Raw genomic sequence first — 144,179 nt, 5'->3', positions numbered from 1 at the left:
TGTTGTGATATATAATTTGCTCTTTTGACAGGAAAAAATCATAGGAAAAAGAACTTAGATGCACATATAAATAAGGCAGTGGAGACAACATCATATTACCTGATAGTCTAATGTCAACAACATGTTCCATTTACCACAGGAAGTTCTCAGCTGTAAGGCTATAAATGGGATAAGTATTAAAGTACTATATTTTAAGTGTTACAAAGAGAAAATGAATTTGAGCACATCTTTTAGTACTATTTGTGACCACTTTTGACCATTTTGTGAGGAAATGCCAGTTTCTCCATAATTAAAGTGGAAACTAACCTAAACCTAATTTTCATCTGCAGAGAAGTTTGTCTAGTTCTTTGGACTGATGATGCTATTAGACAATTTGTACGGACAGAAGCTGCATCAGACATTGTTGTACAATTGTTACAAGAGTATTGCCACCTTTCTTTAGATACAGTTTCTCAGCAAGTCTCTTTCCCCTTGATACACTGACTGGAACATCATTTGCTAACTATAGCTGATTTCTTTGCTATTTGTCTTGTATCTGACCAGCAGATGCATGTACATGAGCATCATGCTCCCTGCCAAATTCTCATTGGCTTGACTGGTGCTTCATTCATTCTGACCAAACTTATTTTTGCCAGCCAGACACAGTTTTGACTACTTTGGCCCACTAGTGTCATACACCATATTAAATGTATCTATGCTTGGATGCGCAACCTGGACCCTATTGCACTGCAACACGTGGAATTGACTTAATTTTCACTTGCAGATTTTTGAAGTTTGGGTTATATCTTTGGGCTTTTTTATTGCTCTTGCATTGCAAAAGCTGTCTTGCAACTAACCTACATAAGTTGGTGCAGACCTGTTTGCTTTCTCTTCATTTGGAAACCACACATGGAAACTACCTGAAGGCAATGCCTTTGAAAATGTTAATGTTTCATAAGGCCCTCCATCAAAATCAAATGCCACAGAATTAAACCGAAGTGATTGCTGAGTCATTTATTTGACTCTAGAAACTGGATGCTAGTATACTTGCAATCTACTTTGGTAAGGTCAATCCTTACCAAAAAACCGAGCAATGTTTCTTTTCTTGCAGTTACTGTATTCCAAGTTTCTTTCAAATGACATACTTTCTTATCTTCTTCATTCCTTCTGGCCTGTATTCCATCCTGACTGGTGCCTGGATCTGGTTTGATACATTTATGTGCATTGTTTATATACATTCCCTTAACCATGTGAAGTTGCTCTTTAGTTTTTAAATAACATCTTATCTGAGGTCAAATACATTTAAAAGGAGCAGCTGATGGTTTTCTTAGTCCTAAAATTATTAACCTGGTATATCTTTAATATTCAGCTATCAGGGACTGTCCCTTAGTTACTACTGAGCAGCCTGTAGTTCCCTTCTTGCCCTTCTTGAAGATAACAGTGACATTTGCTTTCTTCTGGTTCTCAGGAATCTCCCTTGGTTGACATGGCCTTTCTATTTCAGGAATGAACTCTGAAGAAAAAAAATATTCCCATACTTATCTAGTACATTTTGAATATTGAGAAGCTTTATTTCATTTTCTCCAAATGAAAGAATTGGATTGTAAGTGATAAATAGTCTTTAGTCTTTACATTTATATAGCAAATATTCAGCTTTGCTAGGTGCTCTAGCTGCTGTAAAGATGAACTTACTGAGCTCTAAAACTCTGTGTGTTAGACGGACTGTTCTAGAAAAAGCAGGAGAGGTCTCTCTTTGAAGCAGGGAAATCTTTTTCCATTGAAAGCCAAACCGTAAGCACAAGTAAGATTTATTAGAAAAAACAAGAAAAAGCCCAATGTTGCAATATTCACATGACCTAGGATATCAACCAGGATCTAGTATTTCTTATTTCAGTGGGGTTTTCAATTTTAGTAACAGCGTGTTTTTCCAGTTATTCTATGTACTAATAAATTTGTGGTACTAGAATCTAACACAGATCTCGTCAGTGGAACAGCTACTTCATCTGACTGAAAGAGGAGGAGCAGAAAGGATTGGAAGAAACTGCTGCTTCCTGTGCTTTAGAAATAAATTATATAGAGCATTATGATGGTGGGCAGAACTGCCATTCAGAGGGACCTCAGCAGACTGGAGAAATGACACAAGTCTCACTAAGGCACATGCCATGTCTTCCATCTGTGACTGAAGAAGCCTGTGCAGGAATTACATGCTGGGAGCTCACAGGATAGAATGCAATTTTGCAGAAAATGAGCTGGTGACCTTGGGGATTCTGCAATTTGCATTTGCGTAGAAGGTGACCAAGGACATAGTGGGGCTGTATTAGCAACAGTGTAGCCAACAGGTCAAGGAAGTGTTTATTCCTCTCTATTCCACAGTTGTGTGACCACATTTGTTCAGTTTGGGGCTCCACATTGCAAGAGTCATTGACATAGTGGAGCAAGTCCAAGGTGGGCCATTGAGATGGTCAGGGGACTGAAGCTTCTGGCATACAGCAAGAGGCTGAGAGAGTTAGATTTGTTCAGTCTTAAGATGATGTGCTGGTTTCAGGTGGATAAAGTTAATATTCTTCCTAGGAGCGGGCATAGTGCTGTATTTTGGATTCAGTATGAGATTAATGCTGATAACACACTGATGTTGTAGTTGCGGCTAAGTAGTGTTTATACTAGTCAGGGACTTTTCAGCTTCCCATGCTCTGCCAGGTGCACAAGAAACTGGGAGGGGGCACAGCCAGGACAGCTGATCCAAACTGACCAAAGGGCTATTCCATACCATATGACGTCATGCTCAGTATAGAAACTTTGTATATTATTATTACTATAATTATTATCAATACTATTTTACTTTATTTCAATTATTAAACTCTTCTTATCTCAACCCAGGAGTGTTTCTCACTCTTACTGTTCCGATTCTCTCCCCCATCCCACTGGGGCAGGCAGAATGAGCGAGCGGCTGCGTGGTGCTTAGTTGCTGGCTGGGGTTAAACCACGACAGTCCCTTTTGGTGCCCAATGTGGGGCAACGTGTATTTCGTGGAGGAAATACAGAATGGCACCTTTGCTACCTTCTTCTATGATGTTTCCTCCTTCATTACAATAACTTTTCAGTATCTTGAACATCCTTGGGCAGTTAAGATACTTCTATTGGCATTTCTTGGGAATATTGTTTCGATTTTGACAAAGGTTAGCAAGCAATTTAAGAGTATCATCCAGAGATCTGCCCCAAGGCTGGATAGTTATGAGTGGCAGGGTGTGTGGAATAGTATGGGCAAGTACCTAGGGCAGTGGGCACCTCCAGTGTTTTGGAACTTCACCCCTGAACAAGTGCAGAATCCTGAAGAATTAGTAAAGTATTTGGAAAAAGTATGTTGTCACCCTGGCAACTCCAGAGAGACACAAATCATTGCAACATGCTGGGGGCTGGCCCATGCCTGTCAAGCCGTGGTCAACACTATTCAGTACTCTCGAGGGAAATAGAAGGTCTCTGGATCTGATGACAAGATGACAGGCACTGTGGCTACTCCAACCCCGGCCACAGGTGCTGCGGCTACTCCGGCCCCCGCCACAGGCACTACAGACACTCCAACCTGGGCCACAAGCACTGTGGCCACTCCAACCCCAGTGACAGGCACCATGGCTAAAACAGAGAACCAACCCATGCCGGTATCAGTTGCCCCTATACAAAAGAAAAAATACACGACAAAATCAGCTCATTTAGTAAGGGATGAAAATGAACCAGGGCCATCACAAGAACCAGAGGAGGAAGAGGCAGGACCCATAAATGACACAGTAACCACCCAATCCCTATCCCCGAGTGAGCTGCGAAATATGCAAAAAGATTTCAGTCGTTGTCCAAGCGAGCACATCATCACCTGGCTGCTCTGATGCTGGGATAACGGGGCCAGTAGCCTGGAACTAGAGGGTAAGGAAGCCAAGCAGCTGGGATCCCTTTCTAGGGAAGGGGGCATTGACAAAGCAATTGGAAAAGGGGCACGAACCCTCAGCCTCTGGAGGCGACTTCTGTCAAGCGTGAAGGAAAGGTATCCCTTCAAGGAAGATGTTATATATCGCCCAGGCAAATGGACCACCACAGAGAAAGGTACCTAGTACCTGAGGGAATTAGGCATGGTGGAGGTGATTTATAGTGACCTGAACAATGAGCAGTTACCCAAAGAACCAGATGAAGTCAGGTGCACACAACCCATGTGGCAGAAGTTGGTACAGAACGCACCAGCATCGTATGCCAACTCGGCAATACTGACCTGGAAAGATGAAGAGGGACCAAGGGTGGATGAAGTGGCTAGCTGACTCCAGGAATACGAAGAAAGTATCTCTTCCTCCCTACGGGCCTGTGTCTCAGCTGTGGAAAAAGTGTCTGAAAAACTGTCCCGAGAGTTCCAGCAACTCAGAGAGGACATGTCCTACTCCCCACCTGTACAGACCAGTATCTCAGCCATTAGGAGTCAACATCCTCCTGCGCAAGAGAGAGGATATAGAAGATACACACCACAGGGCACCCTGTGGTTTTACCTGCGTGACTACGGAGAGGATGTAAGGAAGTGGGATGGAAAATCTACCTCGACCCTAGAGGCACGGGTGCGTGAGTTGCAAGGAATAACTATTACAAAAGGCGGTTCTTCCAGGAAAATTGCAGCTCCAGTTTCCAGTAAGCAGTTCCCCAGACAGAGTAAGAGGGCTAATTTTACTTCCGGTCTTAATCAAGGGACTTTTGATTCACATTTACAAGAAGTGAACAACGAATACTATGACCAGGACTAGAGGGGCCCTGCCTCTAGCCACGTGGAGGAAAGGGACAACCGGGTTTACCAGACTGTGTGGATTCGATGGCCTGGCACATCAGACCCATAGGACTATAAGGCTCTAGTGGACACCAGTGCACAGTGTACCCTAATGCCATCAAGCTATACAGGGGCAGAACCCATCTGTATTTCTGGAGTGACAGGCAGATCCCAACAGCTAACTGTACTGGAGGCCAAAGGGAGCCTAACCGGGAATGAGTGGCAGAAGCACCCCATTGTGACTGGCCCAGATGCTCCGTGCATCCTTGGCATAGACTACCTCAGGAGAGGGTATTTCAAGGACCCAAAAGGGCACCGGTGGGCTTTTGGTATAGCTGCCTTGGAGAGAGAGGAAATTAAACAGCTGTCCACCTTGCCCAGTCTCTCGGAGGACCCTTCTATTGTGGGGGTTGCTGAGGGTCGAAGAACAACAGGTGCTGATTGCCACACAACAGTGCACCGGTGTCAATATCGCACCAACCGAGACTCCCTGATTCCCATCCATAGCCTGATTCGTCGACTGGAGAGCCAGGGAGTGATCAGCAAGACTCACTCGCCCTTTAACAGTCCCATATGGCCAGTGCGAATGTCTAATGGGGAGTGGAGACTAACAGTAGACTATCGTGGCCTGAACGAAGTTACGCCGCCACTGAGTGCTGCTGTGCCAGACATGCTAGAACTTCAGTATGACCTGGAATCAAAGTGGTATGCCACAACTGATATTGCTAACGCATTTTTCTCAATCCCTTCGGCAGCAGTGCAAGCCCCAGCTTGCTTTCACTTGGAGGGGTGTTCACTACACTTGGAATCGACTGCCCCAGGGATGGAAGCAGAACCCCACCATTTGCCATGGACTGATCCAGATGGCACTGGAACAGGGTGAAGCTCCAGAACATCTGCAGCATATTGATGACATCATTGTGTGGGGCAGTACAGCAGGATAAGTTTTTGAGAAGGGAAAGAAAATAGTCCAAATCCTTCTGAAGGCTGGTTTTGCCATAAAACAAAGTAAGGTCAAAGGACCTGCACAGGAGATCCAGTTTTTAGGAATAAAATGGCAAGATGGATGTCGTCCGATCCTAATGGATGTGATCAACAAAATAACAGCTATGTAGCTATGTCCCCACCAACTAGCAAAAAGGAAACAAAAGATTTCTTAGGCATTGTGGGTTTTTGGAGAATGCATATTCCAAATTTCAGTCTGATCGTAAGCCCGCAGCAACAGCATTCAGTTCTTACCTATATGGTGTGGGAGAAATCTCTGGACTTTTCACAGCTAGGGTCCGCCAAGAGAGAATATGAGGACAGGAACCCAGCTAGGTAAGCGCAGAGCTCCAGCTGTGCGGGGCTTTGAGAGCACTTCCAAGGGAAGGGGAGGTCTATCAACAGCTTTCAGCACTGGCATCTTTGGTGCGAGAGAAGCACTGGACATTTGCAGTTGCAGAGCTGCGCTTGCCGAGGATCAGCAAGAATTTTGGCTGCATTAGGAGGCAAGGGAAGCACAGAGCCCCAGTGTTTGCGGGTGCCATGAAATCCACTATGGGAAGTGGAGGGCCAGCAACAGTTTTCAGTTCTTACGTCTATGGTGTGGGAGAAGTTGCTGGACCTTTGCAATTTTGGATCTGGGCTCAAGCAAAAGTGGGATTGGGAATGAGAGAGAGCATTAAGGCAGTTAAGAGGCAGGGCAAGCACAGAGCCCCACAGAGCTCCAGTGTTTGTTGTGCTGTGAAAGCACTGCCAAGGGAAGGGGGAAGACAAGCAACAGCTTTCTCTCCTGGATTGTTTGATGTGTGAGAAATCGCTGGATGTTTATATTTTCGGAGCCGGGGTCTGCAGAGGTTGAGAGAGACAGTGTTGGGACCTTTAGGCGGGAATGCAATTGCTGAGCCCCAGGGTTTGTATGGCTGTCAAAGTGCTGAGACTAGAAGGTGAGGACCAGCAACAGCTTTCAGTACTTACACCTTTGGTGTGGGTTAACATGGCGCTCACGAGCTTTTCACGCCTCATTTTTGCGCCTTTTGTGCTCCACTGTGCCCCAGGCAGGTACTCCCCTCGGTGGGGGCAGCAGGAGAGGTGGGGCCCCTCGTTCCACAGACAGGGTCCACAGCCAATGAGGTGCCTTGACTCTGTGAGGCTTCTGAGCTTCATGAGCAGTTATGACCACAGCTCAGATCGGACCCAGGGTATAAATGGGGCGCCGCCGGAGACCCCCTTTGAGTGGTCTTCTCAGAGCAGTGGGTCCGTGTTTGAAACTTCTCCCTTGGGTTGGGAGAGTTTCCTCCCTGAGGAAACTTCGCAGGATCGAGTGCCCTCACCTCCTTTTCATGAGTGATTTCCTTCTGCATATATCCTTGAGTAAGCCCTCGCCCCTTCCCCCCGGGTGAGCGATTACATCTTCTGGGTACCCGAAAGAGAGAGAGAGAGAGAGTTTCCCCTTGTGAGTGAGTGTGATCATCATTCTTGTGTGAGTTGTCGTGTAGTAACGACATCCCGAGTGACACCTGGAGCCTGTTATGTGTTCAGTGTTATCAGAGTGTTGATTGCTTTTTGGTTTACGCCTGTCTCTCATTGGATTCTGTTGTGTGGTTTTGGCTGTTTGGTGCAATAAAGTTGTTTGAGTTTGTCCTTGGTTTGGGTTAGTCTTGGTGTACCTCTGTGACATTTATTATTGGCACAGAGCGTAGGGTGTCGATGGACAATCACCAGCAAAGGGGGGGGGGGGGTCAAATGCCAGAGGCAGATTTGGTAATGATGGGGACTTAACAACTCTGAATGAAGGGAAGGGGGGGGAGGGAGACGGGGAATGGGGAACGGGGCCGGGGCGGGGGGCTGGGGAATAAGATTATACAATTTTTAGTTGATACATGAGCCACTTAGTCTGTAGTGAACAGTTGTAAGGGACCTTGAAGTAAATTTTCTATGCCTATTATTGGGGTCACGGGAAAGTCCTATGGCCAGTGGAATGCAAAATTGGAGATCAAATTTTAACACATGAATCTGTGTACATGTCTGAATGCTCGGTACCCTTAGGTCGAGATTTATTGAGTAAGTTAGGGGCACAAAATAACCTTTTCCAAAAATACAATTCAAGTATTGTTCCAGGACTGAAAGCTGTTGCTGGTATTGACCTTCCCTTGGCACCACTTTCACAGCAACACAAACACTGGAGCTCTGGGTTTGCCTTGCATCGTCACAGTCCTAACACTCTCTCTCATTCCCAATCTCACTTTTGCTTGAGCCCAGATCAAAAAATTGCAAAGGTCCAGTGACTTCTCCCACACCATAGGTGTAAGAACTGAAAGCTGTTGCTGGTCCTCACCTTCTCGTCGCAGCACTTTCACAGGCTTACAAACCCTGGGCTCAACGATTGCCTTCCCTCCTAAAGCTCTCAACACTGTCTCTCTCACTCTCTCAATCTTGGCAGACCCAAGCTCCAAAATTGCAAATGGCCAGAGATTTCTCCCACACCAAAGGTGCCAGGAGTGAAAGCTGTTGCTGGTCCAAAGCTTCTAGTTGCAGCACTTCCACAGCCACACAAACACTTGGGTCTGCGCTTGTTAACACTCTCTCTCAGTCTCAGTCTCCCTTCTGCCAGAGACCAGCTCTGAAATTGCAAACGTCCAGCGATTTCACCCACCCCGATCTTTTAAAAGCCCCCATCGATCTTTTAAAAGCCCCCGTCGGTGGAGGGGAAGGGAACCTGTCCGCATGGTCCTAAACACTCTCTGGCCATGTAGTCTTTGGCCCAGACTAGTCTAGCGCACTAGCCTAGCACTTCGTTCGTGTCAGACGGGGTAATCTCCCTTGGCCATGTTCTGTTTGCAAGCACAAGCTGCTTTGCCCTGCCTGTTGAGGCAAGGAAGCAATCTCTGAAATCTCAGCCACTGGAAGGTGAGGACTAGCAACAGCATTAAGCCCTTACACCTATGGGGTGGGAGAAATATCTGAAACATTGCTCTGTTGGAGCAGGTCTCTGTGGAGACTGAGAGTCAGGCAGAGATACATACTGTGTTGGACCGTTAGGAGGCATGGCAATGATAGAGCCCAACTGTTTGTGTGGCTGTGAAAGCTCAGCGAGGGGAAGGAGAGGACCAGCAACAGCATTAAGCCCTTACACCTACGGTGTGGAAGAAATCGCTGGTTGTTTGCAATATCTGAGAAAGACTCTGCCGAGACTGAGAGAGAGAAAGTTGGGACCGTTAGGAGGCAAGGTAATGGCAGAGCACCAGTGTTTGTGGGGCTGTGAAAGCTCAGCCAAGGGAAGGCGAGGAGCAGCCACAGCATTAAGCCCTTACACCTTGTTGTGGTTTAACCCCAGCCAGCAACTAAGCACCACGCAGCTGCTCGCTCACTCCCCCTGCCCCAGTGGGATAGGGGAGAGAATCGGAAGAGTGAGAAACACTCCTGGGTTGAGAAAAGAACAGTTTAATAATTGAAATAAAATAAAGTAAAATAGTAGTAGTAATAATAACAATATAATAATAATAGTAGTAATAATATACAAAACAAGTGATGCACAATGCAATTGCTCACCACCTGCCGACCGATACCCAGACAGTTCCCGAGCAGCGATCACTGCCCTCTGGGCCAACTCCCCCCCAGTTTCTATACTGAGCATGATGTCGTATGGTATGGAATAGCCCTTTGGTCAGTTTGGGTCAACTATTCTGGCTGTGCCCCCTCCCAGTTTCTTGTGCACCTGGCAGAGCATGGGAAGCTGAAAAGTCCTTGACTAGCATAAGCAGTACTTAGCAACAACTACAACATCAGTGTGTTATCAGCATTAATCTCATACTAAATCCAAAACACAGCACTATGCCCGCTACTAGGAAGAAAATTAACTCTATCTCAGCCAAAACCAGGACAGTATCCACCCCTTATTCTATACCATCTACGTCATGCACAGGTCCTACCCTTTCCAGTGTGTTATAATTAATCACCACCACTTTCCCTGTCTTGATATATACACACAGATATCATTCGCTTTATCTATGGGCCATCGCTCTAAAATGTCCATTGAGTTTATTTAGTCCATGACTTTGGGTTCCATCTGTCATCACAGTCTTTCAGAGCAGAAGAGGTGGTGTGCGGTGTTGGACTGTTGCGTGCTGAAGCCAGTTCTTGTTCCAACACTACTGCACTTTGCTCGGTTTCATCAAAGTTCATCTTCATTAAGCTGGGCAATTCTTACTGTAATACCATTGTTGTGGAATATAGCAACCATAAAAGAGATAACATGTAGTATTGTCCAGGAAGGCTGGGTCTTCTTCAAGAAGGAAGTCTTAAGGGCGCAGGAGCGGGCTGTCCCCATGTGCTATAAGACCAACCGGCAGGGAAAACGACTGGCCTGGCTGAACAGGGAGCTTTTGCTGGGACTCAGGGAAAAAAGGAGAGTCTACCGCCTTTGGAAAAAGGGGCAGGCAACTCAGGAAGAGCACAGGGATCTCGTTAGGCTATGCAGGGAGGAAATTAGAAAAGCAAAAGCCCAGCTAGAACTCAATCTGGCCACTATTGTAAAAGATAATAAAAAATGTTTTTATAAGTACATCAACAATAAAAGGAGAGCCAAGGAGAATCTCCATCCTTTTCTGGATAGGGGGGGGAACATTGTCACTAAGGACGAGGAAAAGGCTGAGGTACTTAATGCCTTCTTTGCCTCTGTCTTTAATAGCCAGACCAGTCATCCCCAGGGTACTCAGCCCCCTGAGCTGGAAGACAGGGACAGGGAGCAGAATGGAGCCCTCATAGTCCAGGAGGAAGCAGTTAATGACCTGCTACGCCACCTGGATGCTCACAAGTCTATGGGGCCAGATGGGACCCACCCGAGAGTATTGAGGGAGCTGGCAGAGCCATAGTGGCTCTCCAAGCCACTTCCTATCATCTATCAGCAGTCCTGGTTAATCCGGGAGGTCCCTGATGACTGGAGGCTTGCCAATGTGACGCCCATCTACAAGAAGGGCTGGAAGGAGCACCCAGGGAACTACAGGCCTGTCAGCCTGACCGTGGTGCTGGGAAAGATTATAGAGCGTTTCATCTTGAGTGAGCTCAGCAGGCATGTGCAGGTCAACCAGGGGATTGGGCCCAGCCAGCATGGGTTCATGAAAGGCAGGTCCTGCTTGACCAACCTAATCTCCTTCTGTGACCTGGTGATGCGCCTAGTGGATGAGGGAAAGGCTGTGGATGTTATCTACCTGAACTTTGACACTGTCTCTCACAGCATTCTCCCAGAAAAGCTGGCGGCATCATCGTACTCTTTGCTGGGTAAAAAACTGGCTGGATGGCCAAGCCCAAAGAGTACTGGTGAATGGAGTTAAATCCAGCATGGGTTCATGAAAGGCAGGTCCTGCTTGACCAACCTGATCTCCTTCTGTGACCTGGTGACCCGTCTGGTGGATAAAGGAAAGGCTGTGGACATCATCTACCTGGACTTCCGCAAAGTCTTTGACACCGTCTCCCATAGCATTCTCCTTGGGAAGCTGGCAGCTCATGGCTTGGATGGACGTACTCTTTGCTGGGTAAAAAACTGTCTGGGTGGCCGAGCCCAGAGAGTTGTGGTGAATGGAATTAAGTCCAGTTGGCAGGCGGTCACGAGCGGTGTTCCCCAAGGCTCTGTTTTGGGGCCAGTCTTGTTTAATATCTTTATCAACGATCTGGATGAGGGGATTGAGTGTGCCCTCAGTAAGTTTGCAGATGACACCTAGTTGGGTGGGAGTGTCAATCTGCTCGAGGGTAGGATGGCCCTGCAGAGGGACCTGGACAGGCTGGACTTATGAGCCGAGGCCAACTGTATGAGGTTCAACAAGGCTAAGTGCCAGATCCTGCACTTGGGTCACAACAACCCCATGCAACACTACAGGCTTGGGGAAGAGTGGCTGGAAAGCTGCCTGGCCTAAAAGGACCTGGGGGTGCTGGTTGACAGCCGGCTGAACATGAGCCAGCAGTGTGCCCAGGTGGCCAAGAAGGACAACAGCATCCTGCCTTGTATCAGAAATAGTGTGGCCAGCAGGAGCAGGGAGGTGATTGTCCCCTGTACTTGGCACTGGTGAGGCCGCACCTGGAATACTGTGTCCAGTTTTGGCCCCTCAATACAAGAAAGGACATTGAGGTGCTGGAGTGTGTCCAGAGAAGGGCAATGAAGCTGGTGAAGGGTCTGGAGCACAGGTCTTATGAGGAGCGGCTGAGGGAACTGGGGTCATTTATTTTGGAGAAGAGGAGGCTGAGGGGAGACCTTATTGCTCTCTACAACTACCTGAAAGGAGGTTGTAGCGAGGTGGGTGTTGGTCTCTTCTCCCAAGTAAATAACGATAGAACAAGAGGAAATGGGCTCAAGCTATGCCAGGGGAGGTTTAGATTGGATATTAGGAAAAATTTCTTCACGGAAAGGGTAGTCAAGCATTGGAACAGGCTGCCCAGAGTGGTGGTGGAGTCACTATCCCTGGCAGCGTTCAAAAAACGGGTAGACGTGGCACCCTGGGACATGGTTTAGTGGGCATGGTGGTGTTGGGTGGATGATTGGAATGATGATCTTAGAGGTCCTTTCCAATCTTAATGATCCCTAGTTTTTACTTTCGTTATAAATAATCCAGCCACCAAGCCAGGAGGTGTGGAGTTGCTGCTCTAGCCTTAATTGGTTTCGTGGTAGACTTGGTAATGTTCGTTTAATGGTTGGACTGGATGATCTTAAAGGTCTTTTCCAACCTAAGTGTTTCTATGATTCTATGATTATATAGCAATTAACATCACAATTCTGTTCATTGGCTATTTTCACCCAAAATCAAATCCCCTTGTGGTACACGCTTGGACTTCCCCATCCTTCTGCATTACCCACCAAGTGCACCCAGGACCTTGCGCAAAAGCAATCCCATGAATGGGTTTGCCTTTGCCCGAGGGGGGAGTAACCCAGACTGTCTTCCCCAGCATATTTTTTATGTGCAGCACAGGGACTTTATCTCCTTCTACAGTACGTACAAGTTTTGATTGAACAGGGCCAGCTCAATTGGCAGATGCCCTGGTGTCCTGGTTTCGGCTGGGATAGAGTTAATTTTCTTCCTAACAGCAGGCATAGTGCTGTGTTTTGGATTTAGTAGGAGAAGAATGTTGATAACAGGCTGATGTTTGTAGTTGTTGCTGAGTACTGCTTATGCTAGTCAAGGACTTTTTCAGCTTCCCATGCTCTGCCAGGCGCACAAGAAACTGGGAGGGGGCACAGCCAGAATAGTTGATCCAAACTGACCAAAGGGCTATTCCATACCATATGACGTCATGCTCAGTATATAAACTGGGGGGGGTTGGCCGGGGAGCAGCGATCGCTGCTCGGGAACTGTCTGGGTATCGGTCGGCGGGTGGTGAGCAATTGCATTGTGCATCACTTGCTTCGTGTATCATTATTATTATTATCATTATTATACTGTTACTATTAGCATTACTATTTTACTTTATTTCAATTATTAAACTGTTCTTATCTCAGCCCAGGAGTGTTTCTCACTCTTACTCCTCCAATTCTCTCCCCCATCCCATCGGGGTAGGGGGAGTGAGCGAGCGGCTGCGTGGTGCTTAGTTGCTGGCTGGGGCTAAACCACGACAGTCCTTTTTGGCGCCCAACGTGGGGCTTGAGATAACAACAGATTAATCAGAGTGTATTAAGGAGTCTGTTAACAGTTGCCGGTCACGATATTAGTTCTTCTGATCTGCACCATGTTTTTTTTTTTTGCAGCACGCGTTAAAGCTTGCTGTCAGTTTGTGTAGTGTGCTATGCTCTGCAGTGATTCATGATCTTTTGCTTGGGAGGCTCCTTATCAAAACCCTGACCTTGAGCATTCTTTGGTATTTGGGTTTCATACAGAAGTCACTACTGTACTTCGGGTACTACCTCATAGAGAGAGTTAGCAATTATACTTCTTACTCTGAGAGGCTTGTTGTGGAGGAAATACAGAATGGCACCTTTGCTGCTTTCTTCTATGATGTTTCCTCCTTCATTACAACAACTTTCCTGTATCTTGAACACCCCTGGGCAGTTAAGATACTTCTATTGATAATTCTTGGGAATGTTGTTTCCATTTTGATAAAGGTCAGTAAGCAGTTTAAAAATACCATCCAGAGATCTACCCCAAGGCTGGATAGTTATGAGTGGCAGGGTGTGTGGGATCGTATGCGCAAGTACCTAGGGCAGTGGGGACCTCCAGTGTTTTGGAACTTCACCCCTGAACAAGTGCAGAATCCTGAAGAATTAGTAAAGTATTTGGAAGAAGTATGTTGTCACCCTGGTAGCTCCAGAGAGACACAAATCATTGCAACATGCTGGGGACTGGCCCATGCCTATCGAGCCGTGGTCAACGCTAATCAGTACCCTCAAAAGAAAGAGAAGGTCTCTGGATCTGATAACAAAACAACAAGCACTGTGGCTACTCAAACCCCCACTACAGGCCCTGCGGCTACTCCAACCCCCACTACAGGCCTTGCAGCTACTCAAACCCCTGCCCCAGGCACTGTGGCTACTCCAGCCACAGCCATGAGCACTGCGGCTACTCAAACCCCAGTGACAGACACTGTGGCTAAACCAGAGAACCAACCTGCGCCGGTATCAGTTGCCCCTATACAGAAGAAAAAATACACGAGGAAATCAGTTCGTTTAGTAAGGGATGAAGATGAACCAGGGCCATCACGAGAACCAGAGGAGGAAGAACCCATAAATGAGATGGTGACCACCCGATCCCTATCCCTGAGTGAGCTGCGAGATATGCGAAAAGATTTCGGTCGTCATCCAGGCGAGCACATCATCACCTGGCTGCTCCGATGCTGGGATAACGGGGCCAGTAGCCTGGATTTAGAGGGTAGGGAAGCCAAGCAGCTGGGATCCCTTTCCAGGGAAGGGGGCATTGACAAAGCAATTGGAAAAGGGGCAAAACCGCTCAGCCTCTGAAGGCGACTTCTGTCAAGCGTGAAGGAAAGGTATCCCTTCAAGGAGGATGTTTTATACCGCCCAAGCAAATGGACCACCGTAGAGAAAGGTATCCAGTACCTGAGGGAATTAGGCGTGCTGGAGGTGATTTACAGTGACCTGAATGATGAGCGGTTAACCAAAGACCCAGATGAAGTCAGGTGCACACAATCCATGTGGCGGAAGGTGGTACGGAGCGCACCAGCATCGTATTCCAACTCGTTGGCAATACTAGCCTGGAAAGATGACGAGGCACCAACGGTGGATGAAGTGGCTAGACAACTCCGGGACTACGAAGAAAAGCTCTCTTCCTCCCTACGGGCCTGTGTCTCGGCTGTGGAAAAACTGTCTGAAAAAATATGCCAAGAGTTCCAACAACTCAGAGAGGATCTGTCCTACTCCCCACCTGCACAGACCAGTGTCTCAGCCATTAGGAGTCAACGTCCCTATGCTCAAGAGAGAGGATATAGAGGATACACACCACGGGGCACCCTGTGGTTTTACCTGCGTGATTATGGAGAGGACATGAGAAAGTGGGATGGAAAACCCACCTCAACCTTAGAGGCACGGGTGCGTGAATTGCAAGGAAAAACTATTAGAAAAGGCGGTTCTCCCAGGAAAATTGCAGCTCCAGTTTCCAGTGAGCAGTTCCCGAGACAGAGTAAGAGGGCTAATTTTACTTCCGACCTTGATCAGGGAACTTTTGATTCACATTTACAGGAAGTGAACAACGAATACTGTGACCAGTGTTAGAGGGGCCCTGCCTCCAGCCAGGTGGAGGAAAGGGACAACCGGGTTTACTGGACTGTGTGGATTCGATGGCCTGGAACGTCAGACCCACAGGAGTATAAGGCTCTAGTGGACACTGGTGCACAGTGCACGCTAATGCCATCAAACTATAGAGGGGCAGAACCCATTTGTATTTCTGGAGTGACAGGGGGATCCCAACAGCTCACTGTACTGGAAGCTGAAGTGAGCCTAACTGGGAATGAGTGGCAAAAGCACCCCGTTGTGACTGGCCCAGATGCTCCGTGCATCCTTGGCATAGACTACCTCAGGAGAGGGTATTTCAAGGACCCAAAAGGGTACCGGTGGGCTTTTGGTATAGCTGCTTTGGAGACAGAGGAAATTAAACAGTTGTCCACCTTGCCCGGTCTCTCAGAGGACCCTTCAATTGTAGGGTTGCTGAAGGTTGAGGAACAACAGGTGCCGATTGCTACCACAACTGTGCACAGGCGGCAATATCGCACCAACCGAGACTCCCTGATTCCCATCCATAACCTGATTCGTCGACTGGAGAGCCAGGGAGTGATCAGCAAGACTCGCTCACCCTTTAACAGTCCCATATGGCCAGTGCGAAAGTCTAATGGGGAGTGGAGACTAACAGTGGACTATCGTGGCCTGAACGAAGTTACACCGCCGCTGAGTGCTGCCGTGCCAGACATGCTAGAACTTCAATATGAACTGGAGTCAAAGGCAGCTAAGTGGTATGCCACAATTGATATTGCTAATGCATTTTTCTCCATCCCTTTGGCAGCAGAGTGCAGACCCCAGTTTGCTTTTACCTGGAGGGGTGTTCAGTACACCTGGAACCGACTGCCCCAGGGGTGGAAGCACAGCCCCACCATTTGCCATGGACTGATCCAGACAGCACTGGAACAGGGTGAAGCTCCAGAACATCTGCAGTACATTGATGACATCATTGTGTGGGGCAATACAGCAGAAGAAGTTTTTGAGAAGGGAAAGAAAATAGTCCAAATCCTTCTGAAGGCTGGTTTTGCCATAAAACAGAGTAAGGTCAAGGGGCCTGCACAGGAGATCCAGTTTTTAGGAATAAAATGGCAAGATGGACGTCGTCAGATCCCAATGGATGTGATCAACAAAATAACAGCTATGTCCCCACCAACTAGCAAAAAGGAAACACAAGCTTTCTTAGGCGTTGTGGGTTTTTGGAGAATGCATATTCCAAATTACAGCCAGATCGTAAGCCCTCTCTATCAAGTGACCCGGAAGAAGAACGAATTCAAATGGGGCCCTGAGCAACAACAAGCCTTTGAACAAATTAAACGTGAGATAGTTCATGCAGTAGCCCTTGGGCCAGTCCGGGCAGGGCAGGATATTAAAAATGTGCTCTACACCGCAGCCGGGGAGAATGGCCCTACCTGGAGCCTCTGGCAGAAAGCACCAGGGGAGACTCGAGGTCGACCCCTAGGGTTTTGGAGTCGGGGATACAGAGGATCCGAAGCCCGCTACACTCCAACTGAGAAAGAGATACTGGCAGCATATGAAGGGGTTCGAGCTGCTTCAGAAGTGGTTGGTACTGAAGCACAGCTCCTGCTGGCACCCCGACTGCCGGTGTTGGGCTGGATGTTCAAAGGGAGGGTCCCCTCTACACATCATGCAACTGATGCTACATGGAGTAAGTGGGTTGCATTGATCACACAACGGGCTCGAATAGGAAACCCCAGTCGCCCAGGAATCCTGGAAGTGATCATGGACTGGCCAGAAGGAAAAAACATTAGAATATCACCAGAGGAGGAGGTGACACGTGCTGAAGAGGCCCCACTGTATAATAAATTGCCAGAAAATGAAAAGCAATATGCCCTGTTCACTGATGGGTCCTGTCGTCTCGTGGGAAAGCATTGGAGGTGGAAAGCTGCTGTATGGAGTCCTATACGACAAGTCGCAGAAACTGCTGAAGGAGAAGGGGAGTCGAGTCAGTTTGCAGAGGTGAAAGCCATCCAGCTGGCTTTAGATATTGCTGAAAGAGAAAAGTGGCCAGTCCTTTATCTCTATACTGACTCATGGATGGTGGCAAATGCCCTGTGGGGGTGGCTGCAGCAATGGAAGCAGAGCAACTGGCAGCGCAGAGGCAAACCAATCTGGGCTGCCGCATTGTGGCAAGATATTGCTGCCCGGGTAGAGGACCTGGTTGTAAAAGTTCGTCATGTAGATGCTCATGTACCTAAGAGTCGGGCCACTGAAGAACATCAAAACAACCAGCAAGTAGATCAGGCTGCTAAGATTGAAGTGGCTCAGGTGGATTTGGACTGGCAACATAAGGGTGAATTATTTATAGCTCGGTGGGCCCATGATGCCTCAGGCCATCAAGGAAGGGATGCAACGTATAAATGGGCTCGTGATCGAGGGGTGGACTTAACTATGGACAGTATTGCACAGGTTATTCATGAGTGTGAAACATGCGCTGCAATCAAGCAAGCCAAGCAGTTCAAGCCCCTTGGGTATAGTGAACGATGGCTAAAATATAAATATGGGGAGGCCTGGCAGATTGATTACATCACGCTCCCACAGACCCGCCAGGGCAAGCGCTATGTGCTCACCATGGTGGAAGCAACCACTGGATGGCTGGAAACATATCCCGTGCCCCATGCCACCGCCCGGAACACCATCCTGGGCCTTGAAAAGCAAGTCCTGTGGCGACATGGCACCCCAGAAAGAATTGAGTCAGACAACGGGACTCATTTCCGAAACAACCTCATAGACACCTGGGCCAAAGAGCACGGCATTGAGTGGGTATATCACATCCCTTACCATGCACCAGCCTCCGGGAAAATTGAGCGATACAATGGATTGTTAAAGACTACCCTGAGAGCAATGGGTGGTGGGACGTTTAAACATTGGGATACGCATTTAGCAAAAGCCACCTGGTTAGTCAACACCAGGGGATCTGCCAATCGAGCTGGCCCTGCCCAATCAAAACTTTTACGTACTGTAGAAGGAGATAAAGTTCCTGTAGTGCACATGAAAAATATGCTGGGGAAGACAGTCTGGGTTACTTCCCCCTCTGGCAAAGGCAAACCCATTCGTGGGATTGCTTTTGCTCAAGGACCTGGGTGCACTTGGTGGGTGATGCGAAAGGATGGGGAAGCCCAATGTGTACCTCAAGGGAATTTGATTTTGGGTGAAAATAGCCAATGAACTGAATTGTATAATATTAATTGTTTTATAATACTGTATGTTATCTCTTAACTGTATGTTATCTCTTAACTGCATGTTAATATAATAATATAGTAGGTTAATATTAAGTATATAATACTATATATTATGATTGCTATATGCCGCATCAATGGTATTGCAGTAAGAATTGCCCAGCCTAAGGAAAATGAACTTTGATGAAACCATGTTGGAATGAGAACTGACTTCAGCATGCAACAGTCCAACACTGCACACCACCTGTCCTGCTCTGAAAGACTGTGATGACAGATGGAACCCAAAGTCATGGGCTAAATGAACTCAATGGACATTTTAGAGGGATGGGCCATAGACGAAGGGAATGATATCTGTGTGTATATCAAGATAGGGAAAGCGGTGGTGATTAATTGGAACACATTGGAAAGGGGAGGGCCTGTGCATGACGCAGATGGTATAGAATAAGGGGTGGATACTGTCCTGGTTTCGGCTGGGATAGAGTTAATTTTCTTCCTAACAGCAGGCATAGTGCTGTGTTTTGGATTTAGTAGGAGAAGAATGTTGATAACAGGCTGATGTTTGTAGTTGTTGCTGAGTACTGCTTATGCTAGTCAAGGACTTTTTCAGCTTCCCATGCTCTGCCAGGCGCACAAGAAACTGGGAGGGGGCACAGCCAGAATAGTTGATCCAAACTGACCAAAGGGCTATTCCATACCATATGACGTCATGCTCAGTATATAAACTGGGGGGGGTTGGCCGGGGAGCAGCGATCGCTGCTCGGGAACTGTCTGGGTATCGGTCGGCGGGTGGTGAGCAATTGCATTGTGCATCACTTGCTTCGTGTATCATTATTATTATTATCATTATTATACTGTTACTATTAGCATTACTATTTTACTTTATTTCAATTATTAAACTGTTCTTATCTCAGCCCAGGAGTGTTTCTCACTCTTACTCCTCCAATTCTCTCCCCCATCCCATCGGGGTAGGGGGAGTGAGCGAGCGGCTGCGTGGTGCTTAGTTGCTGGCTGGGGCTAAACCACGACACCTGGTGTTGACTAACCATGTGGCTTTCGCTAAATGTGTATCCCAATGTTTGAATGTCCCACCATCCATTGCTCTCAGGGTAGTCTTTAACGGCCCATTGCATTGTTCAATTTTCGTGGTGGCTGGTGCATGATAAGGGATGTGATATACCTATTCAGTGCCATGCTCTTTGGCCCAGGTGTCTATGAGGTTGTTTTGGAAATGAGTCCCATTGTCTGATTTGATTCTTTCTGGGGTGCCATGTCACCACAGGACTTGCTTTTCAAGGCCCTCGATGGTGTTCCGGGCGGTGGCATGGGGCACGGGATATGTTTCCAGCCATCTGGTGGTTGCTTCCACCATGGTGAGCACATAGTGCTTGCCTTGTCATGTTTGTGGGAGTGTGATATAATCAACCTGCCAGGCCTCCCCATATTTATATTTTAGCCATCATCCACCATACCAGAGAGATTTGAACCTCTTGGCTTGCTTGATTGCAGCGCATATTTCACATTCATGAATAACCTGTGCAATACTGTCCGTAGTTAAGTCCACCCCTCCATCACGAGACCATCTATATGTTGCATCTCTTCCTTGATGGCCTGAGGTATCATGGGCCCACTGAGCTATAAATAATTCACCCTTATGTTGCCAGTCCAGATCCACCTGAGCCACTTCAATCTTAGTGGCCTGACCCACCCGCTGGTTGTTTTGACGTTCTTCAGTGGCCCAACCCTTGGGTGTGTGAGCATCTACATGACGTACTTTTACAACCAGGTTCTCCACCTGGGCAGCAATATCTTGCCACAATGCGGCAGCCCAAATGGGTTTGCCTCTGTGTTGCCAGTTGTTCTGCTTCCATTGCTGCAACCATCCCCACAGGGCATTTGCCACCATCCATGAGTCAGTACAGAGATAAAGTAGTGGCCACTTTCCTCTTTCAGCAATACCTAAAGCCAGCTGGATGGCTTTCACCTCTGCAAACTGACTCGACTCCCCTTCTCCTTCAGCAGTTTCTGTGACTTGTCGTATAGGACTCCATACAGCAGCTTTCCACCTCCAATGCTTTCCCACAAGACGACAGGACCCATCAGTGAACAGGGCATATTGCTTTTCATTTTCTGGCAATTTGTTATACAGTGGGGCCTCCTCAGCACGTGTCACCACCTCCTCTGGTGATATTCCAAAACTGTGATTAGTGCAACCCACTTACTCCACGTAGCATCAGTTGCATGATGTGTAGAGGGGATCCTCCCTTTGAACATCCAGCCCAGCACCGGCAGTCGGGGTGCCAGCAGGAGCTGTGCTTCGGTACCAGCTACTTCTGAAGCACCTTGAACCCCTTCATATGCTGCCAATATCTCTTTCTCAGTTGGAGTATAGCGGGCTTCGGATCCTCTGTATCCCCAACTCCAAAACCCTAGGGGTCAGCCTCAAGTCTCCCCTGGTGCTTTCTGTCAGAGGTTCCAGGTAGGGCCATTCTCCCCGGCTGCAGTGTAGAGCACATTTTTAATATCCTGCCCTGCCCGTACTGGCCCAAGGGCTACTGCATGAACTGTCTCCCGTTTAATTTGTTCAGAGGCTTCTTGTTGCTCAGGGCCCCATTTGAAATCGTTCTTCTTCCGGGTCACCTGGTAACTAGTCTCAAGCCTTCAGTCGCTCTCACGTCGTCACTGCATAAGCCCCAGTCTCACTGACACCCTTCCGCTGCTCTCTCATGTCCGCTGCCATCAGCCTCATTCTCATCGCGACCACGTCGATCTTCATCTCATCCCCGCCCTTCCGCCACTCTCTCATTGCTGAAGGGTCAGCCTCGCTTTTGTCTCTGCCTTTCCATTGCTCTCTTGTCGCTAAAGGGTCAGCCTTTCTCACGTCTCACACTTCAGTCACTCTCTCGGCTGCACTGCATCAGCCCCTGTGTCACCACCACCCTTCTCCGCTCTCTTGTTGACACTGCCATTGGCCTCATACTTCTTGTGACCATGCTGGCCTCTGTCTCAGCCACACCCTTCTGCCGCTCTCTCATAGCTAAAGGGTCAGTCTCCCTCTCCTCTCTGCCCCTCACTCGCTCTCTTGTCACCAGTCTGCCAGCCCCTGGCTCGCCGCTGCCCTTCCACCGTTCTCCCATCACCTCTACCATTGGCCTCACACTTGTTTCCACCACAGCGGCCCCTGTCTCATCCCTGCTTTCCACTGCTCTCTCATTGCTGAACGGTCAGGCTCTCTTACGTTTCCGCCCTTCATTTGCTCTCTTGTCGACACTGCGTCAGCCCCAGTCTCGCCACCACTCTCTCGACTCCACTGCCATCAGCCTCAAACCTGTCGCCACCAGGTTGCCCTGACACTCATCCTTGCTTTTTGTGCCTCGCTCTCATTGCTAAAGCTTCGGGCTCTGTCTCGTCTCTGCCCTTCTCTCACTCTCAAAATGCCCCTCACATCAGCCCCAGTTAGGGTTAGGGTTAGGGTTAGGATTACGGTTAGGGTTAGGGTTAGGGTTTGGGTTAGGTGTTAGGTGTTAGGAGTTAGGGTTAGGGTCTCACACTTCAGCCACTCTCTTGTGTGCATTGCATCAGCTCCCTTGTTGCAGCAACCCTTCCGACTTCATCACTCGCAGTTCAGACATTGTCTCATCTCCGCCCTTCATTTGCTCCCTCATCTGCACTGCGTCAGGGTTAAGGTTAGGGTTAGGGTTCGAGTTAGGGTTAGGGTTATGGTTAAGTGTAGTGTTAGGGGTTAGGGTTAGAGTTAGGGATAGGGGTTTGAGTTAGGTTTAGGGCTAGGGTTAGGTTTAGGGAGTTAGGGTTAGGTTAAGGAGTAGTGTTAGAGTTAGAAGTTAGGGTTAGGGTAGGGGTTAGGGTTAGGGGTTGGGGGTTAGGGTTAGGGTTTACGGTTAGGGATAGAGTTAGGCTGAGGGTTAGGGTCGTTAGGGTTAGGGTTAGGGTTACGATCATTAGGGTCATTAGGGTTAGGGTTAGGGCTAGGGTTAGTGTTAGGGTTAGGGTCAGGGTTAGAGTTACGTTTAGGGGTTAGGGTTAGGGTTAGGGTTCTGGGTTAGGATTTGGGGTTACAGTTAGGATGAGGGGTTAGGATTTGGGGTTCGGCTTAGGGTTAGGGTTAGGGGTTGGGGGTTAGGGTTAGGGTTTATGGTTAGGGATAGAGTTAGGCTTAGAGTTAGGGTCGTTAGGGTTAGGGTTAGGGTTACAATCGTTAGGGTCGTTAGGGTTAGGGTTAGGGTTAGGGCTAGGGTTAGTGTTAGGGTTAGGGTCAGGGTTAGAGTTAGGTTTAGGGGTTAGGGTTAGGGTTCGAGGTTAGGATTTGGGGTTAGGGTTAGGATTAGGGGTTAGGATTTGGGGTTAGGCTTAGGGTTAGGGTTAGGGTTAGGGGTTACGTTTAAGGTTCAGGGTCAGGCTTAGCTTTAGGGTTAGATTTAGGGATAGGGCTTAGGATTTGGGGTTGGGGTTAGGGTTAGGGTTAAGGTTAGGGGTTACGTTTAAGGTTCAGGGTTAGGCTAAGCTTTAGGGTTAGATTTAGGGATAGGGCTTAGGATTTGGGGTTGGGGTTAGGGTTAGGGTTAGGAATCAGGGTTAGGCTTAGGTTCAGAATTACAGTTAGAGGGTAGGATTTGTGGTTACGGTTAGGGTTAGATTTTGTGGTTAGGGTTAGGCTCATTAGGGTTAGGGTTATCATGATTTAGGATTAAGGTTAGGGTTACGGGTTAGGGTTAGGGTTTAGGTTTAGTGTTAAGGTTAGGGTTAGCGTATAGACTTTGGGGTTAGGTTTACGGTTAAGGGTTGGTTTACGGTACAGGTTTAGGGATCAGGTTTAGGGCTAGGGTTAGAATTAAGGATAGGGGTTTGGATTTGGGGTTAGGGTTAGGGTAGGGTTAATGGCAAGGGTTAGGGATTCAGGGTTCAGGTTAGGGTAGAGGGTTTAGGGTTAGGGTTACTATTAGGCTTGGGGTTTAGGTGTTGGGTTAGGGTTAGGGTTTCGGGTTAGGTTTAGGGTTTAGGGTTAGGGGTTAGGGTTGAGGAGTTAAGGTTAGTGTTGGGGTTAGGGATAGGTTTTAGTGGTAGGGGCTGGGGTTTAGGCGTTGGGGTTAGGATTAGGGTAAGGGATCAGGCTAAGGTTTAGGGTTAGGGTTAGTGTTAGGTTTAGATTTTAGGGATAGGGTTTAGGGTTAGTGTTAGGGGTTCGGGATTAGGGATAGAGTTAGGGTTAGAGTTAGGTTTAGGGTTAGGGTTAGGGTTAGGGTTAAGGTTAGTGTTAAGCATTAGGTTTAGGGGATAGGGTCAGTGTTAGGGGATAGGGTTAGGGTGAGGGTTAGGGTTAAGGTTAGGGTTAGGGTTAGGGTCATTAGGAATAGAGTTAGGTTTAGTGTTTAGGGTTAGGGTTTGGGTTTGGGTTACGGTTAAGATTAGGGTTAGGGTCATTAGGTTTAGGATTAGTTTTAGGGTTAGGGTTAGGTTTAGGGTTAGTGTTAGGGTTACGGTTAGGGGTAGGGCTTTTGGGGTTAGGATTTGGGTTACACTTCGGGTTGGGGGTTAGGGTTAGGGTTAGGGCTTAAGGTTAGGGTTAGGTTTAGGGTTTGGTTTTAGGTTATCGTTAGGGTTAGGTTTAGGGTCATTAGGGTTTGGGTTAGGGTTAGGGTCATTGGGGTTAGGCTTAGGGCTAATGGTTAAGTTTAGGATTATGTTTAGGGTTAGGGTTAGGGGTTAGGGTAGTGTTAGGGATCAGGATTAGAATTTAGGTTAGGGTTAGGGTCAGTGTTAGGGTTAGGGTTAGGGTTATTAGGGTTAGGGTTAGGGTTAGGGGTTAAGTTTAGGATTAGATTTAGGCTTAGGGTTAGGGGTTAGGGTTAGGGTTAGCGATCGGGATTAGGATTTGGGCTTAGCGTTAGGGTTCAGGTTAGGGTGAGGTGTTAAGATTAGGATGAGTGGTTAGGGTTAGGGTTAGGGCCATTAGGGTTAGGGTTAGGTTTAGGGTTACGGTTAGGGGTAGAGTTAGGGTTAGGGTTTAGGGTTAGGGTTATGGTTAGTGGTTATGGTTATGGTTAGGGTTAGGGTTAGGGTTAGGGTTAGGTTTAGGGGATAGGGTCAGTGTTTGGGGATAGGGTTAGTGTGAGCATGAGATTTAAGGTTAGGGTTAGGGTTAGGGTTAAGTTTACGGGTTGGGGTTACTGTTAGGGTTAGGGTTAGGGTTATGAGGGTTAGGTTTAGGATTAGGGCTTGGCTTAATGTTAGGGTGAGAGTTAGCGTTAGGTTTAGGGGTTAGGGTTAGGGTTAGCGGGTTAGGGTTTGGGTTAGCTTTATTGTTTGGATTAATTTTAGGGTTAGGGTTAGGTTTCAGCTTAACATTTGGGTTACATTTAGCATTAGTGGATGGTGTTCGGGTTAGTGTTAGGGTTATGTTCATTAGTATTAGGGTTAGGGTTAGGGTTACGTTTAGGGTTCGGTTTATGATTAGGGTTAGGGTTAGGGTTAGGGTTAGGGTTACGGTTAGGGTTAGGGTTACGGTTATGGCTAGAGTTAGGGTTAGGGTTAGGGTTTAGGGTTTGTGTAAGGGTTAGGTTTAGGGGATAGGGTCATTGTTAGGGGATAGGGTTAGTGTGAGTGTTATGGTTAAGTTTAGGGTTAGTGTTTGGGATACGGTTCGGATTAGGGTTAGGGACATTAGGGTTAGGGTTAGCGTTAGGGTTAGGGGTTAGCGTTAGGGTTAGGGGTTAGTGTTAGGTTTAGGGTTAGTGTTAGGGTTAGGGTTAGGGTTAGGGGTTAGGGTTTAGGGTTAGGGTTAGGGTTAGGGGTTAGGGTAAGTGTTAGGGATCGGGATTAGGATTTAGGTTAGGGTCAGTGTTAGGGTTAGGGTTAGGGGTTAAGTTTAGGATTAGATTTAGGCTTAGGGTTAGGGGTTAGGTTTAGGGTTAGGGATCGGGATTCGGATTTGGGGTAAGCGTTAGGGTTCGGCTTGGGGTGAGGTGTTAGGATTAGGATTAGTGGTTAGGGTTAGGCTTAGGGTTAGGGCCAATAGGGTTAGGGTTAGGTTTAGGGTTACGGTTAGGGTTAGGGTTACGGTTAGGTTTTAGGGTTAGGGTTAGGGTTAGGGTTAGGGTTAGGGTGATGAGGGTTAGGGTTATGGTTTAAATTTAGGATTACGTTTATGCTTAGGGTTAGGGTTAGGGTTTTGCTTAATGTTAGGGTTAGACTTAGCATTAGGTTTAGGGGTTAGGGTTAGGGGGTTAGGGTTTGGGTTAGGTTATGGGAGGCCCCACTGTATAACAAATTGCCAGAAAATGAAAAGCAATATGCCCTGTTCACTGATGGGTCCTGTCGTCTTGTGGGAAAGCATTGGAGGTGGAAAGCTGCTGTATGGAGTCCTATACGACAAGTCACAGAAACTGCTGAAGGAGAAGGGGAGTCAAGTCAGTTTGCAGAGGTGAAAGCCATCCAGCTGGCTTTAGGTATTGCTGAAAGAGGAAAGTGGCCACTACTTTATCTCTGTACTGATTCATGGATGGTGGCAAATGCCCTGTGGGGATGGTTGCAGCAATGGAAGCAGAACAACTGGCAACACAGAGGCAAACCCATTTGGGCTGCCGCATTGTGGCAAGATATTGCTGCCCAGGTGGAGAACCTGGTTGTAAAAGTACGTCATGTAGATGCTCACACACCCAAGGGTTGGGCCACTGAAGAACGTCAAAACAACCAGCGGGTGGGTCAGGCCACTAAGATTGAAGTGGCTCAGGTGGATCTGGACTGGCAACATAAGGGTGAATTATTTATAGCTCAGTGGGCCCATGATACCTCAGGCCATCAAGGAAGAGATGCAACATATAGATGGTCTCGTGATCGAGGGGTGGACTTAACTACGGACAGTATTGCACAGGCTATTCATGAATGTGAAATATGCGCTGCAATCAAGCAAGCCAAGCAGGTCAGCTTGTAGAGAATGAAATATACCCAAGGACAAAATGTTAGATAAAGCAGAAACTTACCACTCAGAAAGAAATACTTGGTCAGCAGAGCATAGAATTTGACATGAACTAAAAGATTATATGAACCTTAAATGAACTACACTCATTTGCATGGAAAAAACACGTCTCTGCTAAAATATTTTTGCCTCCACGTGAAGACCCTTACCCACTCAGACTGTGCAGTGAAATTATGGTACATTGTGTCTTTGAATCTAGGCAAAGGGATTAAGAACCAATGATGGTACAATATGCTAATATAAAGGAGTGATATACAGCAACATAAGTATAAATATGTTAAACTATCACTGTAAGGGTGTGTTAGCTTTGTGGAATTACCACCTAGCACCCATCTCTGCGCAGAAATGAAATAAACTCAGTATCTCAACTCAGTGTGTGAATTGGATTATTGCACACTGGGTAATGAACTTCCTTTGTAAGACAACACCAGTGATATGGTCTCCTCTTCCTCTTTGATCTGTGTTTTGTTACATCTTTTGTGTCACTAGTAAAAGGTAGTGACCAACATTTATTTTAGCCTAGCGTGTTTCAGATACTTTTATAAGCACAACAAAAATCTATGAGATATACAGGGTGACTGGAAGTACCCTCAATCAGTTACACCTTCTGAGAGGAGTGGGGATTTGCAGAAATATACTGCAGAATTATGCTCTTAGAATTTTGGGGATCCTCTGAATATTCATTAACTTTGTGAGATCACTTTCTCACTGGAGTGTCTCCCAGCATGGTCCACACCAAATAACAGCAGCAGTCCAATTTTAGTTGTTTCTAAAAAACTTTGTAGAGTGAATCTTAAAGTTTAATACAAATTAAACACAATTGTTAGTCAGACACTGTAGAAATATTTCACAGATATTTTGCACGTTATTTATTTGAAATCTTACCACATAAGTATCTGTTCTGTCCCTCAAAAGCTGGAGTTTAAATTTCTGCCTCTCATGTCTCTGTCATATTGTCAGTCTGAAAAGATAAGCACAAAAAGTACTTTCCTTTTGCACTTCACTGCACTGCTTTCTTTGTGAAACTCTTTAGTCTAAATGGATCCAGTCTAAATTCTGTCAATAACAAGAGATTTTTGCCTCCAGACCTTTAGTAAAAATCTTCTTTGAAACCAATTACTGCCAATCCTGTGACTTGACTTTAGGAAAAACAGAGCACTCATCATTTCCCATTGGCCTGATCCCTAACTAGTTATTCAGCTCAAGGTACTCTGAAAAGACAGAATCCAGTGTCACAAAAATTGTGAACGTTACTTCCTTTAATTAGTCTTTCTTTTATACTTCCAATAAATAAATCATTATTCCTATTACTATTTAAAAAAAAGAAAAAGCCAGTAAGTAATATAAAATAATAGATATTAGATTAGAATCATAGAATCATAGAATGCTTTGGGTTGGAAGGGACCTTGAGAGATCATCGAGCCCAACCCCCCTGCAGTAAGCTGAGATTTGACATGATTATTTTTTGCTTACCAGAAACGTGATTTATTGCAAATCAAATGGGAATAACCATCTCAAGAGCTGAGTAAAAATTTGAAGAAAAAAGGGAAGAAGTTGCTGAAGGGAAAAAAAAAAGGTATGTTTGGAGAAAATTATTTTTAAAAAATATTGACTTGCTAGAGCTTTATGGAATTACATGGAGATGAAAGACTTTGGGTTTTGATGCATTGACTGTAGCAAGGATTGCATAAGCTCAGACACTTTCCAGAAACTTTCAAGGCAGACCACAAAACAGCTTCATTCAAATGCACTGAGATCTAAACGACCAGTGGTATTCTGTCTATTCCTTTAGATAAGCATGAAAATTCTGGTACATCACGAAAGACAAGTTAGATATGTCTTTCTGTTACTTTTTAAAATCATTAGTTATGCATGATTACATAAGGTGGTGTTAATTAATGAGTGTGTAAGACCAAATGCCTAAGAATTTCCAAATAGAAGTGCTTAATGAAATAAATCAATTGTATATATTTTCTAACTGGGATCATTGGCATAGCACTTTGTTTAGATGGTTTTACTTCTCGATATCAATATGTTAACATCTTTCTAGCACTTTGTCGTGGTTTAGCCCCAGCCAGCAACTAAGCACCACGCAGCCGCTCGCTCACTCCCCGTACCCCGATGGGATGGGGGAGAGAATCGGAGGAGTAAGAGTGAGAAACACTCCTGGGTTGAGATAAGAACAGTTTAATAATTGAAATAAAATAAAGTAAAATAATAATAATAACAATATAATAATAATAGTAATAATAATATACAAAGCAAGTGATGCACAATGCAATTGCTCACCACCCACCAACCAATACCCAGACAGTTCCCGAGCAGCGATCGCTGCTCCCTGGCCAACCCCCCCCAGTTTATATACTGAGCATGACGTCATGTGGTATGGAATAGCCCTTTGGTCAGTTTGGATCAACTATTCTGGCTGTGCCCCCTCCCAGTTTCTTGTGTACCTGGCAGAGCATGGGAAGCTGAAAAGTCCTTGACTAGCATAAGCAGTACTCAGCAACAACTAAAAACATCAGCGTGTTATCAACATTCTTCTCCTATTAAATCCAAAACACAGCACTGTGCCTGCTACTAGGAAGAAAATTAACTCTATCCCAGCCGAAACCAGGACACACTTCTTGTTCCTAGATATTGAAGAGTGTCCTTAAAGCAGAAGATCCTTGACTCCTGATCCAGAATTTTATTACTGTTGGGAGAAAAATTTTGGTGCATCTCAAAAAGAAATTTTCAAAGATAATGGCTTCAGAATTCGTAAATGCATAAAAATTGAATCTGTAAAAAGAAACAATACAAAAACCAAACCCCCCAAATATGTGGAAGAGACTCAACTAATGAAGATAACATCAAAGGTTTGTCACAGTAGAGAGCATTCTTCAGTTAAGCAGTTGCTCACTTCTTGATGATACTGTCACATTCCTGACAAAACTGGAGGCACTATCAAAAGAAAAAAAGGGGTCCTTAGCCTCATTTTCTTTCCTGTCCTTGTGCTCATATCAAACATGTGTATGACAGTAACCCTGGCATTTGATGCATGACAAAAGAAAAAGAACTGACGAACAAATGTAGGAATGCTGAATGCCAAGGTAAAATCTATAGCTAATATTTGTAATGCAGTGTACAAAAAGGACTGCCATACAAAGCCAATGATTATCCCAACACATTTATTGTTAGTGCAGAGAATGGAGAGGAGCTGAAAAGAAGACCATGTGCCTTTAATGACAAAAATTACATTTTAGTGTATTGCAAGGCAATAATGAATAATGAAAGTCGCAATGAACAAAATGCTTCTGCTGGATTTTTCCCTAGTGAGAGACACTTTACACAGCAGGTGTCAAAAAAGCATAGGAGGCTTTATAGATCAAGTTAACTATGCCTCTTAATTCTGAGACTCCTTCAGAACTCTTGGCAAGTCAAGCAAAATCATGCTCATATCAAAATCAGCTGTCTGTTTTAAGTGGATTTTAGGACTTGTTTCATGTACTGGCCTGACAGCTCTGGAGGCTGAAGTCATTCAATAGTAAAGAAGGAAGCAGCTGTGCAGACTTTCCTACCTCCATCCTGCAGAAGTGTCTTGTTTCTATTCTGTCAGAGCTCTCTGAAGATACTTCCGTTTACTGTCTGAGCCTGTTTCATCCAAGGCCTTTCTGATAACTGCTCAAGGTTTAGTCCTGCCACCACACGGAGTCATGCTGCACTTAAGCACGTGACTTAAGTAGGGAGTAGGGAGTGCTAAGTTTGCTGCTGAGATAATCAATTGTGTTCTTGTAAATAAAGCAATATGCCATTTCTGAAAACGTGCAAATGGATTTTTATCTGCTTTTATGCTGTGAGTAATTACTGTTTGAAACTTAGATAAGAATCATGTCTTAAATTTAAATGTAGTCTGTTCACCTGTGCAAACCCTGGATTCCAACTCAGAATTTGCATCCCCACAGATTTATCAGGGGCCTGCACATGGAAGTTTATTGGCCTTTTTCCAGCTTCCCAAAGAAAGTTTAAGCAATTCTTAATTTTAAACAGGTTCAACCAATTGTAACATCTAGCATTGCTGCTGATCCACAGCTACAAATGGTCAAACCTACTTCATGAAAGAACTGCAACATCAGCATAAATAGGCTCACATCAATCACCTTTGAAAATATCTTAGTGAGATCTGTAAGAGAAGACTGTTTCATCTCATTATGCAGAGTAGAAAAAATTAAATACAGATAAATGAAACAGCTCATTTTGAGTGTGTCTAAAATATCTGGAAGAAGAAAACCTTAATTCATATGATCTTTTTGTTCATTTTGCACTGTTTAGCTACTTTCTTTTAGAAGGATGGTTTCTTCCTAGGTTTGTATAATACAGTCCTTTCTTTCACTAGCCAAGAAGACACATTGTGTCTAAATTTGCTAAAGCAATCATGCATTGAAACATAATTGCTAAAGGACTCAGATCAGATTAATACTTTTGTCATTTTTACTGTCTTTAGAAATGGTGAATTTGCTATTTGGTAGATGAAAAACTTTCTTATTCATCATATATGTTAAACAGCATTTTGAAATGAAATGGAATTCAACTTAAAAATCAAAGAAAGGATTTTAATTGATTTTATGTTTGAGTGAAGCTGCTGTACAGATGTTGGCTATATAATAAAGTAGTTTTTCAAATTATCTGCACTGAAGAGGAATCCTTTAGTAAGAAAGATAACTATTAGCTATAGTTATACGATAGAAATACATTGATTTGGATTAGCATGCCTGATCTACTGGAAAAGAAAAACTAGGTTTCTTTTTGTTTGGTTGTTTTTTTTTTGTTTTTTTTTTTTAACATCTGTCAGTTTTTCCATTTTGGATGAATTAAACACTAAGCAGCCCTAGATGAACCAACTCAAATGAAGTGCCTGTTCTTTCTGTATGTAGAGGATACAGCAAGTTTGCAGATGACACAAAGCTGAGTGGCCCAGCTGATACGTCAGAAGGATGAGCTGTCATCCAAAGGGACAAACTGGAGAGGTGAGCCTGTGTGAACCTCATGAGGTTCAACAAGGCCAAGTGCAAGGTCCTGCACCTGCGACAGGGCAACCCCCAATATCAATACAAGCTGGGGGATGAAGGGCTTGAGAGCAGCCCTGCAGAGAAGGACTTGGGGGTACTGGTAGATGAAAAGCTGGACATGAGCCAACAATGTGTGCTTGCAGCCCAGAAAGCCAACCATATCCTGGGCTGCATCAAAAGAAGTGTGGCCAGCAGGTCCAAGGAGGTGATTCTGCCCCTCTACTCTGCTCTGGTGAGACCTCATCTGGAGTACTGCACCAAGCTCTGGAGCCCTCAGCACAAGAAGGACATGGAACTGTTGAAGCGGGTCCAGAGGAGGGCCACAAAAATGATCTGAGGGCTGGAGCACCTGTCCTACGAGGACAGGCTGAGAGATTTGGGTTTGTTCATCCTGGAGAAGCGAAGGCTGCAAGGAGACCTTATTGTGGCCTTTCAGTACTTAAAGGGGGCCTACCGGAAAGATGGGGACAATCTTTTTAGCAAGGCCTGTTGTGACAGGACAAGGAGTAATGGTTTTAAACTAAAGAAGAATAGATTTAGGCTGGATATAAGGAAGAAATTTTTTACAATGAGGGTGGTCAGGCACTGGAACAGGTTGCCCAGAGAGGCAGTGAAGGCCCCATCCCTGGAAACATTCAAGGTCAGGTTGGATGGGGTTCTGCACAACCTGATCTGTCCCTGCTCACTGGAGGGGGTTTGGGCTAGATGACCTCTAAAGGTCCCTTCCAACCCAAAGCGTTCTATGATTCTATGATTCTATGACACAGAACTAGTTGCCAAAGGCAATTGATGGATTGATGGGAACAGAAGAAACCTGAACAGAAGACAGTGAGACACAAGAATAGTGCATTGTCAGTTGATGCATTGTACACAGAATCTGACCATCACTGGCTTTGATGGATTTGTATGAGGTTGTGAGGAGCTCTATCTCATTTTAAAATGTTCATAAGCAGAAAAGGCTACCCTTTTTTTAAGAGGTATTGAAATTGCCATTATATGAAAAACTCTGGAAACTAGTTGTTGTGGAGTCTGAGGCCTCTGACAGAAGAATCTGGTAACTATTGCTTTGTCAGTTCAAGAGATTCCTGTCTCTTGGCCAATACCCTACTAGCAGCTGTCATGGGAGTAAGGGTGATGAAAAGGAACATGACCCTTCATATTACCCACTTTGGTAGAAAACCTTGTAGCGTAGCATACTCTGCCAAGAAAAGTGGCTTGGTCTAAAATATCGTGCTGGAACTGGAGACTTTGAGAAACAGGCATGTGTTTCTTCTTTTTATTCAGTGGTTGAATGAAAAGTTTCTAGCAACAAGAACAGAAGGCAGCTTGTAATGCTATATACTCCTTTAGAAAGGAAACACTAGAGCTTGCTTATGAAGGCCCAGGTTCTTAACTAAGTTGTCACTAGATGTCTCTTTGCATTGTGTGGTTCTGCAGTAACTTGAAAAAGTAATCTATTATGGTTTGGTCTGGTTTCTCCTTTTCCTTAGCTGATGATTTTTATGGCATGTAGGTTAATTAATGTTATTATTTGCTGGGTGTTTAATACTGTAGATTGCACTTCTGTTCTTTAAAGAGAACTCAGACAAATAAAGCTGTTATCAGTGGTTTTGAAAGCAAAGAAATATATACTTGGAGTAGGAAAAAGCAGTGTGCTTTGAAATTTTCCTGAGATTCACTTATGTATGACAAAGTAGGTTGTGTCTAATTTGATTAGCTCATTTACTGTGCTAATAAATTGCTGTTCCTTTGGGGTCATGTGCTTTCTCTTATGGAATGATATGATGAAAACTTGTACTCTTGAAAATAACCATAATAAGTTACATCTGCAAAAGCAAGGTTGTGTTCAATTACTGGCTGTAGAAGGCATCCCACTGACAGTGATGCACAAACCGTGTTTGCAATTGCAATCCTCACACAGACTTCAGAAGTATGATTCTCTCCAGAAAAAAAAATGCTTTGTCTCAGATATTCTTTAGCATATTTGCTTAGATTAAAAACTAAGTGAGTTTTGGTGGGTTGGCCTGCTTTTTTCTTTTAGAGCAAAAAATTTAAATTTTACCTGGAAATCAAAGATGCAAATTTACAATAATGCTGAAGTTATATTGGGGGTTGGTGGGGTTTTAAATAGCCCAAGGCATTGATTCATTCTGATACAGAGGCTTGAGTGGTCTCAGGAGTTGAAAATCTGATAGTCTCCTGTGTGCTTTATATTTTGTATCTGCTGCATAAGAACCATTTTTAGATAGCCATTTCTAGAGCAGAACTGCATATTAATTTCTTCTTTAAAAATCCTTTTGGCTCACTTGCCTGCAGTCAGTGATGATTTCTGACAGGTAAGTAAAATATCATTACTTTCTTTTCATTTTCTTTTTTCCAGGAACAAAGGGAGGTTTTGTTGGGTTGGGTTTTGTTTGTTGGGTTTTGTCCCAACCTAGAGCATTCCCTGTGTGCTTAAAGTGAGACAGCAGTGAGACCCTTCTAAGTGCACTGCAAAACAGGTATTCAAACTGTGGAAAGAAAAAGCTCTCCTTAGCACCTAACAGACAGTGATAGTATTGGCTGAAATTCCTCTGTTGAAATCAGTCAGATCTACAAGTTACAGTGTTCAAAGACCTGGGAAGAGCTACCACTGATATGTCATCTCACTCCTATGAAAGCATAGACATTAAGAGAAATTTCATTCATAGCTTCCCAGCTCATTGGACTAGCATCAGTTGCCAAAACTTTATCATTAGCAGTAGAGTGTAGAATCCTTAGAGTCTAGACTTCTTCTCTGCCATGTCTGTATTTTCCTTTTGGAGCAGATTTTTCTGCACTGTTCTTATTTAAGAAGCAAATCTTTGTTCATATGGAGATTAAGATATAGAAAGAAAGTACTGCAATAGTGTGGGAAGGAAACATAACAGGCTCTGAAATGAAAATGTGATTTAAGTTAAGGATCACTAAGGAGTCTCAGAGTTGCTTAGTTTTCATTACTGTGGTTATAGTCTTCATTATACTTGATTATGTTTGTTAGGAAAAGGGTTAATGGATTTGGTCAAATTCAAAAGTAAGTCTATTTTATGAGGTGTTGCAAAACCAGAAGACATTAAAGGGAGCTAAAGTTAAGAGTATGTTAATGAATAGATTTCAGAAACTGTAACTTTAGAGGCAGATATGTGATTGGTAGGAAATATTCAGAAAGAAGTTCAACAGTATTAAATTCAGGAATATTGAAGAATTAAAAATCAGACCAATTTTTAAAGGAATAAACCAGCAAAAAAGGCCTGTGTTATTGAACTTTGATAACACACAGCAGTAGTCTCTCTCTCCCTGGAGCTGACAGAATTGTCCTGTGGGCAGTCCTTAGACATATCCTTAAAGACAGATATTCTCATAAAGAAAGAGTTTAAAGGGAGAGAAAGAAAAAAATTCTGATGGGTCTGTTTGGAGGGATTAATTTATGGGGAAAGAATACATGGGGAAAGCTATAATTATGCCTTGCTTGGCTAAGGAACCATTAAAAGGGAGGAGGGACAGAAATATCTACAGTTTTGCAAAAAGAAAACAGGTCTTAAATTTATGATTAGTTTTTTTCACTCAAATACATATTCCCTTAGAAAAAAAACCACCCAGAACTAAACCCTTTCATATCAGCAAACACAGAGATCTACTATCTCTAATGGCAACATCAATCAGTCTTCATTCTATAACATAGATTTTAATATGACACTTTATAAAGAGATTAGACAGATTTGTTGGGATTTATAAGTTGTATAGGTCAAAACCAGAAAAAGTCAAGATAAGAAAGAAAGATTCATTTATCATTTAAAGACAGTTAGAGATTCCTTCATCTCCCCTGTGAAACAAGAGTTATTACATAACCAATATTCCACTGCCTAAAAGACTGTATTAAATGTGTAATCCTGAAATGGAGTAAGCACTCTCACCATCCTTTAGTGGGAGGCTTTTGTAGCCCTACCTCTTATGATAGCAATTCCTCAGGAGTGGTATATGTGAAACCTTCTTGTGCTGTCTGGCCTGTGCTTTGCACCTTTAGCTCAAGGGATCTGAGAATCAGGCCCTTCATGTTGAATTAGGATTGCTGCATTTGTCTTTATTTATTTATTTATTTATTATGTTAAAATCAACATTTATTTTTTATTTAAGTAGTTCATCTTTAATTTCTGTTCAAGGTCAGCCTACCTACACTCATCTGCCTTTGTACCAGAAATTGTAGCAGGTGATAGAGGTTTTGCATGGAACAAGGGGAGCTTGGAGAAAGGAAGGGAGCAGATGCCACCACTGAGTAGACAGTACCTAGCAGGCCTTACAGAGAAGGGACAGGGCTGAAGGGAGTGAAAATTGAGCTGCATCAACATTTAGCAATTAAACCCATATCCTCCTGGCTTATATTTAATCAAGAAAAAGATCATAGTTATACAATTAACACAAATAATACAATTTGGTACGGTACAGCTCTACTTTGCAGTACATGTGGTGTGATGAGCAATGTTAATTTTTCATTTCTTTTGGGAATGTGATGTTCTCTTGTTAAGGTGCAAACTGACTTGTCATCACTTCTGTCATTTAATTCAGCTATAGTGGTCTGGTATTATTGCCTGGGGTAAATATACAGTGACGTTACTTAACATACATTGGCAACAGAGTGCACCTAGTTGTGAAAATGCAAATCCTGAGTTTTAAGATGTCAATACGGAATATCAACTGCGACCTGGCAAAGAAAACTCCTAATTCTAAGTTAGTGAGATTGGCAGATTTTTTATTGTCATAGGAACTGATTACTCTTTTCACTTGGAAACCTTTGAAACTGAAATTGTCTACAACAAAAAGCCAATATTTTGTTGCAATAAACCAAAGAAGATAAAATAAAGTTAAGAATCATATTGGAGTCTCTCTATTAGCCGTATTTTAACAGATACTCTCTGTGGTATTCTATAGCAATTTGTTAGATGACCAGAATAGTTTGAAACATACGTTTCATTCCACTGTCCGTACTTTTCTTTTTACGTACATTCTGCAGTTCATTGTATGTGGACAACAAAACAAAGATGATTTATTTAATTGGCCTTCTGGTCAGTGGATCTGATGCTCACTAGTGTCTCACTAACAAACCTGTTACATCATTCTTATATCACGACAGGTTAGGAGAAGATTAAGCCCATATCTTTAAACTGTTTTTTAAGCCTCAGTTCAGAAGAACCTGGCCAGGAAGAATGCTTAGGCACATAAATCAAATGGGACCAAAGCCTGATGTTAAAGTATGTGCTTAATGGGTTTTTTTGGATCCCAGATATTCCTAATACTCAAAGGTATTTAGAAATTCATTCACATACACACTTAAAAATTAACTATTTCCATTTCTTTTTCTATTTATTTCTATTTCATAAAACACCATTTGTCTGTACTACTGTCTACCAAATATGACTTTTTGTGCCACAGTAAGCTCAGTGGACTAGTGTTCTTCTCTCATGAATTGTGATGCAAGTAAGAAAATTTTAAGCTCAAAGCCACTAATATTTGTTATAACAAGAAGATTCACTGAAATAAAGAAGCACTTAGCAGCTAATGATGCAAGAATCATAAAACCACAGAAGCAGTGAATGGAATGAACCTCAGAGGTCTCCACCCCAATTTCGTTATTGGAGTGGGACTGTTGCCAACACTATATCAAGTGACTGGCTTTGCATCTTGAAAATGGTCAGGGATGGAGATTACCCAGCCTCTCTGGGTGACAACTTCCAGTGCTGTCCTACTCAATAAATGTTTTTGTTTCCTCTAAGATCAAACCAGCATTTCCCAAGTTTTGGGAAATTCCCAAGCAGTTTGGGAAATTCCCAAGTGTACTCCTTGGTCCTTATGGCATCATCTACCCTAACTGAGAAAAGTTTTGCTCTGTCATCCTTCTAAACTACCCTTCACATAAGTATAAACAAACTCATTTCCAACTATAAGATGGGCTCTAACACCCCTAGCCATTGTGTTAATCCTCCATTAGACCAATCCAGCTTCTCCACATCTTTCTTGTACTGGAGGGAGAGGAGAAAAACTGGATAGGCATTCCAAGTGTATCCTCACGAGCATTTAGTGGACAGGGATGGAAGAACAGGCCAACTCCCCTTGAGCCTGCCTGGCCTCTGGCACTGGCAGGCTAAAGTAGAGGCCTACTCTCTTCAAGGCCACCTGATCTCCTCCACCTGGCAGAGAGGACACTCCCCTCATGGTCACTCTGCTTCCAGGGCCTGGCTGAGAGACCTGCTCCCCTTCAGGCCATCCTTCCTTCAGGACCCAACTGGGATGCCCTATCCCCTCGAAGATACCCCGTGTCCAGGGTCCAGTGGGCTGACCTAGTGCCCTGCTCACCACAAAGCTGCCCCATCTCCCTGGCCCAGCAGGGAGGCCCACTTTCTAGTGGCCACACCACCTCTAGGACCAGGCACACTCTCTTTGAGACCAGTGCACCTGTGGGGCCCAGTGTGGTGCTGCTAGGCCCTGGCTGGCAGATGTAGTTCCCTCCCGCCCTTGAGACTGCCCCACCTCCAGGACCAGGAATGCCAGTGTGGTGTCCTGCTCCCCTCAAGGTCACAGTGCCTCCTGGCCATGGAAGCTTGGCATGGTGCTCTGCTGCCCTCTGGACTGCCTTGCCTCTGGGACCCAGTGGCCTGTTGTGGTACCTCTCTCCCCTCAAGGCTGCTGTGCAGCCTGAGCATTGTGGGCCAGCATAGTGCTCTGCTCTCATTAAGGCCATCATGTCTGCACGGTCCAGAAGGCTATGGTTGTACCCTGCTCCCCTCAAGGCTGCCATGCCTCTGGGACCAGGCAGACTAGCATGTTGCCCTTCTCCCACTGAGGTCACTGTACCTCCTGGGTGCAGTGAACCAGCATGGTGCCCTGCTCCCCATGAGGCCACCCTGCCTCTGGGGCCTGGCAGAGAGGTTTGGTCCTCTCAGGCTACCCCACCTCCAGGGCTCAGCATTGTGCTCTGCTTCCCTCTAGGCTGCCCTGCTTCTGGAATCTGGCCAGGAGGCCTGGTCCCCTTGAGGCTGCCCCACCTCCAGGGTCATGGGGGAAGCCGGCTCATCTCAAGGCCATCCCACCTCTTCAGCCTGGCAGGCTGGTGTAGAGCCTTGCTCTCCTCTTGGGCACCCTGCCTCCGGGTCTCGAGGCTGCCTGACCTCTGGGGCATGGCAGGCTGGCATGGTTCCTTAGTCCTCTCAAGGCAGCCTTGCCTCTGTGCCCTGGTGGGGATGCCAGCTCCCCTCTCATATACCCTTCTTCTGGAGCCTTGCAGACTGGCATGGTGCCCCATTCCCATCAAGGATGCCCCACCTTGGGATCTGCTGGAGAGGACACTTGTGTCAAGGGCACCCCAGCTCCTGGACTAGGCCCACTACTCAGGCTTTCCTGCCTCTGGGGCCTGGCCCTCTGAGGCCACCCAGTGTCCTTGACCTGGCAGGGGGACCTCCAAGGTATGATGTTGTGTCCCACTCCCCTCAAGGTTGCCCCACCTTGGGGCCCAGTGGAACAGCATGGTGCCCTGCTTCCCTGGAGGTTGGTCTGCCTCCAGGGCCCAGTGAAGAGGGCTGCTCCCCTCGAGGCCACCTGGTGTACCCAGACTGGCGGGGGGCCCCACTCCCCTCTTAGCTGCCCAGCCTCTGGGGTCTGGTAGGCTGGAGTGGTGTCCCACTCCCATTGAGGTTGCCCTGCCTCGAGGTCTGTCAGAGAGGCTTGTTGTCTTCCAGGGAACTCCAGGCTGCCCAACCTCCATGGTCTAGCAAGGAGTCCCACTTCCCTCAAGGGTACTCTGCTTCCAGGGCCTGACATGAAGGTCTTTTCCTCTCGAGGCTGCCTGGTCAACTTGGCTCAGGAGAATGCCCCACTTCCCTTGAGGCTGCCTTGCAGCCAGGGCCTGGTGTGGTGCTTCGCTCCCCTCAAGGCCACCCCATCTCTGAAGCCCCTTGAAGCTGCCCAGTCTCCTTGGCCTGGCAGGTGGGCTAGTTCCCTTTGAGACTGCCTCGTCTTCAGGGCCTGGTGTGGTGCCCCACTTCCCTTGAAGTCATCCCTCCTCTGGAGCCCAGTGGGCTGGTGTGGTCCACCAGTCTCCCACACCTCCTAGGCCTGGCAGGCCAGCATCATGTTCCACTCCCCTTGAGGCTGTCCTGCCTCCAGGGCCCAGCTCTGAAGTTCAATGCCGTTTCAGTTGGGATCACTACATTCCATCTCTTGATCGTCCCTTCAAGACACTCTAAGTTGCAGATTCAGTGAGTGATTACTACAATTAGTAATATAAGGGTAGTGATAAGTAAAACAAGTATCAGCTGTGAGAATATGTGTAGAGTAACAGTGACATTAGAGATAGGACAACCACCAAAGTCTTAGTCAAGGATACTGGGTGCTCACTACAGCTTCTGGCCTCTCTGGCAGGGAGAGCAAGCAACCTGTCAAAGGCCTGTCTCTACAAGCCCAAAGAACAGTGACTCCTGTGAAATGGACACCCTGTCCTGTGGCAGCCCCAAGAGAGCCATTAACCCCACTGTTCAGGTGTGAAACCCATCAAGATGTGTCATCAGGAGTAACTCTCTGATCACCTTTTCAAACCGAGGGAGGGTTTATTGCCTGAGGGTGTCATATACAACAGGGGATGCAGGGGAAGAGAACTTCGGAATTGCACAAAACTTATTATGGGATGTTCAGAAGAGGAACCAAAAGTGAGGAAAGGGATTAATTTAGGTGATTTGTGGAGGAACAAGTGCGTGATAATAGATGGGTAGAGGGATAAAAAGGGCTGGTTGCATACAAACAGTTTGCTGTTTGGTACACTTACCATGCCTTGTGCCTGACCAGTGCAGCCTCTCTTACCTTCTTATTAAACTCCTTTCTAACTCTCTTCCTGGGTAAGGGACTCTGCTTGGGAGTGGGGGAGTGGGGTGTGTCTATGTGGGTCTGAGAGCATCAGCTGGAGCCAGATCACAGGTTGGAGGGGCCTATTTGTCTGTGGTATCAGCAGCTGGAGAGACTGGAGTGAGTGGACCTAAGTGCTAGCAACTGGAGCGGGACCATGGGTCATAGCAGCCCACGTGTCTGTGGCAATAGCAACTAGAGTGAATGTCAGTGTGTGAACTAGTGTGTAAGCACTAGTAAAGATCAAGCTGGACTAGCTGGCGTGTAGTGGTCTGGGAGCTACGTGGTGCTCGGCTATTGAGACCAAGGGAATCCCAGCCAGCTCTGGGTGTGTAAGTGTGTGTGTGTGTGAGAGAGAAAGCACGAGAGAGAGAGATGGTCTATACCAGCAAGTGGAGTGGGGCTGCAGCCTTGGGGCTCATATGTTGGTGCTGTCTGTTCATGTGAGTGATCCGTGTGTTTGTCTGTGATCTGTGTGGCTGACCATCTATATGTGTGCATATGTGTTGTATACGTGTGCTCTATACACTTGTACCTACTGGGAATACACTTTCAGCCTTGCTGCTGGTTGGACTTGGGGGCATGGAACTTCAGCAGCCTCAGCTCCTTCATGTTGTCAGAGCTGGCATGATGTATTTTTCTCTTAACACACCCAAGTTATAAATGATGAATATCCTCTAGTTGCAAGGTTATAAAAACTTCTCTGGCTGTTTTTTTCACCTCCCTGAATATGTTATTCATCAGTTTATTTTTAGGGTAATGGGATCAATTTGCATACATTAAGGTAATTTCTTCACGGTATCTAGAAGAGCCATAAGTTATTGTTTATGATGGCAGCTCCAATGTATTACAAGTGCAGTGAAACATATGGGTGACACTCCTGCCCAGCTAGCTCTGTTTATTAGCCATACTGGAGAAGGACCACCTATTCCCTACTCTCATTTCCAAGGAGAAAGGTCAGAGTATATGGGAACCATTAAGGAAGACATATCTTCACTATCTACATAGGGTGGTGCAGGCGGAACTGTTGCTCCAGTGCTCTATAGTTTCCTTCACCCCTTCTTCGCTTTTACTTATTTATACCAGCCCCACAGGCAAGGAGTTGGTTTGCCATCTATCTGCTCCCTAGGCACTCCTGGCTTTACTAGTGTCAGAAGTATATCTTTCTGAGTGATCTTTCTTATGTGCACTTTTAGGTAATGTTGCGTCAAGAGGGCTTTGGAAGGTACCCAATTTGTCGTTATAAGTCTGGTCGCGTTCAGTGCACTGAACTATCATGATTACGGATGCACAAATAACGTAGGCACCTTTTGTCTACTTGTGCTGCATGAACTACCACGGCAACACTTAAAGTGTCTGGTCGCATTCAATGAGAACTATCATGGCTAGACCAATGAATCAAAGCAATTTATTAAAGCAACAGACACAGAGGTTCTTTGGATTACTGGCGATAAATTCGCTGACTGCAAAGCACATGCAAATACCAAAGCATGGATAACACAGATGCATCAAAAGATATAAAGTGACTCTATATAGAGGTTTCTAAGCTTCCCGGGGAGGCACTTGGTATAACCAAGTGTTCAAATCTTACTCAAAGGCATCCCGATGGGGGGGAAGAGAGGCTCAGCCCATCGACTGATCCCAGAAGTCAGAGTGGTACGTAATGGTATCTTCCCCAACGTCCCCTCTCTCTTAGGCTAATTTATACTATTTTTTACCTTTCAGGTGGAGTTTGAGTGACCCTAGTCATACATACTTTGTTATGATTGGTGTAAAACCTTCTTGCTTCGCTTTAAAGGTATAGGCTAGGAAAAATTCAAAGCGCAAGCTCAGTGAGGAGTGGTAGCACCTTAGAGGCAGGTAGATTTTGGGATTGAGGTGTGTTTTGGTATTATAATGATATTATAATGAGCAAAGTTTACCAAAGGGCAGCATTTTGTCAAAAACATGACAGGTTGTTGGCCCACAGTCTCATATTATACCTTTCCTATTGTCCTTCTTCATTCATCCATTGTTTGCCCAAGTTCTCACAGCATTCCATTATACTGCACTCTGTTCCTTTGGTAAGTACATCTACAACAGACTGTTTGCCATGTTCTGGCATAGTCAGGACTACACAGAGACTAAAAGCAGCAGCAATAAGGTGACAAATGCTTTGTCTTTTCATGTCTGTAGATAGACCAAGTTTCTGGGCTTGACGGAGTGTACTGGGGAATCCAAGGGCACAGGAGCTGCCCCGGCTGGGCAGAATGCTTCACAGCAGTCCTGTGTGGGTTGCCCCAAAGAGCCTGGCCGCGGTGTCTCCACACCGCTCCACCCTCTGGGCAGTTCCTCTTAGAGCCAACACACCAAGTTCCCCTGGTGTTGCCGATGTCTAAGGTTGCAGGCCTAGGGAACTTCCATGAAATGGATTCCTTGCATGCCAGCTGCACTCCACCCTGGAGGCTTCTTCAGTGCTGTGCCTTTTCCTAAAATTGTGAATGTAAGTTTAATCTCTAAATCACCTCCAGCATTACTCCACAGGTAAGGACAAAGACTTGCAGGTGGTGTAATTGCCAATACAGAGTGGGAGCTGCCTACAGGCTCCTCTATTACAATCGACTGTGTAAGTTATCCTGCGGCCAAAGGACATGCATAGCATAACACAGGTCTGATGGCCTAGCTATATATGCAGTCTAGCACAGCACAGGCTTGTGCCTACTCAGATTAACTGTTATGTGGATCACTAACTCCTCAACATTAAGTCACTACAGACCCTTCCCCATAAAGCCCTCCACTGCTCCCCAGGGGTGGCCTGGATCCTTCCCCAACAAGCTTGCCCAGCCTTAAAGGCTTCTCAGGGGTGGCTTAGTCCCTTCCTCACCTGGATCCTTCATCAATAGGCCCTCTAGGGCTCCACAGAGGTGGCTTTGACCTCCTCCCCCCCTCCCACGCTATATGGGGTCCTCTAGGGACAGCAAGAACCCTTCACTACCAAGCCTTCCAGGGCTTCTAGGGGTTAGTTGTCCCCTTTCAGGTCAAGCTTGGCCTTCCAGGCTCCCCAGGGTCATCTTGGACCATTTCCTGCCAAAGCCGCTGTGGGGCCTCAGTGGTGGCTTGATCCTTTCCCAACCATGCCCACCCAGCCTCTGAGGCTGCCCATGGAGTGGTGACTTGCACCCTTCCCCACCAATCTCATTTGTCACCTGCAGGTCCTGAAAGACTGCAAGAACCCTTCTGCATCATTCCCTCTGGTGCTCCCCCAGGGGCAGCTTGGAAGCTTCCCCACCAAGCCAGATGGGGCTCACCACACATGACTTGGATTGCTCCCTGTCAAGCATGCTGGAGCTTCCAAGGAGGGTTATGGATGCTTCCCTGCCTGGCCATGCAGCTCTCCAAAGATGGCTCAGACCGTTCCCTGCCAAGCCCTCCAGGGCTTACCTGGCTGATGAGGCCTCTGCTGAGCTTCCAGTTGCCCATCTGTGAGGGACCTGCCAGCCCTTGTTGGTCCCAGACAACCTCTTCTGGTCACATGATCAGCTTACCTCATCTCCTTTTGCCTCTAGAGGACTCAATTTTTTTTTGAAGCATCATATTCCACTTGGTCTCAAAGTGCCCTGTGATAGGACAGAAAGACAAGCCATGTCTTCCTGTTCTAATGCAAGTATTTCAAGGCTATGCAGTCCCTTCTGGCCGTCCTGTACAATACACGTTTAAAATAAGAGATAATGAAATTAATAACTGCAAGTTTAAATGTGACTAGAAAGAATATTAAAAAAAAAAAAAAAAAAAAGGCTTACACTCCCACTTTACAAGTTTGCTGATCATGTCCTAAGAAGTCCAGGGTGAGATAAGTTTTAGGGGAGTGGGCTGCACCAATAATGTGGGCAACACAAAGAAGTTTGAACATGTCTGTGGAGCTAGGGATCAATGAGACTGAACAAGAGGCCACCTCACCCTGAAATGTTGTTCATGTTCTGGCCAGTCTTTAATTCAGTGTTGATGATGTTGATATGCAGTTGGTTTTCAGGCACACAGAGTGGCTTATCATGTGTCACTGTAATGATCTCATTGTTACTGGCAGTTGGAACACAGCACAATAATGAAGCAAAAAGTCACCACCACTTGGTGCTCTACAAGATCCATGTAAAGGTGGAGAGGTGATCTACCACAAAGGGAAATTTCTTAGTGGCAACCCATGGACAAGCCCTGAAAACATGCACTAACTGCCCTAGTGTACAAAAAGCATAAGGATTTTCATGTCTTTTAAGTTTTGATTACCTAAATCTGTGCATATGACTGGAGAGTCAACAGCTGAAGTTCTGCTGTGGAGGTCAAGACTGTTCATGACTGTTCTTCAACACGGAGAGGAATGGATGGTGGCCTCTGCAAAGTATAGTGCCATATTTTAACCAGCAGCCTTATTTCAAAGGCAGTGTCTTCACTGATGTTATTCCAGTGCTGTGGGTATTGTATTCCCGCCAGCCCTACTCACCTCTCAATTGCTAGGGAATTCCAGGGTCTTCATCTGCTGCACAGTAAAGTTTGAGCTGATGTTTTGTGGAAAAGTCCTGATGTTGGTGTTGATGGGCAGCATGACATAAGTTCTTCTTCCCCCACCTGAATCCAAAATACTAGACATCATAAACTTGGGAGGCTTCTACCCAGCTGTTACACTTTGGGCCATGCCATGCTACTTCACCAGTAGCTGTTTCTTTCAGAGATGGCAGAAAAGTTTTCTTACACATGGGGAATCTTAAAGAAGCACCTAGAGCTAATCATTTACAAGTATTGTGAATAAGAGTGCTTTTCTCTGTGCAGGAATATCAAAATTTACCAGCTGATTGTAGCCTTGTGTTTTACATTGTTCAAAATAAAATAGAAAAATCATGTAAAAATTTCTGTAGCCTCTAAATTGGAGTTCTTTTTTGGATGCAACAACCTGACATTGATCTCTTCTGTGCTTATATTATCTTCTCAGTGCTGAGTATGGCAAGTAAAAAAAAAAGTACATCCATTTACATTATCTCAGCAAATGCTCGTAACATATTGAGTGCTGTCTTAAAACTAGGCAGATTGCTTGCCCTGCTGCCCCTAGTAGCTGGCTGTTCCAGACTTCCTGCTCAGAGGACTACTAGTAATTTCTAACCTAAATTTAATCCTGGCAACTTTATATCTTTTCGCTCTTGGGTCAACTTTGTCCTTTAGCTGAGACAACTGCTTCCCTGGTCTTCTGTTTATTCCTAGTGTATTGATAGACTAATTGCTTTCCTCTCAGCCTCTGCTTTGGTATAGTAAACAAGCTGAACGTGTTTCAGTCTCCTTTTGTGCAATAATGATCACTGATCTATACATGATTTTGTAATAGCCACTGCATCCTTGAAGATATCAACCTTCTCTTTCACTCCTGTGTGATACCTCACATTCACTTCTTATCCTCAGGAGTATCTGACACAATTTCATATTTGGCTCCTGAAAGCATTTGTGGCCATGATTTTTTTCAGGCATAAAATGCAAGATAACCTGCCTAGTGGTCAGTAGTCTCAACAACCTAGCACTTGTCCTCGCCAGGATTCAGAAGTATAATTTTCAGGTTGCTTCTGAATAAAGCAACAACCTTTACCTTTCTGCCTACTAGCTGAACATTTAGTCTTCAGTTTAGTTAGTTAGTCCACTTAGAAATACATGGCTTGATCTAGGCTCCCAGAATTTTTGCTATGCTCCAGTTCTCAGCCAGTGAAGGAACACTTTAAATGAAATTAACTCTATTCAAGAAAAGTATTAACAGTTTTATTAACTTGAAAAAATTTCTATCAACATTTCTACATCAGAAAAGTAGTCCAAAAAGAAACTACCCTCAGACCATTCAACAGGCCATAATCTTATTCCTGTTCCACTTGCTCAGTCTCACTGAAGCAGCCATAAATGCTGACTTAGACCAGAGTTCTCTCCTGTACAGAGAACCTCCAGCACGCTCAAGGTCTTTTTGGAAGCAATGACATTTAATACCATTTAGTACATGCTTGTGGTATCTAGCCTGTGATCAAGGGCCTGAGGGACCTTTCAGGAGCTGTAAACAGTCTGAAGGGCTTAAATTATACAAGAGAATTGAAGAAAAGACAACATGTCCTCAAGCATTCTGAGTTTTCCCCTAACACCACAAAACTGGGGACAATATGAAGGCATGGGCTTATGCTCAGAGATATTTTCTCTTGCATGGAAATTTGGATATCTGTTTAAATTTTGGAAAATAAATGTAATAATCTGAAAAAAGGAAGCTGAGATTTATCCATGGAGCTCTTGGTTATGTAGAATATTACAGGTCGAGCAATAATAATATAAATAATAAGCAGAAATGCATCGATATAATGAACTTCAGCATATTACAGCAGCAAGAACACTCAGGATGCAAATTCTGAGCAGCTTAAAACTCCTCTTTCTTATCCCTCCCCAGGTGCTATTTCCACACCTTCCCCTGGTGGTGTTCACATGGTAATTACTTTCAAGGAGCTGATTTTACCAGAAACCTCACTGTCCTTCATTCTGAATAAGTCAGTCTTCAGATGGTAGAATAACACATTAAAAATGAGAAAGTCAGTGTCTCAGTGACCATGTACAGAAACCTATTGGCATATTCAAATTAATATTGGAATCTTTACTGAAATTGCTGGTACAGGCATTAACGAATCACTATCTCCACCATAAACACAGGATTGCAGCTGTGGGTTTAGTCACGTTTTTTCTTAACACCAAAGGCAAAATTTCTGCACCTTGCCCTTTGGACCCACCCTCCAACAGCCCCAACATTGTGCTAGTTCAGCTCTTGAGGTCACCAAATCATTTCATACACTGGTTCACATAGATGCCCATTAGAGGACAATAATTTCTATAACTACCAGTTCCAGCAAATTTCTGGTTCTGTGATCTAGGGATTAAAACCCCTGTTCCTCTAATAATCTCTTGAGGCACCGTTCTGCTCTGGCATGCACACTCAAATTGATCCTTGTGATGTTGAAATAGGAGTCTCAATGGAAAAATTGCATGTCTTTCTGGAAAACAGACCTTCCCTGCCAGTGTTGTCCAAAAGTGATGCTGCTGTAGATGTCCATTGTAAGGCCCTACCCTAACTATGCTTTTGTTTAGTGAACAGATTGTCCGAGAGCAGAAGTCTAGGTGATGTATTACTGACTTGATTAGTAAACCATGAGAAGTTGCTTATGATCTACCAAGAAGGAAATTAGGGGAAAGGTAATTCTGGCAGGGGGAGATTGCGACCACTGACTCATGAACCCCCTACCACAATTACACCCCAGGCTCAAACTGAAGGACAACTGAGCATGCTCATTAATTTAAAGAGTAGGCAAAGAGATTTTAACCAATCATAGCACTTCATATGTATTAGGGAATTAAATATGGTGATGAATGTGTATAAATGGATGCTGACTTGATGACTCGGTGTGCTAGCTTTGTGGAAAGCCACCTAGCACCCAAACTTGCGCAACTTTGTGAATAAACAATATCTCATCTCAGCATGTGAAGATTGGCTTATTGCACACCGGGTAAACGAGCCCTATTTGGGACAACAGTACAAGGATGCAACTACAGACTGAAACAGATGGCAGGGTCTCCTCTCCTCCTTTCTAAATGAGAAATGAAGGTCCACAACACAATTAAGTTTTGACTGGTGGATTGTTTTTGGAAGGCCCTGGCTTGGTCACACATTATTCTGGGCTCTGAGACTGGGTTTGAGCTTTCTGGTGCTATTAGAAGTGATGGAACATAAGCTGTATGGCCAGAAAAGGACAGAAGAACTGCTAGGCCACATGTGACCCCAAGTGTGCATTGTGGGCACTGAAGGAACACTTCAGCACTAATCCTTGGAGACCACTATATACCACTGCTTCCCAACCAGTATGTTTACTTTCATTGCACTGTTACAAGGGAGGGAAATGCTACTTTTTTCTTTTTACAAGGGAACAGGGAACTGTGACACAATGGTTCAGATATACTTGGATCCTTGGACAGGACAAGAGGAGCACTAGGAACTTAAGTGTATGGTCCAGAACAAACAGTATGCTGAATGTGAAGCTTGCCAGCTGCACCATGATGAAGAGTTTGCCACTAGGAAAAGCTGAGGAGGACAGTGGTACAAAGCAATGTCTTAAAAAATACACACCTCCATGTCCCCTCTTCCAAAGTTGGTTTTTTTCCCCATCCTTTCTCAGAAAAGCTTAAGGAACTCCTTTTCTGTGAATCGTGGCTATAAAAGTTGGTAATACCCCTTTTTAAACAACAATTCACTCTGGGAGGTAAAGACCCAGGTACAATGCAGTCCTCAATATACACAAACTTTTATTTACCTCTCTGAAAGGAAGTTTGCTTCTGAGCCAAAGTCCCAGTTTCTCATGGGGTTTTGGGCCCAGACCTTTCCCCCTCTGTCAATGAACATTCTAATAGAAGTGATGTACATAAGAATGGGTGCTACAGACACTCATAAGACAGATTGTTTGTTAAAAAATACTGATTTATTAGGATTTTTTGCATAAGATAATGTTCACATAGGAAATCAAATCTCTCAAACAGGTTGGTCAGCTGGTGTCCAGACAGTGATGCTCTAAGTCTCTGTTGCAAGTGTCTTTGCAAAGACATCTTCAGCTGAATCAGATGAGACTCACTGAACTGCTGCTCCACTGAATTCTTATCATACAGCTGGCACACAGTCTTATGTGTGTAAACCTAGTCTAGATGTCTTAAGTGTTAGGTGCAAACATTTCTCTATCTGCAAGAACAGTTCTAATAACTAGTTAAAATATCTTATCTATGTACAGTTTGGTCAATTCTGCAGGAGCAACTACCTGGGGACACCTCTGAGATAATGCCATACTAACAGTGCCTGTCAGTTGGCTTATACACAGCAGGAACTGCCTGGAGAAATCTCCAGGACTGTCTGAAATTCCCACTTGGAGAGATTCTGCAGTGCTTTGTCAAATACTTTGTTGTGAAGGCAACTAGGAGTTCGGTCAACCACCTCATATCATGTCAATAATTGTCTCAAATTAGTTGTCTCAGCCAGCAGAAACTATCTGTAGAGTTCCTCAGTCACCCAAAGAATTAGTGATTGTGCTGAGTATGCACACTGGCACAGCCAAGATACACAGCTACACTGTGACTGTAACTTGTTGCAAATGAATGTATCTGTATATTACATATCAGTTATGGAATTAGAGATTGCTGGAATGACAGTGCTTAGAAAACTGAGAAATCAGGCCAGTTGTAAACTGTAAAACTAAATTTTTTCTAAATTCATTCATCAGCAACACACTTCTTGGTAGCAGTCAACACTTAGGCTATACTAATCATCATCACTACATATTCAGAACTGTTAGTCTTTAACAACCATATTTTAAATTAGCTGTGACTATACATGGAACTGATGGCTCAGAGGTCAGGATGACCAGGCTTGAGAGCACAGCAACAAGCCATGTTGGAATATCCTGATTAGTACATTTATATTTTATAGTTTTCACAGGCTTCTGCAATGGTCACAAAATATAGGCGAACTTGAATTTCAATCTTATATCACATTTAAAACTTAAAATTCCTTAAATCTTGCCACAAGGGCCATTCATAATTGCTGTCCTTTTAGGGTGGTTCCAGATGTGAGAATTTTTCTGTCATCCACTCACAACTATAGTTGTGCTGAAGATAAAACAGCTTTTAGATACGGCAGAGTATCACTCAGAGAAGCAAAATAATTTTAAAAATCTAATCTAAAAACATATAAAATGCATTAGGCTCTAGCCAAGATTAGGCTACTCTATTTGACAGTACTCTTTACTTGACCATGCCCTCGATCTCTTCTGCTCTCTTCCTTTTGCAAACCACAGTTTGAGGACTTTTTGCTCTTTGGTACTGCAAATTCTAAGATTGTACTGGACAATGAAGCATGTTTGGTTTGCAGTGTATGGGATGATTACTATAGTATAAGTTTGCAGTGTATGGGTGTTTACAATGGTATTACAAATATCATTGTAATAGTTGATGATGTCCCATTAACAGTACCTGAAATGATAATCCAGGTGGTCTCTCCAATCCTTGTGTCACATATAAGAAGTGCTTTAAATAATACTTTGCACTTAGGGAGACTTCTGTATTGTCTGTAAACATATAGACACAAAGCACGTACAGCCATCAACTAATTCTCCACACCCCAAAATGCAGGCTAATATTATAGTTTAATATTAACTTACATATTAATATTATAGATTGCAAAACTGGAAATTAGATAAAATCATCTAGTAAATTGGGGCAGACAAGATGAAAATCTAATGCTTCTAACCATGTGTGTATTTAACACCTACAGGTGTTAAACTTCAATAAGCTTTCCCATTGTTTGACCATAATTTGCATGGACCATTATAGGATTCATTGTGGCTTAAGGTTGTTGGGGTTTTTTTTATTTATTCTGACAGCAAAAGACACAGAACAGTGTATTATTTTTGAGGCCAGTATGTCTCAAATTCCTCCTGAGCTCATACTCTTACAGCATGAACATGACCTTTCATACGCCATTTTAAAAACATGCCTTAAATTTACTTTTAACATGAATCCTCTGTGGTTTAGATTGCTGTAGGTTTCCTTTCTCCTCCTCACCAAGCTGGTAGTTCTTTGGAAGCTGGTACATACATGGATTTACTACTTATAAATCATCATTTTAATGTATTTCCAGAATGTACTAGGTGCAAGGGAGAGAATGTGCCACTTTCTCATATTTTTTTGTCATTAAGAGATTATATATTTTGTCAAACCTCTTGCAGGTCCCAAGACTGCAGTAAAGATAAGAACATTTTATTTTGGAGTTGTAGTAGTGGTTTACCCTTCTTGTTAAACCCATCCATTCTATTCTTCTTGTTTCCACACTGTAGTAGGTAGTGTTCCTAATGAAAAGGAATGGATCACACAAATTAGCTTAGTCACAAGGATTCTAATTCTGCATCACTTTTTTTCCAAATCCTCCATTTTTAATTATGTACTGTTTTGATCTAGCAGCTTGAATTTTGCTTCAAGTTTTTTCCAGCCTGCCAGTTCTTAGGTTTATGGACAGGAAGATCCTGTCAGCTACTGAAATAGACCTGAAAACTGGCTCTGGCCCAGCCCTCCTGGAATTTGTTGTATGTTGCATGTAATTTACTTGAGCTCTGTGGCACAAGTGTAAAGCAAGAATCAGGGAAATAATGCTTTGCTCTCATCTACTTAGTGGCAAACTACTGAAGCAGGATCTGAAGGGCAATACCTAGAACAATGGGGTTCTGAGCTTGATGGGCTTCTCTAGGCCATGTCGGTAACAAAAATAGCTAGTATCAAAAGCTCTTTCCATAAGGAAGCTTCGCCTTGCCTTTAGTAGTACCAGCTATGTTCTTGCTCCCCTTCCCTTTCCCTTCTCAGAGGCAAGCTTTCACTGTCATCCAACCTGTGAACAATTCTGCTGTACTAACTGACTTCTTCATCTTCAAAAAATGATACCAAATACATCTGTATTTCCAGAGGTTTTTTATTATATCAAGCAGATTTCTGAACACTACAGCAAAACCATTATGCACTGTTCATGAAATGTTTTTTCCTGGAAAGAAAAAAGTATGCCACATATAAAGTTCATGTACTTCTCAATTTTGGCTCTTTTGCTTCTACCATCTTCTATTTTATTTAGTTTGAAGAAGAGAGAAGATGGGCACCATTAACACCTAGGTCACACAATTTTACCTGTATTATGCAGAGTTTAGTATAAATAAGTCGATCTTCTCTCTGGCAGGGACCACAGATGAACTAGCAGGATCTCTAGATTCTGCCAAAGTCCACAACCACATCAATTGCCAAGGTCCACAACCAGATCAATAACCCAGGAGGGTGAGCTCTGTTTGCAGCCAGAAAAATCATCATCTTAGGCACCTCAGAGTGCTGACTCTACACTATAACCTGGCCAAAACCTGATTGTATTTAATTTATTGGGGACCATCATCAGGCAACATTGTAAAGAAGTATGACCTCACTTTTGCTAAGCTCTAGGCTGGTTCTTGGAAAATAAGCTAGGTTGCTCTCAGCTCATGAAATACATGCAGTACTGATCAAACTTTCTTAATTTTCATGTTTTAGTGGGAGGCAGCAGCATTTTGGCAATTTTCCTTAATGGAAGAGGAAGGAAAATACCAAACTGGGAAGAGAAAAAAAAAATGCCAACCCACTATCATAGTTACAGCTGGTTGCTTGTCGACAGTGACAGCTGAACACATGTGCATGTGTTTGAAGAAAATTGTTCACAACAGGAAAAAGTGAGACACATAGCAGCATGACTTACTGTATAAGACAGTTATGGAAGAGAAAGCAAGAAGACAGACAGCTATTTGCCAGACCTGACAGAGACATCTAAGTGATTTTCATGGATCTTCCAGTTCAAATGTTTTACAAGAGTGCTCCCAAAGCCTTATGCATATCACTGAAGAAGGCAAATAAATGCCTCTAGCATTTTCCAATCTAGCAAGAAATCAATAGTCTATCCCTCAACAAAGGTGAGAGGAAAAAAAGGAAAGAAAAAGAAAGGAAGTTTGAGAATGGGTGAAAACCAGAAAGTGACAGAAACCCAGACGACCTGCCATTGGGCAAAGAAAGAAAAGAAAGGAGTAATCTCAATTGTTGCAACTTCATCTGTGGTCTAGTTAAATTCCTTTAACCCTAAGTGACACAACAATTTAAAAGTTTAAGCAGACTGTGGCCTAAGAAGAAAAGAAAAAACTAAGATTTGACACAAATCAACAAAACATCTTGTTTGAATGAATAGGTATATTTCTACTTATCTGGTCTTCACCTCAGACTTGCTAAGCATACTATAACCCAGGATGAGAGAAAAGCAGGGCAGATGAAACAGAAATGGGTCTTTTATTTAAATACAGAAATTCCATCTCAGATTCCAGCAAACAATATAAGGCAGAAGGTAGAGTTTTTCTCAGAAAGGAAAGTTTCTCAAAAGCTATCACACAAGAGCAGAAAGTGACAAGACAAGATGGAAGCTGGTGATTTGCATTTCATTTCAGTAAAGATGGGTTCGTGATTCTGAGAGTATTACTTCACTTTCTTTCTGATAAGCTGTGTGCCCAGATGCAATATTCTCCACCCATTGACAGCTTATGGGGGATGGCATTATAATGAGGTTTAGCTCTTCAAAAAAAATTACATGCCTTCTCTCCTCTGAGCACTCAAGAATAGAATGCAAGCCACAGTCTTTCACTTCTCCCAGCATACTTTTTCTGTAAAAGCACTGGCTGCACGTATCAAATCACCTTGGTACAAGAGTGTACATATATAATCTTTTTTTTTCAAGGCTTCAGGAGTAACATGGAAGAGAAAGCAAGAAGACAGATGGCTGTTTGCCAGACCTGACAGAGACATCTAAGTGATTTTCATAGATCTTCCAGAATCACACAGAATCACAGAATCATTGAGGTTGGAAAAGACCTCTGGAAATCAAGTAGTCCAACCCCCCCACTCAAATGATCAACTACAGCAAGTTGCTTGGGGCCATTTATAGTCAGGTTTTGAATATGTCTAAGGAAAAAGACTCCAAAATGTCTTTGGTCACGCTTACAGTAAAAAAGGGTTTTTTCTTAGGTTTTTATGTCCTGTATTTCAATTTGTGCCTGTTTCCTCTTGTCCTTTTGCTGGATACCATTGAGAAGAGTCTGTCTCCATCTTCTTCACCCCTCTCCCATCAAGTGCTCTCAGCGTATCTTCATATAAGAGAGCTCTCCAGTTACTTAACAATTTTTGTGGCCCTTCAGTGGGCTCACTCCAGTATATTCATGTTTTTCTTACTTTATATGGGAAAATATTTTGCATAATATTTCTTAGGTGCCTCATAACTTGAAGATGACTTTGCCATCAAACTTCAGAGGTATTTTGTTGTCTGTTCTGAGTGCATGTGATTTGTAATGGTTCAAAAAGTTAGGTGGGAACCAAAAAATATTGTATTATCACTTATGCAGGACAGCATCTAACATACCATGATATTATGCCCATTTATCTCTGCCATTGGAGTAATCTCAATTCTCAACAGCCTGCTTAGCTCCTCTAATCCATAGAGGATTGGAGACCCACTTTGGTGGCCTTTATAGAAGTTGTCAGAATAGGACTTTCTTCCAGCTGACCCAGTTACAACTTTTTAAGAGTTCAGCACTCACAATGAAAAAAAAAAAAATGGAATTAACATTTGGGTTAAATTTATATTAAATTTTCAGTTTTTTGACTGCAAAATAGAGTTTATGTTGTTAAATAAAATGAAGTCTACAACCTTGGAAAAATATAAAAATTCTGGTGATGAACCTGCAAGGGACAAGGTAGTTCTCTGGTGTGTCATTATCTGTAAGCATAGCTAAGGGTTCAGTTCATGACAAGGTTTCTATAATTTAACACTGAGCCCTAGACATATATTCTTGGCTTGTGGCAGTGGGTATCTCAGATCAGTTTAGCTTCTGATAGACCCTTCCTCACTCAAACCTAGCATCAATGGTTGAAAACTGCAGTGATTCTCAGGAGAAGTCTGGAATGCATTAGTGTTCATGAAGAAGGATAATAAGATGATGATACATGGGCGAAAAAAGTTAATGAGGAAAGGCTAAAGGACCAGGAAGGAACAGCATAAATAAAATAAGATATTTAAATCCACAGTGTCAATTAGAATTCACTTCAGAATCTTCAAAATTAACTTGGAGAATTGCAGGAAACAAGAGAAATATTTGAACTACTGGCATTTTTGAGAGTCATAGTGGGGGTAGAAGACGCATGAAGAGATTGGAGAGACCGCCAAACATAATGTATGTTTTGAGGCAAAGGAAATCACTGCAACTTTCTGACCAGTAACATTACCTTCAATAACAGGTAAGGAACTAACATCACTCAAACCCAGTAAATTTCTCAAGATTGCAGAAGAAAAGAAAAAAAAAAAAGGAAAAAAAATATGAGAACTAGTTAGTGTTGGCTTATCAGTTAGGGCAGTTTTTCACTTAAAGGGCAAAAATCACAGCTGTCATCAATTAGTACAGTGCTATTAACTTGAAAGAACAATCTAAGGTGATACTACAAAAGCATCCTGCTCCATGTCTTCCTTTGATCAGATAACAAAATTTAGTGGGGATTTTGGAGCAGGAATAGATTTTTCCAACAGTATTTTCTCATCCAGATAGGAATTGGATTTGTAGCCCAGTGGTTGCTCCCAGTCTCTGTGTAAAACCCTTCCCCACTTTTCTAAACAAACAATAAGGAAGAAAGGCACCTGATTCCCAGTCTTTGTGCTGAAGTCTGAGGTCAAACAGAAGGGAAGAAGTCTTTTCCAGGCTGATTATGCCCTGCCTTCCTCCCTTCACCAAGATGCAAGGTATTAAGAAACGTGAAAACTCCTGGTTTAATCTTCCTTATGACCTGTGAATAAGTGATTGGGGAAGAGATGGCCAAAGCTGCAGAAATGGGGGTGGCAGGAGGGTTTGGAAGACCCAATGGAAGGACTCCATTTTATATGACAGAACATTAATAAATGTAACAGTTTAACATTGATCCAGGCCATATGAATACTATCTGTGACACAAAGTGCTATTCTATTTTACCTTCTCCTGTCTTCAGCCTTTTCATCACTGCTTTTATTTGCCTACCATGGCTATGCTGTGCTTCCCTATGCAGAACTTTGCTACACATTTTTTTCATCTTCTCTGCCAGTCCTCTTCTGCCAGTCCTCCACCTGAACTCCTTCCTTATTCATATTTTCTCTTCCTCTCCTTATTCATCCTTGCATTTCCTGTCCATTGTTCAACCGGAGCACTGCTATTGACTCCTACTTGAAATGATGCCAAATTGTCAATGTTTGAAGTAATTCTTACCTACTTCACTTGGAATCATCACAGCAGCGACTTCATTCCATCTTATTCCCCCAAAATTATTTTGGGGAGAAAGTTTTTATCAGAAGAAAAAGATGTTATCCTGTTCATGTATGTCTTTAGCTTTATCTTTAGCAGATCCCACATTGCGCAGACATTATCCTCAGGCACAGATGTGCAATTGAAAAAAAAAAGGCTTTCCTTGATGTATAAAGCACAAAGAAAGGTTAGGCTTTTTTATGTTTGCTTGCAGCTGTTGCCCTTTTTCATATCATCTGACTGTAACAAGAGGAGTTTGGCTTATCTTAGTTATAATCCTTAAAGGTAGTCATGAGCCACTACTGGGTGCCCCTTGACCTCTTCTTCACCAAACCCAACAAGCCCAATGCTCCTTGGAGGTTAGTGCCCTAAGAGACCATCATAGCAGTCTTTCAGTGAATCATCTCCAATGTATCCACCTCCCTCTTGAACCAGGGGACCCAGCACTGGACACAGAATCAAAGATGCAGTCTCACCAGTGCCAAGCAGAGAGAAAATCATACTTCCCTTGTTCTACTGGCCACTTTCTATTTAATGTAGGTAATTATATGGTTTGCCTTTTATGCAGTGAGAAAGCATGATGAGTCATATTCAACCTAGCTCCAGCCCCACCCCGTAACCCCCAGATGCTTTCCATCAGGACTGCTACACAATTTCTTAGACTGTAGCAATGCACAGGATTATCCCACCTCAAGTGCAGACATTTGGATTTCATCCAAGCTAATGACAAAGTTGGCAATAAGTCTGAATCTTCTGAGGGCCAGCACAGTATTATTGCCACACTCAGCAAGTAGCAAAGCAGCCTCAACCACAGCTGCTATCATTGGAAATCTGAAGTAATAAATGCTTCCTTTTCCATTTTCTCTTCAGCACCACCCCACTCCATTTGTAATACATTGTGACCTTCACATGTACTTATACGTGATGTATTTAAATTCAGAAGATGCTTTTGACAACTTTTGGCTTTGTTACAAATGCACTTTTACTACCATGACATTTTCTTCATTACAGTACTCTTTCTTGAGATGTAACAAAACAGGGGATCAGAAATATGTTCCCAAGCTCAGTTCCAATGGCCAACTATCACCCTCAGGTAACCGCAGATGTCAGCAGGATTTGTATTCACATGTCTGAGCGCAGAATTGTAAACTGTATGAAAGTTCATATTCCTCAAGTGCAGTGTTCCTGTGAATTTCAGTATCAACAGGAACTTGCACTGAGGCCCATGTTCAAACTGAAGGATTGGCCAAGTATCTGTGTGCACACAGACATCTGTATGTGTAAACAGGCTGCCTTCAGCCTCTTAACTGATACTGCTAATTGATTCTTGCAATGAATAACTTCTACCCAATGACTGGTTAAAAAAAGTGCTGAAGGACAAACAATTTTCCCTTCAGAATAAAACAGACTAGAGCAAATGGTGTGTGCTTTCAAAGCAGTTTCCTCAATCACATATAGAATATAAAAGGACACCAACCATCTGGCAGATTTCCAAAGAAGTTCAGGACCAAAACATTCATGCTTATGCTGGAAATCATGAGACTGGAAGGTTTTCCTGGTATCTGTAAAGCATCAGCACCATGTTCAAGGATGAGCAGTCACGTAACATCTGTGTTGACAAAGAGGTGGAGGAGGATAAGAATAGGTGCCAGGGAAAGTCATGCAGTATCTGAAGCAGAAGAAGGAAGGACATATTAAATCTCTGCCTGCCAGTCTTGCCAGTTGCTGAGTGCTTTTGAAAATTTGATGCCTCATTTAGCTGACTAAAGAGTGATTGAGCTGTACCAAAAATACAGACCCAGCTGTCAGGGAAAACTGGAAAATATGTCCTGGAGTAGTTTTGAAAAATCTAGTTCTTTTTCTCTATATAGAACACTGGTTTATTTTAAAAGATTTAATTAGGCTAAGTTTATCTGTGTGTATCACCTGAAAACAGAGAAGACACACTAAAACTATGCAGGTTAGCCCACATACATATAGACTAAAACTCCATGCACTCCCTAACCACCAGATATTCATGACATAGCAGAGAAAAACATTGTGACAAAGGTTGCAGAGACATTAAATTTTTTTTTGCAGATTATTTTTTTCCTTATCCCTCCACCTAGAAGTCCACAGCCCAAGACTGCGAGGGTAGCTTTGCAATACTCTAAAATAGCTTCTATCGGCTTCTATAGCTTCTATAAGGGTTTTTGTGTTTGAAGGGTTTAAAGACCTTCAAGAGCTCTATGAATGTCCCAGAGAAAAGGGGAAATGGCCTGCTTCCACTTCTGTCATCATCTGAGCCTCATGCCTAGAAGGCGTGAAATAAAATTCTATTTTATAAATAAAGAACGATGGATGATTATTGAAAAAATTAGCAGTGGTGTAGAGCTAATGAAAGAACTTGAAATGTTACAATAAATGTGAGCTGAAAGGAGTAGCAGGAAATCAGAGGCTTGTGAAAAATTGAATGATCAAATGGCTCTGCAATGTATCTCAGAGATTCAATCTCAAGCTGTATGGCACATGTGTCTGTTACTCTCACATTCTGAAACCTTTTCATATGGTATCGCTGTACCCTACATGGCACACTCATTGTCACTTGACATTTCAGCATACCACACACCTTCTGCTTCCCTGGGTTGCTTACTTCTACGTGATTTATTACAAATCCCTGAAATCTATTGCATACCTACTGATCTGTGTCTGAACAAGAATTTGAGGGTCATTCAAGTAAAAGGGAGGAATTTGCTTATTTAATTTTCTTGGCCCCACCTCCTCATCCCCATGGGGTAGGAGAATAATTTTGCTCTCTGCTCTTTAATTCACATTCTCTATATCCATTCCCCTACCCCCAGGAATATTTCAGCCTCCTTATGTGCCCAGGGACCTCCTGTTGTTTTGGCAGTACTTCATGGTATGTCAGTATTCCAGAGGTCAGCTGAGGATAAAGTCTAATTAAAAAACATTAAAATAGGCTGCAGGGGACAAAAATTCAAAACCTCAATCTATCATAATCTGTTACTGATGATGCATGTGAGCTGGCTATGTGCTTAAAATATGCATCAAAAGTAATCTTTCAAACCTCTTCTCCAGGTCTCCATTGGCACCCCCAGCGGAAATTATTTCAAACTGTTCAGAGAGCAGCAATCCTGTTCTGGTCCTTGAAATCCTTCGAGCAACATATATCCACACACCAGCATTATTTTCTCACCTCCTCCGTATAAAAACAAAACAGAAACGTGAGAACAGTGGGCTGGAGATGGAGCCGCAGAAAGTGAAGTTGGAATGATTAATTATGTAATACGCCCCCTCTCCCGCCCTTATCCACAGCAACACGAGTGAGGTAAACCTAATCCTCCCAGCTGACAACTCAGAACTAGAAAGTTCCCGGAGGAGTGAAAGCAAGATTAAATGTGTGGGGAAGGTGGCAATGCACTCCCACAGAGGAAGATGTCATTAGCAAAAGGCTACAAAGACGTTCAAAACACCTTTAGCCCCCTCCCTCCCCAGCAAGACCTCTCCCTCTGCCCCTCGCGCCCCCCTTTTCAGCAGGAGCTGCACCCGGATCGGGACTATATTTCTACCTGATGGAGCGTGGATCCCGCTGAAAAACTAAAAGTAAAGCAGAAGCTGGGAGCACACACACGAGAAGCTATATTAAGAAAGCAGGTTTGCTACTTAACTCGGAGGAAAGAAGCTGGAGCAGGCTTCTTCGGTTACCCTCTAAGAGCCTTGCCGAGAGTCCTTGCAAAGAGAAGTGTTGCTGATTCAAAAGGAGGGATGGGGAAGAAAAAAAAATGTGCATGTCTGTGTGAGAGGGAGACAACGTGTGTGCATACGTGTGAATGCGTGCTTGTGTATGAGAGGGTGTAGGCGACGGGTGGGGGGAGCTTGACATAATGTTTTTTTCTACGAAAGAGACGTGAATGCAATTCCCAGAGAAGGGCACCAAGCTCTGCCCAAGAGCAAAAGGGGTAGGGAGAGGGAAGGGGGAGAGGGAAGGGGGAGAGGGAAGGGATGGGGGAGGGGGGGAAGGAGGAGGAGGAGGGATTGCTATTTCAGAAGACATAGAAACAGGAGAAACAGGGTGGCAAATTCTGTGACCGTCTTTAAAGGAAGTTTCCTGGGACCTAGACAGAAAGAAAAAAACCCAAAGAAGGAAAATAAAGGGCTATGATTTCCTTGTCCTGTTGCTTTGTCTCTGGCTCCCTCTGCCTCTGGAAGAGTAGCCACAGGACACAAAGATGCCCAGCTGGTCACTGCACGCCCAAGTTCAGATTAGCTGGTGCTTCTCTCCTGTTTAGCCCGACTGCTTTCTCTGAAGGGGAGGACTCACAGCCCCACAGCCTTTTAGTTTAACCTGAAGAGTGTGTGCTGCCTCTCTCTCCAAGAGCTCTCTGGAGGTGGAGGAGAGGGGAGAAAGAGAAGGACTTGAAAGTGCCGGAGGAGCTCCCGATGATAAGAGGAGACAAACATTCCCGTGGACGACGCAGAAAGGACAAAGCTGACTGATTCATTGCTGTTTTCAATATTTTTTTTCTCCCTATCCTTTGGCGCACACCAGTGTTTGGAGATCCTTGAAAACACAAAACAAAACACCAACCCTGAAGCCCCAACCCCTTGGCTAGCTCTTATGGGAATGAAACACTCCTCCCGCTGCCTGCTCCTGAGGAGGAAAATGGCGGAGAACGCTGCCGACAGCACCGAGGTAAGGATGCGAGGCACAGCCCGGCGCCCGAGCTCCCCCAACCCCGAGCACAGATCCCTTAGCAGCAGCAAGTGCAGATAAACTTTCCTGGCTCCTTCGGCTAGCCCCTGCCTCCGTTGCTGCTATGGTTTCCTGCGTGCCCCCCCGCCCCGTTCCCCCTAGGCGGAGAACTTTGCACCCCGCTGAACCCCCCTGTCCCTCAGGCTGCTTCCCGGAAGCCGCCGCTCTACGGCTGGTTCCCCGAGAAGTTGGGTGGGCCGGCGCGGGCCGGGCGGACGTGGGCTCCGCGCGGGCTGCGGGCGGACTGGGAGGAGGGGAGGGGGCGTGCGGCGGTAAGGAAGGGGAGCGGTTATTTCTGTGTTTGAGGAGGCTGGAAGGGACAAAGAAGGACTCTTGCGACAGCACCTTGGCCAGCTCTAAGTGCTTTTCGCCTTGCAGAACGCTGTGGAGCCTTTGTTTGGGGAACTTTAGGAGTATCCGTGTCTCTGCAGCCTTCTGGATATTACCAAGCGGAGCTGCCCGAGGCGGGGGCGGAGGGCAGGAGGAGCATTCCCCCTTGCGCCCGGCTGGGCTGAGCAGTGCCGAGAATAGCTTTGCATTGCCTTCGGGCCGAGAGGGTACCCTGCGAGCTCTCAGGTTTTCTGCAAGAAATCTGCCACCCCCCCCCCCCCCCATTACCTTCGGTTTCCTCAGCCTTTCGCATCTCAGCAACACTGGGGTTGAACAGCCCTTGTTTACTTGTCTAGGGCTGTCTTGACCTCCCTGAGACTTCTCAAGGGATGCAGCAGTGTGTGAAGTCTCAGATCTGGAAAAGCAGAGGATGCAGAATGCTGTCCCCAGCTTCTGTGGGAGCATGTGAGAAGGAGTCAGGCAAAAAGTGCGAGTATGTGCCAAACTCCCCGTTTCTATTAATAGACTGCCTTGCACTCTGAACACTTAACACATGGTTAACCAATATGCAGCACAGCCATGTCCAAGGACATTGCACCCCAACCAACTTCAACAGCTTTTGCCCTTACATGCACGGGTGGCACTGACCCTCCTCCCCAGTTGCCCTGCAGAGGTGATAAAGAACAAGTACCACTTTAGTGTGACTGAGCACATGACTATTCCCTTCTTTCAATGGCTCTGCCAAATGTCTCCTCCTTTCAGATAGTCCTCCCAGTAGGTGTCCTGCTACCTCATGAATTCTACATTTCTCTTCCTAATAGTGCTCCCTTTGCTTGACCTTGATAAATATGCCTCCTTTGCCATGCCAGGTGAAGAGCAGAATTTTCTTAAAGGAATGTGATGTAAGCACTAAATCAAAGAACATGCCTGCTACTGCATTACAACCCCATAGAGTAGTGTTTGCAGAAGAGGCATCTATAAATAGCAAGAAGTCTAGCTGCACATCTGTAAACTGTTGTAACAGCACATATTGCATTAAAGGTATCAGGATCCTGGGCCGTCTTGCAAGGAGGAATGTACAAGCACAGCCAGTTCCTTTCAAAGCCATTTTTCAATGGAAATTATCTTTAGACAGGGAAAATAGGTGAGAAGAGCTCCTTAAATATTCCTCTTCTATTTCAATTCACTATTAGTACATTTTTGTTGTTTAACTGCCTTTGTCTTTCTGCTTGTGCAATGCTGCACACACTGCAATGTCATTTTATGGAGAAGGCTTTTTTAACAATGACAGTTTCATTCCAATGCTGCACACAGGTTAGGAGAATATTAAAACGCTGTGCTACCTCTCCTCAGAGTATCCATCAGTGACAGATTTGTGACATGAGAGTGAAAATATTGCAGATAAGGCATATCCTGCTGCGCTTGTACCTTAAGAAAATCAGAAGCGATACATTCGTAACACCTGCCAATATATTTTCTATTTTATTAATTTTCATATTTGTGATGTTAAGATTGGTTATGTACTGGGAGAAGTAGCCTGCATACATGCAGACTTAGAATTGCACCAAGCAAAATATGCCAAGACCTTTGAAGCTCTTTCATTTGTCAAGCATCTATATTTAGCAAAGTCATGATCCCAGTTTGACCTTCAAATATGTATTTCTCTAACTTTCTCCTGAAGTTAGCAAATGTTCTGTGACAGAAAGAATACAGGACAAAGCATCTCACTTTTGGACTTATCACAGTGTCAGAGAAAATTAGGAATTGGTATAAATTTGCTTCATTTGAAAACAATGGGGTATCAGTAATATGCATGATTTCATACTCAATTTCTGAAGTACTCTGATGTCATGGTGATAGGCATGATGTAAAAAATGTCAGCTGTAATGAGAGATGAAAAGCTAGAACATTTAACAAATGGTCAGAACGCCCCACTTCCAAATCATTCCAAAAACCTTCTGTTTCTTACTCAGATTTATTTGAGCCAATTACTTATGTTACTGCTTCATAGTAATTTTTTTTTTTTTTTAAATTTACCACAACTAAGAGTGTTACTCAAACTTTTGGTCAAATACAGCAAGTATACTGTTTCAGTAGTAGGACAGTTGAAAAAAAATACGTTAAGACAAAGAACATGGACACTGTATGAGAAATTTTTTATTCCCTTAACTACCCTCTGATGACTGTAGTGCTAGATCATTAGCTTAAAGAGCTTAAAGAAATTATGACAACAAATACAGACAAGGGAAAACCAAAGCTGCAGTAAGACAATACTCACGGTTTCCTCAAACAAGAATACAAGAGAGTAGAAAAGTAATAGCTCACCAGCATTACTTTCCAGTCAAGGAGGACACCTCGTGTTACCAGGAAACTTCCAGAAGTGTGCTTCCATGGTACAGATTGTACAGACGTTTACATTACCAGTATCCCCATAGCCTTATATCTTGATACAAAACATAGTTAAGTGAATGGAAGTGTTGCCACAGGTGCTGTTGGATTTTGGATCAGAATAGTTTTGTAATTTTATTACAGCCTGATATCAGTCTGTCCGCCAGAGTTTAAGTAGAACCAGGTTTTTTTTGTATGTGTTTATAACAGCCTGAGAGTACACAGTGCTTTGTATAAAAACAGAGGTCAGGGGGAATAAAATCATAACTCTTTTCTATTTAGAGGCTCACTGAAGGCCATAGGGGTCCCACTAGTAAGAAGCTTGCTAGAATGGTTTTGGATCCTTTTTTTGGAGTTCACAGGGAGAAAAAGGTTCAGAAAATCTTTATTCTATTTGGCCATCCCATGAACTTCAAGAGAAGTTCCACTGGAACAAAAGCTGTAGAATCTCTCCTCACGATATAAAAATGAACTTCTGTATCTTTAGTCATGAAAGAAGACTTGCCTAAATGAAACAGGACTGTTTGCATAAATAACAGATCCAGAACTGAGTCCTCTGCAAATAATTAAAGGCACTCAGACAGAAAACAAAGTGAAAGAGAAATTCTTTGTAGAACATATGCACGAAGATTCTGCAAAATTCATGGTGCTGGCCCCCTGTAGATTTTGGTTTCTGAGTCTTTTTATTTTAAATGTATTAAATGGAAGCCATATTTATAGTAGGCCTGATATCAGTGATGGGAAACAAATTGAAAGAAGTGAGATTTCAGCAGAAGTGTGCCTTAATGTAGCTTCTGAACCTATGCCAGGTGAAGGGAATAGCACAAGTACCAGGGTTAATGTATCTACAGGTAACAGGTTAGTCACTGACTGAAACAATTTTAGAACCTGAAACTGGGCCGGTTTAGTACAATGCGATTGCATAGTAACTTCAAATAAGGCAATTCTTATGCTGAAGACTTTGCAGTGTCTGTAGGGAGAGAAGATGCCTGTTTCACTGCTAAGAATTACATTAGGTAATTTATTAATGGTAGCAAAATAGAGTCCTCCCTGAATGTCCTATTATACAAAGCTTGGGTTTTGGTTAGAAAAAAAAAAATATTCTGAAGATTTGGGGTATAATAGACGTGCTTCCCCATACAGATGGTGCAGTATCATGAGATCCATGTCTGTGAAAGTAACTGCTCTGTTATCAGAAGTGGGGAGATTACAATGTCCTATCTGTATGAAATCCAGCCATAACACTACTGAAGGTTGAAGAGATTATAAATTCCGTTGAAATCATGAGCTTCTGTTTGTGTTTCATGAGTAGGAAAAGGGTTTTCTCCTTAATAAGTTATCAAAGTACAAATGAACAAAAGCAGAGCAAGAGTGTGCCTAACAGAGAACAGCAGACTGAATTTATTCAGTAAACATAAGTTCTGTTCCTGGTTATTACACTGGATGATCTTGGACATATAATTTAATCCCTCTGAGCCTTCCCATTTATACTGTTGAATTCTGTGATTTATTGGTGAAAGGTGCTGTAGAAGATTATTATTTGGTGTTACTAAATTGCTTAGAACACCATATATGAATGAACATTAATGAGTGGGTGATGTTTACCCAAGAGAGAAATAGCGCTGCTATGTGGTGTACCTTAGGCTAACAGAAGTCACAACAGATCTGGCATGGTATCAGATAGCTAGCTGAAGAAGTAGCTTATGACATACCTTTCAACCTCACTGAATGGTGTGCCACATGCATATGTCACTTTGAACAGGAGAAGTTGTGGTAGCTGGTATGTGCAAGTAGTATAGATGAGCTATGGAGACCAGACCAGTGGCCCATGCTCTAGATGTTTTGCATGGCTGGCAAGGCAGTCAGAAAGCTGACCCATGATGTCAGTGGAGAATCTTTCACTGTGGGTATAGTCAAATCCCCAAGGGCTATAGAGGCAGCTCTGAGTTAAAGCAGGGAGTATTCCTCTTCACCACATTTTGATCCTGTACAATGCTCCTACTAGGACTAAGTAGCCCATGCTACCTAGGCTAGTAACAAGACAGTTCTAATATAGTCATGGGGACTTTTTTGGTTTCTAGCCAATTCAGGAGTGGGGGAGCAGAAATAGGCTCTTAGCCATCTTCTCCTACCAACTTCAGCTGTGCAGAACATTAACTTAGCTCAGCTGAAGATCTCAGTGTAGTTAAATGCATTCCATTCTTTTCTCAAATTTAATACTAAAAATTCAAGACATTGACCATAATATTTTGGCCCCATTGAAAAAATAACTTTTGGTTGGCATTAATAATATAAATAGGATCGAGAAACGTTTATGCTTAAATAAAGAATAACAACAATCACTCAAAGCAGAATTTCAAGATAAAGATATCTTAGTGTGGATCATCCTCTGCTACCATAGGGTTGTTCTAGTGAACAGCATTTTAGTGTCAAGAAGACTCGTATTTTTTAGAAAGGGTATGGTTCATCTTGGTGACGTCATGGGCCAGATCATATTGTGTCATTGTGGCAATGCTAAAAGAGAGGTTCCTGGCTAGTGAGCACTTTGCACAGAAGTTGCCCTAATGACGCTTTTTTTCTAATGTCAGCCTGTGAAAAGCACCAAATTCTTCAGAGGAGAGTGCAAGAAATTCTGTAGATGACCACCTTTGTAATTGTTCTACCTCCACGCCAAAAGTGAGCTTAGCAAGACTGACTCATGTGCCTTCCAGAGCTTCACCCTCAGCCTGATTGTGAAAGATGAAGGCTTGTGCCCTTACTGGTGCAGGCAGAGCAGAAAAATACATAAAGGTAAAAAAGCATTGAGCCTAATCTTTTCATAAGGTTTTGCCTCAGTCTTTCTGAGTTTGCAACAAAGTTCAGTCCGTTGACAGATGAGGTAATGAACACCTAAAGGGGGTGAATGATGAAACTGGTTGCTCCTACGTCTGATTCCACAGAGAATCTGGCTGCCTGCTGTCCCACTCACTAGCTTTAATGCCAGCTTTATGTTGATCTAGAATTTAGGATAAAATGGGATTGTCCTTTCCATAATTTTACTTCTTCCTTGGGAATAACCTCTAAACAACAGAAACAAGAAGCACTCATCTCAAGGAAGCAGAGAGGAGTTTGCCCACAAAGTGGCAGAGCTGGTGGCCACAAGGGTGTCTTCACCACACCAGAATGGAGCAATTGCTGACTAATCTCAGCCTACCTGTCTCTTTCCTGTGTTCTTGAACAGGTACTGACTGGCCCCATGGAGTCTTTTGGCATGCTATTGCTTTCAAGCTGTTGCATGGGAGCCGACAAAACTTTCTCACTTCACAGTGACTGTGAGAGGATGGGCACTATTTCACTCTTAGTATTTCAGTTTTAAACTGAGATTTAAGAGGTGTAGAAAGATGAAGGATGATAGCTTTATTTATTTCTTATAAGCTAGGATTTTTGAGCCCCAGTTGTGAAAAATCTATCTCAAAAAATCCAAATTCTAAATGGTATGTAAAATATTGTCTTTTCTATAATCTGCATATTTCTAAAAATAGAAACTCAGTTTGAAAATCTGGAATAGAAAATCTATTTATCTTAATTTTATTGCATCAACAATTTGGAGATTTAGAGACAAGAATTAGAAATAAGGCAGACTCACTGCCAAGTTTGCTTTTCTGAAAACTCTGTAAAGTGCAGAAATTACAGATAATTTTGCTTTGTATTTTGAGTGTGAAATGGTTGGTGATCATAAATAAAATCTCAACGTCTTTGCTTTCCAAATTGAAGAGAATATTTCAGTAACAAAACATTTACAAAGAAATTCTGGTGGGAATGAAATGTTTAGCTAAAATTTTAGACGGAGACACAATAAAGAAGGTGAGGAGAATACTATTCTCCTTCACTTAAAACATCCTGTCCTGCACTTAAGACATGCTCTTGGAAGTTTGTGTATATTGAGGACTGCATTGTACCTGGGTCTTTACCTCCCAGAGTGAATTGTTGTTTAAAAAGGGGTATTACCAACTTTTATAGCCACGATTCACAGAAAAGGAGTTCCTTAAGCTTTTCTGAGAAAGGATGGGGAAAAAAACCAACTTTGGAAGAGGGGACATGGAGGTGTGTATTTTTTAAGACATTGCTTTGTACCACTGTCCTCCTCAGCTTTTCCTAGTGGCAAACTCTTCATCATGGTGCAGCTGGCAAGCTTCACATTCAGCATACTGTTTGTTCTGGACCATACACTTAAGTTCCTAGTGCTCCTCTTGTCCTGTCCAAGGATCCAAGTATATCTGAACCATTGTGTCACAGTTCCCTGTTCCCTTGTAAAAAGAAAAAAGTAGCATTTCCCTCCCTTGTAACAGTGCAATGAAAGTAAACATACTGGTTGGGAAGCAGTGGTATATAGTGGTCTCCAAGGATTAGTGCTGAAGTGTTCCTTCAGTGCCCACAATGCACACTTGGGGTCACATGTGGCCTAGCAGTTCTTCTGTCCTTTTCTGGCCATACAGCTTATGTTCCATCACTTCTAATAGCACCAGAAAGCTCAAACCCAGTCTCAGAGCCCAGAATAATGTGTGACCAAGCCAGGGCCTTCCAAAAACAATCCACCAGTCAAAACTTAATTGTGTTGTGGACCTTCATTTCTCATTTAGAAAGGAGGAGAGGAGACCCTGCCATCTGTTTCAGTCTGTAGTTGCATCCTTGTACTGTTGTCCCAAATAGGGCTCGTTTACCCGGTGTGCAATAAGCCAATCTTCACATGCTGAGATGAGATATTGTTTATTCACAAAGTTGCGCAAGTTTGGGTGCTAGGTGGCTTTCCACAAAGCTAGCACACCGAGTCATCAAGTCAGCATCCATTTATACACATTCATCACCATATTTAATTCCCTAATACATATGAAGTGCTATGATTGGTTAAAATCTCTTTGCCTACTCTTTAAATTAATGAGCATGCTCAGTTGTCCTTCAGTTTGAGCCTGGGGTGTAATTGTGGTAGGGGGTTCATGAGTCAGTGGTCGCAATCTCCCCCTGCCAGAATTACCTTTCCCCTAATTTCCTTCTTGGTAGATCATAAGCAACTTCTCATGGTTTACTAATCAAGTCAGTAATACATCACCTAGACTTCTGCTCTCGGACAATCTGTTCACTAAACAAAAGCATATAGTATAACTTAGTTAGGGTCACCTAGACTTCTGCTCTCAGGCAATCTGTTCACTAAACAAAAGCATAGTTAGGGTACGGCCTTACAATGGACATCTACAGCAGCATCACTTTTGGACAACAGTACTATTCATCAGTCCATTGCCCTGAAGCTTGACCCCAGCTTGGGATAAAGACCAGCTACTGATTTTCTTTTCCTTTGTCACAGATAGGCAAGTAATTAACCCTTCCCATAACTCCTTCTGAACTACTTCTATTTGAGGACTATATACCTCATGATTGTGCCCTATATTAGACATTACCCTGTCTGAAGTACAGGATACATACTTCTTTTTTTTACTCTAATCTCAGTTACAGTGTGATATATCAGGAGTAATGCCACTGAGTCCTTTGTAAATAAGGATCACACTCAGTGTCATTGCAGAAACACAGAAGTGTTGGTTAGAAAGGACTTCTATAGAACATGTTGTGCAACCTCACACTCCATGTAGAACGGTCACCAGCATTAGATCATGTTGGCCATTGCTCTCTCTAACCAAGTCCTGAAGCTCTCCAAGCACAGAGATTCCACTACCTCTCTAGGCAACCTCTTCCAGTGCTGCACAGACCTCTCTGAAACAGTTTTTCTTACTGTCCTATCTGAACCTCCCAAACTGCAAGTTGTGACCTTTGCGCTTCATTATCCCATCTGCTGCTATTGAGAAGAGTTTGCCTCCATTTTCTTTTTAACTATCTTTCAAGTACTTGCAGGCTGCTATTAGATTGTCCCTTAGCCTCCTTTTCCACAAATCAAACAAGCTCAGCACATAATAATCTCTTCTTACAGATCATCTTCTTAGGCGCATGACCATTGTATTATATAGCATCTTGCTTACCTCCTTGTAACTAAAAGCTCTGCAGAAATGTCATGAGAATGAAAAGGATGAATATTTTCTTAACTGGAAGAACTTTATAGCAGAAGACTAACTGATTAAATGCACATGGCCAGATAGCGTCAATAAAGTGTATTCTGCAGAAATCCCTTGTAAGTGAGCCCAGCTGTGTATCTGGTGTGTTTTAATTTGGTATTTTGGGTTAGTTGTTTCTTATTTATTTCCCCTAGAAAGAGACAGGTCAAATCTGAAAAGCAGCACTGCTTCTTACCCACAGTTTGCATCGTGTGTAACTGTACAGCTGGAACAGCCGTTTCAGAAGGAAATCAAATGAGATCGTGTTAGCCACATCATAACACAGTTGCTTCCTTAGGAGTCACAGTGTTTTAAACTTAATTAGGAGTAGGTGAATTTACAGGCAGCAGGGGGTGTTCAACAATTGTTAGGGATGTTCTGCCTATTGTATTGTTGAGCCTTAAAAAAAGGTAAGGGCCATCATTACCCTTTCAGTTCTGTTGGCTTTGATATAACCCACTAGATCCTCTGCAAACCTGAAGCAGACCAAGGATTTGAAGTAATAAAACTGAGATACAAGAACAGTTATTGTGCAGAGAAGACAAAAAAGGGAACATATTTTATTGTTCAAGAAAGTATGTTGCAGACTAAAATTTCAGCTAAAACCTTTTCAGCTCTGTGTAAGTCTGATGATTTCTTAGATTTCTGGGATTAGAAGTGGCAAACATGAAGTTGCCCTCAAGTAAAAGCCCTGTTGTGGAAAATAATACATTTAGTCATGAAACAGAAAGTGCTTTGTAAATTTACTGGAGGTCAAAGGTCATAATGAAATTATTTGGTGATGGTGGAAAAGAAAAGGAAGGAGGGAAAGGAGGAGAGAGGGAAGGAGGGAAGAAGGACAGGCAGGAAAATGGGTGGGCAGGTGGGCAGGGAGGGAAGAAGAGAGGGTGAAAAGGAAGGGAAGAAAGGAAGGAAGGAAGATGAGGGAGGAAGGCAGGAAGGAAAGATGCAGAAATACAGTCAACATCCAGAGAAGCTGCTCATTTCCATACAAGCAGAACAGTAGAAATATATATTTAAATTTACTGTCAAAAAGTCACAGAATCACACTGTGACTCCTAAAGGGTGGTCTTACCAGTAAAGACCAAGGTGAAGAACACACCAAGTACCTTGGCCTTTTCCACATCCTTTGTCACCAGGGCCTCTGCCCCATTTAGCGATGGGCCCACATTGTCCCTAGCCTCCCCTTTGGTGCCTATGTAGTTGCAGAATATTTTCTTGTTGCACTTCATTGTCCTGTTGTCAGATTCAACGAATGTCAGGAATCTAGGAGCTATTAGGTGGAGGTAGGAGGAGGCCATCAGGAGAGTGAATCAATTCACCCTTTTACAGCTTGTAAATAAGGAAATAATAGGGGGTTTTGCAACAGCTGGTAAGGTCTAATGCAAACCTCAATTTCTCTGTCAGAAAGAGAGAATAAAACCAATGTTGCCTGTTTTTTTACTACATTAGTCAGTCATGGAATAAGAAGAGACAGTGTGTAGTTCTAGCCCTGTGATTCACCCCAACCAACCATGAATGAGGAAAGAACATAACACAGAAAAACACAAGACTGTTTTTAATTAGTTATCAAGGTGTGTGTATTAAAGCTTCCTTGAGATACTCCATTGAAATTAGCTTTTACCAGCGTTTTCTCACAAATATCTGGCTTACCATACTGTGAGGGACTCTGTCAGTGAAAGCTTTTCACCCACTCTCATACCCTTGCACACACACATACCGTTTTCTGAGACCCACCATAATCACCACTCCAATGAGTAGAGGCAGGAGAAAATGTGACACTCCTCAATAGTCTCCGTGTCAGAATCTTGAGCAGCAGCTGAGCTCCAGCTCACCAGAGTTGAACCTCAGGCACTCACACTGGCTCTCACCTCAGCTCATGTTTGATCACAGTCACATGTGCCATTGCTGAACTTGCCATGTTACTGAGAAGGTATTTTCCTAGCTTGCTGTTTTAACTACGTTACTCTTCTATTAATATCTACTCTGCTGAATCTTTATATTGTATTAAAACAAAAAGCTGATTGTCATTTTCAAGGCCATTCGAAGCATGCGTCCTACTACTTATCATTTCTCATTCAGTACTAAGAGGTTAACTCAAGCCTCCAGTGCCAAACTCCCATCTCACACTTACTAGATTTTTCAAACATACTTTAATGAATATAATACTTGTACTGTGACAGTGTGTATACAGCTTTAATGAAGGTTAGCCTAGAACTTGTAAAACTAGGCCAATTCAAAATTGGGTTTATGTTTCTGTTTTCTCTGTATTTGACATTCGATTTCTGTCCTGCTTTGCTACAAGAATTTTTGTTTAAGCAGATAAACTTAATGGGAGACAAAGAGAGATAAGGATTTTAAGCAAATAAGGTGTTTTCACTTATTACTGTGAGATTTTCATGAAAATGTGAAACTATTCTTCTAGGATTTTTTTTTTATAGAAGACATCCTTTCATGTAGCCTCAATATGATTATTTTATTGAAGAAAAAAGTCTCTGTGCCATCTTTCTATCTGATAGATCTGTTCCTTTCTCAACAGAAAGCCAATAATGCACCTTAGTGCCCGTAAAAGATGTCTTTGTCACTTTGTAAAGTGGAAGGCAAAAGTATTTATGCTTGCAAGATCTGTTTCCACCAGGTAAAACTGAGTATTCTAACCATGCCTACTGGAAACAAAGGCATTCTGATCTCAAGACAGATTTACCTTCATGTAAATGCACCAGTTTCAGCAGAATTATTTGTGATTTATATAGGTTCAAAACCAGCTCACATCTATATATAAAATTGTATTAAAAAGGATGAATCACCAGTGGTTTTGCTCAAGAACAGAGTTTTCATCATTCTGTTTCATGATTGTATAAAAATGTAGGAGTAAACTTTCTCGTATCCCTTTCTTAACTGTGTTTAAAAGATGGGTCTGAAATAGCAAAAGCTTATTCTCTTGTTAACACAAAGCTATGCAAGCCTGATTTATATCAACATAACTATCAACAACTGCTTCTGAAATACACTATGTAGATATCTTTTTAACAGGTGTAGTTCAGAACCTATTGGAGTTAACATAAATTGCTGAAGATATTTGAACACTTCAGCAAATGTTCTTTTAATAATGCAAGAAATGCTGAACACACTGGTTTGCTCATGTGTGTCAGTAGCACTCAGCATGATTATTTATTGTAGAATGAGGTTCCATATTGGCAGGGTATTTAAAAACACTCCTCATCTACCTTCTATAATATGGAGCAAAAGTAATTCCACTGGAACTAGTGGGATTACCTGTGTTCTGAATGTTAGATGCATATCCAAGTTTCTTAAATAACTGCTGAAAACACATTGAAGTCAATCATGGTATTTTCAGCCCTCTTGAGAACAAATATGCTACCCAAGCCTGGAGTTGATGGGTTATTAATCTCAGTCTCTTACAATGAAATTTCTCAGACTAGGTAAACCAAATCCAAATAATGTTTAATGGCCAATTATGAGCAAGTGTGCTTCATTAGGCTAAAGTCTTATACCACATAAAGTCTTATACCACATTATCTATCTGTCTGTCTGTCTGTCTGTCTATCTATCTATCTATCTATCTATCTATCTATCTATCTATCTGTGTTGACAGAGAAACTCTATGTTTAAAAAGGCAGTTTCACAGAAAAGTCCTAGCTTTTCATGCAATAACATCCTTTATATTCACTGTCTTCCTCCATATGGGTGTTCTGACAAAATTCAGTTTAGTAGTGGAGAATTACAGGAAGATACATCCTTCCATTTCAAGTTGAAATAACAAGCTCACATTTCAGATATAGTGCTAACAAAGCTCTAAAGTAAGTTTAAATTCAACTAACTTGGTGAGCTGTTAGGAATACAAACTCCCAATTCAGAAAGGGAGCATTTAAAAATATTTGTCTGTTTCAGTTTAGATCCCTTCCAAGCATTCACACCTTTGATTCAGCAATTAAATATAACTGGTCTTGTTTTCTTAAATTCTGTAACACCTACATGTCTCAGAGGTCAGAGAATAAGCATACTTGCAAGTCAGACCAACTCAATTAAAATGCAGTTTAGTTATTCTCATAGAGGTCATTGATTTGAATATTTTTGCCAGTAAGAATACATTGAGAAATAAGTAAAACCCGGGTTCTTAAAACCATTTTTTCTTCAAAACCTCTTGAGAAATTTAGTCATTGATACTATCATTCCCTCTGAGTCACTCTGTTCAAGAATCTTTCACCATGCCCAAAGAATCTCTTGTAGGCAGAATATATTCAACTCAAAAGTACAAAGCAATTATTTATTGTCTAACATATCAAAGGCAGTTAGGATTAACAAGTTACTAGGCAAAGCACTAATATCCTTATCATTCCCAACATAAGACACACAAAGAGTATTTGCTGGCCAGGTAATCATGAAGCAGGTGGTCAAGGGGCAGATTCTGCTGCTGCTGGGAACATTCATGTTGTTTCATGTTGCTTCATGTTCATATTTCATGTTGCTGTTGCCATCTTTAGACTACTCTAGCATGTTTTATCTCTTCATGTTATTGGTTTCCTTCCTGAATCCTTGAACAGAATCCTTAAATTTGTATTTCACCTTATTTTATCTTTCATGTCTCTATGCTACAGCCTTTGTCAAAGCTCTCTCTTACAATTTAGGATTTTTCTCAGGAGTCTGAGCCAGGGTTACACATCTGGGCAGTTGATCATTGCTAGGCCTTGAATCACACTGCTGAACACCCGGGAGGAGGGGTTGGAGGCTACAGAGTTGGATGCAGCAACTAGGAATACACTGAGCTGAATGGGTACTTCTGAAAACCATAGGTGTAAGATTCTGAATATTTCTCTGCCTACATACTGTTAAGTGATGTAAGAAGCTCAGCCCACCTCCTCCAGCCCAGGACCTCTCCTGCCTGGCTACTGGAGCCCAGCCTGGTGCCCCAGGGACCCAGGACCTCTGCCTAGGCTGAGGGACATGGCTGATATTTTCCTGTTTGCAGGTTCAACCAGTGATGAGGCTTCGCATGTATCCCACTGTCACACACACACAGACACACAGAGAGGACACTGACATGGCCAGTCACGCAGGCTGCCACAGACAAGGCGCTGCCTTCAACAGCACCTACATACAGGGCTCACATAGAAGACAATCCACAGACAGCTAAGCCGCCGCCTCCTCTTCAGTGGGCAGAAGCAGAAGGTCACTCGCGCAGGCACGCACAACACGCACCACTCTCCAGGTTCACAAGCACACACATGTTTGTGGATCCCTTGATTACAGGCATGGCCCCTGTGCCCACCTAGCACCCCCGCCTGGATCCTGGGCCCCCTTGTGTGCCCCACAGGGTCCTCAACTTGCCAGCTGGTCCAGCTTGGTGCTCACTACAAACACGCAGCACTCACACACTCATCCCTCATGCACTCCTCATTCACATGTCCCCCTGGGCATACCAGCATGGACCCCGTGCCCTGGACACCCTGGCCCAGACCCTAGGCTCCCCTAGTCACTACTTAGTCCAGCTTAAAGTTAGGTGGTGAATATGCACGCACACCCCTGGCACAACGGAATTGGGGAAGACACAGACTCTCCCCCCACAGCCGGCACCAGGCACACAGGGAATGGCCCATGGTCCTGCTCCAGTGGCACCAAGTTCCTTGCTCACCTTGCTCACACTGTCCCCCCAACAGCTGGTTTTGGGAACAGACACCATTCCTGCCCCAGTGGCTGGGGGTTAAAGACCCCCACTGGCACCAGCAGCTGACATGGAGACCACGGTTGCTCCGGTCACTGGCACCACAGGCCAGGAGAGCCCACTGCTCCCCAGTCTGACCCCAGGATCTGGCACCGAATTCCCCTCATACACACACAGGTCTCACCAGTAGCTGGCACCGAGTCCTTGCAGCCCATGTTCACATGGGACAGAGAGTGAGCATATGCAGAGAGATGCTTAAGAAAAGATTTAATAAGACAATATAAGAAGCTAGGCTGGACTGCAGCAATTAGGCACAGGGCTTGCCAGACAAGCACACTGACCAGCCCCATTTTACAGCCGACCGGCCCCTCTTACTCCCCTTTCTGTCTACCCCGTTTGTTCCCCCCTGCTTCCCCTTCCCCTGCACATCCCTCACCCTAGGGGTCTGTACAGCTCCGCCGATTCCCACAGCTCTTGCAGTCTGGTGTCCCAGGTATGCAGTGCTACCAGTTGCAAAGTCTGGGCTGATCTTCCTGGAAGTGGCACCTGTGGTTTCTTGATAGCCCATCAGTCAGTGTGTGTGGTGAGGTTTATTTCTTGCCATTGTCTCCATGTTTGTTTTGTCAGGTCTGTGTCTCCGTGTATTTTGTTTCTCGTTTCCCCCTTTTCCTTGTAGTTTCCCCCTTTTCCCCTGAGTTTCCCAACTGACAGGTACCCAGTCAGATAACGTTGGAATAACCTTTCTCACGCTCTCACGTGACCTTATCAATTGATGTGACTGACCAGGTTTGGTTCTCATCGCTTCCTCCCTTATGTCTGTGTCATGGTTTAGCCCCAGCCAGCAACTAAGCACCACGCAGCCGCTCGCTCACTCCCCCTACCCCGATGGGATGGGGGAGAGAATCGGAACAGTAAGAGTGAGAAACACTCCTGGGTTGAGATAAGAACAGTTTAATAATTGAAATAAAGTAAAATAGTAATGATAATAGTAACAATATAATAATAATAATAATAATAATAATAATAATAATAATAATAATAATAATATACAAAGCAAGTGATGCACAATGCAATTGCTCACCACCCACTGACCAATACCCAGACAGTTCCCGAGCAGCGATTGCTGCTCCCCGGCCAACCCCCCCCCAGTTTACCCAGTTTATATATCGCTCATTCCACCTGCCCCAGTGGGATGGGGGAGAGAATCGGAACAGTAAGAGTGAGAAACACTCCTGGGTTGAGATAAGAAGAGTTTAATAATTGAAATAAAGTAAAATAGTATTGATAATAATTATAGTAATAATAATATACAAAGTTTCTATACTGAGCATGACGTCATATGGTATGGAATAGCCCTTTGGTCAGTTTGGATCAACTATTCTGGCTGTGCCCCCTCCCAGTTTCTTGTGTACCTGGCAGAGCATGGGAAGCTGAAAAGTCCTTGACTAGCATAAGCGGTACTTAGGGACAACTAAAAACATCAGCATGTTTTCAACATGTAAACATTCTTCTCCTACTAAATCCAAAACACAGCACTATGCCTGCTACTAGGAAGAAAATTAACTCTATCCCAGCCGAAACCAGGACAGTATGTCAGGTTTGTGTCCCTGTATGTTCTTGTTCATGGCTTCCTCCTTCTTATTGTCCGTGTTGCATTGGAAAAGGTCCTTAACCAGATACCTTTAAAGGAGCAGACACTCTCCTTCCACATACCTTTAAAATCCTGGCCCTTGTCTTAGCTATACTGTATGCCTGTACTTGCTTAGACATTTATTCTAGTTCTGCACAGATACTTTGTAGAGGTTAAATTTAGGGATTATGAAAGGTTTACCTGGCATTTTAGTAGAATTGGAATGGCCAAGTGAATCCTGTATTTTTGAATGATGATTGTTCTGCATGCCACACACATTTGTATGATCTAGACCAAGCCTGGGACTTGTAGTATAATTCAAACCAAGTCTGTAGTTTATTTAAACCAAGTCTGGGACTTATTGTGCATATTGTACAGTAAGTTTGATGACTCACAAATGCGCTGGATTTAGCCCATACAAACCACAATTGTCTGTGAGCAGGTCTGACATTTCCTGAAACATACACTATTTCTGTCCAGTCATAGACAAATATGGTAACACTATGTTAAGTGGCTTAAGACTGTAAACAGTACTGAAATACTTCACATAACTATAGATCCACTAAGAGAATTAATGGAAAAATCGGTTGTACCTTGTAGATTAACTGTGCAAGTCATTAAAGTCTTAAAAAATAAGATACCTGTTTTGCTTCATTTAGAATCTCAATGTAATAGTAATCATGAAGTCACTGTTATGCTCTTCGTTATGTATGATGAAGACCTGTCTTTCTTGGAAGCCAAAGTTATATCCCTACATAAATCTATGACCAGTACAATCTTACAAGGACAGAAGTAAATGCTACAAGTACCTAATTATGGTGACAATTTTCAACAGGATTTAGCAATTCTGAATTCTACCATGTGCACAGAGTACCTTTTGTAGAAAGAATGAGAACAGTTCTCTAGCACTAGTTTCTCCTAAGTCATTAGCAATACATTTTCCTATATGTCATGATAATTAACATCAATATTAATCATATTCTATAAAGCACCATTTATATTTTCCATGCCATATGTTATATTTAGGGCCTCTTGACTGCATCTGACATTTTTCATTACTTGCAGACTTTTCACAGGTGTGAAAGTCTAATCCTTATTAGAAACAGAGGCCACTGGGGGTCAAAGTTTCTCTTAAAAGCCACTACCACTTACAGCTCCACTAAGGGGATTGTGGTTACAAGTGTATAAGAAGAGTGAAATAACAGAGAATTAATATTTTTTACCAGAAAAAGGAAATATGGTATGTGATTCCTGTTTCTACCCATTTCCTTGTTTGGTCACCTCAAATAATGAGGAAAAATAAAACCAGAAAATAGCTCAAACACTGATTTTACATCCAAATAAATTTGAATAAGCAAATCAAGGGTGGAGAAATGGGCTGACAGGAACCTCATGAAGTTCAACAAGGGTAAGCACAAAGTCCTGCACCTGGGGAACAACAACCCCATGCACCAATATATGCTGGGGGCTACCCAGCTGGAAAGCAGTTTGGCAGAAAACGACCTGTGAATCCTGGCGGACACCAGGTTGAACAGGACTCAGCAAGTGCCCTTGCTGCAAAGAAGGCTAATGGTATCCTCGGCTGTATTAGACAGAGTATTGCCAGCAGGTTGAGGAAAGTCATCCTTCCCCTTCATTGAGCACTGGGGAGACCACACCTGGAGTACTGTGTCCAACTGTGGGCTCCTCAGTACAGGACAGACATGGACATACTGGAGAGAGTCCAACAAAGGGCCACGAAGATGATTAAGGGACTGGAGCACCCCTCATGTGAGGAAAGGCTGGGACTGTTTAGCCTAGAGAAGAGAAGGCTCCGGGATATACTCAATGTATATAAATACATGGAGGGAGGATGCAAAGAGGACCGAGCCAGGCTTTTTTCAGTGGTGCCTAGTGACAGGACAAGAGGCAATGGGCACAAAATGAAACACAGGATGTTCCATGTGAGTATGAGGAAACACTTTCCTACTGTGAGGGTAACCAAGCACTGGCACAGATTGCCCAGGGAGGTTGTGGAGTCTCCCTCCTTGGAGATACTCAAAAGCTATCTGAACGTAGCCCTGGGCAGTTGGCCTTAGGTGGCCCTGCTTGAGCAGGGGAGTTGGACCAGATGACCTCCAGAGGTCCCTTCCAACCTCAACCATTCTGTGATTCTGTGAAATCAAACACAAGATATAAATAAAATTGGAAATCTAAGAGCTTTATGTATATGTATATATAGAGAGAGATTTTAAGCATTGCATTTTTTTTCTTTTCTTGGTTGATATTTAAAAAATCCAGTAAATTTAGGAATCTGTAACAAAGGAACACAGTCCCTGGGTTTCCTCAAACATTCAGTCTTATGAAATGCTGAGTATGTTCACATCACTATTGACTATGTTTTCTTTTACACCTGATGAACTGAGGTCTCAGTAAAATGAAAAGGACCAATGATTTATTACAGTTGCTGGATTGTACAGTCTGCACAATCCAGAACAAAGGAAAACAAGACAATTAATTTTTTAATGTACTTGCCAACAATTCTATATTTAGCTTTTATCACTTTCCTTTAGTCTTTTCACTGCTGGATATGAGTTCACTATCTCTGACACCAATTTCAGATCAAAATCCTACTTAATCATCTGTTCTTAGTGAGAAATCCTAGGTTGAATGAAGATGGTATTATTTATTTGGACCTTTTTAAGGAGGTAGGGGAGATGCTGTTGTCAGTTTCCTTTGTTCTTCCTTCATCTTTTAATCATTTAGATCTTGCTTCATGGTATGGTCAAAGAAACCTTATTGCTTGTGATATACAATTTGTGTCAGTTGTGCTGCTGGTGGCAGAACAGTGCATTCCTCTGACTTGCATCATGCTTCAGAATTCTGCTGAAAATTACTATGTTGTCAGCAAGAGGAGAAAAATAAGTACTGTTTTTTGTTTGGTGCTGAATGGTTTTACCTCCTGTGATTCAGTGTCTCAAGAAAACCCATTTTTACAAGCCTTTTGCAATGCTTAAGTTCCTGAGAAGGTTCGAGAGTTATTCAAGTCACTCTTTTGGGATCTTGATGACAGTAATCTGCTTTCCATGCTATTTTAATGAATATGCACAACTCATTGGTTAGGGTCCTGGTGTTCTCTATCATTGGATCAACAAATCTTTATTATTTTCTATTGTTACAATTTAACTTTAAATGGGTGAACTAGGATCTGCATTCTGCTCACATAAATTCAAGTGCTTTAACAAGATGTCTGAGTTGGTGTCCTACTTGTCCTGTCTAATCAACAAACACCTCTGAATGGCAACTCTGCCCATCTCCAACCTGAATCATACTTTAAAGAAGCCTCTTTCTTTAGGAGCCTAGGGTGGCTCGGCTGCCTTCAGTAATATTAACAGACCAAACACAGTGTTTTTTCATTTGTATGACAGTCCTGAAAACATATTCCCCTGATTCATAGTCCTATGGAAAATCCCATTTTTTTCCGTGTTTTTCACATTTTCAGAATCTTCTTCCTGTCAGAAAGCTCCCCCTCCCCATTAATTCTGAATGTGCAGCCAGTTCAGAAGTGAGAGTTGGTGCTGCTTCTTCTCTGTCCCACTCAGCTGCCAATCATTCCATGAATAGGAGCAATATTTAAAGAAGCAGGATCCCAAGAAGCTTGATATGTTCCAAAAAGGAAAAAAAAAAGCACTCTCCTGCATCAATAAAATCTTGAATCACCTTGAATCTCTCCCACTCTCCATGTTAATGTATTGTATCTTCCAACAATCACCACTAGACAGACTGGGAAAGAGGTTTCTTTCTTGGGAATGAGGTATGAGTAGTACTAGAATGAGCCAAATGTAGTTCTTTTGGTCCTGAGATTCATGAAAAAGGTAAATCAGCTTTGGCAGATCTGAATTCAGTGACATGGCCAGCAGCAGGCTATAGTGGAACACTATTTTTGCTTCTATTATTTTTCTCTCTTCCGGTTTTTTTTTTTTCCCCGTTTCTGAAATCATGTCAATGTTCAGAAAACTAGCAAGCGAAACTTTCAGTCCTATCCTTTGACTCACAGTTATCTTAGGTAATGCACAGATTTTGATGGATTTTTGGTTTGGTTTGGTTTGGTTTTGCCTATCCACCAGCATGTCAAAAGGCAAGAGAAACTGAAGGCCTGTTCCACCATCACAACACAGATGGGGTTGGTGTAATAAAGGATTTTGCATTGCTGTACACCATGCTGTGCTCATACTGTGGCTAAAGAACAATAATGCCAACCTCATATGTGAAAAGGTGATAAGACTGGCTAAAAAAAGACATTGAATTTGCGTCAATGTGTTCCTTTTATAGGCCTTTCAGTACCCGGAAACTTTTACTCAGTGTTCTCAAGGTTTCTTCACAACTGTGAAGAGTAACAACCTTTCTAAAGCTGAGATTCACTCTAAGCTTTTCAGGTTAAGAAAAGTCACATGAATGGTTGAAAATCACAGGTCAGAAGCACTTTAATCAGAGAACATCAGTCTTCATACTAATCAACCTATTTACACAGCATCAACGCAAGACTAATTTGAACAGAAGCCCAGTTATACAGATCTTTCTACTGTCAGTTACATTTTCTGCTCATGCTGTCTCTAGTTAAAGTTTCCTTTTTGCTCTACAGTTCTTTTAAGTGAAGAAAATTCTTCAGTCTGTAGTGATTCTACAGCAATCATTTGAATTAGTTCTCTATTACTTCATAAGTAAAAGGAAAGATGAACCATTCATGCATGTACATGCAAGTCTTGCTTCCCATCTGTTCTTGTGAATGCACTAGGCAGAGCCAAAGCTTTTCACCACAAGGAGGAAGAATCAGGACCCACACAGGGTGTCAACAGAAAAGCATGAAAGGGTGTGTGGCTGCTACAGAAATGGGGTAGCAGAATGCAGGCTGGCCTTGCATGCCTGAGACCTGCAGGAAGGATTCAGCTTCAGCTGACATTGTGTGGTGGAAGTATCAGTTGCTTGTTGCAAAGAGGCACTGACAACTGTATCCTCTGCACTAGCCAGAAAGGATGTATCTACCCAGACTGAGCTCCCAGGGAAACACACAGCCGTCCAGGTCTCCAGCTGCAGGGAGTTCCACCAGCTTGCACTGGGAACAGATGGCAGTGGAGGGAACAGCTGTGTGCACTGTGACCAAGTGGACTATCTACTTGGCCTGGTGGCAGAGCTAAGGGAGGAAGTAGACAGGCTACGGAGCATCAGGGAGTCTGAGCAAGAGATAGACTGGTGGAACCACACTCTGAGATCCCGGAAACCTGACCAGGGACAGCCTTCAGAGAAAGCCTGTGACCAAAGGGATCCGGTATCCCCCCCCCACCAGGATGTAGGCAGGGTCTTAGAGGGAAGCAGCGAGTGGAAACAAGTCCACAATCGGGGCAGCAAGCGAACCCTTTCCTTGCCCACCATGACTCCCCAGGTGCCTCTGCACAACAGGTATGAGGCTCTAGAGGTGGAGGACCAGTCAGTGGATGATGTGGGCATCGATCCATCTACACCCAACTCATAGAATCATAGACTCATAGAACGCTTTGGGTTGGAAGGGACCTTTAGAGGTCATCTAGCCCAAACCCCCTCCAGTGAGCAGGGACAGCTTTCACCAGATCAGGTTGCTCAGAGCCACATCCAACCTCATCTTGAATGTTTCCAGGGATGGGGCTTCCACTACTTCTCTGGGCAACCTGTTCCAGTGCCTGACCACCCTCATTGTAAAAAATTTCTTCCTTATGTCTAGTCTAAATCTATTCTTCTTTAGTTTAAATCCATTATTCCTTGTCCTGTCACAACAGGCCTTGCTAAAAAGATTGTCCCCATCTTTCCTGTAGGCCCTCTTTAAGTACTGGAAGGTCGCAATAAGGTCTCCCTGCAGCCTTCTCTTCTCCAGGCTGAACAACCCCAACTCTCCCAGCCTGTCCTCATAGGAGAGGTGCTCCAGCCCTCAGATCATTTTTGTGGCCCTCTTCTAGACCCGCTCCAGCACGTGCATGTCCTTCTTGTGCTGAGGGCCCCAGAGCTGGACGCAGTACTCCAGATGAGGTCTTAGAAGAGTCACCAAGACCACAAAGACCTACCCCCCATATTCCTACCACCTCCACAAGGAAGAAAAGAAGGGTCATAGTTGTAGGAGACTCCCTTCTGAGGGGAACAGAGGGTCCAATATGCCAGGTGGACCCTCCTCATAGGGAAGTCTGCTTCCTCCCAGGAGCCTGGGTCAGAGATACCGCCAGGAGACTTCCCAGCCTGGTACAGCCCTCAGACTACTACCCGTTACTGCTCTTCCATGTGGGTGGTGATGAAGTTGCAGTGCACAGCCCAAGGGTGATTAAAAGAGACTTCAGGGCCTTAGGATGTTTAGTGAGGGAATCTGGGGCACAGGTTATCTTTTCCTCCCTTCTTCCAGTTGTGGGAGGTGACATTGGTAGGTACAGGTGGATCCAATATCTTAATACATGGCTCTGTGGCTGGTGCCACCATCACAACTTTGGATTTTTTGACAATGGCACGGCCTACATGGCACCAGGCTTGCTGGCATCAAATGGGAGCCACCTTTCACAAAGGGGAAAGAGGGTCTTTGCTCAGGAGCTTGCGGGACTCACTGACTGGGCTTTAAAGTAGATGTGAAGGGGGAGGGGGAACATACTAGGCTTGCCTGGGACAAGCTGTGGGATGGTACACAATGGTTAGAGGGACGAGGTGCTACTATGAGCCCTCAACCTGTTGCCCAGAGGCATGATGGGGACACTGCAGCACAGTTGAAGTCTTGCGAACATGAGCTGGGGGCTCCTGAGATGTTAGGACCTCACAAGGAAACCTTTGTGAAACACCCCAAGGGAAACAAGGGATGTTCCACTAAGAAGGTGACACAGCCAACAGCCCAGATGAAATGCCTCTACATGAACGCACGCTGCATGGGGAACAAACAGGAGGAGTTGGAAGCTGCTGTGCTACTAGAAAGCTACGACCTGATTGCCATAACCAAAACTTGGTGGGATGAATCCCACAGCTGGAATGTGGCTATCAATGGCTACAGGCTGTTCAGAAGGGACAGGCGAGGAAGGAAGGGCAGAGGCGTTGCCCTCTACATAAAGAAATCATCAGTGTGAAGAGCTGTCCCTGAAGAATAGCCACGAGCATGTCGAAAGCTTATGGGTAAGAATCAGAGACAGAGGCAACAAAGGGAACCTTGTGGTGGTGTCTACTACGGGCTGCCTGATCAAGGACAGCCTACTGACGAAGCCGTCTTCCTTGAGCTCTGGGAGGTCTTCCTTGAGCTCTGGGAGGCTTCACACTTGCAGACTCTTGTCCTGCTGGGGGACTTCAACCACCCTGACATTTGCTGGAAAAGCAAAACAGAAAGCTGTAGGCAATCCAGGAGATTCCTGGAATGCATAGACGATAACTTCCTAAGCCAGGTAATAGACACCCCTACCCGAGGGGACGCAATACTGGACCTGATGGTTACCAATGCAAGTGAGCTCATTGGTGATGTCAAGACTGGAGGCAGCCTGGGCTGCAGTGATCATGTGTTGGTGGAGTTCATGCTCCTGAGGGGCATGGGAAGAGCGAGGAGTACAGTCAGGACCCTAAATTTTAGAAAAGCAAACTTCCAGCTCTTCAAGGAGTTAGTCAGAAGGACCCCCTGGGAGACGGTCCTCAGGGACAGGGGAGCGGAACAGAGCTGGCAGATCTTTAAGGACACCTTCCATTGAGCACAAGAGCTCTCAGTCTGCACTGTAAGAAATCAGGCAGGGAAGGGAAGACACCAGCATGGCTGAGTCAAGACATGCTGGTCAAACTAAAGAGCAAGAGGGAACTGCACAGGCAGTGGAAGCAGGGACAGGTATCCTGGGAAGAGTACAGGGAAGATGCCCGGTTGTGTAGGGAGGGGGTCAGGATGACCAAGGCGCAGCTGGAACCGAATTTGGCAAGGGATGTAAAGAATAACAAGAAGGGCTTCTACAGGTATGTCAACCAGAAAAGGAACGTTAAAGAAAGCATACCCCCCTTGATGAACAAGAATGGCAAACTTGTATCAACAGACGAGGAGAAGGCTGAGGTACTCAACAACTTCTTTGCCTCGGTCTTCACCAGCAACCTCTCTCCTCACCCCTCCCGAGTCGATGGACCAAAACATGGGGAGCAGGGGGGTAAAGCCCCTCCTGCTGTAAGGGAAGATCAGGTTCAAGACCACCTGAAGAACCTCAGTGTACACAAGTCTATGGGACCTGATGAGATGCACCCCAGAGTCCCGAGGGAGCTGGCTGATGTAGCTGCCAAGCCACTCTTCCTGATATTTGAAAAGTCATGGCAGTCAGGTGAAGTCCCTGCTGACTGGAAAAACGGGAATGTTGTGCCCATTTTTAAAAAAGGAAGAAAGGAGGACCCTGGGAACTACCGACCTGTCAGCCTCACCTCTGTGCATGGGAAGATCATGGAGCAGATCCTCCTAGAAGATACGCTCAAGCACATGGAAGACAGGGGTGATTCGAGACAGCCAGCACAGATTCACCAAGGGCAAGTCCTGCCTGACCAACCTAGTGGCTTTCTATGAAACTGACTGCATCAGTGGACAAGGGAGAAGCAATGGATGTCATCTGTTTGGACTTCTGTAAAGCATCCAACACAGTCCCCCACAACATCCTTCTCTCTCAGTTGGGGAGATATGGATTTGATGGGTGGACTGTTTGGTGGATAAGGAATTGGCTGGATGGTCGCATCCAGAGGGTTGTGGTCAATGGCTCGATGTCCACATGGAGACCGGTGACAAGTGGAGTCCCTGAGGGGTCCGTACTGGGACCGGTGCTGTTTAACATCTTCATTAATGACATAGACAGTGGGATCGAGTGCACCCTCAGCAAGTTTGCAGATGACACCAAGCTGAGTGGTGCATTTGACACGCCAGGAGGGCGAGATGCCATTCAGAGGGACCTGGACAAGCTGGAGAGGTGGGCCTGTGTGAACCTGATGAGGTTCAACAAGGCCAAGTGCAAGGTCCTGCACCTGCGACAGGGCAACCCCCAGTATCAATACAAGCTGGGGGATGAAGGGCTTGAGAGCAGTCCTGCGGAGAAGGACTTGGGGGTACTGGTGGATGAAAAGTTGGACATGAGCCGGCAATGTGCACTTGCAGCCCAGAAAGCCAACCGTATCCTGGGCTGCATCAAAAGAAGTGTGGCCAGCAGGTCCAAGGAGGTGATTCTATCCCTCTACTCTGCTCTGGTGAGACCTCACGTGGAGTACTGCGTCCAGCTGTGGAGCCCTCAGCACAAGAAGGACATGGAACTGTTGGAACAGGCACATAGGAGGGCCACAAAAATGATCTGAGGGCTGGAGCACCTGTCCTACGAGGACAGGCTGGGAGAGTTGGGGTTGTTCATCCTGGAGAAGAGAAGGCTGCAGGGAGACCTTATTGTGGCCTTTCAGTACTTAAAGGGGGCCTATAGGAAAGATGGGGACAATCTTTTTAGCAAGGCCTGTTGTGACAGAACAAGGAGTAATGGTTTTAAACTAAAGAAGAATAGATTTAGACTAGACATAAGGAAGAAATTTTTTACAATGAGGGTGGTCAGGCACTGGAACAGGTTGCCCAGCGAGGTAGTGGAGGCGCCATCCCTGGAAACATTCAAGGTGAGGTTGGATGTGGCTCTGAGCAACCTGATCGAGTTAAAGCTGTCCCTGCTCACTGGAGGGGGTTTGGGCTAGATGATCTCTAAAGGTCCCTTCCAACCCAAAGCATTCTATGATTCTATGAACTGTCAGGACAGTCACAGGTTGGATTTTGTGGACAAAGCATTCTACATTGTGTCCATAAATCAGGCAAGGATTTTCATTCAGTGTTAGCCAAGCGTGTGCCTGCTCCTAGCACACAATAACATATCCTGCCTTATGAATCAGCATCAATCGAAGTGCTGAGACAAAACACCCAACTCCTTATGAAAATGGCGACAGCAAGAAAGGGAAGGTAAATGGTAACAGCAAAAGCCAGGATGGAGACAGCCCCTTAATGAAGAGCAATGGCGGTGGTTCAAGGTAGACTGTTTGTGGTATTTTAACTAACCTGAAACTATTCAGTATAAAGTTCATACATTCTGACTCCAAGGTAGGCCTGGAGAGGGAAAAGAAGATGCACTCTTCATTGTAAATCTCAGGAGGAAGTGTTTTCCTGAACTTCCAGGTGCCCAAGAGAGAACAGAGTCAGAATTTTCCTCCCACCCATACGCTTAACCATGCTTGTAAGGCAGAAAAGCTGCTACTTTTGTTTTAGCAGCCTGGGCTCCTGAGTACAAATTACAGGCTTTCTGCCATTTTTCTCCCCAGTGATTTGTTTACAGCTGGGCACTTTACATCTGATAAAAATAAAACTTTGACTGTCGTCACAAGAGTTTTATTCTAATGATTCCAAATGAAAATACTAGTGCAGATAGGTGTTCTAACTATACTCTATTGACTAGTTTCTTTTAGATATTCCATGCATGGAGAGTGTAATGTTAAATATCAAATGTCATATTTGAAGACAGTTGATGTTACATGGGATTTCTGATTTAATGGAGTGATACAAAATACACTGAAAACACAATACAAATGTGTCCTGGTTTTGGCTGGGATAGAGTTAATTTTCTTCCTAGTAGCTGGTATAGTGCTGTGTTTTGGATTTAGTAGAATAATGCTGGTGTTTTTAGTTGTTGCTAAGTACTGCTTATGCTAGTCAAGGACTTTTCAGCTTCCCATGCTCTGCCAGGTGCACAAGAAACTGGGAGGGGGCACAGCCAGGATATTTGATCCAGACTGACCAAGGGGGTATTCCATACCATATGATGTCATGCTCAATATATAAATGGGGGAGCTGGCTGGGGGGGCAGCGATCACAGCTTGGGGACAGGCTGGGTATCGGTTGGTGGGTGGTGAGCAATTGCATTGTGCATCACTTGCTTTGTATATTATTATTACTATTATTATTATGTTATTATTATAATTACTGTTTTACTTTATTTAAATTATTAAACTGTTCTTATCTCAACCCAGGAGTTTTCTTACTCTTACTCTTCCAATTCTCTCCCCCATCCCACTGGGGCAAGGGGGAGTGAGCGAGCAGCTGCATGGTGCTTAGTTGCTGGCTGGGGTTAAACCACAGCAAAATGTAAGATACACTTAGCAAAATATAGGAATTGCAATTGCAGTTCAGTCGTAATACCAATGTGATTCCCATTACTGGTTCTTGTGTTATGCTCACTGTCATGATGCTGGGTGTCCCCAGCCACTGGGAAGGAGTATGTTGAAGGCAGCTCAAGCCCGTTGCTCTCACTGAAATTATTCTGTTAGTTGTTGAACCTTTATAGTTTATGTTGGGCTGAGCCATGTAATCACTTCCCCCATGCAAGTCTGGCTAACTCGGGGAGACACTCACTCTCTTCTAATGAACTCAGGGAGAAACATTTAAACCACCAGTTGATCCACTCAACTCTTGATAGCTGCTTAACTGAAACAAAGGCCACGATCTAATACTCTTTGTATTGAGATAAAGTCAGCTTCTTTGCAACAGCTGTGGTCAGTCACACCCCGCATTATTCCCTGAGTTTATTGGGCATATCGCCCTTGCCCATCTCCAGTGAGCTTTCTTCTATTTTAGGGGTTGATTCAGAGAGTCATATTCCACCTCTAGGGGTTTAGTTGGTCACAAGAGTTACTCTGATAACCCACACTAAGAGATAGCTGACTCCTTCAAAGTCACACAGTGAGGTGGACTCAAAATCAACACAGAGGACAAAAAAGCTGCCAGCGTGGTTATGAGAGGTGATGAAGAGAAAATCTGTGCTATAACATATTAAGACCCAGTGAGCTACAGCTCCAAAAGAAGTGGCAGGGTGTCTTTGCTCTGTGCAGGGAAACAGGCTATTTTTTTGCTAATTGACAAATGAAAGTGCTAAATGTGGGACTTACATTAAAAGTTGGTGCCTGTTTGCTGGTAGTTCTGAAGCTGTGCTGAACTGTGTAAATTAGTGGGCTGATTTTCTCTGGCACTTCAGCTCAGGAACTGTGATTTCTCAGTCTTGTTCTCCCTTCTGTCCTCATTTATCCTGCAGAGGTTAAAAAGTAATAATGGATAAACCTGGATACTTCTCAGGCAGAGACCTCCTCTAGAGTTAAACTACATCTGAAACTACACTGAAATGTAGATCAAAAGCTTGGCTAGGACATGGAGTAGGCGATCAACTGGCAATTTTCCCCCTCGCCCATCCTAAAGCTCAGAAAAGCCTACAGAATGTAATGTCTTCCTAGAACTGTTGTGAAACATCTGAAGCTCAGTGAGAGGGCAAGAGAATGACTGGGATGTCAGATGCAAAGTGATTTTCAGGGATCAGTGCATCAGAAATTTGCTAAGCAGAGGAGGGCTTCCATTAAATTTTCTGCTAATTTAAGAATATAATTTGTACAGATACTCTGGTTATTTTTGTTAATAATTAGCCTCTAAAAATAGCACAGTTCTACTTTTTCATGTGAATTTCATCTTGGTGCCTGATACTGAGAAAGGTCCTAAAAGTAACTGGTTTTCTAGTTGATTAGCACTTTCTGGTTCTTGTTCACTGTCACTAGAGAGTCAGTCAAGATGATGATGGGGTGGGTGTCTCACAAAGGGAGTTCGTCACCCGGTGTATAACAATCCAATTCACACACTGAGTCGAGATACCGATTTTATTTCATTTCTGCGCAGAGATGGGTGCTAAGTGGTAATTCCACGAAGCTAGCACACCAAACGAGACTTTCTGCACCTTATTTATACACAAAACTTATAGAGTTAGTAATTACCTTTTTTACAATGATTGGTTAGTAATTACCATCCTATCTGCTATTGGTCAACTATATTCTAATTAGCCCTGCTTGCTATGTAAATTAGCATGCATGCTCCTTATGGGTGTAGGGGAGCAAATCCTTGTGGTCCTAAATCAAGTCGGTGGTCATGATCTCTCCCTGCTGGAATTACCTTTCCCTCAGTTACCATGCTTCGGCAATCATCCATTTTTTTGGCACCTTCTGGGGCAGGAGTTATTTTTTTATCAGTTTTATCAGTTTTTATCACTTTTATCAGTTTCTCAGTTCTCCTTTGAGGTCTAGTTGCTCTGGGATGTCCTTGGTTAAAGGACACTGAATGTTTGTTCTTCTGATTAGGGATGATTAAGTGCCCTTTGCTTACAAAAAACATCTTGGCCTGATACGATGTTAGCGGAGTTTCAGAGTTAGCCTTCAAAAGGGTGGGGAAGAGGCTGTCCAGTGGTACAGCTACTTTGGCTACAAGAAACACATAATGAGCATTGATAATGGGGGCTGTAGTCCCCTCCCTTTTCTCAACAGATTTTCATGCACTTGGCAGGGTGAGGTAAAGTAGCTTTAAAGTACCAAGCTATTTTTGTTTCCTTTCCACTTTGTGTCCATCATGAGTTTCTCATAAGGGTGTATATCACTTGTTTATTTGTACATCACTGGAACCATGATTCTTTTCAGCAAGTCAGGCACTTACACAGCAGGTATGATAGTAGCAACCAAGAAGAAAATCACGATGGAAAGTTCACACTTACCTGGCTTTGTACCTTTGTAACTCCTTATGCAGTGATCTGCAACAAACTCTTCCTCTTCACTGTGCTCAACTTTGATATTTTCAGTACAGGCTCCTATAACTTCTGTTGCTATTTCTACAACAAGCCGTGCCTTGTGATGTGAGGCGTTTTAAAGTAATCTGGCACATAAATATCTCCCCACTTGGAGATGAATAAAAACCATCAGTGACGTTTACATTTCTGCTCACTGCTTCCAGATAACAATAGCATGTCTTCCCTGGCTTATAGTTGATCACAAAGTGAAAACAACTGCTAACAAGGCTAGGGTTTCATGCCTCAGAAAATGATCTTGTCCTTAAAAATAATTTCTTTCACAAAAAGAGCTGAGTTTCCTAGTCATCCTTAAAATACAACTGTCTACCATCTGTTAACAGGCCCCTAATGTTCTGACTATAGATCCCTATGCACCATTCATGGCTTCATAGCCATGATGATAAATAGTCTGTAATTCAGGATTTTTGTGGAGTTACATCAGCTTACCTGGGTGACCCACCGCACATTATGGAGGCTTCTTTTATAGGGCCTTGCAGACTGAAGGTTGGACTCTGCAGAGAAAGGACAGTCTTTTTATTCTCCAGCACAGTCTATCTACACTGTGAGCTATACTGTAGAAAAGAAGTACTAAGGTGACACTGATGAGTCCCCTCTGATGCACATAGAAGGGAAGGGGCCAACAAGGGCAGAACAGTGAGAAACCTAGATCCTCCTCCCAGCTAGTCCAACTAGTTTGTGCAAAGGCAGTCCTAGAAAACTGCCTCGTTATTTACTGAGCCCCACATTACAGGAGGAAAAGGAGCTGAATCATGACTTGCTAAATAACAATATAGGGTTTGAGCTACTCCCAGGGAAACACAGCACAGAACAATTTCTTCATCCTATTTGACTACAAACTGCCAAATCTATCCAAGCAGCAGAGAACATCACTCACCAGGAACCTTGAACTATCAGTGTTCATGTGCACACAGGAAGAACTATTAACCCTTGTTCCAGCTACTGCCTCACAGAACCCAGCTGCCCTAGAACTAGTGCTGGATTGACAGGACTTGAAGACGCCACTCAGATGGCCACACGTAAATCTGAGGGTTTCCATCCTGTCTCAAAAAATGAGGCAAGACTGGTGCTATTTGACTACTTTTATTGCCGAATACAAGGGGAAGGGAAAGACTAACAACTGTAGTTTAAGCCAGTGCTGTTCCAGCAATATGACATCTTCACGACCTTCTCGCTCTGCCATGCCAAACCTGATCATGGGAGCTGGAAGTGATAGTGTGAGTTTGGCCCTTGAACAGCACAACGCAGCTGAGTGTTACTTGTTGTTGGTATAGAAGTGCTTGCCCGATCTGGCCAGATAGGACATTAAAATACCAGTATCAGTGCAAGTAGTAAGCATTTAATGTTAACAGTTGTTACTACCAAATAGAGAGGTGATTCTGCAGTGAATGCCCAGGAATGAAATTGATATGGTTGATTTTTAGATTCCTTGAGTTTGTGAACAATATTTTAAAATTAGCTGGAAGACCTGATGCATTTTATTGATGCAGAGATATTTCTTCCCCTTGTGCAACTCCCTGAAAGGCAAATCAGAAATAAAATGACACTAAACTTGGAAAACCTCTTTATTTCCCAGACGCTATAGCCTACTTCAAATGGAAAATTCTGCTATCAGCTGTTCCTCTTCCATCACTTTCAACAACAGACAGGCAATAGACATACCCCAAACCTTCCCTCTGACTTACCACAAAAGCCAAGCCTCTAATAGCCCTGTCAGAACAACAGGCTGCTTCCCCTTCTTATATCTGTGCATCTTGATTGCTTTTGTTGTAGAGAGTTTTGGATGTAGTGCTGCAAAGAGAAGAGATCTGTCAAAACTCCTGAAAACCAGAAATCTTAGAAGGAAAACCTGTTGCAGGAAAACATACAACATAGTTTATACCTACTGCTTTTTTTCTGTATAACTGAATGGAAGAGAAGGAAAAGTATTCCATGGTGATCAGTCAATTTAAATGTTCCCTGGCATTTAATGGCTATTTTAGGTATTAGGTGCACTTCAAGTTTTGATAGAAGTAATACCAATTATGTAACATATGGCTGGCAATAACATTCTTAGCTCTCACAGTTGACCTCAGTTTTTAATTTTAAATTCCCATGATCATATCAGAATTTCACCCTGATTTTTAACCACTTGTTAAGGCACCTTCCTGTTTTTCACTATTGTAATGTCTCAGCTTCTACCAAATGAATGAACAGTGATGACATTAAATGAAATTCTCACCTTTAGTCAGAAAAGGAGAGGCTTAAAACAATAGGAAGGTAGGAAGGATTTTTTTTTTTTCATAATTTGGTTTTATTTGCCTTTCATGAATCCTTAAAAGGGATGGGATGCCCCAGTGGAAAGCAGGAATGTGCAGTGTTACCATGTCAGACGTAGCTGTAAATCTGTGTGAGACCAGAAGCTGCAACCTGCAAGAGCCACTGGCCTTGTGAGGCTGCTGGTTGCAGTTTGTGCTGCTCTGTGATCCACACACCAGTGCTGTTCTGTGATTAGACTGGATTCTGGAACAGGAGAAAGGCTGCTGTAACATGCAACAACCAAAAAGTCCATACTTCTTAGCAAGGCACCGAATTCAGAAGAGCTCTATTAGAAAGCATGTTGTTCCTAACTGTCCTGATATACGGTGTTGAGCCAGAAAAAGGCTGAGAAGTCCAGAATGTCTCTCAGAAACACCATAGCCCTGATGGTCTAGCCTTTATTTCTCAGACTGCCAGATTTACTTACAGGTGTCAATCTTGTGTCAAAATAACCAGTGTGCTTGAGTATATCCACCTCTTCCATTCCTGATTACACTGAAGAATGGTGTTGTGGTTTAGCCTCAGCCAGCAACTAAACACTACGCAGCTGCTTGCTCACTCCCCCTGCCCCAGTGGGATGGGGGAGAGAATCGGAAGAGTAAGAGTGAGAAACACTCCTAGGTTGAGATAAGAACAGTTTAATAATTGAAATAAAATAAAGTAAAATAGTAGTAGTAATAATAACAATATAATAATATTAGTAGTAATAGTATACAAAGCAAGTGATGCACAATGCAATTGCTCACCACCTGCTGACCGATACCCAGACAGTTCCTGAGCAGCGATCGCTGCCCCAGGCCAACTCCCCCCAGTTTACATACTGAGCATGACATCATATGGTATGGAATAGCCCTTTGGTCTGTTTGGATCAACTATTCTGGCTGTGCCCCCTCCCAGTTTCTTGTGCACCTGGCAGAGCATGGGAAGCTGAAAAGTCCTTGACTAGGCCCCATCCCCGGCAACATTGAAGGTCAGGTTGGATGGGGCTCTGAGCAACGTGATCTGGTTAAAGCTGTCCCTGCTCACTGGAGGGGGTTTGGGCTAGATGATCTCTAAAGGTCCCTTCCAACCCAAAGCATTCTATGATTCTATGATTCTATGACTAGCATAAGCAGTACTTAGCAACAACTGCAACATCAGCCTGTTATCAGTATTATTCTCATACTAAATCCAAAACACAGCACTGTGCCAGCTACTAGGAAGAAAATTAACTCTATCCCAGCCAAAACCAGGACAAATGGAAACAAAACCACAGAAAATCTAGCCACAGAACATCACAGCTTGCCTCCTTACTAAGTTTTAAAATTCTCCTCTATTTAATTCTTTACCTTTCAGATTCTTGACTTGTGACAGAGACCATTACGCTGTAACAAATTCATATGCTGTATATTTGCAGGGAACACCATGGTTATATGTGGAGATTCGTTTCCAGATTATTGATTGCAGTAATTTAGTCTCTATCCCATGAAATGAAGAATGAATATAGCCATTTACCAGCTGTACTTCACTTTTAATATTATCTACCAGAGGGCAACAGTTCTAAAACATGATTCCCCACTGAGCTGAAGCTGCAAAGCCCTCTGACTTCAACAGAAGCAGGTATGAGACTTTAGCCAGCACTTGAGAAACTCCCCACCATGCAACTTAGCTCCCTCCTCATGAGGCTTAAGGGGTTTCAGACAAACAGATGGGCAACAGAGTCTAATGATAGACCATCTGCTCTACACAACAGAGTATAGGTGAAAGCACAAGGCATTTCTCCAGCTGTTCCTTGTTAACACAGATCCTGTACACCAAGAAGGTGTTGCAGTTAAGTCTGTGACATTAAATCTAAAACAATAATCGACATTAGGTCTATCACGTGCCAAAGATAATCAAAATGCAACCTTGTCCTACCTCAAGAAAGGTACCTCTCAGCACTTTTTAAATAATGCTTTGCTAGCCTTTCATGAGGTACTTTGCAAAGAGTAAATTTCAGTTAATAGTAATAACATTTCTCTCATATGTCCTTCTGTTCTATGCTGAACTAGGACTGTTCATGCCCTGCACTGGACCTTCTACCCTACACGCATTGCAAAATCTCCATCTTTATAAAAAGGAACACAACTTCAATTAAACATCAACATCCATAACTACAATTTGTCACCTGTTTTTTTGCTGCTGTACCCCAGCTGCACTGTAATGTGCAGTAAGCAGTCAAGAGGGCAGGCTGGATGAAGAGCATTTTTATTACCTGCACTGGCACACAGAATGGTCTAGAACTGCTCAGACTTTTATAAATGCTACAGATACTTAACATCACTCCCATCCTTACATTTCTGTCATCTCATTTCCTATCATTTCAGTCCAATTCTGTTAAATGTAGCTTCAAAAGTTTTTCATCCCAGAGTGTCATGTCCTCGTGTTCTTCTCATAGTATGCATTCTTTAATCTCATGAAAACAGGTTTTGTTCCTACTGTGTGTATGAATCTATAAACCCAAATTTATAACCTACCCCATAATCTATACTAGGCTCAGGTTTATAAGTTTATCCTGCCATTGCCACCTGTATCTCCTGCATAGTACAAATATAACTGTCCATGTCTTACTATCATAGAATAATATGGGTGAAAGGGACCTTTGGAGGTCATCTAGTCCAGCATCCTGCTTAGATAAAAGATAACTTTAAAGCTAGATAAGGCTGCTAAGGACCTTCTCCAGCTGAGTTTTGCAGTCTACAACGTTGGAGACCCCACAGACTCTCTAAGCATTTGTTTCAGTGCTTAACCTCTATTAGGGGGAAGAATTATTCCCTGATACCCAACTGGAAATTTGCTTGCTTAATTTGTGACCTGTCACTAAGAAGATTCTGGCTTTTCCCCAATAGATATTCCCCATTAAGAATCTTGACAGTATATAGTACCCTGGGTCAGATCCACAAAGATATCACAGTTCCTACCTTGTATTTACATTTAGATATCTAAATTCCTTTTTAACTTTCAAACAACAAGTAACAGATCTGTAAACCTTTGTGATCTTTGCATTCCTTCTTGCTACTCTGTGTTATTTCTGCTGCAGCCTAAATACGCTAACCATGCCTTTATCATACTGAAGACCTGCTTGCATCTTTTACTTTGACTTTTTGAGGATTTGGACACTTAGTGTATGATCAAGTTCCTTGTATGACTGCTCAGTCTCAGTTGTTCTGGACAGAGGCTTTATTCTAAAGCAAACAATAGAGCCTTGGATTTCAGAACGTGCCTCAGTTCACAATATTTTTACTATCACCATTACCTTAGGGATAGCATGTAGTAATTGTAATGTACTCTAAGCTATACTGGTCTGTAAAGGACAATGAATTCCATGCTGATAATAAATGGACAGGTTTATCTATGACAGGTTGATCTGGAATTTCAGTCACTCCATGTAGAAACTTCAGAGCAGTGCTTGACTTTGAAGTGGCTGAAAAAGGAGTAGCTTCAAAGCAAGCAGTTTTAAGAATCAGTTCTCTCTCCCAATTTTCTTACAGAATCTGTTTGGCTATATGTGCAGTTTTAGAGTTTAGAGAGATTTGCTGTTGCATTGAACTCATAGTTATCTGCAATTTACAATAAACCGAGCCTAATTTTTATCAAGCAGAAAGTAGATTTATAGCTGCTGCGGAACTGGCTATTTCATCCCAATTTTGAGAAATATCACAACAGAAAGCCTCCACTAAGAAAAACAAAATCCCCAACAAAAGGCAAACATTCTTTACTGGTCTTTGAAAGCTCTACTTCCTGAAAACCTGTACCTAATGCAGACATGTATAACATCCTTGTTTCCAAGCAGTAATGTCTCTCTGCAGTTGAATGTTTGTCTCATCTGGTCTCTGTTGGAACCCTTTGATTTCTGGCCATTTCGCAGTCCTTGTGAACTTCACATCCTTAGCATAAAAAGGGGTTTCCATGAGTAGGGAAGCTAACGAAACCTTGTTTCCTGCAACTATGTGCTCTTTATCCCCTCATCTCCCAACTTAGTTCTGAGGTCTGCCTAGACTTCTTCCTACATCTTCATTACTCATCATACAGCATGGTTAGTCTGGGGACTAGACATTACACATGTAACACAAGTCAGTTAGCTTAATAAACTTAGAGCAAGTAGAAAGAATGACAACTGAAATCTGGCTCCTTCAATTTCAGTGGATCATCAAATTGGCTATTCTTCTACCCAATTTCTGATTTTCAAGAACTATATAGGAATACAAATGTGTTTGATACTTCCACTCTTCTTTCAAATTAGACTGGGTTGGACAAGCTCAAAAGTTATCAATGGGAGACAGACAAGATACTGTGGCAGCTTCATTTCCTCAGAAAATTAGATTAAAACTTCTCAGATAATGGACCAAATTCTTTGCTCAATCCAAAGATCACTTAAGATATGTTCCCACAAAGCTGGGACAAAGACTTGTTTCAAAAGGATACAAGACAGGGAATCAAGAGAGTTTTTAGCCTGTACCATTGTGTAATGACTTCCAAGAAGCTGTTGTAGAAGTAAGCCTAAATTTTGGCAGGAGGATACAAAATACCTTTTCTATTTGGTTATGCCTTTATATCTGCAGCAGGAAGAAGTTGTGTTGTTGGAACTGCTATGGTGACTGCATATCAGGTGGTAGTCTCTTGCATGCTAAAGGTGTAGATTATTAAATTCAGACTAATGAAAATGGTGCTAAGCATATTCTGTTCGAGTAGTTCTGACACAGAAAGCTAGCTGGCCCAAGAAATAAGTATAATCAACATTTAGATATGATAAAACCATTTGTTTAAAAAGAAGAGAATGCTGAAATTGAACCATATTAAACTATAATTCCTTTCTTAATGAGTGTAGTTTCTTAATGAAAGGATTGGCATTTCCAGACAGAAGATACTGTTAACCTCTTCAATGCCATAAAACTGTCATAAATAAGAATTTGTCAAGGAGAAAACACTGCAGCTCAAACAACAGTTTACAAGGATTGGAATTTTAACCTCCAGCCCTGTGTCTCCATAGTAATATCAAGACATGAACATTGAAATACAAGTTTATTTTTACTCTACGCACCTCAGCTTTTGTCACAAACCTCCTAGAAAATGAGTTGTGCATACCTCACCATCTTGCCTCTCTGTAGGCAGATGGATATATCTAAAAGGCTCAAATTTTCAAAATAGCCTATGATTTTTGAATACTGAGTTCTCTTTTGTATTATGGGAATCGTACATCCAGATAGCCTCATAAGTCCATGTTCACTTAGGTCCAGTTTTCAAGAAAGAAGAATTTCAACAGTTTCCATTGATGCACGTGGGCAACTCCACATATCTGAAAGTCACATCTGTCACTGAAGTGCCTATATGTGTTTTAGAAACCTATGTCAAGATGTTCGGATGTGAGATTTTGAGAAAAGAATGAGGGTTATGAATCTTGCCTTTTGTAAGAATTCAAAGCTTTTAAAAAAGTGGTCCTATGCTAATACCTTTGATGCATCTGTAATCTACCAAGCTTGTCCACAAAGAAGGAGGAAACTTTATTTAATTTTTAAAAGTAGGAAAATATTTCCCTAATTTCCTTTGACTTAAATGTTGAAATGATACAGAGCAGCAGGACCTAAGTCCCATAGCAACGGTAGAAAAAGATTGCTTCTCAGATCCTTCAGACCCTCCAACTCTGTCTTCAGTAGCAAATGGGAGATGGAAAAATAGAGGGCTGCACATTTAGCACGGTGGTGAATGAATTCTGAGTCAGCTGCTTGCATTCTTTCCAACTTCATCTGCATTAGCAGCGGCCAGTGTTCTGGAACGGTGTGCAGCTGGATGGAATCCATATTTGTAATAAACATGGTTTATTCAGATAGAATTTTTAGATTCTTTTCATTGATGTGAGGTTTATCTCCAGCCCAGATGTTTTCCCTTTTCAGAGGTGTTATTCAACAGATGAGTTGTTTCTGACAGGTAGGGTGTACATGTGCTAAGCTTGTAAATCGTATCAAGGATTCTTTTCAGTTCTGGAAAGAATACAGGAAGCTGTCTTTCCTTGATAGCTTTTCCCTTGGAGGCATGTTTTCTCCTAAAGCAGTTAGACCATCTGCCTAAAAGCTTATTTGTTTCTAGTTTAGCAAGCAAAGAGCTGTACACCTGAAGACTTTATTGTTTCTGATACAAATAATAGTTTTCATTACATTTATTTATTTTGTAATGGTCCACTGTGTTTATTTGCTTTCCCCAGGTATTTGTTGTCATAGGACATGAGTTACTCTTGACTTAAATTGTTCACAGTGTCTATAGCAAATCTATGACAGAGGGATTTCCTGAGCCTCACTCACAAAATTATCCTTGTAATTGTGACCTTGCCTTGGAGTTTCAGAACTACAGTGCTACACACAGAAATTATAGCACTGGGTATTTCAGATGCTGCAAAAAAATTACATAATTTTAATTTGAAAGGTCTGTGTTGCATTAATATGCTGTCGTGGTTTAACCCCAGCCAGCAACTAAGTAGCACACAGCTGCTCGTTCACTCCCTGCCCCGGTGGGATGTGGGAGAGAATCAGAAGGGTAGAAGTGAGAAAACTCGTGGGTTGAGGTAAAGACAGTTTAATAAGTAAAGCAAAAGCCACACATGCAAGCAAAGCAAAACAAGGAATTAATTCACTACTTCCCATCAGCAGGCAGGTGTTCAGCCATCTCCAGGAAAGCAGGGCTCCATCACACATAATGGTTATTTGAGAAGTCAAACGCCATAACTCTAAACGTCCTCCTCTTCCTTCTTCTTTCCCAGCTTTATATGCTGAGCATGACATCATATGGTATGGGATATCCCTTTGGTCAGTTGGGGTCAGCTGTCCCAGCTGTGTCCCCTCCCAATTTCTTGTGCACTCCCAGCCTACTCACTGGTGGAGTGGTGTGAGAAGCAGAAAAGGCCTTGACTCTGTGTAAGCACTGCTCAGCAATAACGAAAACATCCCTGCATTATCAACACTTTTTTCATCACAAATCCAAAACATATACTAGATTCTATGAAGAAAATTAACTCTATCCCAGACAAAACCAGCACATATGCCTAAAACAGAAATGGAACAGCTAATTTAAGGTCCCTGTGACAGAGTGCTGCTGGCTGAGATCACCACCCCTATCTGCTTTTTTGTTACCCCTTCTGCTTGAGGCTATGATACCCATAGCACAGGATGGACAGTGCATGACCTAATGGTATTCACAGCCTAATAGTCACACAACCACCATCAACACGTTTTACCATGGGCTGCTTGGCTACAAACTAAGGCAGCTGAGAAGCAGACGTAATAGGCTTCTACTTCTTCCGCTATATGGGATACGTATTCTCTAGCAGAGATGTAGATGGACAGTTGAGAGAAGTAAGTCTACACGTACTTTAGATAAACCTGGAAAGTATTGTGAGTCAAAGGTCTAATACTGCCTCAGTAGCTTAAAAAAAGTTATCTTGCCACTCCTTGGCTGTAGCAGAATTCAGCTGTACTGCAGACTATGAGGTAACTGTTAATTCCTCTACAGCAAACAAAATCATTCAGACAACTTCAGCCTGAGTTGCTGAATTTAAATTTCATTCTGCATCTTTAGTCAGAATAATCCTTGTTCTCATAACCCTGTACAGACAAATTCCATGCAGCCAGGAGCAGAACTGATGTTGCCCGAGACCCAGACAGAAGATTCACCTTCAAGACGAGTGTCTTTTCCGGTGGAAAATGCTTGCTATTGTACAGCAAACCAGATCTGAATTTGTAGTTTGACAGCAATAGAAATGCTAATACACCTTTGGTTTCATTATAAAAACAAAATCTTCTCTCCAGTAGGTAGCTTTTGAGCAATTGCCTGTGCCTATCTTGTGTCTGGAGACCTTCTTACCTAAGACAGGAAAAGAATGAAGAGTTCAGTGACTGTTTTATTTACATATTTTGCTCGCAAAATTATGCAGAGGGCAAGATTTAGGAGAAAAGTGTAAGACCTTACAGAGTTCATATTAAATTAAAACAAAATTCCCAACATCTACAGTTCAAGTCTTTGTAATCCAGCAGACAAATACAGAAAGAACTATAGGGCAAGGTAATATATGAATATATGAAAATAATTGCAGATGGATTTTTTTAAAACTAGACAGGACAGAAATACAAATAGCAATTGGGAACAATTATATTCTGGGTGGGAGGTGAACTGGGTGAGGTGATAAAGTCAAAAATGTGAGAAATAGAAAAGATGTATAAATATAGCATTTCTGGATCTTTGGGCATAAAAGGTGTTACAGAAACATAAACCACTAATATTCATTTTTTACAGATGAGCCAAAGAAACCATAAAAAGATGACACATTTAAATCTTCAAATGAACAAGGGAAAAAATGTGGGGCATTTTTATATTGAAGTAAACTGAACTAGGCTAATTGATGCTATTCTGAGAGAGTAGAAGGGAATCTAGGAGAGGCTCAGGCAAATCTGGTCCACACTGGGAAACTACTAAATCTGAAAATAAAAAAAAAAGTACAAGAGGAGGTGACATATTTAAGTAGGATTGACCTTCTTAATATATGAAGTTGTTGACCTATAATTTGCAGATGACAGTGCATATGTGAAGCTGTAGCGTCTTGCTCAGTCTTTCTCAGTTTTCAGCATTTTGCTTCATGTTGAGGATGAAAGATGTAGATGTACTTACGGGCCAGACCATGGTCTGCATCTCATGTTTGTGAAATATTCTGTCTTCTGTCTTAGATGTTACAGGTGTCAAATCTGAGTCAAGGGGGTCTGAGCATTCTGGCTCTATTGAAATTTTGGTGTTGGAGATGCAATACACAAGGAAAATGCAGTGCAGTGGGCCAGAGGGTGTTGGTAACATATAACTCCTGCATCTTCCAACAACAGAAAACTAAATTAAGGGTTCACATATCCCACACAGCTCCCTACAGTGCTTTCTGGACATGCTGAGAGACTTTCAGATAGTGTCAGGGACTTTCAGATAGTGTGAGCATTCTCAGACCTACCTCATCAATACAGCCAGATAATTACCTGACAATTAAGAATCGATTATGAATCCTGTCCTTCTTGTTGGCAATACTGTGTTCAAAATCCTTTGATTATGAGCTCTTCTTTGCAGGGGAACTATTTATTTATTACAACTTATCTCTCACAAAGCTGTGGCAGTTTGACAGAAAGACACTAAAGGAGAAAACCTAGCTCTTAACTGCCTTGTGTCAATGTTTGGAGTCACCCACTTCAGCCAACACCAATAATTTGCCATTACTTTGCACTGATGTAGGTATCTGCAGAGCACCATCAAGAAAAAAGCCATTAAGGAAATTTTCCAAGACAGAGCAAATAAGTTAAAGAGCCAGGAACAGAAGGCAGCCTAAATTTCACTTACGATACCCGAGGTGTCTTTGGTCTTACTATCTCCTAGTAGTTACAATAATATCACTATGCTAGACATAGAGACAAATGTTTTCTTTTAATGGTGCCTCTTAACAATATCCCATGTTCTCCTAGGTTTGCCCCATCCCATCCCAGCCTCCTCAGCCTACTGTTGTTCCAAAGCCAGTTCAATCTGTCATACATGTCTCATTGCAACCAAGCTGCCCGGGCCGAGGCAAGATGGCAAAGCTCATCAATCCAGAAGAAATGACATCCAGGGATTATTACTTTGATTCCTATGCTCACTTTGGAATTCATGAGGTAATATTTATTTTTATTTCAGCAGTTATTTAATAACAACAACAACAATGATGACAAAACCAACAACAAAACAAGAACAACAGTAATAATAATAATGTTTTCTTTGATTTATTAGCTATTTATCTCCCTCCCACTTGCTCATAATTATATTCCTCTGCCTTTCCTCAGAAGATTCTATAATCTGGTTAAGTACCAAAGTTACCACCCACTTCTCTAGAGACCTGTACTCAAAACCTCTGTTCCACCTAGATCCTTAGGTATATGAGTTCTCCACAGAGCTTATGTTAGCTGTCTGTACAGTGGTGATCTTCATGAGTCCATCAATTTAGAGCATTTATGAGAGCTGCAAAATAACCCAGCCACACATGGAAACTACCTTATTGCTAAGTTAGGTCTTTTGTTCTCTTGCATAATTGAGCACAGATGCCAGCAGAACAGCTACTCAACTGACATGAGAAGCCAGGTAATTTCTTGACACCTGGCATGTTACCTGAAAGCACAGGCTGCATTAATGGGAACATATAGCCCAATAGCCTCCAGTAAATACACTCCTGAAAAGAATTCAAAATACACAGTGGACCATATTTACCATCAAAAGGTTGACTGTAGACCAATTCTAAAGAAGACACTAATATCTTATGTGACCCAAGAGGATGGGATCTTAAAGAGATGCAAAAAGGCCAACAGTGTGAAGTCAGTGGCACTTTTCACAAACCACATAACAAACAGTATCTATTTCCATTATTCCAGTAATTGTTTGTGGGATGTATACATAAACAAAAGATTTCTATCTGACAATTACATCTTGCCAAACCCCAGTCAGCAATTAAGCACCACACAGCTGCTTGCTCACCCTCCCCTGCCCCAGTGGGATGGGGAAAAGAATCGGAAAAAAAAAGTAAAACCGTTGCGTTGAGATAAAGACAGTTTAATAGGACAGCAGAGGAAGAGAAAATAGTAATAATAATAATAATGATGATGATGATGATAGAAGAATATACAAAATGAGTGATGCACAATGCAGTTACTCACCACCCACTGACCAATGCCCAGCCTGTCCCCAAACTGCGATCACTGTCCCCCGGCCAACTCTCTCCAGTTTATATACTGAGCATGACATCATATTGTATGGAATATCACTTTGGCCAGTTTGGGTCAGCTGTCCTGGCTGTGCTCCTTCCCAGCTTCTTGTGCACCTGGCAGAGCATGGGAAGCTGAAAAGTCCTTGAGTATAGAAACATTACCTAGCAAGAACTAAAACATCGGAGTGTTAACAGCATTATTCTCATCCTAAATCCAAAACACAGGAAATTAACTCTATCTCAGCCAAAACCAGGACAGTATCCACCCCTTATTCTATACCATCTACATCATGCACAGGTCCTACACTTTCCAATACATTCCAGTTAATCACCACCACTTTCCCTGTCTTTTGATATATACACACATATATCATTCCCTTTGTCTATAGGCCATCCATCTAAAATGTCCATTGAGTTCATTTAGTCCATGACTTTGGGTTCCATCTGTCATAACAGTCTTTCAGGGCAGGAGAGATGCTGTGTGGTGTTGGACTGTTGCATGCCGAAGCCAGTTCTGGTTCCATCACCACTGTACTTTGGTTTCATCAAAGTTCATTCTTCATTAATCTGGGTGATTCTTACTGTAATGCCATTGATATGGTGTATAGCCACCATAGAAATGATGATATACAGTATTATATAGCAATTAACATCATACAATTCAGTTCATTGACTATTTTCACCCAAAATCAAATCCCCTTGAGATACACGTTGGACTTCCCCATCCTTCTGCATCACCCACCAAGTGCACCCAGGTCCTTGAGCAGAAGTAATCCCACGAATGGGTATGCCTTTGCCTGAGGGGGGAGTAACCCAGACTGTCTTCCCCAGCATATTTTTTGTGTGCACTACAGGGACTTTATCTCCTTCTACAGTACGTACAAGTTTTGATTGGGCAGGGCCAGCTTGACTAGCAGATTCCCTAGTGCTGACTAACCATGTGGCTTTTGCTAAATGCGTATGTCAATGTTTGAATGTCCCACCACCCATTGCTCTCAGGGTAGTCTTTAACAGTCCACTGTATCATTCGATTTTCCCGGAGGCTGGTGCATGATAGGGGATGTGATATACCCATTCAAATCCATGCTCTTTGGCCCAGGTGTCTATGAGGTTGTTTTGGAAATGAGTCCCATTGTCTGACTCGATTCTTTCTGGGGTGCCATGTCACCATAAGACTTGCTTTTCAAAGCCCAGGATAGTGTTCCAGGGGGTGGCATGGGGCACAGGACATGTTTCCAGCCTTCCAGTGGTTGCTTCCACCATTGTAAGCACATGGTGCTTGCCTTAGTGGGTTTGTGGGAGTGTGATATAATCAACCTGCCAGACCTCCCCATATTTATATTTCAGCCATTGTCCTCCATATCATAAAGGCTTTAACTGCTTACCTTGCTTGATTGCCGCACATATTTCACATTCATGGATAACCTGTGCAATAGCGTCCATGGTCAAGTCCACCCCTCAGTCGTGAGCCCATCTATATGTTGCATCTCTTCCTTGATGGCCTGAGGTGTCATGGGCCCACTGAGCTGTAAATAATTCACCCTTATGTTGCCAGTCCAGATCCACCTGAGCCACTTCAATCTTAGTGGCCTGACCCACCTGCTGGTTGTTTTGACGTTCTTCAGTGGCCCAACCCTTGGGTGTGTGAGCATCTATATGACATACTTTTACAACCAGGTTCTCCACCTGGGCAGCAATATCTTGCCACAATGCAGCAGCCCAGATGGGTTTGCCTCTGTGCTGCCAGTTGTTCTGCTTCCGTTGCTGCAACCATCCCCACAGGGCATTTGCCACCATCCATGAGTCAGTATAGAGATAAAGTAGTGGCCACTTTCCTCTTTCAGCAATACCTAAAGCCAGCTGGATGGCTTTCACCTCTGCAAACTGACTCGACTCCCCTTCTCCTTCAGCAGTTTCTGTGACTTGTCGTATAGGACTCCATACAGCAGCTTTCCACCTCCAATGCTTTCCCACAAGACGACAGGACCCATCAGTGAACAGGGAATATTGTTTCTCATTTTCTGGCAGTTTATTATACAGTGGGGCCTCCTCAGCACGTGTCACCACCTCCTCTGGTGATATTCCGAAATCTTTGCCTTCTGGCCAGTCCATAATCACTTCCAAGATTCCTGGGCAACTGGGGTTTCCTATTCAAGCCCGTTGTGTGATTAGTGCAACCCACTTACGTAGCATCAGTTGCATGATGTGTAGAGGGGACCCTCCCTTTGAACATCCAGCCCAACACCGGCAGTCGGGGTGCCAGCAGGAGCTGTGCTTCAGTACCAACCACTTCTGAAGCAGCTCGAACCCCTTCATATGCTGCCAGTATCTCTTTCTCAGTTGGAGTATAGCGGGCTTCGGATCCTCCGTATCCCCAAATCCAAAACCCTAGGGGTCGACCTCGAGGGTGCTTTCTGTCAGAGGTTCCAGGTAGGGCCATTCTCCCCGGCTGCAGTGTAGAGCACATTTTTAATATCCTGCCCTGCCCATACTGGCCCAAGGGCTACTGCATGAACTATCTCCCGTTCAATTTGTTCAGAGGCTTCTTGTTGCTCAGGGTCCCATTTGAAATTGTTCTTCCAGGTCACTAGATAGAGAGGGCTTATGATCTGACCAAAATTTGGAATATGCATTCTCCAAAAACCCACAATGCCTAAGAAAGCTTGTGTTTCCTTTTTGCTAGTTGGTGGGGACATAGCTGTTATTTTGTTGATCACATCCATTGGGATCTGATGACGTCCATCTTGCCATTTTCTTCCTAAAAACTGGATCTCCTGTGCAGGTCCTTTGACCTTACTTTGTTTTATGGCAAAACCAGCCTTCAGAAGGATTTGGACTATTTTCTTTCCCTTCTCAAAAACTTATCCTGCTGTACTGCCCCACACAATGATGTCATCAATATGCTGCAGATGTTCTGGAGCTTTACCCTGTTCCAGTGCCGTCTGGATCAGTCCATGGCAAATGGTGGGGCTCTGCTTCCATCCCTGGGGCAGTCGATTCCAAGTGTAGTGAACACCCCTCCAAGTGAAAGCAAACTGGGCCCTGCATTCTGCTGCCAAAGGGATCGAGAAAAATGCATTAGCAATATCAGTTGTGGCATACCACTTGGCTGCCTTTGACTCCAGTTTGTAGTGAAGTTCCAGCATGTCCGGCACGGCAGCACTCAGTGGCGGCATAACTTCATTCAGGCCACGATAGTCTACTGTTAGTCTCCACTCCCCATTAGACTTTTGCACTGGCCATATGGGACTGTTAAAGGGTGAGTGAGTCTTGCTGATCACTCCCTGGCTCTCCAGTCAACGAAGCAGGTTATGGATGGGAATCAGGGAGTCTTGGTTGGTGCGATATTGCCACTGGTGCACCGTTGTGTGGCGATCGGCACCTGTTGCTCTTTGACCCTCAGCAACCCCACAATAGAAGGGTCCTCTGAGAGACCGGGCAAGGTGGACAGCTGTTTAATTTCCTCTGACTCCAAGGAAGCTATACCAAAAGCCCACCGGTACCCTTTTGGGTCCTTGAAATACCCTCTTGTCATGGTTTAGCCCCAGCCAGCAACTAGGCACCAGCAGCCGCTCACTCACTCCCCTGCTGCGGTGGGATGGAGGAGAGAATTGGAGGAGTAAAAGTGAGAAACACTCCTGGGTTGAGATAAGAACAGTTTAATAACTGAGATAAAGTAAAATAGTAATGATAATAGTAACAATATAATAATAATAATAATAATATACAAAGCCAGTGATGCACAATGCAATTGCTTACCACCCACTGACCAATACCCAGACAGTTCCTGAGCAGCATTCGCTGCTCCCCAGCCAACCCCTCCCCCAGTTTATATACTGAGCATGACGTTACGTGGTATGGAATAGCCCTTTGGTCAGTTTGGATGAACTATTCTGGCTGCGCCCCCTCCCAGTTTCTTGTGCACCTGGCAGAGCATGGGAAGCTGAAAAGTCCTTGATTAGCATAAGCAGTACTTAGCAACAACTACAACCTCAGTGTGTTATCAACATTCTTCTCCTACTAAATCCAAAACACAGCACTATGCCTGCTACTAGGAAGAAAATTAACTCTATCCCAGCCAAAACCAGGACACTGGGCAATCCAGAACTGGACACAGAACCCCAGATGTGGTCTCACCGGTGTTGAACCACCTTCCTTGACCTGCTGGTGATGCTTTTTTTAGTGCAGCCCAAAATGCTGCAGGGGCACATTGCTGGCTTATGTTCAAACTGCTGTCTTCCAGGTTCCCAAGGTCATTTCTGGCAAACACTGCTTTCTGACAGCCAGTCCTCAGCCTATACTAGTGCATGAGGTTATTCCTCCCCATGTGCAGGACTTTGCATTTCCCTTTGTTGTCTTTCTTGAGATTCCTGTCAGTTCTTTCTTCAGCTTGTTGAGGTCCCTCTGATTTTCAGCACAACCATCTGGTGAATCAGCCACTCCTGCCAGTTTTCTGTCAACTGCAAACTTGCTGAGGTTGCAGTCTGTCCCATCATCCAGGTTATTATTGAAGGTATCCAACAGTATTGGCACCAGTATTGACTCCTGGGGGACACCACTAGTGACTGGCCTCTAGATGGGCTTTGTGCTGCTGATCACAACATTTTGAGAGCAGCAGTTCAGTCAGTTTTCAGTCCACTGTCCATTTATGTAGTCCGTATTTCCTCAGTTTTTCAATGAGGATGTTACGGGAAACAGTGTTGAAAGTCTTGCTAAAATCAAGATAAACAAGCATCCACTCCTCTTCCCTCATCCACAGTGCCTGTTATTTCACCACAGAAAGCTATCAGGTGGTCAGTCATCTCCCAGTCCATGCTGAACACTCCCAATCACCTTCTTGTCCTTAATATGTTTGGAAAGTTTCCCTGAGGGTGTGCTCCATGACCTTTCCAGTGTTGTTGGACTGTTCCTGTGCCTCTTTCTTCGACTGATACCGAACCGTGCTTTATAATGATAAAAATAACCCTTTATTCATGTACAGTTATTGACATATAGTCTCCTGACAAGACAGGTAAGTGAGCTACTGATATATGTAACAATCCAGTGCACTAGTGCTTCAGACTGCTGGGCAGTGAACTGATTCTTTTTATACTGAAATTCAAAAAATCATTTGCCTACTTGCTTAAACTATGAAATGATGGCAGTAGTATAAGCAGAAGTTCAGCCTTCTAGACCTAACAGAAGCATTTTGAGAAAATTGAAGGTGTATTGAATGGCCTACATTTCTCTTAAAAATGGCACTTGGATCTTGACCTCAGTGCTCTTTATTGATATAGTTTGACTGATACATGCACACCTGAGAGCAAGGTGTCAATGGAATGAAATGCATGTATTGCTTTTATCAATGAAGCAAAAATCAGAACCTAACAACGACAACTTAAAATAATGAGATAGTGGTCTAGCTTATACATTAATATCTTCTGGAAATTGGTCATATAAATAAGTGAACAGAAAAGCAGTAGGAGAGTACCATACAACACTGTATCTTTACGCTCTGCTATGGACTTCCTGCATCACTTTGGGCAAGGCTATCAAGACTGCTGTCTTATAATAGTTTATGGAACTATTTATTTTGTGTTCAAAGAGAAACCTCAGAAAGTCCCTCCACTGAGGCTCTAGGTTGTGCATGATTTAGGAGAAAAGGAAAGCTTGGATTTCTGTATGGCTTCTGTCTATGCCCAAAGCAGTCCTGTGATCTGGTTGTCAATTGTAACAGCGAAGTAATATTTAGAGAAATAAAATTCTACAAAGGACATCATGCTTCTTCTTAACAATTCAATTCTAAGTAGCTAGCATTTTACAGTTGCTTTGATGTGTGCACCCCAAAGTACTTGAAAAACTCTTCAGGCTGTGTGTTAATAATGCTTAAATTATAATAAGGGAATACATTCAGCAGCAGTGTTGAATGCATATAAGCACTTCAAATAATAACACAATGCTTTTCTTTTCATCACAGGAAATGTTAAAGGATGAAGTGCGCACATTAACCTATAGAAACTCAATGTATCACAATAAACATGTTTTTAAAGATAAGATTGTCCTTGATGTTGGAAGTGGCACGGGAATCCTCTCTATGTTTGCTGCAAAGGCAGGAGCCAAGAAGGTATATGGGGTAAGAAGACTTGCTCTCATATTGTGAGTTTGTGCATTTTGCCTGAGAATTTGGCTTGGTGACTTACCTTTTCTTACTCATCTTGGTTTGAAATTCTTCTCTCCAAGCTCTTGTATGGCTTGGTTGACAGTGACTTCAGTGGAGTTCTGTTGCTTTCTGTGACCTGCAGTAGCGTGCCTTTTCCAAATCGAGATATAGTGCCTTTTCTTGTGTAGAATCTTTGGTGATCTGGTACATATCCACATTTCTTCTTGGCTGCAAAAAAAATGTTGCAAAAAAAGGGAATCACTCCTACTCAGAGGAGTCAGAGGAACCATCCTGCTTTTTTAAATCCTTAAGTTCTGCAACTTTGTAGTCTTGGAAACAAATATCTTTAATACACTTTTCCATGTATATTACAACTCAACGAATCATGCAAGAAGGCATGTGCATGTTTTCTCTGCCAACAATAATGCTTTTCAGAGGCAGAAGGGAATGATTACCTTAAATACATTGAACTTCAGGAGCAGGAATGTGCAGTTCTCTCAAGAGAAGTCATTAGAGAGAGCGTAGCTTTGCTTCCTAAGTCTATTCAGACTTACTTGTACTGACTCTAAAATAACAAATACAATTTCTTTTTGTTTGGACTTCTGTTTGCCCTCCAGACACAACACAACATAGAAAATTCTGTGTAATTCTTTGATAAAATTGTTTACTAAAACTTAGTTGGCTACATCTGTGCATTTGAAGACACTGATGTCACTGAATATTTAAACTGTGTGTATTTATTACTGGTAATGATACATGAAATGCAAGGACTCCTGTTCAGTTCTCAGGTTTATATTTTCAAAATCCAATGTTAATTCTGAGTGCCTCATCAGAGTATCAGGCTAGAGCATAGAAGTATAGATTGCTGAAATCAGAAGGTGCTAGTAAAAGTTTCAGCATTTAAGCATGAGACTTAATATACAGCATTGGCAGGGCAGCTAGAATGTATTTCTTGTAAACCAAGTACACAGTTCATTATCTCAGAGCCTCAGGGAGAGTAAGCCTGCAGCCTTCTCTGATGCAGGAATGCAAGTTTCATGCAAGGATGTTGCAGTGCTGTAAAAGTATAAGTGTATACAAAATGATGATGCTGTGCTCCCACCTTCCTATCTCCAGATCCCTGGCCATATGGTCTTCCTCCCTCCCTTGTGCTGGCATTGGTGCTTAATCTGATTCTACAGTGTGCCAGCTCACTGGCAGAAAATTCACCCAGTAAAAGAAAAGTAAATATTTTTCCACAGGTTTGTTGTTGTGCGTTTTATTTTTCTTTGGACTTCTTTACAATTCAGGCCATACCTCAGGCATTTATAAAGCTCAGTGGCACACCAGTGTCAGCTCACCCGTGGACTGTTCAGCACTAAAACTGGGGGCTGTGCTATCCAGGAAACTTAGCTATCAAAGGAACTCACATGTGAAACTCCTCTGCTACAGCCTAAGAGTTTCAACCTTCTTGTCACATGACCCAGCTCACCATGAACCCTGTCACGCAGCAAGCTGCAGAGTTGTGTTTGTGTTGGAAAAGCAGATATTTCAGAGATCTGGCAGTGGCAATCTTACAGTCAAATTCAGACTTTATGGTCCGATTGGCAAAGAGTGCCAATAGAAACTGTGAGTGTTCCTTTTAAAAAGCAAACATTTGCCATGAGTTATTACATAGAGCTGAGATGTTCCAGTTTCTTCCCTACAGTTACATGTGATTTTTCAAATAGCATGATGTGGAACTGTTGACAAATGCAGTGTTGGTTTTCTGACTACAGTGCCACTGAAATCACTCTCCTCTTTCTCACTCTTTCCCTTCTTCAGGTTCAAATTCATCCACTACCCTGTCTGGTTCTTCTTATCCCCTCTTACTCACTGTTGGAACTTATTCCTTGCCACTACCTTAGCCAACTGCTAGAATCGTCTTTGGGTCTTCAAGAGGTGTAAATCATAGAATCACTGGCTCATAGAAAGTTTTAGTTTAGAAGACCTCTGGAAGTATCTAATCCAACCTCCTGCTCAAAGCAGACTTCAGTTTAAAGCTATATCAGGTTGCTCAAGGCCTTGTCCAGTCCAATTTGGAAAATCTCCAAGGATGGAGACTCTAAATCCTCTCTCAGCACCTATTCCAGTGCTACAATCAGCAGGAATTTCCCTTGTTGCAGCTCGTGATTACTGCCTTTTGTCCCGTCACTGTGCACTTCAGAGAAGAGTTTGACTTTGTTTTCTCTGCAAGGACTTTTTAAATAGCTGAAGATAACTGTTGGATTTGGGGGATCTCTTCTACAAGCTGAACAGAACCAGCCCCCTCAGTTTTTCTTCTGTCTTCACGTGCTCTGACCCCTAACCATCATGGGAGGATAACAGTAGTTCATGCAATGATATTCATATAACTGAGAAGCTGTTGTAAGACATGTAGAGATAGGATTGGCATGTGGCTGTTGGTGCTTGAGAGGGGTGTGTGAGGGATAGAAAAATACATTCAATTATCCCTTGAAACCTTGGTTCATCTGCTGCATTTAGTCATACAAAATTCAGGACAATCACTGCAGTAGAACTATCTGAATTCTATGGTATTTTCAGACAAATAAGACAGTGTAGGTAAGAAGGAGTTAAACAGACATATAAAATGAAGGCACATGTCAGATGTTAGCTGATTTGGATAAAAAGGTGGTGATGAGGACACAGCCCAGGGGAAAAGCAAATCTGGGAATGTGGTCACTGTTTCAGAAAAAGGCCCCAGTAAAAGAGGAGACATTTGCAGCATTAGATTGAAGATTGGGAAGTAAAAGGAAAGTAGAGATGAATATACACACACAGAACTAGATACAGCTGAAGAAACTCAAGGATCCCTCAAGGGTCCATACTGGGACCACTACTATTTAATATCTTCACTAATGACATAGATAGTGGGATTGAGTTCACTCTCAGCAAGTTTGCAGATGACAAAGCTGTGTGATGCAGTTGATATACTTGACATAAAGGATGCCATCCAGAGGGACCTTGTCAGGCTTGAGAAGTGGACCGGTGTGAACCTCATGAAGTTCAACAAGGCCAAGTGCAAGGTCCTGCACTTAAATCAGGGCAATCCATAGTGTCAGTACAGACTGGGTGATGAATTGATTGAGAGCATCCCTGCAGAGAAGGACTTGGGGGCACTGGTGAATGGAAAATTGGGTATGAGCCAGCAATGTGTGCTTACAGGTCTGAAAGCCAATCATATCCCGAGCTGCATAAGAAGCATGGCCAGCAGGTTGAGAAACATGATACTCTCCCCCTACTCTGCTCTTGTGAGACCCCACCTGGAGTACTGCATCCAGCTCTGGGGTCCTCAGTACAAGAAGGACATGGACCTGTTATAGCGGGTCAAGAGGAGGGCCACAAAAATTATCAGAGGGCTGGAACACCTCTCCTATGAAGAAAGGCTGAAAGAGTTGGCGTTGTTCATCCTGGAGAAGAGAAGGTTCTGGGGAGACGTTATGGCGGCCTTTCAATATATAAAGGGGGCTTATAAGAAAGGTGGAGAAAGACTTTTTACCAGGGCCTATAGTGATAGGACAAGGGGCAATGGTTTTAAACTGAAAGAGGGTAGATTTAAATTGGATATAAGGAAGAAACTTTTTATGATGAGAGTGATGAGACACTGGAACAGGTAGCCCAGAGAATTTGTGGATGCCCCATCACTGGAAGTGTTCAAAGTCAGGTTGGATGGGGCTTTGAGCAACCTGATCTAGTGAAAGATGTCCCTGTCCATGGTAGAGGGATTGGACTAGATTGTCTTTGAAGGTCCCTTCCAGCCCAAACCATTCTATGATTCTATGATTGTAAACTGAGGTACAGACGTATTTTATTGGAACACACAGTTTTCATAAAATCCAAATGCTTTATAAAATTGACAGTTTTGAGCAGATCACTGGCTTGAAAGAGAACTGGAGGAAAACCTGACAACACTGATTTTTTTCCCTATTTCTTTCCCTATAGAATTCAGTATTTTCTTTTTCTGAAATTAGTTGCTTTTTAAAATAAAATTGTACCACAGTATAGAGTCCAAGTCAAAATAGAGATGAACAGCTTTAGCCACCCTAAAACAAGTCTATTTTCTGAAATATATCTTCCTTCCTAGAATATTTGAGTGTTGTTTTTTTATTATTTTGCTTCTTTGAGAATGAAGCTGATTTTTGGAAACTTGTAGTCATTTGTGAAGTAGAACTTCTTATTTCTTTGCATCTCTTTCTTTAGAAAGGTTAGAAAGCCACCTCCAAACACCTACATGCCCATGCTTTATTTAAAAATAATCCAAAACAAGCAAAAAGAATGGGCAATGGAATTGAAAATGCCAGACAGATGTGAATACAGACAGGAAAACTGAGTATGTTATAATGGCTTTAAGGATAGACAAAGCATATAGCCTATACAGTTTACAGTAAGGGAAGAAGAAGCTGGATGGAGAAAAAGGACAAAGTTCTCCCCAAGGGATTTCTTCCTTGGACTCTCTGGACTACCACTCTGGTGTTCCTTTCTACACGCCAGTTTTGGTTTATGTTCAGGCCATTGAGTCAGACATCTTAAGGAGCAGTTTACATCCACAGGCAAGCTAAGTAGAATTAATGCTCATGATCCCATGCGGACAGGGATTGATACTATGACTGCTATAATGTCTAGCTGTTTCATGGGCTATATAAAAAGAATAAGGGATTTATGTGTCCTTCTATCCACTGTCCTGCCATCTGTGAGTGCCATCACAGAGATCAAGCAGAGTTTTGCTTTTAGAGGTTACATGGAATTCACTGGACATATAAAACACCTCACTAGAGATAATATAATTCCATTTGACATTTCCATAGGGGAATTAGAGAGACAAGGATTATAAAAAGTATTATTGGCAGTTTAATGTCAAATTTGGAAGGGGTAAATTAGGAACTGATTAGGTGACTACCAGCAACTTTGGCCCTCATGATTTTAAAGGGCACAAAACACAGATCACAGAATGCAGTATTTCTCTAAAAGATATCAAAGGTCATTGCAAACATGGGCTTTTATGCTAGAACTCAGATTTTAACAAATTTAAGGGGCAAATCTAAAACTATAAGGTGCTTTATAATTCCTTTCCTAGTAAAAGCACAGAACTGGTCATAGGAAAAGACATGCAGCTCTAGATGTTTTTATAAATACGATAATTCAGTCATTTCTTCTGTGTAAAATGTCTGTATTCTTTTTTGATAGCATACCTTGCCAAAGATGATAGATGTTTCATGGAGAAAAGCAATTGCTTCTTGACACAGACAAGTATTGGTATAGTTTGAATTTTAACATTATTCACAAAGTTTGAACGTATTTAAAATACGTGAGGACATGTAGCACTATGCTAATTCATTCCCTTCAGCAGATTTTTTTGGGGGAGGAGGCAATATTCTGAAGTAATGGGAATAAATTAAATAATATGATTAATAAATTATGTAATTTTGTAGTTAGGACCTCTTTTTTTCCACATTTCATCAGTTTTAAAACCAACCTTTTCTCACAGATTTACTCTGTGAGAATTTAATCACAACAGATTAAAAACAATCTCTCACTCAAGCACAGACTGCAGTTTAAAGGTTAAAATATCATGATCCTGCCCACACAGGTTTGATTTAGTCTTTATCAATGGTTACATGCTCTGTAGAGTCTTTGCTGCCTTTAGTAGATTTTGGTCTTATTCATAGAGCTGAGATCTCTACACATAATTACTCTTCCTCTTGTTTTTCTTTTTTTCTTTTTTTCTTAGATTGAATGCTCAAGTATATCTGACTACTCAGAAAAAATTATCAAGGCCAACCACTTGGACAACAGTAAGGCATATAAAAAAAAATTTCTTCAGGAGAAGGAGAAGATAACTGTTTCACTTTTTCTGATTAATATATATGGTGTGGTTTATATGTAAATAATAGTTTTGCGTAATTTACTTATGTAAATACAAAACTAAACACCTCATTCTAGGCAATACAACAATTCCTCACAGGAAGTTACTTCTACGTTTACTTCTAGGCTCACAAACAACAGAAGCAAACAGGACTTACCAACAGGCAGTTTGATTTAGCAAAGCAGACAGAAGGCCCCATATTAGAGCTGAACTTTTCAAATTAATTCTGCCATTTGAATTCCACCTTATCTTTTAAATAGAATCCCCCCCAACACTCTCTTACATTCAAATTGAAATACGGTTCAAAGCAAAAAGTATTCCATATCAATACAGATTTTTCACTAAGAGTTTCTTCTGACTTCCGACTTTTAAAAATATATATATATCTTTTTAAAAACCATATTGAAACACACACACAAATGAAAATGTTCAGTTCTCAGAATAACAATATCATAGAAAACTTTTTTGTTTTTCCTTGAAAGGAAAACAGTTGAAATTTCCAGGGATGTGGAAACACTTCCATTAAAAAAAATACTAAAAGTACCCCCAACCTACTGAAAACTCTTAACAAAAAATAATCTCCAACAAGCTCTATTTCATGTTTTCAGTCCTCCTCCAAATCACTGCACACAAAATATCTTTGTAACAACCCCCAAAATCAGGCTTTTTTAACAGATACTGTGAGACAGTTCTTGTTCAAAAGTGCTCTTTCTGAAGAGCTCACCTTTGCTGCAGAGCAGTGCAGGTCATAGCTGGCAGACTATATAATTTGTCCCCCGCTTTTTAGCTGTGTCTGTGCTCATGCTATGCTAGCACATGCACAGGAATAGATTTCTGTTCTAGTTTAGATCTGCTCTAATTTTTATTGCTGTCACTGGCAACTTTGACTAACACAGAGCTGTTTGGGAGGAGAATTTATTGTACAGCATGCATATTCAAGTGGTGTGGTGTGAAAGAAACAGCAGTCATATGGGATATAAGAGGCCAGCCAATCTATGCAACTTTTGGTTCAGAAAAAGAAGGAAGCAAAGGACTGGAAAATACTCTCCTCCACAGTAGGAATAAGGCACTAAAACAATGAGGTGTTGACCTCAGCTTGGTTATCCTGCATGTTTGGTGCAGAGCCCGTATATTCCCAGAATGGCCTTTCCTCAAATAGCTACACAAACAGTATACAAAAATTCAATTTACATTTGGATTTCCAGCAACAGGAATTGTGTGTGAAGGGACCATTGTCAGAATAAATATCAAAGATCCAGTGTGCTCCAGAGGTTGCAGAAGGTATCTCTGCTTCTTCCTCCTGTTTCTTCAAGGAGCAAGTCCTAGGAAAAACTGGAGGAAGAAGCAGAGCCCCCTCCCCTTTGGCAGGAGACTTGCCTGGGCAGGTTCAGCAGTCTGTCCGACTGCAGTTTGGTCTCCAATATAAACAAATTACACAACTGAACTAACAGTTACACTTAACACACTTTACACTGACCCACATTCACTTTTATTTTAATGCAACCAGGTACTGAGCCAAAGGATCTTGTTGCTCATGGAAATTTTTATTTTTTCCCCCTAATTGTTTAGAGAAATGCAGAGTCAGCAAAAGGGGCTGAACCAAGAGAAAACCCACTGTTTCCAGAACAGATACAATACAGCTGGGCACAGCACAATGTGTTCCCACATGGTGCCTTATGAAGATGTTTCACCAAAGTGAAGGGAGGTGGGAGGAACTTGTGCTGCTGCTGCTGCTTACACTGTGACTGTTCTAGGTCTAAACAGAGGGCTTCAAAGTCTGCAGGTGTGTCACTCTGGCAGCTGTCAACAGTGCTAAAATTCACTCCAAAAGAATTGTGGCAGTGAAAGTTCTTGGGAGAAAAGAGAACTAAAGAGAACTCGTGGCTGGAGCTTATAGACATGAAGAGTCTTCAGTATAACAACAGATGAACTATTGAGCTACTAACTGTGAAAGGAAGGAGTTTAAAGAATGGGAAGGAGAAGAGAACTCTGCTCTTTTCCAATCAGGTTGCTCTTACCAGCTGATACTTTCTATTACCAGTCTGAATCAGAGTGTTCCCAACTTCTTAGGGGGCCAGTCTGGATTAAAAGTTTGCTATGCAAATAAAGTGGCCGCATCGGGTTAGAGTAGTACTAGTACTGCATGTATTTTGGAAAGACAAAACCTCATTTTCCCTGGGCTGAGTTCTAAAAGTCACTCAACCCACATTTCCACTCTTAAACAGCTGACCTAATTCTAGCTAAATGAAAGTACCTTCATCCTCCTCAAACTGAATGTTGACCACTTTCATCAATAAAAATTGCCATTTATTGAGAGTAATACTGTAATATTATCAATTAGTGACGAAAATAAAATATTCCCTAATCACTTTATTCCTGAATTTCTAGTGCATCAGTTACCTTGTCAAGGAAGAATCCAGAACCATGAGACTTTACCCACTGCAACAAACAACATAAATAGCAGACAAACACAAGCTGAAAATTATTTGTCTAAAGAATTTGGAATACATTTGTAAATAGGAAATATATTTAAAGAATGCAAGAATGATCGGTGAATTGTTTAGTGATCCTAAAACAAAATTATTTATTACAACTGAACTAAATATGGACCAGCACTTAATTTTCCTTTAAGCAAAATATCCGTTCTAGTATCAACCAGTTCTATTAATTGCTTGTTTATTTGCTTTTGCAGTGTATACCCAGTCTCCTGTAAGTAGTATACAGTATTGACAGTAATTTAATGTGCTGTGTTGTAATAGTGTGTCTGAGGATCTGGTATTCTACTCCATCAAACTTCTAGGAACCTTTTTAATTTCCTTGAAACTAATTTGGTGACAAAATACCTGACAGCAATGTTTTCCAGCAGTCACTTTAGATAACTGTGGAAAGTTATGCAATTCTAAACCAGATAGAAGATTCAGAGTGAGAATGCCAGTGTGTTATAAAAGATTCAATCATGAAGCAGAAAGGAATGAAAAATGATTTTTCATGAGAGAACCGTGTTTGTACAAATTTTCTTGTTTGTGTACTGTCAGGCTAGATCTGACTTTCTCAGTTGAGTCAGCTCCCCAGAATTCATGGAAGAAATAAGCCTTAGTTTCCTCATTGTGAAGCCAGCATAATATGTTTGAAAAGCAGTTAGATCCTAGTTCCATAAATCTCTAATATCTCAGTGATGAGATCATGTATGTGTAACCCTACAGGGATGTTTAAAGGATTCTAGGTGGATTCTTTGCATTACTTGGTCAATGATCTAGAAATCTTCCAAATTCCAAAGGGAGTGTAAAATGAGATCATGCAGGTAACCAGGTAAGGCCTGTTTTTCTGTTGGTTTTTTATATATGGGTTTTATTTGGTTTGGGTTTTGGTTCTGGGTTTGGTTTTTTTTTTCTCCTTTTATGCTGATATTAAAACTTCTGTTTATTATACTTACTGCAAGTAGTTTTAAAATAGTATAAAATCCATTGAGTCACATGGAGTCGCCCCTTATCTACAGGCATTCAAGAAGAGAATCATATTGAAAAGGTCAGCCTGACATTCACCAGTAAGGAATTTAGTCAGGTGTTTTATTATGTGAAACATATTTCTTTGGATTCTTTTTTCAGTAATCACAATATTTAAAGGTAAAGTGGAAGAAGTTGAATTACCTGTGGATAAAGTAGACATCATCATCAGCGAGTGGATGGGTTACTGTCTGTTCTATGAGTCAATGTTAAACACAGTCATCTTCGCACGAGACAAGTGGCTGGTAGGTGCTCTGCATGCCATACTCCTTGCTGGAGCAATCATCATTTATTTTCTGACTACAAGCTTTCCCTCTCCTACTGTCACCATAACAAGACACAGTTACAACTCCAAGTGCCTTTTCTTAGGTTTTAACGAAAAGATTAACAAAGGGAATCTCAGTGAAAGAACTTTGCTTTTGATTAACTGCTGAAGTTCATATAGACACTATCTAATGTCATTGCCACAGGCTGCAAGAGTTGCTGAGATTAAAGCTGATGTGACAATCTGAAGGAAAACAATAAAGGCATGCAAGGGGTGCTTGTCTGGTTTTTGTATGTGCAGTTCAAAATGTGATGTCTTTGTCAGGTGAATAGATTACGAGATCCATTTCCCCACAATTCATCAACAGAAACCTGGAGGGCTAATGTTTCCAGACCGAGCTGCTTTGTACGTGGTAGCAATTGAAGACAGACAATACAAGGACTTCAAAATTCACTGTAAGTTAACACATGATAGTAATCATTTTCTATGGTTATTTCCCTAATATTTGATTTATAGTGGCCAACGGTAATCTTTTCACTGGCAAAGTTTTGCAAAAGCTAAGAAATCACACTAACCAGGCCAGAATTCCAATATAAATGTGAACATTGAGAAAACTCTGGTCTGGTGATAAATTCAGGAAACTTGCAGTAATTTAAAGTGTGCTAAGGAAAGATGCATGAATGAATTGATGTAGACCGTGCTTAGAGTTATATTGATACCTCTACTTCTATTTTAAAATGTGGATTTTAGGAGATTTAGTTTTATTGTTGTTTTGATAAATACATCATCCCACATAACTGCCATTAAAATTGGGAACATTCTCTTGCCATCCAGGTGCTGGGTTTTGTTTTTAAAACAACAAGAACAGAAAAATTAATGAGATGCAAATGAGTTGTAAATGTTAAGAAATAAGCCCAGAAGAAATGATATCTCACTAATAAGCTTGTCAAGAACAAAAAAAAAAACACATTCCTTTTTTAACTTTTAAAAACTATGTAAGAATTTTTAAATGAAAAATAAGGATCAGAAATTTCCATTTTACTTTGATGTGAAAAAAGTTCTAAACTTTTTTGGTTTACTTCATAGATGCATAAAATTGACTTTTGCTTTACATTTAAAATGGTTGGGATTTTTTTCCTTGAAGTTTCATTGACTAACTGGTGCTGTTAGTGACCTCTACAGGTCACCTAGTCCAGCCTCCTGCTCAAAGCAGGCCAGATTTCACAGTTAAAGCCTGTCACTCTTGGGCCTTGCCCTGCAGAGTCAAGGGATGGGGATTCCATAGCTTCTCTGAGCACTTGTTCAAATGCTGAAGCACCCTCAGGAGTAAACATGTTTCTGAATATCCAGTCAGATTTTTCCTTGCTGAAACTTGCCTTCATTGTCCCTTGTCACCTGAAGGGAATATGACTTTTTCTTTGTTTCTGTAGCAGCAGGTAGCAGCTGATAGCAACTAGATCACACCATTAGCCTTTGCTGTCCCAGGCTAAGCAAACCCAGTTTTTTCAGACACTCATCATGTCTTAGCATGTGATTCACTTTCATCACCACAAAGTCATACTCCTGGTTCACATTCAACTTGTTGTCCCCCAGGTCATCCAAGTTTGGATTTATTTGGTCATAATAGTTTTGATGAAATGAGCAAGTTCTACATTATTACACTTCTTTAATTTTTTTTTTTACTTTTATTTATTTTTCAGAGCTCGTCAATTTCACTTTAAGTGAAATGGCATTTGCCATTGGAGGAAAAAAATCATAAAATTCCTAACCAGTTTTATTAATTAAGGATACATAGAATCATAGAATCGTTTAGATTGGAAAAGACCTTTAAGATCATCCAGTCCAACCATTAACCTACACTACCAAGTCCACACTAAACCAATCAAGAGTGGACTAGACTAAACCATGTCCCAAGGTGCCACATCTACCCGTTTTTTGAACACTTCCAGGGATGGTGACTCCACCACCTCTCTGGGCAGCCTGTTCCAATGCTTGACTACCCTTTCCGTGAAGAAATTTCTCCTAATATCCAATCTAAACCTCCCCTGGCGCAGCTTGAGCCCATTTCCTCTCATCCTATTGCTAACTACGTGGGAGAAGAGACCAACACCCGCCTTGCTACAACCTCCTTTCAGGTAGTTGTAGAGAGCAATAAGGTCTCCCCTCAGCCTCCTCTTCTCTAGGCTAAGCCACCCTAGTTCCCTCAGCCGCCCCTCATAAGGCCTGTGCTCCAGACCCTTCACCAGCTTTGTTGCCCTTCTCTGAACATGCTCCAGCACCTCAATGACTTTCGTGTATTGAGGGGCCCAAAACTGGACAGAGTATTCCAGGTGCGGCCTCACCAGTGCTGAGTACAGGGGGACAATCACCTCCCTTCTCCTGCTGGCCACACTATTCCTGAGAAAAGCTTGGGTAAAATTAGTGGGTTCAGTCTTAAAATGCCTACCTCCTCATTGCTTGCCTCTCAGCTCCTCTCAGAAAAGAAAGTCTGGTGTTTCTGTAATCAAATTCAGCGCCAATACACAGAATTGCCAATGGGTCAAAACTGCTATTTGGGGTCAAAACTGCTGTTTTGGGTCAAAAGCAAGCCCAGTGCAGTGCGGCAGTGACAAGAGATCTGTGTAGGTGTCAGGGAGAATTATATCCACTCCTTAAGCACAGCTTGGATTTTTCTCCTCAGTTATGTGATGACCTTGACAGCTAAATTCCTTACAAAATTTGCAGATTCAAAAGAATGTATGAGGCTTCCATTCTGTAGAGGAATCAAAGCCATTTTGGCCTAAAAAAAAAAAACCCTTATGCCTTCTTTCACCTTGCTTTTGAACTTCTTCCTTTCTAGGCCTTGAGCTTTTTTCTTTTCTCACAGACAATACACCTGTTTCTAACCCATTTATTTTTTCATCATTTAAAAAAAACTGGTTGGGGTTCTTTTTCTCTTCTAAAATGTTGTTTTCCTTTAAGACACTTTCCTTTCTGTTTTCCTCACCTCTGTTTTCCCTTTCCCCCTCACTTTTTATACCTCTATGTCTTCAGTTATTTCTGTCTCACTACCTATCTGCACCACCATCTTGTCTCTCTTTTCAGTTTATAAATCCTCGATGGTGTCTCCTTACATTTCAATTTTTCATCTTTCTTTTTTCTCTCTTAAGGTGGATAGAGTCTTGCCTTCATATGAGATGCAGGGCTGAGCATTTCAAAGGGCACTCAAGAAACATCATATTAATTAAGAAATAATGCAATATGAGGTTTCTAAAAAAAATCTGACTTCTGATTTCTCAAACTTTACTAATGCCACAGAGTACTACTGTAGTAAATTACTCTGATATCCTGAAAATGTAAAACATACAGTATCCTGCAACAGGTCTCTGACTGATACAGACTGTGGCATATATTTCAAAAGCATCCCATATAGGCTGAAGTACACCAAGTGATGGAGGCCCCAACAACTCTGTTAATAAATTGTTCCTTCAGGGTTTCCTAGTTAATCTTCTGAGTAACCACGTAAAAACATATGGCTTGTATAAATATAATCTCAAGTTCCCACATGCTCATGATGCCTGAAACAAAAGGTTTGATCACCAGCTTCCCTGAAATATTGAGAAACTCATAGTCCAATAAAGAGATAACATATCAAAGAACTGTTTGTGTCCAGATTTGTTCCAGTTTAGAAATATGCAGATTTTTTGCTCATACTACATTTTCAATCAGAGTCCTCTGGGAACACCAGTAGCTCAAATGCTGTGGTCTGAAAAAACAAGACATTTCATACATACTCAATATTGCTGTTTATCAGTTTACCTTACTTGTGTTCAAACAATTTTTTAAAAAGTTCACAGTATTCCATTTAGACTTTCAGTTGGAGCACTGAATGGACCATGACTCATATGATTTGTAAGACTAACATTTCACTTTTTTTGGAGGTTTTTGTTTTCATTTTGTTTTCATTTGCAATCTTAAAAGCAAAGCCAGTGTACTTTTCAATGTTTCAATGTTTTCATTTTGTTCAAGAAAAAAAAAAGAAAAAAACACCTCAGCAAGATAAGAAGCATTTATTGAAACAATCAGAAGAACAGTTCAAATATAGAAGACCAGCATGGCTTTCAAATCTTTTAGAAAGTGGGCATTTTGCTTTTTTGTCATGATGTACATGCAGATGAAAACTTGGATGCCCCAATTATTGAAACACACCTGTAATTCTACTCCTGTCAGTAATTCACTTGCTGAAACTAAGACTACTTAAATAATTAAAAGGACATGCAAACTGCTTATTGAATAACAATCTATAAGAAAAGGCAGTATTAACCAGAATGGATAGCAAAGGATAGAGTAATCTCTAGCAGCTATTCCCAAGTCTCAACCTGGCATATTGTATGATTTTGGGCAACACTCTCAAATGTCTAAAGCCATGAAAATCATCAACAAATCTCATATAACACAGTTTTGGGGACACCAAAAAACAAGGGTCACTTGTTCAAAGACCCTTGTTTAAACTTGTTCATTGAGGGATTATTTTGCCACAACTGCATTATCTGTAAAATAGCAATGATGACATAGACAACTGGGGCAGGGAGCAAAGAGCTAAAGAGGAGAGATGAAAGTTAGGGGATGGTAGAAATTCTTTCAAATGAAAGATGCATTGAGAAACAAAAAGTATTTTTATTATTACTGCTAATCTCTGACACATGCATTTGCATTGACAGGGTGGGAGAATGTGTACGGCTTTGACATGACCTGTATTAGGGATGTTGCCATGAAGGAGCCTTTGGTGGACATAGTAGATCCAAAGCAAGTGGTGACCAATGCCTGTTTAATAAAGGTTTGGTAATTCCAAATATACCTAATTATGAATGTTTACACCTAACTTTAGGATTCTTTGGAGACCTGCTGCTTATGTTTTACAACTATCTTTGTATGCTTCTAACTAGCAGAAGCCATCATCATAGAATGCTATCACACTAAGAAGGAAAATTGTGCAGTTTTAAATTAGTCAGTACTAGTATGTTGCACATGCCTAATACTGTCGCCTGAGCTAAGCGTGAACGTTGATACCTTGATCACTTATGGAATAACCAAAAGCAAGATGCTCCTTGTGACTCTGTACTCATCTGGCTACTGCTAATTGTAACTTAAGACTCTTACAAATTATACATGTGCCAATACTGGATAAATGGAGACATGGTATATTTAGATACAAATTTTAATTGCCCTACCTTCTTGAAAATAGAGGTTGGAAATTACTGATGGAAGGCTGCTGAGGAGAAGGGGTACATTAATTCTGTTTGCAGTAAAAAAGACTGAAGCAGCAGTTTCTGAATTGGTCAGCTCTGATGAAATAACTCCAATTTACTCTAGAGAGTGAGATCAGAATTGAAACCTAATTAATTTGTATAACTTCCTAATCCTTAGCCTTATCCAGAATCTTACTGTGCTCTCCCAGCCCCAACATCTGCAGCCAGAGGTTAGCTTGCACCCTGTTTTACATGTAAGACAGAATGGTCACTACTCCCTGTTCACAAGACCAGGTTCCATAGCCTGCAGGAACACATGAAAGCTCTAAAATTCCTTCCATGTGAAGGCATCCTCCTCATGTGGTTCTACTCTGTAGAATAAGGCTGTCCACATCAATAGCAGTGGTAGGATCAGGTCCATGAATCCAAGAGTGTGCTCATTTATCCCAAAGACTCAGTTCTAGTTTTTCCCTTCCACTTTTTGCCCGTAACAAACCCAGCATTAAGTATTCCCATATGCAAAAAGGAAAGACATACCTTTAGTCTGCAGAACCTTTACTGAGAGCAACAAAAAAGAAGTAGAAACTCTGTGTGAGTACGTATGCATGCACAGTCCCTCTGCACTGAGGGGAATACAGGATGGTTGTGTCTGAAAACAGCCTGAGCCAGAGCAATTTAAAATTGCAATACACACAAAATAAACAGCTATTTAGGCTGCATAAAATACGTTTGGAGAGTGAGAGATCAGGTGGCAAAATGGGTTGGCTTCTCTGGAATAAGAAGTTATAAAAGCCGCATGCCCTTCAATGAAGTGCAAATCTAACACTTTCTTTAGAAGGTCTTTGAAAGTAATTGGGTTTAAGAAGACAGACAAAATTTTTCAAACTGTTCTTATTCAGGTTTTAGATTTAATTCTACATGGCCTGACATCTTTTGTCCATACACTGAATGGTGCTTTACCATGTGATGGCACCTTGGGAGCAAAGTGGGTAATAACTACACAAGCAGAAACCACTCTCAATTCCAGAATCTGTCCCTAATCTCACAAACTGATCACTAAAAAAGAGAAAATTTTAAATGAAAGGCAGGAAGAAGGGAAGCTTTTGTTCAAGCTAGCAATATAGAAGCAGGAAAAACTGAGGCTGCATTTCTTTTTTTTTAATTTAATTTACTTTTGCACATGGTTTTATTTATATAAAGTGCATTTCCTTGATCCTGAAAATATTTGTGAATTCAGAGAATATTAGCCTAAGAAAACAATTGAGAATTAACAAAGCAATAATTTTTAATTATTGAAATGTTTTATTATAGCATTTCAAGATGGCACAGCTTATTCATATCGCAAAGGGATTTTTTTAGGGGTGTATTTAACCCAAACCCAGCTAACTTAGGGTGCCTAACAGATGAGTCTGGGTTCCCTGTCAGTAGATGGACTAGTCACTAGATGCATTCCTAACAGACCAGTCAGAACCCTATGCTTCTGCAGTTATTTCAATTCCCAATTTAGATGCTCTAAAGTGTTCTACAAAATCAGCAAAATAAGACATCAACCCCTGCATGCTATGTAACCATGACACTAATCTAGAATGCTGGAGACTTGAGTAAAATTTCCTTATTTCTACTCTTCAGAAATTGGATGCAACCAAAGTCTTGAACCCTTCAAGGAACTCTAGCCACTAAGCCACAGGTGCACTGGGGGCAGTGCATGCAGGGAATACAGCATCTTCTCTGTTGTGGAAGCAATTCACTTTTGAACAATCTCTTAAATATATCCCAGGGGCATAGGAATTTTCTTGGCAAGTAGGAGTCCTCTGTTTAAATTCCAAACCAGATCAGCCAGGGAGGATAGTGGGACCAAACCACCAGAGTCAATAACTGATTTCAGGAAAAGTGTACAAGTGTCCTCCTGAGCACCTACTGCTTTCAGTAACATAGCCTGAAAAAATGGAAAGGTTTGTTTCAAACTCAGTAAAACAGTTGTGTTTTCTTCTCTAATCCCCTTGCATATTAGAGAAATACAAATGGGTTTGGGTTGACCCGAAACTCTTTTCTCTATGTTAATTGTGATTTGGTGTCAGCACCAGAGACTACAATAACAATAAATCAGTTGTTCACACAGCTGTAGAAAAACCTGCAATGAGAGAGTGGCTAAAACTCACAACACCAAACAAGAATCAAGAACATGCCACATCCAGTTTATAATAAAAAATACTGTTGGACTTCCCTGAATATCCTCCCCTATCCAGCTACAGAGAAAGAACAAAGAAATAAATATGCCTTTATGCTCCCATTTGTCCCACACTTTCCAGGAACAGTTTAAAGCTCCTGCAGGTCACACACCACTTTAAGATTACATAGTTTAATGCTACTTAAAGCACAAACTGCCTTTCCTGCACAAAAAAATTTATGCAACGTTCTTGTTTATCAGAGAACATAGCATAATAGCAAAAAAGCATTGACCCAAATGCTCAAATATCCAGTTCTTTGAGAAATTTCCGCTGTTTTGGAAATATCATGATTCACCTGTATGAACTCTTATTTCAAAGGACTTGCAGAATTTTCTGTGAGGCACTTGTCTGTGAGCTTCAATGAGTTCCATGTTCTTCTTCCATCTTCACCCATGAGGTTTAGGACATGGCATTCCTCATGAGACTATTCTCTTGCTCCCCTGCAACTTCAGTGAACTCCCTAATCACATTCCTTTCGTAGAATCATAGAATCGTTTAGGTTGGAAAAGACATTTAAGATCATCCAGTACAACCATTAAACGAACATTACCAAGTCCACCACTAAACCAATTAAGGGTAGAGTAGCAATTTCATGTTTCCTGGCTTGGTGGCTGGATTATTTGTAACGAAAGTAAAAACTAGGAATCATTAAGGTTGGAAAGGACCTCTAAGATCATCATTCCAATCATCAACCCAACACCATCATGCCCACTAAACCATGTCCCAAAGTGCCACGCCTACCTGTTTTTTGAATGCTGCCAGGGATAGTGACTCCACCACCACTCTGGGCAGCCTGTTCCGATGCTTGACTACCCTTTCCGTGAAGAAATTTCTCCTAATATCCAATCTAAACCTCCCCTGGCGCAGCTTGAGCCCATTTCCTCTCATCCTGTCGCTAACTACGTGGGAGAAGAGACCAATACCCGCCTCGCTGCAACCTGCTTTCAGGTAGTTGTAGAGAGCAATAAGGTCTCCCTTCAGCCTCCTCTTCTCCAAACTAAACAACCCCAGTTCCCTCAGCCACTCCTCATAAGACCTGTGCTCCAGACCCTTCACCAGCTTCATTGCCCTTCTCTGGACACACTCCAGCACCTCAATGTCTTTCTTGTATTGAGGGGCCCAAAACTGGACAGAGTATTCCAGGTGCGGCCTCACCAGTGCCAAGTACAGGGGACAATCACCTCCCTGCTCCTGCTGGCCACACTATTTCTGATACAAGGCAGGATGCTGTTGGCCTTCTTGGCCACCTGGGCACACTGCTGGCTCATGTTCAGCTGGCTGTCAACCAACACCCCCAGGTCCTTTTAGGCCAGGCAGCTTTCCAGCCACTCTTCCCCAAGCCTGTAGTGTTGCATGGGGTTGTTGTGACCCAAGTGCAGGACCTGGCACTTGGCCTTGTTAAACCTCATATGGTTGGCCTCGGCTTATAAGTCCAGCCTGTCCAGGTCCCTCTGCAGGGCCATCCTACCCTTGAGCAGATTGACACGACCACCCAGTTTGGTGTCATCTGCAAACTTACTGAGGGCACACTCAATCCCCTCATCCAGATCATTGATAAAGATATTAAACAAGACTGGCCCCAAAACAGAGCCGTGGGGAACACCACTCGTGACCGGCTGCCAACTGGACTTAACTCCATTCACCGCTACTCTCTGGGCTCGACCACCCAACCAGTTTTTTACCCAGCGAAGAGTATGCCCATCCAAGCCATGAGCCACGAGCTTCCTATGGAGAATGCTGTGGGAGACGGTGCCAAAGGTTTTGCTGAAGTCCCCAGGTAGATGACAGCCACAGCCTTTCCTTCATCCGCCAGGCAGGTCACCAGGTCATAGAAGAAGATCAGGTTGGTCAAGCAGGATGTGCCTTTCATGAACCCATGCTGGCTGGGCCCGATCCCCTGGTTGGCCTGCACATGCCTGTTGAGCGCACTCAAGATGAAACGCTCCATAATCTTTCCCAGCACCGAGGTCAGTCTGACAGGCCTGTAGTTCCCTGGGTGCTCCTTCCAGCCCTTCCTGTAGATGGGCATCACATTGGCAAGCCTCCAGTCATCAGGGACCTCCCCTGTTAAACAGGACTGCTGACAGATAATGGGAAGTGGCTTGTTGAGCCACTATGGCTCTGCCAGCTCCCTCAATACTCTCGGGTGGGTCCCATCCAGCCCCATAGACTTGTGAGCATCCAGGTGGCGTAGCAGGTCATTAACTGCTTCCTCCTGGACTATGAGGGCTCCATTCTGCTCCCTGTCCCTGTCTTCCAGCTCAGGGGGCTGAGTACCCTGGGGATGACTGGTTTGGCTATTAAAGACAGAGGCAAAGAAGGCATTAAGTACCTCAGCCTTTTCCTCGTCCTTAGTGACAATGTTCCCCCCCCCTATCCAGAAAAGGATGGAGATTCTCCTTGGCTCTCTTTTTATCTTTGATGTACTTATAAAAACATTTTTTACCATCTTTTACAACAGTGGCCAGATTGAGTTCTAGCTGGGCTTTTGCTTTTGTAATTTCCTCCCTGCATAGCCTAACGAGATCCCTGTACTCTTCCTGAGTTGCCTGCCCCTTTTTCCAAAGGCGGTAGAGTCTCCTTTTTTCCCTGAGTCCCAGCAAAAGCTCCCTGTTCAGCCAGGCCCGTCATCTTCCCCGCCAGCTGGTCTTACAGCACATGGGGACAGCCCACTCCTGCGCCCTTAAGACTTCCTTCTTGAAGAAGGCCCAGCCTTCCTGGACCCCTTTGCCCTTCAGGACTGCCTCCCATGGGACTTTCTCCCAGCTTCTCCTAAAGTAAAGCAAGAGGCACCTATGCCACTCATTTTTCATCTTTCTTCAAACACTGCTCTTTTTTTCTCATTTTTCTTCTCTACTCTTTTCTCCACATGAAAATCTCCCTTCTTTTTCCTAAGTGACTTTCCCTGTCACACTTTCCTTTCCAACAGTTCTCCCCACAGTCTTTCCTTTCAGCATCCTCAGATTTAACTCTGCCTATTCCATGTGTCGTCCCCCCCCACCCCAAAAAAAAAAAAACCAAAAACCAAACCAAACAACACCCTAGTAATTTTCAGGCATTTCCTTCCATGCCAACAGGAAAAGATGGCAGAAGAGGGGCCCTGGCAGGAGGCTGAGGTCTCTGTTATCTAGAAGCCACAGCTACACTTGCTTCCCTGTTATTTCATCTAACAGAAAACCAGCATATGCTGCAATATCTAGTCAAAATAAACTCAGATACTCCATTCTTCCTTTCACTGCTCCCCCGAAACACCCAGAATTTAATGTTTCTTCTCTCCCGACATTAGTACTGTTAGTTCTCTGCACTCTTTAAAAAGAAAGAAAAAAGAAAAATAATTTTCTTTTGGAAAAGTGAATGTGTTTTGGGGGCTGACTATCGCATTCAGTGTTCCCTTCACATCTGTATGCATGTGTGCAACTGACAATATAGGTAATTTTCTCAGTGCTTGTCAGAAAAGAGGGTTTGGCTCTTTCTCCTTTCCCTAGCAATTAGTTTTACTTCTCAGCCTTCAGATCAATCCTTTTCCTGAAGCTGCTTGTACCAATGCCACCCATCCTCCAGTGTCTACATCAGTTCAGCACCTTTACCCCTGCTATGATTAGCACTGCCTTCACTATCACATCCTATGTTGGCATGTCCATTTCCCTCTTTGTCCAAACCAAGACAGCTGGTGCAATTGGAGAGAGGAAGGGAGGAAAAACCCCAATATTGAATCCAAAAACAAACAAAAAACCCCACCAAGACCAGACATTCACTGATATTTGAATCTTTAACTTACCTCCATGCTCACACAATCCTAGCTGAGTAAACTGACTGGCTGGGAAGGGGATCAGAAAAGAGGTGTGGTGGCACTCTAGAAGCAACCTTAATTACGGTTTGCATGAGGAAACAACAGGTCAGGCAGCAAGTCAGCATTTTTCCCATCAGCAAACCTGATTCAGGGCTGTTTCTCTCATTAGTTATGTTGCCTTCAGCTAGGGTGATACCATGCAAACAAGAAATACATAGCAGCTGGCAACACTGCATCTCAACCTCACTGTTATCATCCCTGTGATTCTAAATGATCTTCTATACATCATTTGCTCAGTCCTAAAGCAATTTGTGCTACAGGACAGCCCAAGAACCATTCTTTATGCAGTGAATGTAAAAACTGGACCTTTGTCTGTCTCTCTGGAACAGGGACATGTAGCATGGGATGTCTTATGGTCTTCCATGCAGTGTCAACCACAGTCTGGACCTCCTTATTTAGCTGATAATTCTGACACACTTATTGTTGCTCAGCTTAACACATTGGTGGTTTGACCCTGGCTGGATGCCAAGTGCCCACCAAAGCTGCTTTATTACTCCCTTTCTCAACTGGACAGGGGAGAGAAAATATAATGAAAAAGCTCATGGATCAAGGTAAGGACAGGGAGATCACTCAGCAGTTATCATCACAGGCAAAACAGACTCGACTTGGGGAAAATCAGTTTAATTTATTACCAATCAAAACTGAGTAGGAGAGGGGAGTGAGAACATGTGTAGGGTAATGAGAAATAAAAGCAAATCTTAAAACACCTTCCCCCTACCCCTCCTTTCTTCCCAGGCTCAACTACACTCCTGATTTTCTCTACCTCCTCCCCCCAAGCAGCGCAGGGGGACGGGGAATGGGGGTTGCAGTCAGTTCATCACGTTTGTCTCTGCTGCTCCTTCCTTCTCACGGGAGGACTCCGCACACTCCTGCTCCAGTGTGGGGTCCCACCCACGGGAGACAGTCCTCCACGAACTTCTCCAAAGTGGGTCCTTCCCATAGGCTACAGTTCTTCGTGAACTGCTCCAGCATGGGTCCCTTCCATGGGGTGCCGTCCTTCAGGAACAGAGTGCTCCAGTGTGGGTCCCCCACGGGGTCACAAGTCCTGCCAGCAAACCTGCTCCAGTGTGGGCTCCTCTCTCCCCATGGGTCCACAGGTCCTGCCAGGAGCCTGCTCCAGCGTGGGCTTCCCACAGGGTCACAGCCTCCTTCAGGCACATCCACCTGCTCCGGCATGGCATCCTCCACGGGCTGCAGGTGGATATCTGCTCCACTGTGGACCTCCGTGGGCTGCAGGGGGACTGCCTGCCTCACCATGGTCTTCATCACAGGCTGCAGGGGAATCTCTGCTCTGGTGCCTGGAGCACCTCCTCCCCCTCCTTCTTCACTGACCTTGGTGTCTGCAGGGTTTTCCTTTCACATATTCTCACTCCTCACTCCAGCTGCAGTTTGTGTCCCGGTGTTTTGGTTTTGGGTTTTTTTTTTTTTCCCTTCTTAAATATGTTACCACAGAGGCGCTACTGCTGTCGCTGATTGGCTTGGCTTTGGCCAGCAGACGGTCTGTCTTGGAGCCAGCTGGCATTGGCTCTATCGGACATGGGGGAATCTTCTAGCAGCTTCTCACAGAAGCCACCCCTGTAGACCCCCCCCCGCTACCAAAACCTTGGCATGCAAACCCGATACAACATTTTATTTTTTTAGTATAATTAAGAAATGTATTTTGATCAGATCCCTGCTAAACTATGTCTATTTTGTAGTTGTTTTTGAAATCTGGATGAAATCTGGGAAATCATTACTTTTCCATTTATTTTATGCAAAGATAGCATTTGTCCCCTGTACTGTTACCTGTAATTAACATTCAGTGAGCAGTGACATTTAATATAAGAATATATAGTAGCCACAGTACTATTCAAAGAGATCACCAAAACAGGATCAGGCCTATATCAAAACTATATTAAGTAATAAAAAAACCCCCACATTTGTCTCATATCTTGCATAGTAAAAAAAAAATGTTTCTGTCCTAAAAAAATGATTGCAAAAGTGACCACCATTTTATCCAGCAATTTGTTCAATATTTCTGAGACATTTCCACTAACTCCTCTAATAAAAATATTTACTACTGCTTTTGATTCCACTTTACCCTGCAGAGCCAACACAGCTCAGAGAGAGGGAGCGTTTTATGTGCCTCATCATTGGACTTAATTCACAATTTCCCCACAGTGATACCACTAAAAAGCCACCAAAAATTACAGAAATCTGCAGCTATCACCCACCAGTCCAGTCTAGCTTGTCAAAGCAAATTTTGCAGGCTGCTATGGAAGTCTGCCAGGAGACTTCAGAAATTCTTATTCCTAGTATGCTTTTTTCTTTTTATCTTCTTTTGAGGAAAAAAAAAAAAGTACATTTTAAGGCTATCCAGCTTTAAATGACCACTTATAAGCATGGGTCACTTATAAGCACTATAGTGACTCAGGGTGCCATTGCAAAGTAGTAGAATAATTTTCATTATGGTTAAGTTACTCTTGAACAATATTGCTAATCAGACAGGCCAAAACTATAGCTTGCTTAAATCGTCTTACGATAAGTTTTCTAAGTCTCAGAAACACATAGGTGGTCCATGCAAAGACCTCAGTAACTGAAATATGGCTGCATCTTTTGATGTCTATTTTTGCAGACATCTCTTAGATTATAGAATGCAATTGCTAAAGGAGCCCTCAACTGTGCCCTAAAAGAGGCTAAAAGAACCCTCTAATGGACATTCTAGACTCTGCTCTGTATTTTTGTAGTGTGAGTCTGAAGTAATGTGGTGAAATCAGTGATGCGATTCCTGGCTTATGTTGGTAGCGGAAATTTGGATTTCTGACTACAAAGCTTCTATTTCTCTGTATGCATGAGCAGTTTTGTTGTTAATACTGACTTTCCAAATAACAGAGAGAAAAATATTTTGGGGGTATCTGGCTTTTGCCAAGGACAATAAGGACAGTGAAGCCAGATAGTTAGGAGGATATCAGAAAGTGCACTGATAGGAAACATTTCCCATAGCATTAGAATACAATTAATAGTATTTCAGGCTTAGTATCCTCCCTATCATGATTACGTGTTTTGGAAACAACCCAGATAAAAGCAATACCAAGCTGGGAAAATCAGATCCATCTAAAAAACTCAGTTTAAGCCTTGAACAGTGAGATTAAATATTGATGGAAATAAGCAATCTTGAAGACTACATCATTGCTCCCAACTACTGCAATCAAGCCATAGCACGATTTACATGATTTGCTTCTGTCCAGTTCAAGAGTAAGATCCCTGTGCTTACTATTTGGAACTGGTTATCTGACACAGGACTAGAAAGCATTATCAGCAAAAAGCAGGCCCCTGTCATGCCTCAAATGTTTTGACTGCTTGACACAGTCAAAGCACATTCCCTTCAAGAGATGCTCAAATGAATCAGAAGTTTATTTTTATTAAAAACCCAACTCTGACATCTTTCCTCATGCTGACAGTCCCTGATGATGAAAGGTCTTAGAACTGGGACCTGTATCTCCACCTGTATCTCCATTTCAACATCCATTGTGCCTATATTTGTCAAAGCACGTTTTTACCTTGATTTCCTCCAGCTCCCGCAGCCCCTCCATGCATTCCCAAGGACACACACTGTTCTGTGAGTGGCCTCTCTTATCACACTCTCTCAACTTAGATAACTGGATCATTTGCTGATGATTTAATATATTCAAATGTACCATTGATTTCTTACAGTGTTAAAGGGCTGCCAGTTGTCTTTGTTGCTGATCATTAAATAAAATGCTTAAGTACATCACTTAACACTTACCATAGAGTCACAGACATGTGAATGCATGTAAATGTCTTTTTCTTTCTCCTCAAAACAGGAAGTAGATATTTATACAGTGAAGACTGAAGAATTGGCATTTACTTCTGCATTCTGCCTCCAAATTCAGCGTAATGATTACATTCATGCCTTGGTCACCTATTTTAATATCGAATTTACAAAGTGCCACAAGAAGATGGGATTTTCTACAGGTAATCTGTATTTCTTTTAATTTCATTTCTGTTGCTATCAGAATGTCAGTGCTACTGGTCAGATGGTGCATGGAAGTTTACTGTACCACCAGGTTTGAATTTAGTGATAAAAATTATTGTCACTTTGGGGGAGGTGAGCAGGATGGGGAAGGGACAACTGCTTGTAGGAATTCTGCAAAAACAGAGGCAGGATTTCAGAATGACTAACAAGTTCAGAGCTCAGCAGAAATTATGACCCAGGAGTTTATGCCCATCACCAGTTATATCTAAATCCTGTGTCAAGTTTCTCAGATTAGACAGGGAATTGTCAGCTCAGTGAGGAATAGCAGCTCTGCATCCTGGTTTCCCTCAAATCTGGATCTCAACAAAAGCTCTTTCTTGACTCAGAGTCTAGAACAGAACCATTGTTTTTTTTCCAAGATATAACTACACACATACTGCTTATGTAAATCGGCTCTAACAACCCAAATGTGAAACTCTAACTTACCTTGGTGAGCAGATATTTAAAGGAAGAACTCCATTCCTGTAAGGCATCATTTACCAGAGTGAATAAATCAGCCAGTGTTGCAAAAAATGTAAAAACTCATGACTGCTTTAATGTTAAGAACAACAAATTACAGTTTGTGCTGTAAAAATAAAAAAAACCCTCTTTTTTTCTCCCTTCACAGGAGCTCTTGGCTCTCTTATATGAGATTCAAAGCTCAAAGTACTTTGTTAAAATACTTATTTATATTTGATTCTAGAAGTATAACCATATGGATGATGTCATTTGGTGCCTCCTATTCTTATGTTTTTCAATAACTGTGTTTCCCTGGTCATTCTATAAATGTGTTATACTATAGTATTTCCTACACCATGATAGGCATCACAAAGTGTAGCTAGGGAGCCATGAACAACCTGTGAGACACTGCAGTGGTATCCTGAAGTGCTAATATTTCTGAGTTTGTGCTGAACAAAATTAGCTAAGGTGGAAAGCAGTTTAGGTTTTAGGCATTTGTTTTTTCCACAGAAGGCTGTTTTTTTCAGCAGAAGGCAACCCATTAATCTTCTAAAAGGTAATATAGTCAAACCTCCAGTTTTCTTTAAAAAATAGCTTTGAATGAAGGGTATAGTTACTGTGTCGTGATATTAACTGAAACCTACCTCAGTAAAGGAGGACTACTTATATTGCTAGAACTACATGAAAGGTCTTTTGTGTCATTGAGAATGTGGCTTCATCTGCAGAGGAATAATGGAATGTATTTCTGGTTTATGTGTGCATATGAACATACATGTTTTAAGAAACATCTATTGAATAGATTAGGATATTTGACTAATGTTTTCCAGTCAAATGTGTCCAATCAGCAAATCTGGCCCTCCAACCCAGCCATTCTTTGCTTGACTCTTAGACATCCCAGTGAACAGGCATCAAAAGTGGCAAGGAAAAGGATGTTACGTTATTGCAAGGAGTTGCTTGTCTGCAGAGCAGGCATAGACTTGCTCCAGTATCAGTATAGCAAAAGGTGGCTGGGATAAGGACTCTTCTTGCCTCTTAGGTGTATGGAATAAAGAGGACTCACTCAGGCACTTGGACTGAAAATGTTCTGCAAGCCCACCACGGCTTGACTTTCCTTAGCACATAGGAAGTGAGAACTTAAGGAGAGAGGTTAAACAGTATTAGAGAGAAGAGACTACATTTGACAAAAGCCTAGGGCAGATAGCAAGTTTGGCATAGTGTTTTTCTTACAGAGAGTTTTTTGCAGACCCACCTCAACTTGCAAATGTATGTACAAGGTATTTTGTGCCTACCTGTCATAAAAAAGAGGGGAAAGGAGTCACAGTCTCCAATATTTCTGAACCTCTATCAAGAATGGGGTTCATCAGCAATGCCTGAAAACCTAGCTTCTCTAAACTATCTGTAGCTCCCACAGGCTGCTAGTTCAGAGGTTCTGGATTCTTTCTCATACACTCCCATTCTAGGATCCTTTCAGCTTTGATGACTTGCACTTTCTCGTCATTCTTTCTGCAACTAGATCTCTTAGCTGCTGGTGGCTCAGCCTCTTTGGAGGCTTGCTTGGAGAGGCTTCCTGTGTCTACAAATTCTGTCTCCTGTGACTTGGCAAATGCTCCATTTCTCCTATTGAACGCTTTTCTTTGCTTTACTGCCAATTCTCTGAACATCTTACTTCAGTAACTAACTTCTCCAGCAGCCTTGTATGGCCCACCAAATAAAAAAGGTTAGATGTCACTGCATGCAAATGAGGAAGAGCTGCTAGCCAAATATCCATGCAAAGTCACATTCTTAAGATTTTTCAAGTCCATGCTCAAGTTGTTTGTGTGTTTTTGACACGGGCTTCTTCTAAAACCAAAGTTCACTCTGGCCGCCTTTGATGCGAATGAGGCTACAGCCATATCACCAATTATAGCAGAACTTGGGACCACTCTGAAGCCTGGGGAAATCAATTGGTTGTGATTCCTCTGAGCAGTACTTGGTCCAGGGTTTCCTCTGGGTCCCACGTGATGTGCCTCTAATTGCACTAAGACAAGTACTATTTATGTGGAGGGGTTAGTTGTTACTCAAAGTGTCTAAAATAATGGGAGAGGTACCTTGAAGCCATTGGATAAGTAGGTCTTTTATACCATGAAACTGATAGTACATGAGTCATGCCTCAGGATATGCCATGAGGACTACAGAACCTTAAACAAGTCCATAGGACCAGACAGGAGGCATCCAAGCATGCTGAGGGTGCTGGTCAATGTTATTGTAGGCTACCTCTAACATCTTTAAAAGGTCATGGTGATGGGGAAAGGTTCTTGATGATTAGGAAAAGGCAGCTATCACACCCATCTTCAAGAAGTACAATAAGCGGGATCCATGGAACTACAGGCCAGTCAACCTCACCTCAGTTCCTGTGAAGGTTATGACACAAATCCACCTGGAAACTATTTCCAGCTATATGACAGCCAAAAAGGTGATGGAGAACAGCTAGCGTGGATTTACCAAAGCCAATTATACCTGACCAACCTGACTGCCTTCTAGACAACTAGTTGTGTGGATGAGGGAAGATCAGTGGCTGTTGTATACCTTGACTTTAGCAAGGCCTTTTATATAACCTTGCATAGCTCCTTACAGCTATCTTGGGGAGATACAGACTGGATAAGTGAACAATAACATGGGTGAAAAATTTGCTCAAAATGTGTCAGTCAGCAAAGTCAAACCAGAGGCCAGTTATCAGTAGCATCCCACAGGTGACCAACAGTGAGGTCAATATTGTTCCACAACTTTATTAATGACCTGGATGATGGGACAGAGTGTACTCTCAACAAATTTGTTGATGATCCCAAACTGGGAGGAGCATTGGCTGGAGAGAACGGGCTGCTATTTAGAGACACCTACACGGATTCAAAATGGGCTGATGAGAACCTTATAAAGTTCAGCAACACCAAACACAATGTTCTGCAGCTGGGACCAAACAACTCCATGCTGTTGCTTGGGCCAAGTGGATAGAAATCACCTTTATTGGAAAAGACTCTTGGATTCTGGTGAGCAACAAACTGAACATGAGTCAGGAGTATGCCTTTGCAGCAAATCTGGCCAATCATCCTGAACTGTATTAGCATGAGTGTAGACAGGAGGTTGAGGGGAGTGGTTCTCTGCCTCTATTCAGCACATCATGATAAGGTAGGTGCAGAACAAGTTAATCCATAAAAAAGTCATTTGGCCTTCTGTAACTGAAGAAATAGACACCACTGTCTAGAAGACTGGTCTGGATTCTCAGCTAGTGTCTGTTGGCAAAGCTCTACTGAATTCAGTAAAATATCCAAGTTTGTAGGACAGGAGGAAGTGCCACTTCATTGATATATCATTTTTTTAATTACGAAGAAAATAAGTGTGTGATTTGGAGTGGACTTGAAGACCTGTGCCTACATTACACACACACCCCCTGTTTGTGGAGCACAAGTTTCCAGATATGTCAGGCTTTTCTAAGGAAGATAGCTCTGCATAAGGGCATGTGCCCATGTACATGTGTGTGTACAAGATAGCAGTTATGATTTAAAATGTAAGTTCAGTTTAGTTGTGGTCTAACATGTTTTCAGTCAGGAATTTTACAGAGGTATGTCCAAATGGAAAACAGATTCTGGATCTGAACTTCTGCAAGAAGATCTCTCCATTCAGCAATGGAGATTAACAGTCATTAAAACTGTCTAGACACATAGACAGGAATTATCTGTCTTTATTATACTTTTCCTTTGGAAGATATCAGTTTGCCAGTACAGTTTCTGACAAAAGTTTGTATCAGCCTTCTGATTCTAGAATTTTGGAAAAAAAAGAACTGTTAAAAATTCCTGTCCTGACAGTTTTAAAACAAGCTTCATTATTTCCCCAGTCACAAACAATTTCTAAAGCCAAATATTTTTTTGAAACATTGATGTTCAAATGAAATTAGATCATTTTTTTTTATTAAGCAGTGTTAAGATAAGCATGATTCAATACAGTGGGCCCATGTCTGCATCAAAAAAGTGATTGGGGAAACAAATGGAAGAAAAATAAATTTATCAGAGGTTTTTTTCTGAAGTCAGGAGGTCTCTGAACTTGTACAGCTATTCTTAGGTTCCTAGATGCCTTTAACTGCAAGAATGCTAGGAACAAGAAGTAACCAATGCAAGTTCATTAGGCACTGCTCAAAGATTTGAATTTAAATCAGAAATAAAAATAAATAAGTAAAATAAAAACCTGAAATAGCAGAAGGTCATCTAAGTGATTCTGCTAAGCAAGAATAGAAATTAATTTAGACCAGTATCCATCTCTGGCAAATTACCTATAGCATATGCCTTTAAAAAGTCCAAAACCAGGTCAAGGGGCAAGAGCCCTTTCCTCAGCTGTATCATCCTGGAGACTATAAAATCTGTTGTTCTGGGATCATGAGTCAAAGGTTTCATCTGTGTCATTGTGATTAATAGTTTTTGATGAACTTTTCTTTCATGGTTTTGTGTAATTATTTTTTGAACTAATTTAGACTTCTGACTTTCAAAGCACTTAGTGGTAAAGATTTCCCCAATTTGAATGTGTGTGGGTTGAAAGGAAAGCATCAAAAAAGTGCCTGTCATGCCCAGTAACCCCCTTTGTGGAATCCTTCTTGCTGGGTGTGATTCACATCTGACATATTCCAGTAAAAATCAGAAGACAACCCACTGACAGTCAACAGAATTTTGTTGTTGTAAAGCATGTTTGCTAATATAGTATATAAGTTAAAGCATTCTATGACAAGAAAAGCTTTTCTCAATTGTTCCCAAGTCTTCATTTGATTTGTAAGACAAAGATGAAATTTCTATAAATAATACCTGTATATACTTTTTAGCACCTGATGCTCCCTATACTCACTGGAAGCAAACTGTCTTCTACTTAGAGGACTATTTAACTGTGAGACGAGGAGAAGAAATCTATGGAACTATATCCATGAAACCAAATGCAAAAAATGTGGTGAGTCAGCATCACTGATTCTAATTCCAATTCTATTGATCACAAACTATAATCAACAGTAAATAAAATGCATATAAGTAAAACAATGAACATGCTAAAGGTTCTAAATTCATGTGTATTAGTAAGAGCTCTAGTCACAGTTTCACCAAAGCTGGTGACAGCAATGATAATGCAGTGCTAATGTTACAGAACTCAGCCCACAAACAAGCTAGCAGGGGAAGGAAGAAATGATTCAAGTACATCACCAAGTCAGCTGCCCTCTGCAGTCAGCTTGGCTCACATTTTGTAACACAAGTAGGCAAGGACCTCTTCATACTGTCACTAAAATCAGAGGTAAGATCCCTTCTGCCAACACAGGATGCTCAAGAGTAAGTATTTCAGTTCCATATCTATAGCCAGATTTCCCACTCAGTGCCCAAGAACTCTCCTTTAGAAAATGAAGTAACAGATTTCAGCTGAACGTCTGTTATGAACTCACTGATCAAATGTACTTGAACTCACTAAACAAGTGATATGGTTGTTTAAAAATTGTGGCTTTCCACAGAAAATACAGATGTTTTATTTAAGACTAAAGTTAAAGCATGATGGGTATCACACTCCCATGACTGGTGAAAACTTCCTCAATTTCTCTGCTATGGGCTGAATCCCTCACCAAGTACGTCAGTTATTTAATGCTTCTTTTAACTTGTAAGGAGACTGAGAGACATGGTCTGATGGACAACCTATGCCTGCATAGAAGAGCAAGACATGAGAACTATGGCTTCTGGGAGAAATAGTGGCACCATTTTCTGCCAGAAACCTTGAGCAGAATCTCTTCATTTTCTATTACAACACACAGCCATTAAAATAACCTGGTTATAATCTGTCCATGTAGTTGTTTATAACTGTTGAAATATTGCATTTGTTGACTGCAGCAAATCTTAACATTTCATTGCCTTCCTTTTTTGCATTACTTTTCCTTTTTTGTACCAAATACAGATTGGATATGGTTTTCATAGAAGTGTTGATACAGGGGAAGAAATAAACACAAAATAAACTTGGCATTAAAACAAACACATTCACTCCTGAAGCTACCACTTGCTATGAAAGTAGAAGAAAATAGTCTGTTTCCCACATTTATGTTGTCCTTGGGGGACTGGAACATTTTCTTTTGGGTTGAATGTGTCAATTTTCTTTTGAGGGAAAAATGAAGAAATTATTTCAAATTTCTTTGCACAGCAGTAAGCACTTGAATGCAGATTTAGGTGCTAAAATTAATGTGTTATTGATAGTTACCATAAGACAGAAAGACCACCTTGGTTCAAAAGGATTTGTTAATGCTTTGTTCTTCTGAAACATGAAGCCTTTCAAAAGCTTGTAGAGAGACAGCTTTGTTTTGTAGGGCTATGTAGTGCTTCTTTCCAACAAACATGTCATTATAAGATAAAGAATGACTGAGGGCTTCTCTACAATGGGAAGTTTACTAGATCTATTCTGAAATAACTCCTAGTGTGAAAGTCCTTTACCCTAGATTAAGAGCATCTCAATGGAAGATACCCTTTAAAAATTGTTACAGAATACACATGATAGCACAGCATTTCAAAAGCTTCCTAGTTGTAACCAGGACATTAAATCAGCCTTAAGAAGAATACACAAATATGCCCTACACATAGATTGCATGGTGAATGCTATTACACATACTATATCCTGCTTTTTCAGTGTTAGCAACATTTAAAAACAAAAGAAGTTAAAAACCACAGTAGGTAACTCTTGAATCTGGAGGTCTTTTCAACCTGAGGAATGATAACTGAATTCATACACTAAACTTACAGTGTTACTTACATGTTACATTTAAATCTTTTTACAGCGTGACCTGGATTTCACAGTAGACTTGGATTTTAAAGGACAGCTATGTGAAATGTCAGTATCTAATGACTACAAAATGCGCTAGCAAGAAACCTTTCAGAGAGATGAAAAGGAGAATTTTATCAAGTCCTGAACTGCTGAACTTCAAGCTAGGAACAACCGTTCACAAGATTATTATATTAAATACTAGAATGTTTACTCTGATGGAAAGTGGTAACCTGATCCTTCTTGCAGATAGTACAGGGGGCTGGGATCCCACTGTGAATGTACAGTATATGGAACTGTAGCTTTTTTCAAACACACAGGAAAAATAAGCAACAGTCTTGAGTATTCTGGTTAACTTTAGGATGGCAGAAGATGCATATACAAATTGTACTACTTACGTGAATTTCTGGTTCTTCCAAGCTTTGCATGTTAAAGATGATTAGGGCAGTTTTCTTACTATGAAAGACCGCTACAGCACATTACTGTGATAGTATTACTGGACTTATATTCAATATAAATGAATATATATATAATACATGAGAAAAAATGTCATTTCATAATAGGACTTTGTTCTGTGATTATTTAATTCTCATTATGCACTTATGGAAAGATAATGATGTTACCTCTGGCACTACTCTAGGCAGTGATATATTCCATTAACTGTCCAAAGTTATAGCTTTGGTAAATATTCCATGCAAAGTGTAGATAAGAGCCGGACATTTACAGAAAGTTCAACAATTATCTTTTTGAATGTCCTTTGGAAAATGTGGACCATTACTTTTAAAATTCACATTCACAATTGGATGTCTGTCAGAGCTTTAAAAAAACATTAGCTTTTTATCCTTGAAAATATTCTGTGGTGAGTTTTTATAGCTGGATTTTGCATGAGACCTTCTGAAATCAGACACCTACTATTTAAATGTGATGAATGCAAAGTCTCTGAAATGGTGGGTAATTCATGTTTCTTGGCCATGCCATATTTCAGTTCTTTACAAGTTTCTTAATACAAAATAATTTTTTAAAAAAAAGGAATTAGTGTTTCCTTTTGGTGATGTTTTAGAAAGTTTTAAATTGCAAATACTATTCTCAAGAGTGCAGTGATTTGCAGGAACAAGCTTATGTCTTTCAAAAATATCTATGGCTTCTGATATTACTAAGATGGCTGTAGCTTCCCCATCCCCTTACACCCCTTGTTTTTCTTACAATATCTCCTGCTTATAGTTAAAATATTAACTGCTTATGATTCTTTATAGGTATGTATCAAGTCTTTTTACTGTATGAATGTTGACCATTTAATCACATGTAATTCATCAAAAACTGCATCATTGGTCCTATCTACCCATTTTCCAGTCTGTCTGGCATTAGGCACTAAATCATGTTCCATCATGTATTGGATGACATTGACTAGTTTTTTGCCTAGAAATCTTTCTAATCCTCTGCAAATAAAGCATACTTGAAGATGTATTTTGCCAGTATTTGTCAACTTTTCACTTTTTAGAAAACTCTTTCTATTGTTTTTCCCTTCATGAAAACTGTACAGTGCCTCCATTTTCTTATGGTCTAAAGATTCTGGTCTAGGGATTGTATCACATGGTATCTGTGTAGAATGAAATTAAACTGTAATTCAGCAGTAAAAGATTCTTTTTTCAGTGTAGTTAATCACTGTTGTTTTAAAGCACTTTTCTTTCATTTTCTTGGAATG

At 42.5% G+C, this 144,179-nt stretch overlaps 1 protein-coding gene across 1 annotated transcript; it reads left to right on the top strand.

Moving 5' to 3' along the window:
- The first annotated feature begins 60,443 nt into the window (after positions 1–60,443).
- Positions 60,444–142,577, top strand: PRMT8 (protein arginine methyltransferase 8). The gene is made up of 11 exons (XM_075722490.1): positions 60,444–60,491; positions 61,082–61,225; positions 102,850–103,035; positions 110,074–110,229; positions 116,003–116,066; positions 119,743–119,885; positions 120,273–120,360; positions 124,606–124,721; positions 135,036–135,186; positions 140,526–140,647; positions 142,494–142,577. Exons 1-11 carry the CDS (start codon positions 60,444–60,446, stop codon positions 142,575–142,577), a joined length of 1,302 nt encoding a protein of 433 aa, XP_075578605.1.
- Positions 142,578–144,179: the final 1,602 nt, after the last annotated feature.

Source organism: Pelecanus crispus, chromosome 1 (assembly GCF_030463565.1).
Source record: "Pelecanus crispus isolate bPelCri1 chromosome 1, bPelCri1.pri, whole genome shotgun sequence".
NCBI lineage: Eukaryota > Metazoa > Chordata > Aves > Pelecaniformes > Pelecanidae > Pelecanus > Pelecanus crispus.
This window is presented reverse-complemented; position numbering and strand designations above follow the sequence as displayed.

Bases quoted from the DNA above. Each gene is read 5' to 3' on its own strand.
- PRMT8 (XM_075722490.1), top strand. From the start codon at position 60,444: ATGCAATTCCCAGAGAAGGGCACCAAGCTCTGCCCAAGAGCAAAAGGG. The intron at 61,226-102,849 runs GTAAGGATGCGA...ATGTTCTCCTAG, and splicing joins ACGCTGCCGACAGCACCGAG to GTTTGCCCCATCCCATCCCA. The intron at 135,187-140,525 runs GTAATCTGTATT...TATACTTTTTAG, and splicing joins GAAGATGGGATTTTCTACAG to CACCTGATGCTCCCTATACT.